This window comes from Polypterus senegalus, chromosome 3 (genome assembly GCF_016835505.1).
Source record: "Polypterus senegalus isolate Bchr_013 chromosome 3, ASM1683550v1, whole genome shotgun sequence".
Classification (NCBI taxonomy): Eukaryota; Metazoa; Chordata; class Cladistia; order Polypteriformes; family Polypteridae; genus Polypterus; species Polypterus senegalus.
The window spans coordinates 224858554-225002732 of record NC_053156.1 but is presented as its reverse complement, the minus strand read 5'-3'; the positions used below and the strand labels follow the sequence as shown (position 1 = coordinate 225002732).

Genomic DNA, 144179 nt, shown 5'->3' with positions numbered 1-144179 from the left:
CAGACCCCTCACTGGTGGGTTGCAGCATGTAGGTGAAATAACTAGCAGGGTGTATGGATAGAAATAAGTCTGTGAATAAAACTTGTGATTGAGAATGCTACAAAGCAATACAGATTAGTATTTAATAAACTTTAAATGTGACAAAAAAGGGATGCCACCAGCTATTCGCAATGAAAGTCATCTATCCTTTAGATAGGGAAAGTTGTATGCAGGGACATTTGAGTATAAACTGGATGTGAATACCAAATGGCTGTGTCTGTTCTCATTTATTGTATTTAATTATGGATCCTACATAAACATACTATTCTCAACTTTCATACAGACACAGTATGTCAGTGTTTGAAAGGATATGAGTTTGATCTTTTAATTTCTGCATGCAGAATGGGAAGAATGTCAAAATCTGTAAAGAATCCACGTTTACAAATACATACTTTGTAATAAAGAAAGGTGCTGCCAGAAGTCTGTCTCTAGGTTAGTCCGGACTTTTTCTCACTAAATCAGCTCGCTCTATGTGTTCATCAACAGGACAATTTTCCCGAACCTTCTACTGGACTTAAGAAAAGGAGACATTCTCTGCTGCTTCTTTGACTGGAATAGCGTCTTAAATCTTGAAACCTTGGAGATCATTCCATGGGGGGCAGTAATCCTTTGCAAGGTCTTCTGTATGTGACCATCCTGAAAAAAACAAAAGCAGCATTTATTATTCAAAAAATAAAAGCAGAGTACCAACAGTAACATTTGGATAATGGTGCTGCCAATGGCAAAAGTAGAGCTGTTTCCTGTCTTATGTTTCATTACAATGAAATTGTTTTCAGATTGGTCAGAAATTAGCAAACCCGATGTAAATTCTAGTTGTTTGTTTTTCAGACTTGTTGACCACAAGTCTCATTTATGGACCATGAGAATTTACACGACTAAAAATTGCTGAACATGTCACATTTAGCAACTGTGTGCCAACTTACAAGCTTGTCACTTTTGTGACAGACAATAACGTGCTGCATGACAGGTGTTGGCACTGTACAAAGGGTTAGCAAGCACAGGGAGTTCAGTCCTAATCCAAGACCTTTATTTCTTTTTTCCATTCTCTCGTGTCATGTAAAATATGACACGTGGCACAGACGAGACTCTCTTCTATTTATGTGGTCTAAAACCTCCTTATTCCTTATACCTCATCGCTGCATTACTGTATATGCATTTTACTTCCAGATAAAAATGTATGGGTTGTCAGCTCCCATGCATACAGAGCTTGTCCCCTATGACTAAAAACAAATTTGTCGGAGCGAGTCGTGGACTATTTGGTATATAACACTATGCAATGGACTTCTTGGGGGTGGACCACCAACTGCCTCCAACTCGCTAAGATTATGTAAATAACTGAAAATCACAAGAAAAGTTATGTAATGTGACATGGCCATAAGTGTGGATGTGATGACAATGTTTTGGCTGGATTTGCTTTATGCTTTGTGTCCAATGACCCCAGATTAGGCTTCAGTTTACTTTAATCTTAAACTCTATCGACAAACTCAGAAAACTGGTAGCGGGATAGATGACGGATTGGAATTTTATTAATTCAAATACCCTTTGCTATGAAAAACCCTTCATAAAATAAAATGGCAGATACAAGATACGGCTGCTGATACAAAAGAGGTAAATGACATGTTCTGCTGCAGGAGGAAAACCAGGTAAGGCTGCTGAGTGTACCTGTTCTGCTGATTTCTCTCATCCATATAAAGAGAAGCCGGCCTGTCTGCATAAGGGGGGATTTGCAGCAAGAGCTAAGTGGTCTGTGCAGAGCCATTCTGTCTAATTGGTGGGTGATGAACCCAAACATGTGGCAACCATGTGATAATATATTTTAAAATAGATAGATAGATAGATAGATAGATAGATAGATAGATAGATAGATAGATAGATAGATAATGATAGCTATGTGTAGGTGATGGTGAGGATCTACTCATAGATAGAGAGATAAAAAGGAGATACTCTTAGAAAGCCAGACTCCTGTGTTTCCACATTTAAACAGCTTTTAAAAGGCTCTTCTCTTTGAGTGCAAACCTCTCCTTTCATATTTCAATGTTGCCAGAATGTCTAACCTCATTCTTCTGATTCCTTGGGATTCTCGCCAGGTCCCTTGCGGCCCTCTTTGTCTTCTTTGGTTTGGCACAATAGGCCTCCAGCAGCTGCAGATCACATCCCCGGAGACAACAGAGCTCCACGATGCCTTTGACCCGTACTTGACTTGAATAACGGGAACCGTAGTGTTTACCTGAAGGAAAAAAAAAAAGCAGCTGGCATTACTTTGGTGTGGCAAGCTGTGCCCACCAGCTCCTGGAAGGACTTCGTAAACTTTATTGTCTACAAGTTGCAACATCTTGCTTTTAGTTAAATAATTATGACTTTATTTTTTACATTTTGTCAGTATAAGCTTTTGGTTGGGGAAAATTGCAAGGGAGAAACAGGCTGACAAAATGTTAGATGATGAGACTTGACAAATGTAAGAAACTAAAAGCTGGGCTGTGCTGCAGATGCCATAGCTTTAAATTTCCCCCCATCTAACCAAAGTGCTTACACGTGAAGGTATGAGAATTGTTAAGCGCCTCTTACCTTGGGGGATGCTATATTAAATTAGGATTAATTGGAATAAAAATAGCTTTGCTATTTAATTACCCTGAGTCTATTAAGAGCTTATATATTGGCAGTATACATGTTTGCAAAGGAGTTTTTCAAACTAGGAAGACATCCCACTTTTGGAAAATTATGGGGCGTCTTGATTGGGTAGGGTGTGAGTAAGAAATAAATAGTAATCTATCATTTGATATTTTTTATTCTTTATTTCACCTTATACAATTTCTTGTGTTAGGAATTTGTTAGTTTTCGCATACACCGTGGGGTCAGAGTGCAGGGTCAGCCTTTGTTCCCGAGCCCATTGGGGCAACTGCGGGTTAAGGGTGTTGTTCAAGGACCTAGCAGAGTAGGATCTTTTTTGACAGTAGTGGGGATTTGAACCGGCAACTTTGTGGATACTGGTGGGGATCCTTGGCCTCAGAGCCACTACTCTTCCCTATTATTATTTATTTAGTTGATTTTCTACAAAGTGTCTTGCAAATCACAGACACTTAATATAATATCATGAACAATGATAATATAAAATTGATATTGAGCAGGTAGTAGAGACCAAATGGAAGGTTTCATGGTGTACAGGCTGCTTTACATGCCTGGTTGCACCAACAGTGCCATCTATTGAAAACTTTATCTGGTTATAATGCCATTACAGACACATAATAAGGTCAATTATTCATTTCCTGTGTCTGCTTTTTCCAATTCCAGATTGCAATGGTAGGGGCCTGGATGGGGCACAAATCCATTACAGAGCCTTTCACACCTCACAGAGTACATTAGACATCAAATGTAAGGACAAATTGGATTAGAATGCTTACTTTTCTCATATTGTGTATATCTGATAAACAAGCACATAATCTAAACAGGATTTGAATGACTAGGCACCTCTCTAAAGCATTTGACAATGAGCTCTGACAAGGGTTTTCTGGCATAATGGCTAACTTGGACACTATGAAACAAAACTTTAATAATGCTGCCTTCCATTTAACTGTTTGGTTGGATGTTGGAGCTGGGAATGACACCACCCAAGTTGACCACATTCCTGGAAGACATCTGGAAAACCAATATGGGCGGATCCAGGAAAATCTTTGTTGTGCTTGCTCCGTTGGAATAAATAAAAATATGCATCCAAACACTGCAGCAACATGTCCACAGGTAAAAGTATGGACAGTACTGTGTGTGTGACTGATTTAAAGAAACACAAATAGACTAATCAACAGTATAATACTGCAGCCTTCATTAAAGTTCACAGCGCATGTCACCATTTTGAATGGACATCATGATCTGAAGTCGGAGCATTGTGATTGGCTAATGTTTATATCACATTTAAAGTCTTGAATGTCTTCTGATGCTATTGATCAATAACAACAGATCCAAACAAAGAAACAAAAGAAAAAAAAAACTATTTATGTATATTGTTCTATTTGTTCTTAATGTTACGTTCCTTTTACTGTGCCGTGATTGACAGTGCCATCTAATAGGCATTTTCCACCTTAATTATTATTGTCACATGTACAGAGCACAGTGAAATACTTACTTGTCTGTGCTAATAAACATGCAACCCATTGCCACTCTTTTAGTGGCTAGAGTTACGTCCTTGCTACAATGTTTTGGCTTAACTACCCTGACATTTTTAACCCTCCAAAAACAGATACTTTTGAAGACCCTTTCCAGAGGCATATATTGCTGGAGAAGCCAGCTCAGCATTGTAGGGTGGATGGGTAAAAACTAAGAGTTTTGAAAATGCAGACTCTAATCATCCTCTGATTGGTTCATGCGTATTATGTGGTCCTTCCCAAATTGGATTCTATACATTAAAACTTCTCATTCCTTGATTGGTCGTCCTTCACAGAAAAAAATTATATTTCAACAAAGTAGACAGAGAGGACTTGCTTTCCATGTCACTTGTCGTATTCCTTAACTTTAAGCATCTAAATTATGTTTTGTACAATTTGAATACTATATACATTTGCAAAATGCAAATAATTTATTGGTTGCTACTGTTTTGTGATAAATCTTGTGTCTAGCAGCATAACCATTCCTTCAAGGAGGACACTTTCTCTTCCTGTTTCTGCCGATGTGTGCATGTCCAGTATAGGCGAACAGCTACTTCATATGCGTTTTTCATCTTTTTAATGGGGGTGGAGATAGTTTAGTAAATGAAGTGAAAACGTAAGTGTGGACAGAGGTTGTTCTCAATTAAAAAAGCAGTTTTTATATGAAAACATGGTAGGTTGGATGAAGTATATAACTAACTACTTTACCCTGAAACTTTTGGTTATTACCCAACAAACAGAATTAGTGAAGACCACAGATTCTCTCCATAAGGCCTTAAAAATGTTTGGAAAAATGACAGCTTATTAGTTAATAAAACTTTTTAAAACACACCGGACTCCATTGGGATCACTATTGGTGTAATTCATCTGCTGGCTCTTGGTTTATTTCTTGATTTATGTATATACAGGGAGTGCAGAATTATTAGGCAAGTTGTATTTTTGAGGATTAATTTTAATATGGAACAAACACAGTGCTATCAGTCAATCCAAAATGTTAATAAACCTGAAACCTGAATGTTTCACAACGGAAATGTGAGTGTGAACATCATCAGGGGAATACATATGTGCGCGCAATTATTAGGCAACTATTAGTGTGCAGATTTATTATGCAACTAAAGGAAAAATGAAAATTTTCCCATCTCACTTGTTTATTTTCATCTGTTATAGTGAGAATAATAAACAAACACCTCAAAATTTACAAATAAACATCACTGACATTTAAAAAAAAATAAATCAATCAATCAATGACCAATATAGCCACCCTACTTTCCAATAACAGTCATAAGCCTTTCCATTCATGGAGTCTGTCAGTTTCTTGATCCGTTGACGATCGATCAGCTTTTTGTGGAGCAGTGACTACAGCCTCCCAGACACTCTTCAGAGAGGTGTATTGTTTTTCTCCACCGTAAATCTAGCGTTTAAGAAGTGCCCACAAGTTCTCGATAGGGTTTAGGTCAGATGAAGAAGGGGGCCATGTCATTATTCCTTCATCTTTAAGGCCTTTACTGGCTGGCCACGCAGTGGAGAACTTTGATGCAAGTGATGGAGCATTGGCCTGCATAAAAATCATGGTCTTTTTCCTGTATCACTGTTTGAAGAAAGTGTCTTCGAAAAACTGGCAGTAGGTTTGGGAGTTGATTTTGAGTTCATCTTCAATGCAAAAGGTCCAACTAGCTCATCTTTAAAAATACCAGCTCATACCAGTACCCCACCTCCACGTTGGAGTGGAGCTCTGTGCCCATTACTGATCCACAGGTCCATCCATCTGGTCCATCAAGAGTCACTCTCATCTCATCGGTCCATAAAACCTTTGAAAAAAATCTGTCTTCAGATATTTCTTGGCCCAGTTTTGACGTTTCAACTTATGTTTCTTGTTCAGTGGTGGTTGGGTTTCAGCCCTCCTTACCTTGGCCATGTCTTTGAGCACTGAACACCTTGTACTTCTGGGCACTCCAGGTAGGTTGCAGCTCTGGAATATGAAAGTACTGGAGGATAATGGGTTCCTGGTAGCTTCACGTTTGATTCTTCTCAAATCTTTGGCAGCTAATTTGCGTCTTTTGTTCTCAACACGTTTCTTGCGACCCTGTTGACTATTTGCAACAAAATGTTTGATGGTTCTGTGATCACACACCAATATCTTAGCAATTCCAAAAGTGCTGCATCCCTCTGAAAGACTTTTTACAATTTTTGACTTTTCAGAGTCAGTTAAATCTCTTTTTTGGCCTATTTTGCCTGAGGAAAACTAGCTGCCTAATAATTCTGCACACCTTGATATAGGGTGTTGATCTCCTTAGGCCACACCCTCCCTCATTACACAAATACACATCACCTGACGTGCTTAAATCCAATAAGCATTCAAGTTAATACAGCTTGGAGTTGGAATATACGCATTAAAAATAATGATATGGTCAAAATACTCACTTGCCTAATAATTGTGCACACAGTGTATGTGTGTGTTTTTTTTAACTATTTATGTAATTCATCTGCTGGCTCTTGGTTTATTTCTTGATTTCTGTGTGTGTGTATGTTTCTCTTAGGATCTAGTTAATATAGGTAAGCGCTCTCTTCTAGCTACAAAGTGTAATCAGCTTCTGTCCACTGCTCAAGGCTGAAGTATAATTCTTAATAATAACAGAGCTTATAACCTGTTATCAGATGAGTTTCATTTAGGGAGCTCATCTCAGCAGGACCATCCACAATGTAGGAATCAGCTCTAAATGAGGTGCTGGCCCACTGCAGGTCGCCATCACGCATATCAGGCTGAATTAGAATTTGGGATGCAGGAGGATTCCAGAGACAAACATACATAGATACATGGAAATTCATGCAACATATACAATTTCAGTCAGTGAATGGATTTGACTTGAACCCAATAAGGATTCTATTTTTCATCATTGGTTGGTATGCTGGAAACCGTTTCATAAATGTAAAAATCTACTTGTCAAAAGAAAAGCATTTCTCTACTATAAACCAAAAAATGGCAAATGGAAGAAGAATAGAAAAAACAAACAGGGCAACTGGGTCAATAGAATCAAGAAAAGCTACATACTGAAATAGAATCCACGGTCTCCACACACGAAATGCAGGTCCTCCACCAATTCCCGGCCACACCGTACCTTGGAGGCTTCAGTCTGAGGTGCCAGAACGAGGAAGCAGAATACAGGGTACAGGAGACAGAATCCCACCAATGAAGTTCGAGACTACAAAAAATAACAAAGAAACCTTTCATAGCACCTTTCTGTAGGTGAAAATTATCTGTATGTACAGTACAATTGTTTTATGTATTTGCAATTACAGCAGAATAAGGTGACTAATTAGCTCAGAATTACACAGTAAGTCTGTCATTTACAGTCCAGTGACTTTGCGTTTATGCCTCACACTGTGTGGTAAACATGGTTTCATGTAATACAATGACAAAAATTAATTTATGCCGTACTTTTTATGGAAACAACATCCCTCAATTACATTGAAGGGGGTCACCTACTTCAGCCTTACAGCTAAACTCTAAACTTACTGCTGGATTATAAGAATAGCTCTTTAGTCATCTAGCCAGATTGGCAAACCTCCTGGAAATAAGCATCAAGTAAAATTGCTTGTGTCTGTTGGCACCAACAGACACCAGCAATACATACTTCTCAAAAGCTATAAATGGGGCAAGGCATCACACACTTAAAAAGCTTATGTGGAATATTGACCTATTCATTCATTCGTAGACTTAATTATTAATATTATGGGTTTTGAGTAGCTGGAGTCTACTCAAGCAGAATAAGACACAAAGCAGGATTTATACCCAGTGTTGGCATGCCAGTCCATCATAAGGCACATTCATACACCCATCCTCATTCAACTTGAAAGTTTTGCTTCAACAATTAACCTAATATACAAGTTTTTGGGATTAATCCAGACAAAAGCTTTCACCAAAACAGGGAGAACATGAAAACTCTATATAGTAGGTGAACCCTAACCCTAATCAGAATCCAGTCACTCTACTGGAACTATCAAACAGCAGTTCTAACAACTGTTCCATCAAGTGGAAATTATGTATAACTACATTTTATGGAGCACCTGCAAACATCCTCATAAGATCCATCCATCCATTACCCAACCTGCTATATCTCAACAACAGGGTCACGGGGGTCTGCTGGAGCCAATCCCAGCCAACACAGGGCGCAAGGCAGGAAACAAACCCCAGGCAGGGCGCCAGCCCACCGCAGCCCTCATAAAATGTTTTACAGAAATAAAAAAGCTAGAACATATCACAATATTTGAACATCTGTCCATTTTTGCACATGCAGTGTACTGTTCAAGGTTGTGTGTGAGTAAAGGATCTGCTTTAAGGCTGCAGCTGGAATTCACAGCTCCGTGCCATAATCACAAAACAGTTTACAAAGAATTCCACAATAACAACAAAACACGTATAAAATTAAAACTTGGCTAGTAAAGATTTTTTTTTCATTATATCCTTATCAGGAGCCACAGAAAATAATAAATAAATATAACTGTGGTAGGTAGCAGGTAGCATCTTTATCTCATGCCACTTCAGTCTGATTAATCAAAAAACCAATCCAACTGCTACACGCCAGATGTAATTATATACAAATTCAAAGAGAAGAAAATGAAATTCATAAGGCTTTGTTGTGAATACCCATTTAGAGAATTTATTTATGTGGAATGTAAAAGCCTTCATGATGTGTAAGCTATTTATTTATACCATTAGGTTCCAGTTTGTTTGGCCCTAATGAAGGGGGAAGAGTCCTAAACTTCACTGGATCGACAATGGGTGAATATTCAGGGATACAAGCTTCAGGATGGCTTCACTGATTTTGTTCATTTTGTTATTTAACAGCACAAATTTAAGGGCAAATTAGCTGATCAGACCATGTCTTGATAGAAAATTATAGAATATTGGAAGCATTTGTGCTCAAGTAAAATACTATTGGAAGACTTTGTGCTCCAGTCCATTTTTTTTTTGTTTTAATGGCAGTCAGGTAACTGTGCAACTGTAATGTTTAAAAATGTGAACATAGATTTTTGAAACTTTATTGTTCTTCATTTTGAGCTTCTATTTGATTTCCAACTCTGGTATCCTGTGTATGTAGTTTGGGAGTTCTCTCCTCAGGAATCTGCTTTCCTCCCTGTATGAGAACCTGAGATTTCATGACATGCCACAATCGGCCAACACCAAAACTGATCACCACCTCGTGGTCCACTGTTGTGGTTAACTCCTGTTTGAGGGGGAAACATTTTGTGAGTGTAAAGGATTCAGTCATGCTTAACAGGATAAGAGAGGTTGATGATACTAAATGATGGATGATGATTCATCATTATTATTCAAATTGACAATAGGAGGATGAGTTGCTTAGTAAACATGGAAATACTGTTGGTCCAATTGAGTTTAATAAAAAAAAAATGTAGTCAAAGAACAAAGCAAGACTCAAAATAAATGAAAAGCTGAGACTAGAAAAAGGTACTGAAACAAAAACACTGGGCACCTGAGTGAGCAAACAGTGGTGGACAGCAGCCATGATTATATTCCAGCCTAGAAGCAAACATCAATCAGATGACGGAAAATTACAGTCACCAAGCAACTGAAAGTGGGCGGCATGGTCAAAGTTGAATTACATGTGGTGGATGTGGACAGAAACAATCTGAACATGAAAGGTACAGCCAGAGTCATGAGTGGGTGGTGAACAGGTGTCCTACTAGAGCTTCTTCCTGGAAAAAAGTCTTACAAATAATGAAAACATACATGAAAATTGGTGTGTGCCAATGTTTGTGCAAAGGTTGCCAGTGGCTGTACTTTAGGACTTGGGTAGGATGATTCTCCGCTAATAATTGGGACTGGAGACACAGAAGTGCCCTCTAACTGATCAGTCATCTAAAAAGATGGACTGGTGAATCCTACCAGTAGGTCAGTCCATTTCCATTTTGTATTCAAAGGTGCCGCATAGGGATTTAATTCAAGGGATGAAATTTAACTGATGTGGAAGGATGATCCACAGTGTAAATAGTTTCTTTGCTCTTTTTAAACATGCTCCTCAGAATTATGCCCATACATCTAACCGCATGAAATCCCACATCCTCACCTTTAAAACATCCAATTGACTATCCGCATCCCAGTAAGTGTTTGCATAGTAACAATTTCCTGTGATTGGTACCCCTTGCAATCATTAATGCAAATATTAATGTGACATAAGGGTGGGGGTGTATTGTGCACACTCGGCAAGCAAAAACAGAAGATGTTTAGGTTTTAACTTTCCCTGGGGGAAATCGGACTGCCTCGCATCAAATCAAGTTTGTCTGGGCGTAATGTGTAGTCTTCTTTATAATTTATTTCAAACTAATTGCAAACTGACCTCAAGCTCCTACACACATCTTGTTACTAGTTTCCTGCCACTGTGGAACAGTCAAAATACTAATAATAAATACAATTTAATCCAAAAACAAGGTCGCTGCCTTCATTTAGAAACTCTATTCAACCTCTAATCTTAACAACATTTCCATTTTTGTCCTAATTTCCATAATGATCAAACTAGATGCAGTATTGACCTGTATCTGCAAAGTAGACAGAGCATGGGAAAAGCCCACTGTAAATAACATATCATCCTCATCATCATCATCATCATCAGTTTAATTGACATTTTCTGGGATTTTCCATGTTAGTTGACCCACAAGCATAACATAACATAACATAGCAGCATAATGTTCTCCAACTTCCATCCATCCAATTCATGGTAAAGCATGAGGTGCAAGTCATGAAACAGACCTGGACGGGGCAGCAGTCTACTGCAAGGCACTCTTAGGCACACACTCACATTCAAACTGGCAAGCATGTCTTAAAAAAGCCACTCAGACATGGGCAGGATATGCAAACTCCACACAGACAATGTCCAGCTTGGCACACAGAATGCTGGATCCTTGAGGTGGCCACACTAATTATACAGAGATCACTAGAGAAGAATGAGCTATGCTGGGCTGAATGGCCTGTTCTCATTGTAATTGTCCAAATGTTCTAATTTGCTAAACACTGTGCAATCGTCCCTTCCCATTCAAAAAACAGAATATATAAATCTACAAAATGCATTTATTTTAATATTATATATTATTGTCACTTGAGACAAAATACCAGCAATGTATACTTTGTTTAGACTTAATTTATTATTTTAATATAGTGCCATTTATATTTTGTTTCTGCATAAAAGTCACTAAAGTGGAGACAATTAAAGGATATTCAGATCTTTCACCCCCTTGTTTGTCTCTACTTTGGCCTTTCTCAGATTTGCCCCTTCTTGGATGTGATTACTTTCATAGAATCAGCTAAGCTCAGCACAGCTAGTTTTCCATTTGTCTCAGACTTTAACCACACAATGGTGCCTTTAAATGTTTTACTCTATATGAAGACTCATCTACTTCCTAAGCCCATTAACTAGAGCAGAGTCATGGGGGAGCTGGATCCTATCAGTCCCTGGACAGGGCAGCGACAATTCGAGGGCCCAAACCATCTAAACTGCATACTTTTGAACTGTGGCAGGAAACCAACATCAATGACATCATGCAAACTCCATGCAGTGAGCAACCAGGACTTGAACCCTGGTCGCCTTGTTACGGGTCAACAGCGCTTCCTCTGTGCCATCATGCCACTTCCTTTCTTTGGAATTGACAATTACCAAACCATATTGATATTTCTCATATTAAAAATGAACAAAGTTCCAGATGAGAAGTTAAATAAAGGCTCTGCCAGCATTAACCTTTACTAACATGGTTTGACACAGCAAACAGCATAGTCTGGAATATTTATGTATATACCTTAAGGCTCCCATAACACCCTAACTGACTCGGTTCCTGCTTGCTTGCCCATCTTATGTGATGCATAATGTGTGTGTGTAACCAGGCTGCCACATTAGCTGAGCCAAACTGCTCTGGAGGATAAGATGAGAAGAACCACAGTGAGAAAAAACACTTGAGATCCTTTGAATGTATGGAGGACACTATATATAAATGTAAAATAGCTTTAAAGATTATTATAATTACACTTGAGGTCTGTGTGTCCAGTTTGTGTCTAGTATGTCATGTGTATGGCATACAAGACCAGTAGCTGCATCAGCTCTCAGTTGTTTGGTTATTAATACTTGTAAATGGCTTTGTAGTTGTTTTAATTTTCACTTGCATAACAAATAACATTCTTAACCCCTGTACAATAGGCAGCCAGGTCAAGACAGGTACAGCGCATTGCCTCACCCACCACACAACGAAACAGCTTGGGATCCCAGTTGGCAACCCCCCAGGCAGACACACAGTCCAGTTCCATCCTAAGAAATGACCCTTTATCTGCCGCAGCCAGGTGTTACGTGGGCGTCCCCTTGGCCTCATCCAGCCACACAGGTCCTCAACAGTAAGGATCCTGTGAGCCGGATCACTCATGGAGAATCGCTCCACATGGCCGTAGTGCCATATCTAATGCTCCCTAACAATGCACAATTTGCCTCATTCAGGAGTCCTTGAGCAACTGCTCATTCGACACAAAGTCAAATCAGTGGTATCACACAATACCGAAGGAGTCCAGTCTTTGTCTCAGGATAGCATCTGTGTCTCGCACTGGGGATCTAAAGACTTGGACCTTCATCCTTTTGCAGAGATATCGGGAGGGCCACAAACTCCTTTCAGGGGACCTCATGACCCCCCATGCTCTCCCAATCCGTCTACTGACTTCATAGTAAAAGTCACCAGAGACATGAATGTCACTGACAAGGTAAGTAAGCCTCTCGACAAGGTCAACACTCTCTCCGCAGACAGACACACTGCTGATGGCTGTGCCCAAGAGGTCATTAAAGACCTGCCAGCACATAAACATAAAAATGGATCAATAACTCTGTGTGTTAATATACTGTGCCAAGGTGGAATAGAAATTAAATTAATTATCCATCCATCCATCCATCCATCCAGTTCATTTTCTGAAACCACATGGCATAATGCTAATTACTGGTAGTTAGACTTTATTATTTTGCACACTATCTCAAATTTAAATAGTTGAAAGAAACTAATGAAAGAAGAGAGACAAGAGTAATTACCATGCTCACACACTCAGTTGAACAAAGCTGAATAATTAGTAATCATATACAGTATATGATTTAAAGAACAGTACAGGGTAGCATTTCTATCTCACTGCACTTGAACCCTGGTCAGAATCTATGTGGCGCTAACATTACCTGAGTGCATTTTCTTTATCCGATTCTCTGATTTTCTCCCCAGACTGACTTCATCTGTCTGCCCAGTAATGCATGTGTGTTCTGTTCAGGGTTTAGAAAGGTTCTGGCATCACTACAACCACAAATTGGAAAGGTGGGTAGAAAAATTGACCAAAACCACATTTTTACTTTCTACTTTTACTATAACTACAGAAATTTGAATATCTTGGAATGTTAATGGACTGAAATGTCTATTGACATCCTGTAAGTACCCAATATATCTTTGTTTTGTTCACAGTAGAAGTACTTATAGTACTCCTATTATCATGTACACTGTCTACATTGAATTTCTTACTTGCATGTCCAACCAACAAGCAATACCATGATAAACAAGAATGTGTGGGATATCATACGTCTAGACGCCCTTGTGACACATGGCCCAATAAAATTACAACACAACATAGTTCATAATTTATTGTGTTATTTCCTTCTGGGAACAGTATATTTAACATTATATCTACTCTCTATATATATAAAATTGTAACAAGAAAAGTGCAACTGTGACGTTTTTATGTCACGTTTCTTCTCATGCTTTAAATCGGGCTTATTTTAAAACCTACATATATATGTTTGGTTTCATTATTTTCAGAATTTATCGAACTTTAATGTGATGTTCTGCAGTTGGCTGGCACCCTGCTTGGGGTTTGTTTCCTACCTTGCACCCTGTGTTGACTGGGATTGGCTCCAGCAGACCCCCATGACTCTGTAGTTAGGATATAGCGGGTTGGATAATGGATGGATGGATACTGTGATGTTGTTAGATTTTCAGAATTTTATCCCGTTTTTAAATTATAAACAAAAAAATATGAAGAAGTCACGTCCTGCGAGACGAGAGTTTGTGTTAAGAGATTTAACCACGCCCGGGGCCGGAAATAAAAGACAAAGAGAAGGACAGCCAGCTGTACAGGCTTTTAAATGTTTGAAGCGCTGCGCAAGATGCAGACCACATGGCACGGCAGCAGCAGCAAGCCAGCAGCTGATTGAGCAAAGAGGAGGTTAAAAAAATATATATTTGTTTCCCATTGTATCAGAGGAGCGACCGCGTCTCCTTGGGATGCATTCTGCCCCCCTCTTCACAATGTGAGCGGTAGAGACACGAAGTGGCTGGTGTGTAGCACAGGCCAGGGGGGTTGGCGAGCGAAGTGAGCAGGGGGTGAACCCCCTTAGTTATAATATAATACTGGACGTGCAAGACCTTAAATTCAGGCACTGTTGCATTACATCACAAAACGTAATACTTTGTACATGACTTGCTTAGGCATTTATAGACAGTGGCGCCCTTTCAGCATTTCAGCAATTAAACGGGGGTTTCTTTTATACAGATGGGGTGGAGCAGCTCTTACTAAAGACAAGGGGTGGGTGTTCTTGTTCAATATTTTTAAATGAAAAAGGCATTGCAATTACTCCATGACAGTTTGAATAGCATGACACTTTAAAAAAAAGGGTCAATCAAGCTGCATCAGGCTGTACAAGTCCAGTTGCTATTCATTAAACATTCACTCTCTACATTATACAGTGCCTTTCACATCAGACTTTTAAACAGTACCTTAAAATCACATTTTTACCTAAAAAGGCAACTGTCCATATTCAGAAACACTGGATATGTGGTATTCCAGTGAAGATTTGAAGGTAATTGGAGACTCAGAACTGGCCGGGCTGAGTGAATAAATGAGTTGAGTGTGTTCTTGAAAGAACTTTCATCCCATCCAGGACTGATTCCTGCATTGCACCTTCTGCTGTCAGGACAGGCCCTGGCATCGAGTGTCCCAAAAAGTGGATTATCTGAGCTCATAAAAAGAATGCATTAATTTTTTGGAACTCCCATCTGAAGGAAATCCAAATTTCATACGCTCTAAACCACTGACGCACGAGAAGGCAGCGTCAGAGAAGGCTTCAGTGACTTTCTGTAATTAAGAAGATGACGTTCCTACCCTCTAAGACACATGGCTCGTTTTTTTAAAGCAACAAAAGCGACTTAGCTGGAAAAGAAACTAAACCTGAGCTTCATAGCACGTGATTCTTTCATGCAAGGAAAGGAAAATGCTTTTTAAAGTAAAACATAAATGGGAGGCCAAAAAATGCGTTTGGTTGTTGGCTCTTCTGGCATTGTGTTTATTTATTTATTTATTTTTGCACATTTCCTGACATTGTTTTTTTCCTTCTTTTCAATAATATTATGCATTTCTAAAGCTTGTTAGCCTAAGCAAGAATCATCTCAATCAGCATCTGTTTTCTATGAGCATTGCAGGGGTGTTGCAGGCTGGGGGGTCATGGATCAGGCCTGACTGAGCCAAACAGGATAAAGAGAAGCAGCATTTAGACAAATGTGCTTCTAAAGCCGACTTCCACAGGCTGGGGTGCAGTGTAACTTTTATACCAGCACTCATGGAGGCGCTAGAGAGGCTCTTATTGTTAGACAGGATGGGGTATGCCTGCGTTAGGAAAAATAAAACGATTAGTTGCAGTGCTGGCGTGTTAAATAATGCAGTCTGAGGGCAAGGGATACTTTTCCATTAACTCCCACACTGCTCCACATCCTTACTAATTGTGAAATGACACATTTAATCCACATACAATATGTATTATGATACAATCGTCATGATCTGATAACTCTACAATGTCCGGTAAGGTAAAAGGCACCTGTCCTTTTTAACTAAGCACGTGCATTGTAAATGTAAGAAACGTTTAACAGACATGTGACTGTCAAAAAAACACAATCATTACATACACAATATGAAATGCGAAAAATCAGGAAAATGAACAGCAATATTATACACTGACAAGTAGCTTTGACATGAGCGGGTGACATTTTGATTTGTGGTCACTTGTGGTGCAGCAAGGCATTGTGAACTGCAATCTACGACATTTGAAAAATTGAAAACAAAAATATTAATTTTAAATTTGTAAAAGTTTACTCTTAATTCTAATTTTTGTATTATTAATTTTAGTACTAGGGTGTTGTGCTGCGTTAACCATTATGAATGTAGTGAGAAGTCAAGTAAGATGACACCTTTTATTGGCAAACTAAAAAGATTACAATATGCAAGCTTTCGAGGCAACTCAGGCCCCTTCTTCAGGCAAGATGTAAGATTTAGTAAGATTAAGTAAGATTTAGTTAGCCAATAAAAGGTGTCATTTTACTTGACTTCTCACTACATGTGTTATTAACTTGTATAAAGATGCCACTCTAAGCAAAGTGCCACCCCATACGTCAGCCCTGATTAGTGGTAAGATAAAGACAAGCCATGTAGGAAATGTTATCTGCACTTAACCATAAAGGATTCTGTGGTAATATTAGTTGCATATATATATATAATTCTTCTATTGATAGTGACTTATATATTATAAACACATCATGCATTTTCCACATTCATACAGTTGGAGCACTGGTAATGTAATCAATTTGCTCAGGGATACAGTTGAACCAGCATCCTCATGAATTACAGTCCAGCAGCTTAGCCAGTAGGCTACCCTTTATATACAAATTTCAAGTTAGGAAGACAGATGTTTCAAGGTAAGGTACTTACGACACTGCAGAATGGTGACATGTTAAGCACATGAATGCATGAATTTCGCTATACTCTGTACAGGTGACAATAATTACTCTATAAGCCCTATAATAATAATAATTATTATTATTATTTTATTTATATAGCACCTTTTCTATGCTCAAGGTGCTTATATCTTATGTACAGAGGGGCACAGCGTTAAAATTGGGTCCAACAAATTTTACAATTTCTGTGTGGATGGTACTTTGTGTTTCCTCCCTTCTTCCTATAAATTCTTTCCATAGAATTATTAGGGTGTTCTACCATGTTAGCCATTATGAATGTAGTGGGAAGTGAAGCAAAATGACACCTTTTATTGGCTAACTAAAAAGATTACAATGTGCAAACTTTCGAGGCAACTTGAATCTTCAGGCAAGATTGAAAACTGTATTGTGACTCTGTTTCCGTGAGACAGACACCACTGTGATGAATGGCATCCCATTCATGGTTGGATCCTGCTGTGTTAAAAAAAAAGATGGTATACAAAGTGGTTGAATGTGATTTGGGTCTCAAACATAATCAAAATGAAATACGGGGGGTCCTCGGGTTACAACGTTTTGACATACAACGTTTCGAGTTTACAACGCTCACTCCCATAAAAACTTAAAAAAATTGAGATGTGGGAAGGAATAAAGGTAAGGATTTTTTTTTACACTCACTTTTTCTGTTACTACAGTATAGTGTACAGTACAGTATATTTATGCCCTTTTCCTTTTTCTGTGGGTGCTTTGTGTTATAATGTTCTAGATTATGATTTTGCAAATGTGTTAGGATAGGTAAGTGACTTAGGTTAGGGTGTGTTTGACTTACACCAAAATTCAGGTTACATCAATGTTGTAGGAACGGAACTGTGTCGTAACCCAAGGACCCCCTGTATATCCATCCGAAATCCTGAAACTGCAAAATTCACTGCCTATTGCAGCAAAACCTGAAACAACCCTGAGAAGAATGTCAGGCAGTCACATCACACTGGAGCAGCTTGGAGACCCCAGTTACCCTAAAAGGTCTTTGAGCTATTGGACAAATGGACAGAAATTGGAAGAATGTGCAAATTCCAAATAGACAGCGACAAGGCAGGAATGGAACTCTTTGGCCCTGTGAGGCAGTATGGCTATCCATCAAAAATACCTACTGCTATATAATGAAGCTTTCTTCTTTGATATACAGTGCACTACACAGGCATTGCAAATTCACCTTATGAATATTAAAACTGATGACAACTCAAAAATGTGTGAAACTGTATAACTGAGTAAGTGCAACCAGTTATCCAGTAAAAAGAGAGGAAATGTAAGGGAGGACAAAAGTGAGGATAACAGATGTGGAATGTTAGCATCTCCAGTTAATGAGGAGAGCGTTGATTTTCAGATTAGATTCAGTATTAAGGCAAGAACAGCATCACATGTAGAAAGATATCTGTACACATTCATAAGTCCCAACTTTGTCCCAATCAGAAATGCATCAGCAGACACAAAGCAGGACTACATCCTGCTGTGGGTGTAACTAAGTATCCATCCTTACACTAATCCTCTCTATTTTCAGATACTTGTTTAGTTGTGGTGTCGTTCTCATTTAGAGCTTTACAAAAGTGAAATATACGACACCGTATAAAGTATGTGTTCTACAAGCTGACGCTGTGCGCAGATAACGCTGTAATGTTTCGTTGCAAAACCTCCCACTTCGTGCGCATTTAACGGAAAATCAAAGTCAATTTACCAGTCCGAGACACGCGATTTTAATGCAACTCTAGTATAAGTTAACTTTTTTCTGGCGGGGTTTAACTATTAGCTCTTTGATCATTCAGTCTAAGCGATAATTCAACTCTCTGCTCTGTTTAAATAATCGTGAAGTGTTTTAATCTTGAATGTTGCCCTTGATAAAGTCTTCTAGTCTAGTGCCAAATATGCAATAATTCGTTAGAAATAAGGCAGAAATTTTACTGCTCACTGACATAATAATAATAATAATAATAATAATAATAATAATAATAATAATAATAATAATAATAATAATACGACTACTACTACTACTACTACTAATAATAATAATAATAGCAGTTAAAGCTCCCCCACTGAGCCTTTTTAGCCCAATAAATATGTTATGAATTCGTCAAAACACTTCTGTTTACCTTTCTCATGTCGTCCGTCTAGTAAATAAATAATAATAATAATAATAACAATAATAATAATCTACGTGATCGATCTTTCCACAGAACGCGCAGTGGATTTATCGCGAAGCCAGCGATCTAAGTACCGTCCGTTAAGAATAAACAAGAAGACATCCATTCCTCTACGTACACGATTAAACCATTGTTAATGATGGAACAAGAGGCGACACTGACAAACATTGGTCACACTTGCGAACAGGGTTCAAACGGATTGCTATATTGGATCGGTTAGTTTGTGTTTTATTGCTATAAAAACACAAACACCGCCTTAGATAAGAAGATGTCCCTTTTCTTAAGAGTTGCCACTGGTGCTAGCAAGTCCTATTGTGACCAAGCAAAGCGTTTGACCAGGACGTTAATAAAGGCACTTAGGTGTCCCTGTTCTAATGTGTTCGAGGTTTCTTTTCAAGCTGCTGCAGAGACAAACTGTTTGTATAGCGTCTTACAGATCGTTTTTCCGCAGAGCTGCGCGTAAGCGCCGTTCACTTTAGAGAGCCTATGTAACGAAACGGACCGTGAAAGCGTTGCGACAAACAGAGAAAGGCGCATTCCATCTTGGGACATGAGGTACCTTGATCTGTCGCGGCTTCTTGGAAGGTGGGCATCCCTCCGGTAGTCCGAAAACTTCAGAAGACACCATCGCCACCCGATCTGCCAAGCGTTGCACACCCCCTTCTGCTGCATTTTAAACTGGAGGGGATGGAACTGCTTTACACCCCCACCCATACGGGGATGGGGCTACCTTATCTCTATTTTCTAAACGAGACTGTTGTTTCTGTGCGCGCGTCCCCGGCTCAGCGCGCCTGGCTTTTATAATGCAGGGTATGCAATTGGGCAGCCTGTTATAAAATAAAAAAATACGGGGGAAACTCGTCCAAGCACTAAAATTTGCAAGTCGGTGCTCGCAAACCGTAAGCACGTCAATCCAGGGCGCTCTTCTGTTCGATTTAGAACATATTTAACAAACCAGATATGATCTGTGTATTTATTTTGTTAACAGAAAACGATCAGTGAGAAAAGAACAGCAATAGTTTTCAAAAACAATTCATAAATGTATGTTTCTCTCCATTTTTTTGAAATCTATCTGGAAGACATACCCAATATGCTGTACACGACTCCTTGTCTAAAAGTGTTTTGTAAACTACTCAACAGCCATACTTGAGTAAAAGTGCAGGCGATTAACTTTTTGAAAAGTTGCTCAAGCAATGCTCCTCAAGTAAAAACTTTTAATCTTATCATACTAAAGTAAAAGTAAGATCTCTCCTCGATTTATATCCATCTAGTTACTGTATCCTTTTTCTACCCACACTTTTTAAGTCATTTATTATTTACAATGGCACTTTACTGGGTTGTGTGGTTTCTCATAGGTCTATTACTTGGCAAAGAACCGTTTCATTCGGAGAATCCTTTCATGTGAATTGAATCTTTGGGATATGAAATGGTTCCTAACACAAGGACAACACAGAAATCTTTTAATGCACAGTAAGTTACCTATCAGTACACAACAGATCAAGAAAACCAAAACTCAGGTTGTGTTATTGTCTGAAATGAGAATCTTTTTAAAATCTGTAGACCACTGGGATTTTATAAATCTGTTACCATTATCTGTTCATGGTTACTTATAGAACCCATGGTTCTAAATAAATACAGGTTATTAAATGGAAATGAAAATTATCAACCTACAGAGGGCTGAATTCAAAGTGAAAAAATGATGCGGCAGTCTATTCCATTTTGCCGAAATTTCATTGTAGCAACTCCAAATCGTACTCAGTAGTTTGTATGGCCCTCACGCGCTTGTATGCATATCTGACAATGTCGGGATGGGGGCATGCTCCTAATGAGACGATGGATAGTATCCTGGGGGATCTCCACTCAGATCTGGACCAGGACATCACTGAACTCCTGGACAGTCTGAGGTGCAACCTGGCAGCGTCGGATGGACCGAAACATAATGTCCCAGAGGTGCTCTATTGGAGTTAGGTCAGGTGAGCGTGGGGGTGAATCAATGGTATCAATTCCCTCATCCTGCAGAAAGTACCTGCATACTCTCGTCACATGAGGCCGGGCATTGTCATGCACCAGGAGGAACCCAGGACCCATTGCACCAGCATAGGGTCTGACAATGGGTCCAAGGATTTCATCCCGATACCTAATGGCAGTCAAGGTACTGTTGTCTGTCCCTCCATGGATATGCCTGCCCAGACCATCACTGACCTACCACCAAACTGGTCATGCTGAATGATGTTACAGGCAGCATAACGTTCTCCACGGCTTCTCCAGACCCATTCACATTTGTCACATATGCTCAGGGTGAAACTGCTCTCATCTTTGAAAAGCACAGGGTGCCAGTGGTGGACCTGCCAATTCTGGTATTCTATGACAAATGCCATTCAAGGTCCACGGTACCGAGAAATGAGCACAGGGTCCACTGCAGGACATCGGGGCCTCAGGCCACCCTCATGAAGTCTGTTTCTGATTGTTTGGTCAAAGACATTCACACAAGTGGTGTACTGCAGGTTATTTTGTAGGGCTCTGGCAGTGCTCATCCTGTTCCTCCTTGCCCAAAGGAGCAGATACCTGTCCTGCTGATGGGTTAAGGACCTTCTACGGCCATGTCCAGATCTCCTAGAGTAAACTGCCTGTCTCCTGGAATCTTCACCATACCATTGAGACTATGCTGGGAGACACAGCAAACCTTCTGGCAATGACACGTATTGATGTGCCATCCTGGAGAAGTTGGACTACCTGTGCAACCTCTGTAGGGTCCAGGTATCGCCTCATGCTACCAGTAGTGACACTGACTGTAGCCAAATGCAAAACTAGTGAAGAAACAGTCAGAAAAGATGAGGAGGGAAAAATGTCAGTGGCCTCCACCTGTTAAACCATTCCTGTTTTGGGGGTTGTCTCAGTGTTGCCCCTCTAGTGCACCTGTTGTTAATTTCATTAACACCAAAGCAGCTGAAACTGATTATCAACCACCTCTGCTACTTAACTGACCAGATCAAAAGTTTCATTGACTTGATGCTGTACTCTGGTTACAAAGTGTTCCTTTAATTATATATATACATACATCTGGCGGCTTGGAAGTATTGGCCGGGATGAGCTGCCGGCCATATATCACAATATATCTATCTATCCATCCATCCATTTTCAAACCCGCTGAATCCAAACTACAGAGTCATGGGGGCCTGCTGGAGCCAATCCCAGCCAACACAGGGCACAAGGCAGGAACCAATCCTGGGCAGGGTGCCAACCCACCGCAGGCCATACGCAAACACACCCACACACCAAGCACACACTAGGGTCAATTTAGAATATCTATCTATCTATCTCTATATATATATATATATATATATATATATATATATATATATATATATATATATATATATATAGTAATCCCTCGCTATATCTCGCTTTGACTTTCGCGGCTTCACTCTATCGCAGATTTTAAATGTAAGCATATCTAAATATATATCACAGATTTTTTGCTGGTTCGTGGATTTCTACGGACAATGGGTCTTTTAATTTATGGTACATGCTTCCTTAGTTTGTTTGCCCAGTTGATTTCATACAAGGGACGCTATTGGCGGATGGCTTAGAAGCTACCCAATCAGAGCATGTATTACATATTAAATAAAACTCCTCAATGAAATAAGATATGCTTCCCGCACGGTGCTTGATTGTTTGCTTTTCTCTCTCTTTCACCCTCTCTGACATTCTCTGCGCCTGACGGAGGGAGTGTGAGCAGAGGGGCTGTTTGCACAGAGGCTGTTTGCCTAGAGGATATGGATGCTCCTCTACAAAATGCCGCTTTATCGCGGTGCTTCGGCATACTTAAATGCACAAAAGCACGTATCGATTTTTTGATTGTTTGCTTTTCTCTCTCTCTCTCTCTCTCTCTCTCTGACATTCTCTGCTCTTGACACGCATTCTTTGAAGAGGAAGATATATTTGCATTCTTATAATTGTGAGAAAGAACTGTCATCTCTGTCTTGTCATGGAGCACAGTTTAAACTTTTGACTAAAGGGTGTTCTTTCATGTCGAGAGGGCTCTAATAATGTTAACAGTGTGGGAGAGTTTATAAGGGCTTAAAATATATAAAAATAACCATATAAACATATGGTTTCTACTTTTCATCTATCGCGATTCTGGAGGGAGAGAGATTCTGGTAAACGGACCGACCCCGGCCCATATATTGATTTTCGTACAGAAAGAAAAAGGTCAAAAGAGATAGCGCGCCGTCTCTGGCGTCGGCCATTACTGTATATATACTATATATATATATATAGTACCCGCCATATTTATATATATATATATATATATATATATATATATATATATATATATATATATATATATATATATATATATATATATGTGGCTGGGATTGGCTCCAGCAGACCCCTGTGACCCTGTGTTAGGATTCAGCGTGTTGGAGGATGACTCACTGACTATAGTGATTTATATATAATTTTTTTTTTGTTGATTGCACCTGTAAAATAAAATATTTTTCTCTTCTTGAAGACAATGATGTATCAAGACTTTTTGTCACCCAAGGCAGTCTTTGAGTTTGCCTTCCCCCAACTTACAAAATTAAACACAGTACATATGATACAAAAATTGAAACCAACAAAAATTTTAATTACATTTTTAATTATTAATTACAATTACAATTCAATTACAAGTACAATTTAGTTACAATCTAAAATTTATAACTATTCAAAAAAGATATGTTGGCAAAATCGTCAATGACATTGTTGGAGTCGAATTTGTTTGTCGGTTGCTGCTCTATGGAAAGTATGGTAAGGTTTCTTAATGTACCTTCATTTTTTAATACATTTTCTCTGACCTTTTTCTTTATTCTAAAAGGAGCACCTCACTCTTTTGTTTGCTTCATCTTGAGATTCAGAGAATAATAAAATATTAATAATGTGATTGAAGGGTTCGTCCCCTTTGGTTGGAATAAGTTGACGGAGAGAGACTTTTGTTGAAGAAGCTCGGTAAAATGGTCAAGATTCACATTTGTAAAATGAAACTTTGCAACATATGCATTTGCAACAGTTTTTAAACATTAAAAATGGTGTAATTTTGATATAGATAACACACATTAGCTTGCCAAAGCCCTATCATAGAAAACTGTCAAAAAAGTCTACTGCTAGAGTTTATTGCCGCCACTAAACAAGTACTACCGGGACAGACCACCCCCTACACAACCCAACCAGCTACGATAATGCTTGGAAATTCCCAGGAATTATTTCCTTTTTCAAGCAAGGTTTAAAAAAGTTAGAGATTAATATGTGGTAAATGTTTGAGTCATTTCAACAACTTTATAAAAATACAGAGGTGAGATTCAAAATGTAAATATTACTATAACATTAGATTTGCTTTTGCCCTTCACCAACACAATCGCAGATTCAAAAAAGGACAGTGCATCAAGGTTTTTGAGAAAGTCAAGCATGTTCATGGAAAACAATTTAGATTAGCTGACCTCGAATTATAATGTCTGGACAATGCTTTGGATACAGGTGAATAGTACTATAGAAAAATAAACTGGACTAAAGTAAAACAGTTTAAATTCATACACTGCATACATTGTGTCAAAAGTCTAACCAGGCCTCTGTCTCACCTGTGATAGGCGACACAAAGCATCAGCCACTTGCTCAGAGTGTGTCACATTTGTATTCACCATGTTTCTGGTAGCCAATCAAACTCTAAAGAACCTCATCTGCCTGCTAACTGTGTCCCTTCTCAGGTTCTTAATGCTTTTAAAATAAGTTATCTTGCCTAAAATTGAAAAAAAAAACAGGTACTCCAGCTCTCCTACAGGATATGACAACCCTTCTTTGAAACCACTTTGAAGAATTAATATAAAATTGTACACGTCATTAATAACATAATGTATTATTGCAATGCCTTGTTACTTAGAAAAAAGCAAAGAGATTTATAAGATGGGTGCACTTGGTAAGTCTTCTTTCTAAAGCTACGTTTGCTTGGATTTCATCAGCTGCACATCCTGTCTTTTTATTTTGTGTGTGTGTAGCTTTTTTTTGTCTTTCCCTGTCTCTTACTTTATTCAGTTAATTTATTTAGGGAACTGGGCCTTACAATAACTGAGTAGTCTCAGTTGCTGCAGGGATTATAGCTGAATGTACCTGAAAGAAGTATGTATGACTATTGCTTGCCACAGGTTTTCACTGCAGCACATGAAAAACAACAGGGAAATATCTGTTAGGTGGAATCTAAAGTTCTGTGGAGTTGCATTTGACATTTTGGTTGAAATGGAGCCGTTGTAATTTACTGAAATTCAAAAGGTACTTTAAATCAAATGAACAAAAAAAACCAAAAAAAACACAAAGCATAATATGGCGATCTTTGATTTCTTCCAACATACATATTCCTAAACAGATTCATTTTTCTTCAAGACAGCATACAGTAGTTATAAATATTGATGTAATATAGACATGCTATACATGAAAGAATCACATATATAATTACAGAGTTCATTTCAACTACTAAACAAATAATACAGATTCAAAACAAAATCACCAGAATGCACTTTAAACCATAACTGATCCATAAATATTGAGAAACCGTTGCACAAGGTTGCTTGCAAACTGTGAAGGCAGCCGTTTTCATTTCTGCTTGTAGTGTTTCAGTACAGAATGGACTTGGTGAGAATTAGATGGCGGAGCGCTGATGCTGCAACTATATGTCACTATTGGTGTGAGTTAAGGATAAGTTTGGTATCTTTCAAGTTGAAGTTATTTCTTCACAATCATGGTATACAAAGGAGGACCTAAAATTCCTGGTACTGTTAAAAACAATTAAACTTTATTCTACATTTTACAGCATTCCACTTTAGTCACCCTCATAATACATCCCTTGAGATGTAATACCCTTGGTCCCAGTGTTTTTTCAATTCCTGGAAACATTTCTTGTACATATTTTTTGTCACCGTGAATAGCGCCTCCTCCAGTTTTTTCCTGGATCTCTAACATGGTAGAAAATCATGGAGCTTAAATCACTTTGCCCCACATACTCATCTCACAGATGGCTTCTTAACCCACTTTTATTAGCAGACGAGAACTGTACAGAATTTATATTCAAACAAATCGATTTTTTTTAGAGACAAATACAGCCTCAGGGGTCTCTGCAGGAATACTCTGGGAAACTCTGCAGGCTTTCTTAAGAGGACAGATTATTTCATATATTTCCCACAAAAATAAATTGGAAACCAAGAAGGTATCAGTGCTTATCAGTGAAATTACCAGAATAGATCAAAAACATGCCATGGGCCTCATGTATAACGCCGTGTACAGAATTTGCAATATAACATGGCGTAAGCACAAAAGCCGAAATGTGCTTACGCACAGAAAAATCCAGATGCAGGAATCTGTGCGTACTCCAACTTCCCCGTTCTTCCGCTACATAAATCCCGATCAGCATGAAAAGTAACGCTCGTGCACGCGCTTTATGTAATGCCCCAGCTCCTTCCAGAATTACGCCTCTTTGAATATGCGAATCAATATAAATTGCCCTTAAGCTCAGTCTTCTGTGAAAAGACAATGGGAAAAGCACGGGGGAAAATATAAGAATCTCAGCGAATACCAAGTGGAGGCAAAGGAAAAACATACTACAGTAATCCCTCGCTATATCGCGCTTTGACTTTCGCAGCTTCACTCTATCGCGGATTTTATATGTAAGCATAACTAAATATATAACGTGGATTTTTCGCTGCTTTGCGGGTTCTGCGGACAATGTGTCTTTTCACTTCCTTGTACATGCTTCCTCAGTTGGTTTGCCCAGTTGATTTCATACAAGTGACGCTATTGGCGGATGACTGAGAAGCTAACCAATCAGAGCACGCAATTAAGTTCTCCTGACTGAGAAGCTAACCAATCACAGCATGCAGTTAAGTTCCTGTGTGCTGAATGCAGTGTTAACCAGGAAGTCTTGTCTCACTCATTCAGCATCAACGTGTTTCGCTGTGTAAAGAGTTAATTTTTGTGCTCTTTTGTGTTTAACTTTGTGCATAGTCAAGCTCTTCATTATGGCTCCAAAACGATCTGCTCCTGCTGCTGCTTCAGGGGCCGTTCCCAAGTGCCAAAGGAAGATGTTAACGATTGCCAAAAAGGTAAATGTTTTGCATTTGTTGAAGGAAGGGAAAATCTACACCGCTGTAGGACGCCATTACAGCATCAATGAGGCTACGATTCTTTTTATTTAAAAAGTAGGAAAGGAAGGCCGCAGTGTCCTTTTAACCAGGGTGCAAAACAAGTTGTAAGTGGATGTAATAAGGCAGTAGTCTGGATGTCCTACACAATCGCCTGAAGTGGCTCCTTTGGAAGAGCTGTAACGCTCTCCTTTGTTGTGCAGTAAAATTAAACTCATTGTTATCGGACAAGTCATCGTGTCATTGTTGGTGAGTAACCATAATTAATTTTCTACTTACAGTGCTTAGTACATAATGCGTACGTTTACTGTCACTGTACACATATTTACTGTATGCTATTTTTCTTGCATTGTATGTATTTATTGCTGGTGGCCTTTCTATTGTAATGACTGTAACATATGTGATATCGGAGACACTCGATATCTTTAAAATAATATTTAGGTTTTACTGTATATAAACAGTGTGTTTACATACATAAATTCAATGAGCCTTACCTAATTACCTAATATCTAAGAGAATATAAAAGGTTTATGCTGTATAACTGTGCGGAGAATATTTATAAACAGTGTGGGAGAGTTTATAAGGGCTTAAAATATATAAAAATAACTATACAAACATATGGTTTCTACTTCGCGGATTTTCACCTATCGCGGGGGGGTCTGGAACGCAACCCGCAATCGAGGAGGGATTACTGTATTTGTTTAATTAAACCGTGGTATAATCAACAAAAGGAAGTTGATCGAGTGACATAGCCTGTTGGAGAAACTTAAAAGCTCACGTTCACAAAGTCGCACAGTGCCGGAAATAAAAAAGTTGTCAGATATCAAAGTCGCCGTGAAAAGGCGAGTCGTAGCCCACCGTCTGAGTGTCATATGAAAGCTTATTAGGATACAGAGAAAAAAAAGGTACACAGTGGGGAAAAAGCATGAAACGTCAACTTCAATCTCAAAATTTCCACTTTAATCATGTACTTTATTTTGTCATTAAAGTAGAACATCATAAACTTCATCTTAAAATCGGTTAATTAACCAGTTTCTCAAATCACATCTTAATTAGAGTAGCACATAATGCTTTGTTTTGTATTTGATCTTCTATGTGCTCTATGTGTGTGAATCACTACTTGCTTCTTAAACCGGTTCTCTTCCTCCAACTGGACACAGAATCCATTACATTCGTGATATTACAGCTCTCTGAATAACTAAAATACTGAGATGTATACGCGATATCATTTTCATGATGATAGGAGTTAAATCATGTTATTAAACATGGGTTTCATGGCGCAGTGATTGTGTGCAACTTTCAATGAAGTTATTTATTGCAGCAGTACTCGTGGGCAGCTCTAGGCTCGTGGTGGCCCTGGGCAGAGGAAGAATCGGTGGCCCCTTCACCTGCCAATGTCAATATGGTATCTTATACACGGTGAATGGCCACGTCCATTGCGGACACTGCATAGCCGCCTCGTGCTCATGACACAAGCATTTAACTTTTGCCGAAATTTGTCGCTGTGTTTTTAGCTGTGTCATTATTTTCTCTTTCTGTTTTATATTCAATATATATTGGCGTGGCCGCCCCTGCAGTCCTTGCTTTTCTTTCTCCAAGTAACCGATCGCCACACAATCAGCTCTGTAATAGACGTTAAGCCATCTGTAAGCTTAGAGTGCCGATTCTTCAAAACGTTTAAGGAACACTGAAATATCTTCGTAGTACATGTTTAATTATTCTATCCTTCACGACAGTCCCAGTGAAGAATATAGATTATTTAAATGAAGTTAAAGTTTTATCTGTATAATATAATAAACATATTTTGTTGCATTTCATCTTAAAAATGATATCGTCATTATATGTAAATACGCTCTTTATAAAGTGGCGCAGGTTGTGCAATATTATAACTGTAGTGCAAGTTTACAGTGGGGTGATTGTACTTATAAGTACAAACAGTTCTACAAGGAGCAATTGATTAAGTGCGTTTAAAGTTCTTGGGATGAAACTGTTTCTGAACCGCGAGGTCCGTACAGGAAAGGCTTTGAAACATTTTGCCGTGGCTGAGGTAGTGTGTGCTTGAAGCAGTAATACCAATAATTCTCTTTCCGATCAGCTGCTGCTCACTCAGATACAGTGATATAAATACTCCGAGTGGTGCAGTGAGAGTAATATGGAAAAAGATGATCTGCTGTGGCAACTCCTAACGGGTGCAGCTGAAAGAAGAAGAAGAAGAAGGTGCAGTGAGTGTAACAACGCTAAAGTAGTTATGGTATTTGGAATACTATGGCTATTCCCTGGACCATAATATTGTTACAAGTTAATTACAATCAGATGCATTACACTAATAAACAATATGCGGTTAGTTTCAGTGAATTTATAAAGCCGCGTCAGGAAAATAAGGTGTAACCACACAGGAACAGTAGCATTCTTTTGACGCTGGGTGCCGCCAGTCTGCAAAACCGAGCGGAGAAAAGTGCATGGCTTTACTCCAAGTGTAGGTTTTATATATCACGATTTGAACGTGGAAAAGTTCTTACGCAACATTTCTGTGCGTATGCACCGTTTATACATGAGGCCCCTGGTGTACAAATGAGGCACTTCATAGGAAAAGACAGGCTCTGAATGCAGAACTCAACCTCATGACAACTAAAGAAACAGAACAATAAATTTTTAAATCAAGACATCATTACAATGAACATGGAGAAAAAACTAATAAGATCTTAGCTCAACAAATCCACAAGCAGAAAGTTTGCAATGCAAGCCCAGCAATTACCAACACAGATGTAGACAAAATCATTGATCATAAAAATATAATGCACACATTTAGAGACTACTATAAGGCCTTATATTTTACTCAGTTTAAAGAAGACAAGATATAACCTAATGTGGTTTTGGATGCATTACAAATACCACAACTAGATACTCTCTGTGCAGAGGAATTGGATAAACCTCTGGTACTATCAGAATTACTAGATGCTATAAATGCACTTCAGAGTGGGAAAGCAGCAGGCCCTGATGGCTACACTGCCGAATTTTATAAAAAAAACTAGCAGAATACCCGCGCTTCGCTGCGGCGAAGTACTGCCTTAAAATTTTTATTAGGAAGAAAATTAAACCTTTTTAAACTGAGGGAAAATATACCAATAATTATTTGTTATGGATCTCTTTGGATCTCATTGTGAGTTCGGCCCTCCGGTTGTAATATGACCAAGCTGTGCACTGAGCTTACTCTGGAACATGCAATGTACAGTTGACCATGTGAAAAGTAATCTTGTTTCAGATCTCACAGCTTGGATTGCTGCTGTCATAAATAGTTTGATCTTTCATGGTTTGTTTCAATTACGATAGTATTTGTAGGACTTGTGTTGAAGTGACATTCGGCATCTGTCAAGCATTGTAAGCATACAACCGGTTTCATTGATAACTTCACATCCAGCTTTTGAGAGTTTAAACATTCATAAACATCAAAGTGTCCACTACTGAAATCGTCACCTGTCAATCTAAGATGTTTAAGAGGCATTGGCGGTTGTCGAAAGGTGTAAAATATTTGGCCATTTCGGTACACTTGAAAGCGACAACCGAACAATTCAGCGGCAGCCATCAACTCACATGCAGATCCATAGGTGAAGGGCTTAAGCATTTCACTCTTATAGTGCTCCTGTGTAGTATAATTATCTCCTGTACGATCATCAGTCCACACCTTGAACTTGTCGGAGTCATTCAATACATAAGACACAATGTTCCTCCGGATATCAAGAATAAGCCTGATATGGCCGTGCAATATGTAACAAAGAGAATGTAAAAGGCAGGTGCCATCTCCGGGCATGGAAACCACTCAGTAAGTGACAGTTCTTTGATCGATGGTGATCACCTCGATAGACATGTTAATGGGGGTACGGTTGGAATGATAAAGGGAATGGGTACCTGAACAATGTAAAGTAAGTCTAAAATATCTACACAATAACTATAATCGTAATAAATGAACAATAAAACAGCGGAGAAGCTGTGGATTAAATTAAAAGGCTGTAGTTATCAGCAGGGAGACATGAATCCCGTGGCGTAGCAAGGAAGGGAATGTAGAGACTGGAGCGACGGATGGCCTTATATAGGCAGGCAGCCAACAATGTGGGAGGTGTTGGGATGGGGGACCCAACGCCGCCTCACACGGTGACTGAGCTGCAGGCTATGGACATATATATGTACGTAAGTAGGAATCAGTTAGCGTTGGGAACCCGCATACCAAATTTCTTGAAGATGGGCCCATAAGTAACAAAGACTGTTGAAAAGTTCAATATGACGGCCGACAGTGGCATCATACCACCGAAATAAGTACGTACATTGGTTTCGGTTAGCGCAGGGAAGCCGCCTACCAAATTTCGTGAAGATGGTGCCATAAATAAGAAAGTTCAACATGGTGGATGTTGTTGACTGTTATGACCGTTACATGTAGAATTTCGAAATTAAACCTGCCTAACTTTTGTAAGTAAGCTGTAAGGAATGAGCCTGCCAAATTTTAGCCTTCTACCTACACGGAAGTTGGAGAATTAGTGATGATGGAAAGTTCAATATGGCGGCCGACAGTGGCATCATACCACCGAAATAAGTACGTACATTGGTTTCGGTTAGCGCAGGGAAGCCGCCTACCAAATTTCGTGAAGATGGTGCCATAAATAAGAAAGTTCAACATGACGGACATTGTCGACCGTTATCGACTGTTACGTGTAGAATTTCGAAATGAAACCTGCTTAACATTTGTAAGTAAGCTGTAAGGAATAATCCTGCCAAATTTCAGCCTTCTACCTACACGGGAAGTTGGAGAATTAGTGATGAGTCAGTGAGTGAGTGAGTCAGTGAGGGCTTTGCCTTTTATTAGTATAGATTCTAAATTAAGTTAGTTCCCCTTTTATTAGGAACATTGACAGAAGCTAGAGACAATAAAATTCTACCTCAAACTTTTCACCAAGCATTAATTAGTGACTTTCCTAAGCAAAATAAGGACTTACTGCAATGTGCATCATACAGACCAATTTCACTTCTGAATAATGATGTTAAGATACTCTCCAAAGTCCTTGCTAGAAGGATAAAGAAAGTGATTCCTTCGGTAATATCACAAGACCAAACTGGATTTATTAAAGGCAGACACTTAGCTTCCATTCTTTAACACCTGTTTAATGTAATATATTTACCCACAAAGTCTGACACCCCAGAGATATTATAATTATTGGATGCAGACAAAGCATTTGATATGGTTGAATGAAACTACCTTTTCACTACATTGGAGAAATTTAGGTTTGGCCCAAACATTCGTGCATGGATCAAACTACTATATACCAGTCCAGAAGCTTCAGTTTGTATTAACAACATTATTTCAGACTACTTAAAGCTAGAATGGGGTACTAGACAAGGATGCCCCTTGTCACTACTGCTTTTTGCGATGATCATTGAGCCATTGGCAGTTCATTGTCGAAATGCTTATGAGATGAAGGGGATTATCAGAGAAGGACTTGAACAGAAATTTCACTATATGCAGATGATATAGTACTATAAATATCCATCCATCCATTCATCCATTATCCAACCCATTATATCCTAACTACAACGTCACGGGGGTGTGCTGGAGCCAATCCACAAAATACTGTGCCTGCAATCCAAACAGCACTAACAGAATTTCAAAAGATTTCTGGTCTCAGAATTAATTTGAATAAAAGTGTGCTTTTTCCAGTGAACTCTCTAGTACACAATATTAGATTGGACACCTTCCCTTTCTTCTCGCAGATCAGTTTAAAAACCTAGCGGTAAACATCACAAGTAAACATAAAGCTCTTTATCAACAAAATTTTGCTGACTGCATGGAAAAACTTAAGCAAGATATACATAGATGGCCCACACTCCATCTCACTTTAGCTGGAAGAATTAACACTGTTAAGAAGAATATCCTTCCTAAGCTTCTTTTTCTATTTCAAAGCATTCCAATATACATCCATCCATCCATTTTCCAACCCGCTGAATCCGAATACAGGGTCACGGGGGTCTGCTGGAGCCAATCCCAGCCAACACAGGGCACAAGGCAGGAACCAATCCTGGGCAGGGTGCCAACCCACCGCAGGACACACACAAACACACCAAGCACACACTAGGGCCAATTTAGAATCGCCAATCCACCTAACCTGCACGTCTTTGGATTGTGGGAGGAAACCGGAGCGCCCGGAGGAAACCCACGCAGACACTGGGAGAACATGCAAACTCCACGCAGGGAGGACCCAGGAAGCGAACCCGGGTCTCCTAACTGCAAGGCAGCAGCGCTACCACTGCGCCACCGTGCCACCCCCAATATACATCAATAAATAATTTTTTAAGAAGTTAGATTCAATCATAACCTAATTTATTTGGAATTCAAATCATCTACATATCCAAAGGGCAACCCTACAAAGACCTAGGGTAGAAGGTGGCATGGCTCTACTTAACTTTCAGTTTCATTACTGGGCATCAAATATACAAGCTATAAAAACCTGGGTATTGACACAAATACCTGTAGATGAGCACACACAGGCTTGGCCCACAATAGAAATAAAATCCTGCAGTACAGGGGGTCCTCTGGTTACAACGTTGCAACATACGACATTTCAAGTTTACGACGCTCATTCCCAAAAAAATAAAAAAAAAATATTGAGATGTGAGTGTTTCGGATTACGCTGTTAGCATCATACTTACAGACTTACGGTGTGAACTAGTTTGGTTGCGGGTGGCAAAAGTACATGGCATATGAGTGAGGGGGTTTGCGAACTACAGTAGTTTTGTTGCATGCTGTGAAAGTGAAAGTGCGCGGTGTATGAGTGAGGGAGTCGAACTTACAACGCTCACTCCCATAAAAACTTTAAAAAAATTGAGACAAGTGTTTTGGCTTATGCCATTAGCGCCGTACTTACAGACTACGTGGGCAAACTAGTTTGGTTATGCGCAGTGGAAGGATACACAGTAAGGAAGCGAGTTGACGAACTCGTTTGGTTGCACGTGGAGGAAGTGTTCTATTTGTGTTGCTTTGTTTGGCAACGTTTTGGCCCTTATCATGGCTCCTAAACAAAAGTCAGAGTCTTCAGATGGTAGTGTTTCGAAGAAGAGAAAAGCCATCAAGATGGAAGTGAAATTAGACATTGTAAAGAGATCAGAAAGAATAAAGGTAAGGAATTTATTTTTACAATCATTTTTTGTCATTTTTTCTGTTACTACAGTACAATGTACAGTACAGTATATTTATGTACTTTTCCTTTTTCTGTGGCTTAGTTGTGTTTTTATGTTCTAAATTATAATTTTGCAAATGTGTTAGGATAGGTAAGTGACTTAGGCTAGGGTGTGTTTCAACTTACACCAAAATTCGGGTTACATCACTGTTGTAGGAACGGAACTGTGTCGTAACCAGAGGACACCCGTACTTCTTTATATTCCTTGCTTTGTACCCAAAAAAATATAAATTATCACCAATATACTAACAACCCAATTGTGCTTCACTCACTCAGAATATGGAACAAATGTAGGAAGTACTTCCAGACTGAGAAGCTTTTATCTGTGGCACCTCTGCACGAGAACCACCTTTTTCCACCCCCTCAAACGAACACAGTTTTTAATGTCTGGAAAACATTTGGGATTAAATCATTAAGAGATCTGTACATAGACAATTTCTTCACATCCTATAAACAATTACACTCCAAATTTAACTTTTCATCAACACATTTCTTTCACTACTTCCAAATCAGATAAACAAAACTTGCCCAATTTTACTCATCTCCCTTCTACCTCTATTCCGGAAAAAATATTGATACGTCTTGAGGACTTAGACAGCATTTCTGTAATATATAAAAACATTTAAAAGTCTCTCCCTTTCAAAGATCTCAGAGTACAGAGGGAAAAGTATCTCTCACTCAACATTTCGGAAAAGGAGTGGAAGGTAGCAATGATAATACAATTTATACATATTTATACAATGAATAAGACAATTATTCAACTTAAAATTATATATCGAGCACATCTGTCTCACTTAAAATTGTCTAAAATGTTTCCAGGGCAAGATCCAACCTGCAAACATTGCAATCGAGCTCCAGCCTCATTGGCCCATATATTTTGGACCAAAATCTTTAAATGTCTTTCAGACAGCCTTGGTGTCACAGTCCCCCCTAATTGATTAACAGCTGTGTTTGGGGTACTTCCAGATGGGCTTAAAGTGGAGAAGGACAAACAAACTGTGATTGCCTTTACTTCACTATTGGCACGTAGACTTATCTTGCTCAACTGGAAGAATCCTAACTCACCTCTTTGAAGTCAATGGATAACCAATATTATATACCATTTGAAATCAGAAAAAATGAAATTCTCACTGGATCCGTGCAAAATGCCTTTAAAACTTGGCAAGATTTAATCAATAACATTTAGAATAAGCGTTTAAATTGAGGAAATGGATTCTCTTCCCTTTTTTTATTGTTTATTTATGTATTTATTTATTTTTCCTACTATTAAAGATTTACTCTGTCGGCCTAGCTCTCTTTCTCATGGGGGTTTGATTTGAACCTAGTTTTGTAAAATTTGACATGCTTGTATGGAATGTTATTTGAATTGAGTAAATTCAACAAAGTATTAAAAAAAAAAAGAATGTCGTCTGCCCTTCAGGCTCATGCTTAATTTCAGGAAACAAAAAAAGACACAGGGAACAAGATCAGGCAAATTCAGGCCATTCACAGCAACAACCATATTGTTTTAGTCATAAACTTTTTGATTGAGAACGCAGTGTGTGTGCAGGTGTGCCGTCATGTTGCAAACTTTAGTTTTCCATGCAAGGCTACTCCAGGTATTTTTACTTTTTCTGATGCTGCCCCACATACACCTCAGCATTTTAATGTAATGTTGCCAATTCAATGTTTGATCACTCGAAAACTCTTTCTTAACAAGTCTATTAATATTAAAAAAAAAAAAGTGATCATCATTGTCTTGATGTTTCAATATGACATGATGTATCACCAAATTCACCTACGTGATTATAAAATAAATGTCAGAAACACACATCATAACTTTATGCTACTTTCTGGCTATTGACCGATTCAAGAAATTTACCACATGAAATTGCATTCTAAAGTGAGGTATATTTTAGGCAATTTAAACGTAACTAGGCTGCTCTTGAGCTTTTAATATAAGTGTACCGGAGTCCCTGTGTAATGAAAAGCCTTAGAACTTACCAAATATGTCCATTTTTCAAGGCAAACATTTTATTGAGCACTGATCTGTCCGTTGAGATTACACACTGAGACCTACAGGGAGTGCCACAGCCCACACGTAAATAGCTGGTACACAATATTAGAAAGGCAGAATCACTTAATTAGAAACAAAATCTTATGTATTTAGGAACTCCTCAGAGTCTAAATCAACCACTTGTTATCTACTGCAAAAAGACTTGAAAAGAGTGAAGCCTGCAAGGATAAGGAACATTTAGAGGAGAGAAACAAAGCTATCACACTTTCCTGCTTGTGACTTAGATAATGGCTGACGCTTTAGGAATACCCAACAATCTTCCATATACAGGCTGGCCCAGATCTAATTATGCAGATCCAGATCATCTGGATGACTTTGATTTATGCGGGGACGATTCCAGTTCGGCACAAAGACAATTCTTCATGTCGTCAGTTTGCACACTTCTCGATGGTCTGGGATTTTTCAGGTGACTTTCTATGTAATAAACTTAATAAGTTATTGCATAATGAAAATTGCATAATTAGATCTGGACTACTCTATATTATTACAGAGATTGCTTTTGGTTGTAAGCTTGCCATTCATTAGGAAGAAATTAATACATATAAGCAAACATCTTCCAAGAGCTCAGAAGTAGGTTTTATTAAATTGGTAGTAAAGCCAGCTGCTGTTACTTATCAACCAGCCATGATGAGAGGATTACCAGTAGTGTCGGAGGATGTTCACAAAGTACTACAGTCTGCGTAAGGCTTTGCTCAGCCCAGCTCTCAATTTTCTCCAGACACCATGCTGATGTTTCCATGTTGCAAATGTGGTGACCCCCAAGAGAAGGCGTTCCAGATTTGCAATCAAATTTGGCTGCCTGTTGTGGACAAAGGTTTGAGACAACAGCAGGCAGACACCAATTCAAACAAGCAGAATTCATTTATTTCTTTATACTTGGTGAGTAGAGGGTCTTTGCCTTATAGGAGACTAAGTGCAAAAAGCCCCCTCATAGGGGTGGGGGGTGAGTTGCATTTTATAACAGAGATCTTCAATAAGCTCAGTTTCATCCAAAGGTCACAGAACATTCTTATACAATTTGTTGATTACAACGGAAAGCAGAAATTCTAGTCTTTTCTTATATTTTTAATTAAGCTTATCAGAAAACTTGTCATACATTTGGCATCTTAATTGGACGATAAAGTAGCCAAGAACTGCATTCCACTCCGGCAGCCCTACTCTATGTAAGCACGCTTATTTATCTGTTATAATAATACCTAGCCATACAGAGAACATGCAGAATGTCATACAGAAGCTAGCAATAGATTTTAACTTCCATTTCACATTCCCCCCTTTTTAAACTTAAAAGTTTAATAATAAGAGGGTTTTAGCTAAACAGTCCTGATCAATGGAAGACAGGGAAGAGAATTGGACCTGGGGAAGAAGATGCATGCATTCTGTGTGGAGGAAATAAGCTTTAGTTATTGAGGCAGTGAAAAACTTCTGGATAAAATAACGGATTAACGGAATAAGACAACAGAAAATCAAAAGAATAACAGTTAAAGCAACTAAAGGGAAACAAAAATGGATTTGAACCATTGGCCCCAAGAGCCAAAAGTGGATATAAACCATTCATAAAAGTCAATCTGGAACGAGGCAGTTTTCCCTATTTGGAAAGTTAATGTGGGAAAGTCCCCATGTATTTGCTTCAATTGGTGAGTCCGATGGTCACCACCTGTTTGTCCTTGTCCTAAAGTCAGATGGATAGAAAAGATTAGGACTAGCAAAGCTATGAATGCCATTTTTTGCAATGCGACACGTGAATCCAGGCAGGAAGTCCTTCGGCTTTAACGGCGTGAGGTGTGGATAGCAGCACTTGGAATGGTCCCCTCCAGCGAGGTTGATGCCAGTGCTTCCTTCGGGTGTCTCTGACCAATATCCAGGTTCCCAAGGGAATCTGTACCTCCGTTGGTGGAGGACTAGTTCGCCAAGCCTGGTTAACCTGCTCGTGGACCTCCTTCAGGGATGCTCGGAGACCTGTAAGACTGGAAATAAGATCATTGTCCACAGTATGCAGATTAACATTGCCAATGACCATGCCGACAGGCATGGGTCATCCAGTCAGAATTTCGAACGGCGACAGTCCCAACTGCCGGTGTGTCCTTCCTCTCAATCCCATTAAGGCCAGGGGTGAAGCGTCAGGCCAGGTTAAATTCGTCTGCTCACAGATCTTAGCCAATTTAGATTTCAGGGTGCCATTGCACCTTTCTACTATACCTCCGCTTTGAGGGTGGTACTTGCAATAGCGATGCACGTTAAATCTGGAGCCAGGTGGTTAGTTCATTGATTACTAAATTCACAAAATGGGTACCATTATCAGTCTGGGTATTCCCTTGAATCATGGCATCCTTTCCAGCGTGGTCCAGGCCATGTGCGATTTTTGCCATACCTGGAAAAGAAACTTTTGAGAGGAAAGGTTTGTTATTTTGCTTGTGAGTCCAGACCCCATCAAAGAGGGATCCTTCTTTGGACCATTTTCTCTTTTTTCTGTCCGTAGCTACACTCTGTAAAGAGATGATGTGATTATCAGGGTCTTTGTCATCTTTCTGTTGAAATAAAAAGATTGGCGTGTTATTGTAGGCAGCCTGTTTAGCAAAGTGATCAGCCAGGTCGTTTCCTTTGCTGACAGGATCTTGTTTCCCAATGTGGGCCTGGCATTTAACTATTGCCAGTCTTGATGGTTTTATTATAGCTTCGAGGAGGGATTCGACTAATTTCTGATGTTGGATGGGCTTACCAGTATTGGTTTTGAATCCCCTTAATTTCCACAATGCTCCATGATCATGGCAGACTCCAAAAGCATACCTGGAATCTGTATAAATAGTTACTGCTTTCCCTTCTGACAGCTGACAGGCTGACAGGTGACAGCAATTAATTCAGCTGCCTGTGCGCTTAAACTTGACGAAATTCGGTTTGCCTCCAGCAGGTGGTCACCTTTGACCACTGCATAGCTGGTTGAGGGTGTTCCATTATCCAATCACAAGGAACATACATCTACGTAGAGTACTTCTCCTATTTCTAGTGGAGTTTCCTGCAGGTCTGGTCTGGGTTTTATGACCTTAATTATTTTGTCATGACAGCTGTGTGGCTCCCCTTCTTCTTCAATTGGAGGAAGAGTGGCTGGATTTAGAGTGGAACATCTTTCAATTGTGACATTTGACAGAGTACAGAGTACGTTTTGATAGTGTATTGCCCTAGCAGTAGTGAGATGTGAAGTTTTGGCCTGTACTAAAATTGAGTGTACTGCGTTAGGCACCTTTACTGTTAGGGGGCTCGTGAGCACTATATCTGTACTGGCTAGCACGGCTTCTGTTGTGGCTGCTACTACTCTGAGACAGGTTGGAAGTCCCTTAGCCACTGGATCCAATTTTTTCGAAAAATAGGCTATTGGCCTTTGTTTTTCTCAATGGAGCTGTGTTAGTACTGCATTCACATATCCCCCTTTTCGTCTATGAACAAAGTGAATAGACGAGAATAGTCAGGGAGCCCTAACGCTGGCGCAGAGAGTAGTGCACTTTTTAAATCACATAGAGCCTTCTCAGCCTGCTCATTCCACTGTATGCGGCCAGAAAGAGGAAGTTCAGCAGTGTTAGCTAGTTTTTGCAAAGGCTGTGCTCTTTCAGAAAAATTTTAAATCCATTGTCGACAGTAACCTAAAATGCTCAATTCAGACATAACCTGTTGTTTTGCGACCGGTCTGGGCAGGTTTTGAATAGTGGTTATGCTGTCTTTTGACTGAGCTCTGGTACCACAAGTGATGTCATGCCCCAAATATTTGACAGTGATTTGAACTAGCTGCAGCTTGGCCTTAGAAACCTTGTGCCCATTTTCTGCAGGATACTTGAGCAATAATTCTGTATCTTGTGTGCATGCTTTCTCTGTTTCTCTACAGAGTAATAAATTGTCGACGTACTGTATCAATGAACTTCCCCTGTCAGGCCAGAAACCTTCCAGGTTTTGAGCAAGCGCTTGGCCGTATACACAAGGAGCCTCTGTATAACCTTGTGGCATAATGGTCCATGTCCAATGGCGGTTTTGAAAAGTAAAAGCAAACCAAAACTGAGAATCAGGATGTACAGGAATAGAAAAGAAAGCATTTGCTAAGTCAATAACTGAGAAATAACGTGCAGATGGAGGGATTGTAGACAGAATAGTGGAAGGATTAGGCACGATCGGTGCTCTAGGAAAGATAGCAGAATTGACTTGTCTGAGGTCTTGGACAAAGCACCAAGAGCCATCAGCTTTCTTTACTGGCAAGATAGGAGAGTTTACAGGAGAATATTTAATAGGAATTATAGCCCCCTTTTCAACGAGATCTTTATGTACAGCAGCAATTCCGAGTTCAGCCTTGGGAGGGAGAGAATATTGCGCACGGCGAGGATGGAAGGAGGATTTTGGAAAGATTACTAGAGGTTCACAATTTGCTATTCTGTCAAAATCATTTTTCCCTTGAGACCACAGTGTATCAGGAATCGAAGAGAGCCATGGAATGCTATCAGTTTGCAATGAACATAAAGAGAGAGACGGGTGACACAGGGAACAAACAACTGGCAGATCAATCTGAATTAATACTTTAGTAACTAGATGGTCTGAGGTGTCAAAAATACCTGCCGCAACGTACAGCCAATCTGTTCTATTTAGACATTTTTCACCCCAGTCCCCAATTTCAACCCAGCAAACGGTGTTAGATTTAGCTAGAGAAACATGGGGCACTGAACCACCTAGATAGAAAATACTTTGTGAACATGTGAGGTGAACTGAAGCAGCAGCTTTAGTAGATGAAACAAAAATACATGGAATGTACAAAGTTTCAGGGCATGTGCCGGAGGAAAGAAAAGATTCTAACCAAGGAGTGTCTACTTCAGCTGGGAAATATTGGGCAGTACAATGCAGGGTGTCCGGGACTTGTAAGTGGGGAAATAGGCATGAGGGGAAAGAATGAAGGGCTTTCAAGAGGAGGGTGTGAGATGTCAAGGGTCCATGCAGCAAAAAAGGGCTTGGGGTGTGTAGTTTGGCATAGGAGCTTAGGAATGGAGCAGTAAAATCCTTGTTCAGTTAAAGAAATTGAGACTGACGACTTAGTTATAAGATCCCTTCCCAACAAGTTCACAGAGCACAAATGATTTAACAGGAAGCGATTAGTCAATGATGAGCTGTCAGTGCTGAGCTGCACTTGCAGAGGTTTAGAGACCAGCAAAGCATGAGGCTGTCCTGAGGCAGTAAGCACCTTTACTGTATCTTTCGAGGCAGGGACCTCCAACAGCGACAAAGTGGAACGCATGGCTCCTGTTTCCACAAGAAAGACAGTTTCTTTGCAGTTTACTATTAAAGTCAATAAAGGATCAGTATCAGCATGACGAGTAAGCAAAGGAAACTGGAAAAAGTGGCTGGGGGTCCCTGCTAATTCCTAGGACCAAAGAATGTCATTGGGCTCAGGGAGAGGGGGTGGCGGAGGGCACTTGTGTGGGCAGTTGCATCTGAAATGTCCAAGTTCACCACAGCCGTAACAGGCATATGACGCTGGCGTCTGCTCCGAAGGGTTAGGCATCTGAGCGAAAGGATTATAAGGGTTTGATAATTGGAACCCTCGTCCTCTCCCTCGACTTCCAAAGAAATTTCTACGTCCTCTCCCCCTAGCCGGGTCAGTTCCACCAGTATAGTAATTTATTTGTGCAGCCAAAAGTTTGGTCTGTGTGTCTGACTCTTTTAATTTAGTCTGTCTCTCAGCATGCTCTGCATGACGCTTGACTTCCTCGAACGTAGCGCTTTCCCAGCCTATGCAGGACGTGTGAACTTTGCTTTGAATGTCACTTCTCAGTCCTGAGACAAAAGGAGGCACTACAGCACGAGTTCTTTCGTTTGCATTGTCTAGCCCAGAGTGATTAGCCATCAGATCTTGCAACCGGTGAGACCATTCATCCACTGTCTCGTCTTTTTTCTGCTTAGCGGCTGAAATTAGTGACCAGTCTGTACCCTTTTTATATTTTTCTGCCAGGGCTCCTTTCAAAGGCTCCTACTGGCCGAAGAAAGGACCTTCATTCCTGGGGCCTTGGGGAAAAGCTTCATTCTTATGCCAAGGGGCACTGTTAAGATCACTGTGATTTACAGTTGCCCATGTGGTGCCCAGCTTTTGGCGGAGCACCTGTGTCCACTCTGCAGCATTTGGTTTATACATGTTATCCAGCTGCTGTAACTGCTCCACAAATTTCAGTCCACCGAACACTTTGGGGTCGGGCAGTTTAGACACCACATCCTTTAATTCTTCAATTTCAGTGAATCATTACGCTAGTGGGATTATTATTGCCTGGGGGTTATGCGGGATCATTTCGGGGCTTGGGGAATTCAATGAGGGGGTGAGAGAATGTCGGGCCAGAAGATTTAGGGGAGCTGAAGGGGGAAGTAAAACCGCCCATAGGTTTAGAGCAGAGGGTCTGACTTCTTGTGCGCTGGGAGACAGATGACTCTTCTGGTTTCTGCCATTACAACCCAGTAGCACCTTGTGAATGATCTGAATCATTTTCCTCGGGGTCAATATGTGAGGATGGGTCATAATGATATTGTTCATCGTAAAAACTTGCTCCAGACGGTTTGTCTGTTAACAGGGGTGCAGTTGGAGGAGGGGGTGCAGGAGGTGGAATCGGGGGAGTTTGATAAGGAGGGGGTGGACAGATTACGGGGTATAGGGGGACTTTCTTTTCGGTCTGCTTTCTTTTACTTTCAGGCTTGGGCTCTGTCTCTACCTTCGTTTTCTGCAACGCTAGCAATAACTTTTCCTTTTCTTTCCATGTTTTGACCTCAGCAGCCAGCAGCTCGTTGCACTTCTGCGCCACTTCCAAGGTCCTATCCTTTATCACCAATTCCCATCTATCAAACATGTCCATTCAATATGGACCTTTGTTACAACATCCTTGTGCATTTCTACATAATATTTTCCTTATTTCTTGTATTTCTGATATGTCCACAGTCCCGTCTATTGGCCATCTGCCACCACTCTGTTTATTCCATTATTTACATGCTTTCTTAAAGTCTAATCTGGTTTTCTTTTCTATTAATTTTCTAGGTGAACCCCCTTACGGACCCGAGTGAAAGCCCGTGTCTGAGACACTTTCCAAAAATAATCCTTCTAACAGAGACTTTTGATTTCCCAAGGGAGTCTCTTGGACCGGTTTACTATTTTGCTTTCCCATAATGAATGGCACTGGACCACAGTAGAACAATTCAGCCCCCGCGGCGTTCTGCTCCCAGTCCTGTCCCACTCCCAGAATAGTACTCAAGTGGTTTTGTGTTCATTGTTTAGGAGAATCGTACAACAATATTCAGTCTGGTGTCCGGAATACAAGGTGTGCTCAACACCAATTCCTTCGTCAGACGCCTCCTATGTGCCAAACTGCTTGTGCCACAGAGCAACCCGTAGAAGCAGGATTATGACCAGACGTTAGGAACAGAAAACCCGTCCACCCACTCAGTGTTTTTCCCAGACACTCAATTCATATACTATTCTTTTCTTACTCCCATTCCCCTATTTAATAGGAGTGTGCCACTCACCCCTTTTCTACTCCACTTCACAGGGAGTAACTTACTAACATACTTGTAATATCTTACACTGTCCCCCGAGGGACCCAAGTATTATTCTCTATTTTCCAGTTTTACCATCCACTACGTTAGTGATACAGTATTTATTTTCCTTAACTTCCCGTAAACCGGTCAAATCCCTGAGCTACGTCATTCACTCAATCGGACTCCCTCGGTCTACTCACCAAGAAGTTCGTGACCTGCTAGGGAAATCCTAGTTGGTTTGACCCTCGTATTCGGTCAGAGGAGGCCAGGGACTTCTCACGCAGGATACGTCCGAGGCAGGCTAGTCCTAACTTTTGCCGGAGCTGGTCCTTACCGATCTGGCTGGAATCGGTCCTCTTACCGGTACTCTGGATGATCCCGCTCAAGGAGTCACCTGTCCGTCTCCGCCCCACGTTGGGCACCAGAAAACTGTGGACGAAGGTTCGAGACAACAGCAGGCAGACACCAATTCAAATAAGCAGAATTCTTTTATTTCTTTATACTTGGTGAGTAGAGGATCTTTGCCTTACAGAGACTAAGTGCAAAACGCCCCCTCATGGGGGGTGAGTTGCATTTTATAACAGAGTTCTTCAAAGCAGCGGTTAGAAAAAATAAGCTCAGTTTCATCCAAAGGTCACAGAACATTCTTACACAATTTGTTGATTACAACGGAAAGCAGAAATTCTAGTCTTTTCTTATATTTTTAATTAAGCTTATCAGAAAACTTGTCATACATTTGGCATCCTAATTGGACGATAAAGTAGCCAAGAACTGCATTCCACTCTGGCAGCCCTACTCTATGTAAGCACACTTATTTAATTATTATAATAATACCTAGCCATACAGAGAACGTGCAGATTTTCTTACAGAAGCTAGCAATAGATTTTAACTTCCATTCCACACTGTATTTCCAGGAGATGCTGTTTTTAAATTTCAGGTCCTTTTCAGAAAAACACTCAAATCTACAATCCTACTTATTGGAGAAAGCATATTTGGGTTGGACTGTTCTCTTTTCATGTGAGGTTGGGTTTTCATCTGTGCCTCTTCCCTGTCTTTGTTTTGTGTTTTTAAATAAACAGTTAATTTTACTACTTAATGTTTCTCAGTTTGGTTTTTCTTTGTGGTTTTCGTCTCCTAGTTTGGGAAGATCATAAGTTAGAGTCTGAGCATACAGTCACTTGCTTTGAATTGAGCAATTTTCAACATAACATCCTGGAAGCACAGTAGCCTCACCAGGATTTGAATTATTATAATAATAATAATTAATAATAATAATTCTTTGCATTTTTATAGCGCTTTTCTCACTACTCAAAGCGCTCAGCAATTGCACGTTAAAGGCCTTGCTCAAAGGCCCAACAGAGCAGATTTCCTTTTGGAATTCCACATTAGTGCTGAACATTTTATAATTACTCCTAGGAATTGCACTAAAGGTCAGACTAGGATAAGAGTTTGTCTTACTCCAGAATAGGACATGAGAAAAAGTTAGGGAGCTTTCTACATTCACTCCCGGCATAGAAACTTGAGGTGTGAAATGGTTCTCATGAATACATTTTCTTGTTTTCTTGTTAACCATGATGACACTTTATAGTTTTCTCATACTAATTCTGAAGACAGGAGGAGACAGAGGTTAGGAGCACGCACTGATACAGCACATTGCCGCACCCACCACATGACAAACCAACTCAAGATCCCAGATTAGGACCCGAGTGCAGCGAAGCAACAGGTGACACCTCAGCACCACACTAGTTCAGATAGAGTGGAACCAGTGTGAGGTTTTTTATGGCGAATGGAGAGCCAATTTTGCCACCAACCCTCAGGTTTTTCCCTGCAGGTTGGATGGCCTACATGCAGGGCTGGATGAAGATTAATGTCATACCCAGGATGGAGCAATTGTAGGGTTAAGGGCCCAATGAAGTCAAGTCACTTTTGACATTTACGGGATTTGAACCGGCAACCTTCCAATTACCAGTGCAAATCCCTAGCCTCAGAGCCGCCACTCCGCCTAATGCTAAAGCTTCAACATAATAATAATAATATTCAAAAGGATGTCATTATGTTTAAATACACAATTTATACCAGCCTCATGAAGTACTTTACAGTCATGCATTGAGCATGGATAATTTCACAACCGCATTATGAATAATACTGTAATGAGCACTGAGATGGAAAGACTAATAACAAAACTGAACGAAGGTTAAGCCCCACAATTGGAGTGTTTCTTTAACAATGAATGATTTACAGCAATTCTCCCAAAAGATTCACCTTCCTGTCGTTTAGGCCACAAGAAATGCCTTAGAAAACAATTACTGAAACTAGTCACGGCTATTCTCGTGATCACTCTTTCAGTGTTTCTGATCACCTTCCAAGTGCCTATATCCATTGTCCCCCATTATCTTCTCTGAAGCTCTCTTTACCCAATGCTCCGACAGTCTCCGCTTGCCTTCATAAACCTTCTTGGGCGTGTAAAGGGTTCATAGAATGCAAAGCTCAGCATATCTATGTGACATTTCACTGTAAATTGCCCATCCAGCCTTGCCTATCTTCAGGGTAATATGCTGGCTACTACAGTACAGTCGGCATTCATGGACTGTGTGATGATACTGTGATATTGCTTGCGATTCACATACGAGTGCTTGGGACAATGATCTTCATGTGTATGCTGTCAATCCCACCAGGAAAACTGGAGCTTGCTTTAAAATTACCTCACATCAACTGGTAGAGAAATGTATAATTCTGAGTATTACCTCATGTGTTCTAAGGGCATTCAAAGCTTGGCACAAAATTCGTGAAAATGGTTGGTTGTGACATATCCAAATTATATCACTATTGCTGTATTTTTCCTGTGTCCAAAAAACTTAAATTTACAAGCACTTACATTTCGGCTGACAGAGTATGGCTTCTACACGTATATGAAGCGATCACATGACATTCGAGATTTATTAGTATTTTTATTCTCTGTCAAATTATCTTTTTATGAGTCCATCATTGTTGAGTATTTACAAAACATTCTGCCTTTCCTGTGATGTGCGTGCTGCTCTCTGTTCATATGCCATCTTCTGGAAGCTTCTAGTGAGTTAAGACAGCTCACAAGCTCTCCTAAATCCTGGTTAAGTTAGGATTAGTTTTTTTTAATTAGGAAACAGATAAAATGCTATTACTCCTACTTCTAAGTATTGGACCAGATTTGTGTCATTTCTTAGAGTTTTGAGCCAGTTAAGACCATTTTCCTACTCCGAGAAACTTGATAAATATAGACACATATCATTTTATATGTGGTGTTTTCATGTTTCCCATTGTGTGTGCTTCCATTTTTCTCATGGTACTCCAGTACTTCTTCTACATTCCCAAAGATGTACATGTTAGGTTAACTTTTGATTCCAAACTAGCTCCTCATTGCTGTGTTCATAAGTGGGTCCTGCAAAGAACTTATTACCTCTCCAGAACTGGATCCTACTTTATGCCTAGGGTTGTTGGGATTGGACTCTGCCTCTTGTGACCTTTAATTGATTTAAGCAGGTTTGAAAATGACATCACTGCACTGGCTCCTCCCTCTGCATTTATGTGGTGGCTTGAGTGAGAGAATAAGCCAGTAGATCACGGTGAGTTGTTGAAACTATTGGATGCCTTCAGGTTCTGGATTTTTGCTTCTGTTATTGGATTTTCCTTGTAGATTTTACATTGGACCTGTTTACCTTGGATTGCCTTTGTAGGGAAACCCCTTTTGCTCTTTAGAGTATTTGTTGTATTTTTCTATTTAATTGTAAGAAATAGTTTCCCTAATAAAGATTCTTTGTGAGGCTTGTCTCTATTAGTCAGACCTTTTATGGTTTCTCTTTCTAGGGAGGTATTTTTGTGTTTTCTAGGACTTCTACAGTGTGTCTACAGCTGTCATTTTTGGGGCTTGATAGGTCAGACGCCACTAAGTAGGCTTTTGGGCCAACATGGTCTGAAATAAGCCTCTTTTGGGATGACCAGAGGAGATTCCAGCCTGCTTTAAGGTAATTTTGTGAACCTCCACTGCACAACAATGATTTGTTTCAGTGTACTGGTTTTTTAAGTCATTCCTTACAAATTAACACTCAAGTGAATATTCCCAAGTGCTCTTATGTGTTAATATTCTTTAGTTTGAGTTAATAAAATTTGGTAGCTCGCTAGTTCAGTTGTCTTTCTAGAAAAGGTTGTGAGGATATTGACATATTGGGAAAGGCTACGATGACGGCATTTATGGGATACTTTACAAGCCACAGCATTGTTGAGTCTGCCAATGTTTCTTCTCAGAGCGGCACCACAGTGCAATGCTCTATGTTGTCATAATGCTGATTTATCTAAGTTGTTCAGATCAGAAACACCAAAATAACCAGAGTGAATGAGAGGTACTTGACTGTAAAACTGAGTCATCTCCACAAAGCGGAGGTGAGAACACTGGACAAAAAAAAAAAAAAGATGAGAACCAACTAAAAAAATAAATAGTCAGGACAAAGACTGGTAAAAAAGAAAAATCAAAAGTTCTTGGCAGAAACTGCCAGATGCAGCAGTTAGCAGCACATATAGGAGTGGGGCCTGTAAGTGATCCCGCTGTTTACAAGCAGTCCTGTGTACTGGGAGATGGGAATTCTCCTATTGCTTCTTACATTGTAAAGCCTGCAAGCATGTCTTTGTAACCCAAAGGTTGCTGGTTTGTGCCCCAGGTGAGGTGCTAACGCAAACTGCAGACTATATTGAGCATGTATAGGTAAGTTTGAAAGCCAAGTAACTGTACGTGATTGTCACATTCTGTTTGCGTATTCTACATGAGCCCACCGCTATCTTTAATTAAATTGGTCATTTTAAGGGTAAATAAATGGCAAAGAAGAAAAAAAGAAAAAATAATACATTACAAAGTAAATTAAATAGCAAACTATATTCTAGGGCTGACATAATAAACATCACTATAGTAATATAATTTGAATCTAAAGTATATTAAAAAAAATGTTTTTGCATATCACTTCCACAAAAAGTATTTTTACCATTTATAATTGTTAGTTTGGGCACATTTTTCTACTACATTGCTCTGCTTTTTGGTAAAGGAAAAACAGATTCCAAAGCCTTCTTCAGAAGCCTAGAAGTACTGTCTTGCGCCTTTACCCTGTTTCATATCACTCCTAAAACTGTGATTTCATTCATCCATCCATTTTCTAACCCATCCATCCATCCATCCATTTTCTAACCCGCTGAATCCAAATACAGGGTCACGGGGGTCTGCTGGAGCCAATCCCAGCCAACACAGGGCACAAGGCAGGAACCAATCCTGGGCAGGGTGCCAACCCACCGCAGGACACACACACACACCAAGCACACACTAGGGCCAATTTAGAATCGCCAATCCACCTAACCTGCATGTCGTTGGAAGGAAACCGGAGCGCCCGGAGGAAACCCACGCAGACACGGGGAGAACATGCAAACTCCACGCAGGGAGGGAAGCGAACTCGGGTCTCCTAACTGCAAGGCAGCAGCGCTACCCACTGCGCCACCATGCCGCCCACTCTCTGATTTTCTGTTGTGAAACCATTAAGCATTCATTGTAGCAAACAAAATCTGGTTTCCTTTCTCATTAAACATAATGGAAAATAACTGCCATATTTATGATTTTCTCTTTATTAATATGTAGGCTTTAAAATCACTATTTTAAATAGAATTATCAGCTTCAGGAAAGCATACTTAACTACCTCAAATAATGTGCTTCTTTTAGAGGCTGCGAGCTTGATACGTTATTACTTAACAACAGGCAAAATGAAAAATAAAGTTTAATTGTGTTACATTTTTGCTGACTCTGTAAAAGGGCAAAGAGTCTCATTTAATTTAACCTTGTTTGGCTAATTTTTTCTGATTTTCTGAAGTTTTGTTTTTCATGATAATGAAATGAATATTGATACTGAATCTTTGTTTTTGCTCCAAAGCAGTGTACAGGAATTTGCACACTTGGTTACCTTTATAATGGGGCTGGGCTGCTGACATTCCCGTCTTATATTACTCTTATTTTTTCATACTTTCTCTTTTACTTTCAATTACTGTTACTGATAAAAATGTGGGGATCTCTCTTTCCTCCGCTTTGCCTACTTATCCTCTTAGTTCCTTCTCTCATTCTTTCTCTCCTGCTGTTTGTACATTCTATCTATACTATACTGTATGTGGTCTGTCTTCTGATAAACTTTCTAAAATGACTGGACGATGCACATAGGAAAACAAAAAGGGACTCAGAACAAAAGGAAACTAAAGCCAAAATGAGAGACAAGGTTCGCAGTCGACAGAACAAGCAAGCAGTCAAAACCAAAGTAATATATGGTTAGTTTTTTGCACAAGGCCTTTGAGGTTTTCGTATCCGCAGATCAGATAAGGAATCATCTTCCTAGCCATCCTTTTATCCCACCATGTCAATTAAGCACAGGTCATGACCTCAGAGGCCACGCTCCTGGAAACACAGGGAAGTGGGTCTAACAACAGGAATACAAAATGACAGCGACTGAGGACATAAAATGGCATCTAAGATTTTATAAAACAAAACATCTGAATCATTACAAAATTTAAGCAAATAATAAAAGGAACAGAATCCTTAACCTCCATAACCCACAATACAATTACACAATTATACTAAATAACTAATATAAACTCAACCATGACAGCTGAAGGCACCATACAAACCTCTTTCTAACCCTAACCCCAACCCCAACCCCAACTTCACCTGGCTGAAGGTCCTCTCTCATTTCCTCATGGTTGAGATACAACTTTCAGGAATTTTAGACTTTGGTCTTCCAATCCCAATGATCAACAAACCCAATTAAAATTCTGTCGTAGGCTACAACCTACTCCCATTTGATGGGGCTCTAACTGCATCTGTCTATTATAATAAAAAAAACCTGCGATGAGGCAAGACTTTTTGGAAGATTTTTTCAAGTCCTGTGAGTTGAGACCTTGGCATGTTCTCAACCATATACTGTACAACCACGCACATGGTACTTTCACCTCATTTGTGTGAATGCTTTTAACGGACACTTTTTCTGCTCTCTCAGCTCTTATAAATTTTAACGTTAGGATCACAGAGAAGCGATGCAAAATAGAATCGAAAGAGTTAAACGATCAGACGTATTAGAAATTCTACAGTCAATAATGGATACAAATCCATATGTCCAAAGGTATCACACTTTACACAAAATTTATCTGCAAAACGCTTACATGCATTTATTGGTTACTTTGTAAAATAAAATATTAACTGCTGATGATGTTGATCGTTTTGTCTGTGCTGAAATTCCAAACAGAGAAACCTATCCTGAATTATGGTACAAAGTCCTTAAACACATGTCTCAATGACCTCATTTAAAAGATTCAGTATGTTGGGACTCCAAATAAAAATGTTTAAAGAAATTTTCTAAAGCTTTCATTAATTCAACAGATATGACTAAGACTGGCTTTCCTGATTATCGACACAGAGATAATCGTCACGAACAACACACAAGAAAGTTGTTAAAATTGTGATGATCGATAACTAAATGATTGTACCGTATAACCCGTATTTGCTCAAACTATTCAATGGTCATATTAATGTTGAGTATTGTGCATCGGTTATGAGTTTTAAGTACATTCATAAAGGGCATGATAGAGTACGCGTGACAGTCCAAATTCGTGACAGTCCAAAGAACAGTCTCAGGACAAAGTTCAAGCATATTTAGATACCCGGTACGTCAGTGCAATGGAAAGCGGGTGGCATTTAATGGAATTGCCAATGCGTGGCCAAAGTCATTCTGTTGAATTATTACCAATTCATTTACCAGGTCAGAATATGATTCAGTTTAAAGAAGGCAAAGCAGCACAAGCTTTACATGTAGCGAAAAAAATGATAATAATAATAATTGGCTTATTTTGAACTTAATAAAAATCACATAAATGCAAAAGCATATTTGTTTTCTTTCAATTTATGACATTTGACTATTTTTTACTATGGTTAATTACTCACTGTAATGTAAAATAGTTAGTTCTATTACGCATATGTAACAGTTCCCATGAAAATAACAATCTGCTTATATTGTACATCCGCTGACCCATACGCGACCTGCAGAGCTTGAATTGGATGGGCCGGGGTTGGTGAGCGAAGCGAGAAGGGACAGAGCCCTCTAGTCTACTATATCATTTTTGTTCCGTTGGTGTCTCTGGCACTTTATTCCTTGACTTCTGGTTCTATTGCTCCATTTTCACTTTTTCTGTACCACTCTTTATCCTCTTTTCTTTCTGTTGATATTACACCACTACATTCTACTTCATACCCCAAAAAAACTTTTCTTTGTAGGTGGTCTGTGTTGCTAAGCTCCTTCTTGCTTCATGCTGGGAGGCCACTGAGCTAATCACAGCTCTTAACTGATTATTTTACAACACACTACATATGGAGCCATTTGCATCTCAAGTCAACTGAGCATCTGCAAGGCCATTGAGGAGTGCACAGTTTGTATTCATTTCTATAAATCCTGTTTGCTTATCTTTGAGTCTGTCCCTTTTGTTTCCTTTCAGTGAAATTGTGAGGATGCCATCCTGGAGTGGGCATTTAGATACTGTATGTAAGGAGGGTAACTAAATGCCAAAATAACTGGGCAGATGATCCTTATGGGTGGGTACTAATCACCCCCAAAAACTATAACTTATTTCTTCTACTATGCTCCACCTGGTAGTGGTACTATGGTTAGGCCAGTGCTCCCTCTGTTGGTTTATTCCTTAGCTACTCGCTACCTTGTTTCACCACTCACAGTGGTGTGGGGAGACAAGCATTGTGGGGGTAGTAGACTGTTACACTTGTACTGCACCATTCTGTTCATGGTTGAAGTTATTATTCTTGCTCAATATTCACTGAACAATCAATTACATAAAAAGTACCCTGGATGCAAACCGGTGCCAGGTTCCTCCATCATCTGTTGTATTTTACACACTAAACTGGATTTTGCCTGGATTTGAATAAAAAGACAGACATTATGAGAGTTTCTCTGTGTTAACTGAAGCACTGAAATGCTTTCTAGGGAGATGGAGGGAAGAACAAATTGAAAGGATCCAAAGACCTCACATCATCTTTCTGCAGCTACTGCAAGCAGAGGTGCAAGCAAAAAGCTCTGTGTATTTAATAGACATTTTTATTAGTGCAAGTGGAGGTAGGTTTGGTTGGGGAGCATGCACTGGTATGGTGCATTGCTGCACTCACCACACGATGTCCCGCACTCCTGAAATGACCCTTTATCTGCCACAGCCAGGTGTTAGGTGAGTGTCCCCTGGACCTGGTCCAGCCACTCAGGTCCTCAACAATGAGAATCCTGCGAGCCAGATCACCCTCGAGGAGTCACTCCACATAGCCGTAGTGCCGTAAATGACGCTCCCTCACAATGCAGGTAATGTGCCTCATTTGGCACAAAGTCAAACCAGTGTACCCCAAGGATTCTCCGAAGAGACACAGTACCAAAGCAGTCTAGTCTTTGTTTCAAGTAACTGGATAGCGTCCGTGTAGTATAGTATAGTATAGTATAGATATAAGTGGAGGTAGATTCTTCATAAATAAAGGGGGCAAGTTAACAAGGCATTTGGAACGCCTCTTTAATTTTTTAACTTCAGCTTGTACAGGATGTTTTAGATTAAAAGTCCTTCTTTGACATAATGATAAGCAGTGTTACAAAAGCTATGTAGCAACACCAAAATAAAGCCATCACTTTGTTGCCATATCTGACGTTTGAAGGACATCTAATCCAAAACAAATGCTTTTTTTGTCTCTGTGTATGTTTAAAGAGATCTTACCTTAAATTGACCCTCTCCAGTAATGTTCTATTGATATATTCAAAAAATGCCCAAACCATCAGCATTGTGTCCCTATTTCAACCCATTTCTATCCATCTCGAGTCATAGTGTTATTGCATATAATTGAAAAGGTAGTAAAGACACAGATTTGCATATATTAATATGTGCTTTTAGCACCTTTAATAATGAGCATCACCACAAGGCAATTAATAATACAGTATTACTACTAAAATGAACATAAACATGGTCATACAATAGACTCAACACTAGCACAAGGAGGACAACAACAACAACAACAACAACAACAGTTATTTATATAGCACATTTTCATACAAACAGTAGCTCAAAGTGCTTTACATATTAAAGAATAGAAAAATGAAAGACACAATTATAAAACAAAATAAATCAACATTAATTAACATCGAATAAGAGTAAGGTTCAATGGCCAGGGGGGACAGAAAAAACAAAAAAACTCCAGACGGCTGGAGAAAAATAAAATCTGTAGGGATTCCAGACCATGAGACCACCCAGTCCCCTCTGGGCATTCTACCTAACATAAATGAAACAGTCCTCTTTGGATTTAGGATACTCACGGAAGGGCTTGATGATGATGATGGTCACGTAGACTTCTGCCTTTTAATCCGTCCATCATTGTTGGAGCATCATGAAGCTTTGAGTAGGTGGAGGTGGTGCGCCGGAAAAAGAAACAGAAAAGAGAGTAGGAGTCAGTACGGATTTTAGAGCCACCATGAATATTTATAATGAGGAAATTGAACATATAGAGTATCAGGATTAAGTTAAATTAAGATTAAAGTGAAGTTATGAAAAGGCCATGTTAAAGTAATGTGTTTTCAGCAGTGTTTTAAAGTGCTCTACTGTATCAGCCTGGCGAATTCCTATTGGCAGGCTATTCCAGATTTTAGGTGCATAACAGCAGAAGGCCGCCTCACCACTTCTTTTATGTTTTGTTCTTGGAATTCTAAGGAGACACTCATTTGAGGATCTGAGGTTACGATTTGGAATATAACGTGTCAGACATTCCAATATATAAAATGGGGCGAGATTATTTAAGGCTTTGTAAACCATAAGCAGAATTTTAAAGTCAATCCTGAATGACACAGGTAACCAGTGTAGTGACATTAAAACTGGAGAGATGTGCTCAGATTTTCTTTTTCTAGTTAGGATTCTAGCAGCTGCATTCTGCACTCGTTGCAAATGATTTATGTCTTTTTTGGGTAGTCCTGAGAGGAGTGCGTTACAGTAATCTAGTCGACTGAAAACAAACGCGTGAACTAATTTCTCAGCATCTTTCAGTGATATAAGCGGTCTAACTTTACTTATGTTTCTTAAGTGAAAAAATGCTGTCCTAATGATCTGATTAATATGTGATTTAAAATTCAGATTACAGTCAACAATCACCCCTAAGCTTTTTACCTCCGTCTTGACTTTTAATCCTAATGTATCCAGTTTATTTCTAATAACCTCATTGTATCCATTATTGCCAATCACTAAGATTTCAGTTTTCTCTTTATTTAACTTGAGAAAGTTACTATTCATCCATTCTGAGATACAAGTCAGACATTGTGTTAGTGAATCAATAGAATCGGGTCATCAGGTGCTATTGATAAGTACAGCTGTGTGTCATCAGCATAGCTGTGGTAGCTCACGTTGTGCCCTGAGATAATCTGACCTAACGGAAGCATGTAGATTGAGAATAACAGCGGACCCAGGATAGAGCCTTGTGGAACACCATATCGGATATCATGTGACAAGCACACCCCATACAGAAAGCACCAAAGCTAGGGTCTCAACAGAACTTAGAGTACCGCTCCCTGTTTAAACTACACGTATGTAACCTTCTTTAGAATTGTTCGTGACAAAATGGTCCCACTTTATATGATCTGTGTGCCATGGAAGATCAATTGTCAGAGTCACAACATTGGAAGATGGAAGAATGATAGACAAGAGAAGAGAGACAGGGCCTGGTGTAGAAAATGCAATACTGATATGGACACCTCAAGCTTATGGGTTCAGTGAACCAGACCAAGTCATTTAACCTGCCTGTGCTCCATTTGTATCCTAATCTTGTAAGTCACCTTTGAAGAAAAGGGTTAGTCAAATATGTAATAATAATTCAGAACAGCCAATTTTGCATTTTCTAATACAAACAAAGAAAAAACAGAATAGCTAGAAGAAACCAACAGCGGCCAGGACAAGCTTTGAATCCTAAATACTGGAGGAGCAAGGTCTACCACTGCATTCTTCTTCTGTGCTTTCTTTTTGCTAGCCATTGTACGGGAAGCACTTTTTTCTCTAATTTTTTGTAATATCTCCCTTGATGTCATGACTTTGATCAGAGTTTGCACATTAAAGGAACTGGATTCTTAATGAAATTTAACAAATGTGCCAGCACTGTGGCTCTGCTATTTGCATATTCACTAAACACAAAAGCAAATGCTGTATTCATTCTTTACTGAAATTGTTGATTAAAATAAACTGCAACATACTTTTGGGGGGCCGAGGTGCAGATGTAATAACGTTGGCATCTCCAACCATCCAGAAAGGAGTCTCTGAGGGCACCGCGGTGTTTATGTATGAAATGACTGAGATTTTCTTTTGTAAATACAGTAATTCCCCATGCAAAGAAAGGAGTTCAGCTGCAGAGTTTCTGACATGCCTAGGGGGGCCTACATAGTGTCTTTGGATGAAAGCGCACAGACACCAGGAAACCAAAGGTGCCCCGATTTCTTCATGGACTTTCTGAGGAGCTGATGTCCAGTAAGGAGAATTTCTTCTGGCAGCCTCCATCTGTGTTTACCCTAGAATGGGACACCTAGCTCCAGTTCAGCAACACAAGCCATGAAATGTTTCTGAGAATTTATCACTAATTTGTGAAAGAACACCAGAGTCATGGCTTCAAATCTTGGTCTGTCTCTTCTCCTCATGTTTGTTGTGTGTATGTGTGCATGTACTGTATAAGCAACAGCAGCGTTTGGGAGTGGCAAGTGGGACGGTTGCCCCACTTTTGAGGTCTGTGTGTCCCTTTTGAGTGGATTTGACAAGTTATATTGTGGTGTAGTGGGTCCACAGCTCATGTAGAAAGGGCCACTTTTAAATAAATAAGCACCGCGCTCGTGGCTTGGTGATGGGGCGTTGTGGTTGTGTGGCTAAAGCGGTTCTCGGCGTGATTTGCGATGTGGACGCTTCTCACCTAATTGCACAATTGGGAAACTGTCCGCATCTGTGATTGTTCCTAGGCCTGCTAATTTGCCACAGCTGCCATGCCCTCTTGATAAATAGAAGCGTGAGTCGGCTAAAGGGAAGAAAGAAGAGAAAAAGAGACAAAAAAAGATGGAGGTTGCTACAGAACAGGAAGCAGTGCAGGCTCGCAGGTAGGCAGCTGGAAGGTGAGCCCCAAAAGGGTGTTTGGCCAACACTCGGTGGTGGCAGAAGGAAGCGGTCGCTCCAGATGAGCGAGCAAGGAGCTGGAGTGACCAATTGAAGGACGACAGGCCGTGTAAGGCTGTGAAGGCAGCGGGAGTCGGGAGGCTTGGTGGGTGAAGTCCTTGATGTAAGCGTCCCAGTTGTCAAGGAAACCAAGTCTCGGTCTGGGGTGAGTGCGCGACTGAAGCCAGGGATCGGGAGGCTTCCAGACCAGTCGAGGAGAGAAAAGGTCTGTCGCGGGGCCCAGACAGATGAAGCAGTAGAGCCGCCAGGGTAAAAGAAGCACCAGGCGTTATGTTAAGAATTGTTTCCTGCATTGTGTTTTAACCTCGTTTTTAAAGGATTGTTTTTCTAATGGATTTTAACCTCCACGATTTCAAAACTGTTTGATGGATTATTTATTTAATGACTCTTTTGAATCACTGCACTTTATTTAATTTGAACTTTGTTTTTGCTGTTTTAATAAAAGCGTTTGACACTTTTGCACCATGCCCTTGCTATGTTGTTGCCTCACTCCTAAGCTCATCGGTAACATTACCCACGGTGTAGGGTTCAAGGGCTCCCACTGGGACATTGGGAGCATGGTTTGAACCCGCACATATATTCTCCAGTATATAATTTGAGATGGTTCTAAGAGGAAACCTTTTAAAATCCCTCTTCAAGGACAAATTCCATACATGTATGTCTTCAAAAAAATTCCATAGTCCAAATATTAATGCACAAAAACCATGTATCGCTAATAATAACCAGCTGACATGACATCAGTGTGAGTGATGACTGTGATATCCTGCATATTGAGACTCGGAGTATACTTGCAATTTGGGTACTTTTCTAGAAGAGGCCTTGCTAATTTCCACATGACACTGCATTGCATTTCGCACTGTTGTGAAATTGTCATTAATTATGAATTGCACTTTTTAAAAGATTACATTGTTATATTTTGATAAAGTCCACGTGTTATCTTGCAAAAATTGTGCTGAATACTGTAATGAGAAAATCCAGTGTATGTTAACATTATTTTTATAAAATTTGCGCACATGTTTATACAGTCCACACATACCGGTAGCAGCGTTTGACGCAACCGGCCCCACGTGAGGTTGGTCAGCCCAAGGCCCCGCACACCCCTAAGTCCGTCTCTGTGTACAAGTGTTATATTGGTGACCGGAAAAGAACTGTTGACCAATTACTACCTGTCTACAGTTAAGTATTAGAATAAGTAGATTAAGATGAATTGATGAACAATTAAACAATCCATCCATCAATCCATTTGATTTTAGGATCATGGAACACTAACCCCAGACAAGGGACCAGTCCATTGCAGAACACATTTACTCACACTTTTCTTAGTTATAGGTACTCTCCATGGGCTCCTTCAGACATGAAGATAGAATTCTAAGGTCAACAGGAACGCTCACATCAGAGTGAGATTAGCTTCTGTTCACTTGAGCCAGCTGTAAGGTGGTATTTTCCCCAGGCTTCATCCTATTGCACAAATGTGACAAAATATGAAAATAAAACCAATTTAACAACATTCTAGTCCATCCTATATAAAGACTCTAATATTATAAATAAGTTAACCAAGACACCACACAAGTCACTTTTTGCTTCAAACCAACCATTATACTTGGTCAAAGCTGCAATAAGAAAGTATATTAACAGCAAACGAGTGCATAAATAACTCAAAGATATGAGAGGAAGGAGGAGGACAGCTCAAATGATGAAGATCTAATAAGTGACAATGAAAATACTGGAATGAATGCAGATAAAAAAACATCGAGAAAAAGTCGAGAGAGAGATGAACATGCAGCAAATGATGAAAACGACAGTGTCAGTGGCCCATCACAATTTACTGGTGCTGAAAACTTTAACTTAAAACTCTACCCTACTGGTACAGACTTGTTAAAAAAGGAAACACAATCTAATTAATCATCTTGCCCCACCACTGGTGATGCTCATTCTGGTAGTACCTCACACTTATGTTCTTGCTCCAATCATCTAAGAAAGCCAAGTCAAGCCATTTCTTATTTTATTGCAGGGCAGTGTTCTGTACTTAGTTAATGAGTTAAAGACAAGGTGTGAAATAGATGGGGATCCCAGGGGGCTTGAGCCCACCTCTCCCTCTAAATTAACACTCTTGATACGCTGAAAATGAGACCCTCATAATACATTTTTCAAATATTATGGTGTTATACAGTAAATTATTCAGTGCCCATTACTGGATTTGCAAGAAATTATTGTTGCGGCTGGCAGACAGTTCTTCATGGGCTGGACTCTAAGCTTGAGTGTTGTGGTACGGCAGGTCCAAAGCTTGATAATCGGGAGCCTGTTTTTAGTGAATAAATAATGGAAAGGCCGGCCCGGTTTCTGTGGGTGGGTGTGTGCTCACACAGCTGTAGGAGGTTAGTGAGGTAATTGGGGCAAGGCGCAACTGCACGTTGGGGTGAGGTCTGTGCCAGTTGCCTTGTCAGCTTTCTGCAGTGCACGAAGGAGGTGCTGCACCCCAGAGATAGATAAGAAGAGCCGGCTTGAGGAAATGGAGAGAAGACAAAAAAAATATTAGTAGCGCGACAAGAGGAGGTTAAGAAAAGAATGGAGAGAATGGCAAGCTCAACTTGTAGAAGAGGTAAGGAGCTGGGGAGGAGAGCCCTTGGGTGAGCTTAAGGTCGTCACTTAGGACTGAAGTGGATCACTTCAGCTCAGCATTACAGTGCTCGCTCCCACACAAGTCTGGGATGTTAGGGAGATGGGCAGAGAAAGGCTTGGCTTGGTTAGGGAGCCCCATTTGTGAGCACCATGGCCAATGGGGGACCAGAGCCTTGGGTCCGATTTGGTAGCCCTGTCATGGCCTGTGAACAGCAGGGACCCAAACCTGCAGCTGAGTGTTTGCTGAGGCTGTCAGTGGGCATCTCCTCTGCTGCAAGTTGTCAATTTTAAGGGACACACCAGGTACTGTGCTTTTATGGACAGGATTCCTGCCTGTGTTTTTATTAACTTTATTTTTGAAGGAATATTTATTTGATTGCTTTTAACCTCCACTCAACATCTTCTTTTTATGGATTATTTATTTATGGAAGGTATTGCCCTGCGCTATCCATTTGGACACTTTTTGACTTGTTTTAAATGAAAACACTTTTCGCACCTACCGCTTCCTTGCTTAGGGTTGTGTCCTCATCTGCCGGCTCATTTGGTTATGTTATACCTGTAGACGGTGTTGGGTTCAAGAAACCTCCACAAACAGGAGTGGGAGAGTGGAGCTGACCCGCATTGTCACAAGTGGCAGCAGCTCATCTAGCAGGGATGGGAAGCTGGTCCACTGAGAAAATTCCGTGGATTTGGAGAAAAAGTGCAGAGAAATAAAAGTATAAATAAGAGCCCCATGTAGCTATTAGTACTTTCCTTGGTTTCAGTGTTACTGAAGAGTGAGAAATACTAGAAAGCAGAAAGTGATAAAGATTGGCAATTCTATGACAACGACAGCTTTACCCTCTTAATGACACTTGTGGCTTTTGTACTTTTAAATAAGTAGAACTGCAGTACTGGTCTGTGGCAGGGTGGTGTATTTGTTCACAGAAAACTACCACCTCAAACCCCATAATGTATCAGACATGTAAGCATTGAACATACAGCATCTTAGTGGCCATGTCTCCTGAAAAACGATTGTTCTGTGTGATGCTGCTCAGAAGTACAAGGTGGCTATGATTTTGTTTGCAGATTGCATATCCATGCCGTGTTTCATCTACGTAAGGTATGCACAGCCAGGGTAACAATGTAGTATTCAGTCAACACTAGAACACTAAAGAGACCTCCTGGTTACCAAATGGTATTTTACACGATGGTTCTACAGGGTGGCCCACGAAAAAGTAGCCCGCCTTCCTGCCAGAGTGGCGCACCGATTGACTACCCTCATCACGAAAGCTGTGTAGACGTAGTGCAAACGCGTGAGTACGAGCTGAGCGACATGTATTGACGCACAAGGAGATCATTTTCAGCACTTTCTGTAAAGAGTGAGTAAAGATTTTTGCATTTTAAGTTCTTTCTTTCTTTATGGAACGGTGCCTTTTTTCACCAGGGAGGCAGGCTACTTATTTATCGTGGGCCACCCTGTATTACCAGTGCTTTATTGTCTCATGGCAGTAGAGTAGGCCAGGAGGTGAGCAAAAACAGATGGCACTAGAAGGTCTTTATTTTTTGGAAAACTTTATATATATATATATATATATATATATATATTTAAAATATATATACTGCTCAAAAGAATTAAAGGAACACTTTTTAATCAGAGTACAGCATAAAGTCAATGAAACTTATGGGATATTAATCTGGTCAGTTAAGTAGCAGAGGGGGTTGTTAATCAGTTTCAGCTGCTGTGGTGTTAATGAAATTAACAACAGATGCACTAGAGGGGCAACAATGAGATGACCCCCAAAACAGGAATGGTTTAACAGGTGGAGGCCACTGACATTTTTCCCTCCTCATCTTTTCTGACTGTTTCTTCACTAGTTTTGCATTTGGCTACAGTCAGTGTCACTACTGGTAGCATGAGGCGATACCTGGACCCTACAGAGGTTGCACAGGTAGTCCAACTTCTCCAGGATGGCACATCAATACGTGTCATTGCCAGCAGGTTTGCTGTGTCTCCCTGCACAGTCTCAAGGGCATGGAGGAGATTCTAGGAGACAAGCAGTTACTCTAGGAGAGCTGGAGAGGGCCATAGAAGGTCCATAACCCATCAGCAGGACCAGTATCTGCTCCTTTGGGCAAGGAGGAACAGGATGAGCACTGCCAGAGCCCTACAGAATGACCTCTCTGACCAAACAACCAGAAAGACTTCATGAGGGTGACCCAAGGGCCCCATGTCCTCTAATGGGCCCTGAGCTCACTGCCCAGCAGCATGCAGCTCGATTGGCATTCGCCATAGAATACCAGAATTGGCAGATGCACCACTGGTGCCCTGTGCTTTTACAGATGAGAGCAGGTTCACCCTGAGCACGTGACAGAAGTGAAAGGGTCTGGAGAAGCCATGGAGAACATTATGCTGCCTGTAACATCATTCAGCATGAGCAGTTTGGTGGTGGGTTAATGATTGTCTGGGGAGGCATATCCATGGAGGGTCACACAGACCGCTACAGGCTTGACAAAGGCACCTTGGCTGCCATTAGGTATCAGGATGAAATCCTTGGACCCATTGTCAGACCCTATGCTGGTACAGTGGCTCCTGGTGCACGACAATTCCTGGCCTCATGTGGTGAGAGTATGCAGGCAGTTCCTGGAGGATGAAGGAATTGATACCATTGACTGGCCACCACACTTTCCTGACCTAAATCCAATAGAACACCTCTGGGACATTATGTTTTGGTCCATCCAATGCCACCAGGTTGCACCTCAGACTGTCCAGGAGCTCAGTGATGCCCTGGTCCAGATCTGGGAGGAGATCCCCCACAACACCATCTGTCATCTCATTAGAAGCATGCACCGATGTTGTCAGGCATGTATACAAGAACACAGGGGCCGTACAAAGTGCTGCGTACAATTTTGAGTTGCTGCAATTAAATTTTGGCAAAATGGACTAGCCTGCCACATAATTTTTCACTCTGATTTTGGGGCGTCTTTGAATTCAGGGCTCTGTAGGTTGATCATTTTCATTTCCATCAAACGATGTGGCATCCTTTCGTTCCTAACACATTACCCAGTCTATATCAGTATAGATGTCCAGGAGGATTTCTTTTTCCCATTGAGATCTGATGTGTTTTCAAAGTGTTCCTTTAATTTTTGAGCAGTTTATATATATATATATATATATATATATATATATATATATATATATATATATATATATATATATATATATATATATATATATATATATATATATATATATATATATATATATCATGATCTTTCAGACAGGCAGATGAGGGAACATGCTTAAGGTTCATTCACTGGAGTCATTTGAGGATAAGCTCCCTAACTACTATACCTCACACATCACTCCACATCCTACTCTGACAGGAAAGAGTCTTCACCATCCTTTGCTGAGTAAATTGTGTTTATCACTGAGAAGTACTAACAAATGTAGAAACTTAACTAATTCGTCACGAGCAAGGAGATCAGGCAAACGTTTGTTAATGATTTAAGCAAACAAAGGGGCAAGACTGCGGTGGGTTGGCGCCCTGCCCAGGATTGGTTCCTGCCTTGTGCCCTGTGTTGGCTGGGATTGGCTCCTGCAGACCCCCGTGACCCTATGTTCGGATTCAGAGGGTTGGAAAATGGATGGATGGAAAGGGCAAGACGAAAATCTCACTTCATTTGATCTTCTCAGCAGGCCTAGTAGGTCAGCCTGTCCCCAGCTACAGACTCCAAGGTAAGAAGAAAAAATATTTACAACAACCAGGTTCAAGCAGCAATTGAAGTCATTGTATTTTCATCAGTTTTGCATGCAAGTGATACATAAACTGTTGCAAGTATATATTTTTGACTTGCAGAATTCATTTTATATATTTTTGGGCAGATTTTATTTTTCAGTGCTACTCTTCTTAATGTTATTGTATAGTAAAGTTATTATGATGCTAGTTGATGGTTTTGTATTTGTAGCTGTTATTTTGATTGGGCATAACCAAGTTGCTTGTAGTAACATCACCAGTTGTATCATAATGGTGATCATGTGCTTGGTGCTTGACATTACACAATATTTTGAAGTCAGTATGCTCAGTGTCCAAGCTTTGGGTTCTCATTACTTGAAAAACCTCTTCTTTAGTCTCAATGGTAGCTAAAAGGTGGTTTGGTGGAGATTTTAGTGCTAAGATTTCTTGCTGTGTTACCTTTAACTTTAATTTTGCATTACCGGTTGACTTTTTGGTATTCCAGAATCCCTCCTATTTTTCTTAACTAATAATGAGACTTTTTAAAATGATTTTTATCTACTTGTATCTTCTGCTTCATGCTACCTCTTATTGTGGCCATAATTTAAATAATATTCAGACAAGCAGCAAATGCCACTCATGTCCTTAAATAAGATGGTGGCAATAATGGAAGCAGCTGGTATTGACACAAATAGCCCCACAACTACAACAGTATCAAGAGTCACTATAGTCACTCTGAATACAGAGGCATGGGATGTAATCAGAGTAAATAAAGATTATAAAAGTAAAAAACAAAACCCACAAACATAATGTGATATCAATCATGAATGGAACATGACAAACTCAGTGTGATGTCATACCTGTTGTGTCAGGGAGGAGAACCTCGCAGAAGCCAGCTGGTCATATCAAAGTGTGACTCTTCACCTTAAAGGGGAAATGTTGTGCCAAGTTTAAATCTGATGGTTCCTAAAATTTCATATTTTATATCCTATATTGCTTTGGACTGTAAACATTGCCTTAAAAGCTGCAGGGCTTTCTTTGAAATCCTAGCATTGATCCTTAAGCTGAAAATCTGAGAGGAACACAACAACAGACATTAACACAATTTTGACAAGTACAGCTATTTAGCCCAACAAATGTGACAATTCTGTTTATATGTTTTATGTATCTATGCTTTTTTATGTGAAAAAAAAACCTTAACATTTGTGCAAAATTCACCCTCAAGTTTTCAACTGTGTCCCTGTGTTCTTGTTGTAGAATTTATTTTAAAATAATGGCACTAATCCACTGTAATTCCCTTGCTAATTTGAAATATTTGAATTATACCACCACTACTTGCTTAAACTTAAAAAGGTTCAAATCCTTTAATCATTCTTCATGAGTGATACCTCTCAGTCCTGGAATCAGAATAGTTACACTCCACTTGACTTTTTCTAGTACTGCTATGCCTTTCTGTAATATGGAGACCCCAGTGTGTGTGTGTGTATATATATTGCTTTTATTGTATATCATAAAGTGTGTGTGTATGTCCATACACACTCTATAGGAAATGCATTATTACAGATGAGGTCTTACTAGGGAGTTACATAGCTTTTATGTAGCTCATCTGGGTTTCTTGCTAAACACAAAACTTGGTTTCAAGAATCAGTAAGTAATTCACTGCTGCAAGAAGAGGATTCATAGAATATCAGGGCTTGGCTGGAATCCCTCTTGTATCCCTAATCCGAACTGAAATACATTTATGCTTTATCATTTTTTTTCCCAAAATACCAATTGCATTCCAAAACATGCAACATGCACTGAATGGGGAATGATGTAATGTGTTTTTAGCATCCCTAACAAAACTTGTTTTGTGCTGACAGAATGTCATCACTCAAATGTACGTTGATTTATTGGAGACAAAGCCAAGGTCCCTGTGCACTAGAGTACATAAACAGAAGATAGTGGGAACATGACATGTTATCGAGGTAGTGGCACTGACAATATCTTCACTTTCACTTATCTGTTCCAAAGCAATACAGTCCACACAGAAGGAGCACAACCAGCAGATAACAATGCAGATTTCATTTTGGGTCTCAGAGGACAAGCTGCTGTCACATTCCGGCAGAATAAGGCTTCCAACTTCCAAAAAGAAAAGCAAGGACTGCAGTGACGGCTACGCCAATATATATTGAATATAAAACAGAAAGAGAAAATAACAACACAGCAAAAAACGCAGTGACAAATTTCGCAAAATTAAATGCTTGTGTCATGAGCACGAGGCGGCTATGCAGTGTCTGCAACGGACGTGGCCATCCACTGTGCATGACATTGGCGGGCGAAGGAGCCACCGATTCTTCCTCTGCCCAATGCCACCACAACCCTAGAGCCGCCCCTGAGTACTGCTGCAATAAATAAATTATCAAAGTGAAACACATGTTTAATAACGTGCTTTAACTCCTATCATCATGAAAATGGCATCACGTATACATCTCAGTATTTTAGTTATTCAGAGAGCTGTAATATCACGAATGTAATGGATTCTGTGTCCAGTTGGAGGAAGAGAGCCAGTTTAAGAAGCAAGTAGTGATTCACACGCACAGAGCACATAGAAGATCAAATACAAAACAAAGCATTTAACGTGCTACTTTAATTACGATGTGATTTGAGAAACTGGTTAATTAAACGATTTTAAGATGAAGTTTATGATGTTCTACTTTAATGACAAAATAAACTACGTGATTGAAGTTGACATTTTGTGCTTTTTCCCCACTGTGTGCCTTTTTTTCTCTGTACCCTAATAAGCTTTCATATGACACTCAGACAGTGGGAAACAACTCGGCTTTTTACGGCGACTTTGATATGTGACTTCTTTTTTATTTCCAGCACTGTGCGATTTTGTGAACGTGGGCTTTCAAGTTTCTCCAACACGCTATGTCACTCGATCAACTTCCTTGTGTTGATTATACCACGGTTTATTTGAACAAATAGTATGTTTTTCCTTTGCCTCCACTTGGTATTCGCTGAAATTCTTATATTTTCCCCGTGCTTTTCCTATTGTCTTTTCACAGAAGGCTGCGCTTAAGGGCGATTTATATTGATTTGCATATTCAAAGAGGCGTAATTCTGGGAGGAGTTGGGGCGTAACATAAAGCACGTGCACGAGCGTTAGTTTTCACGCTGGTCGGGATTTATGTAACGGAAGAACGTGGAAGTTGATGCGCACAGATTCCTGCATCTGGATTTTTCTGTGCGTAAGCACATTTCGGCTTTTGTGCTTACGCCATGTTATAGTGCGAGTTCTACGCACGCCGTTATACATGAGGCCCCAGGTGAGGGGTGTGAGAAGCAGTCAGTGGCATAAATGTGTTTGATGTGAAATATTAAAGTTTGTAAAATTTATTTCTCGCTCCTCTTGGAGTTAATATCAATTTTGATTATGAGGAATTATGTTTTGCATTTTGTTAAGTCATTCGATTCCTGTCATCTTTCTGGTTACGATCTCCTTTCTGTCCATAGCTTTGAATTGTTAAGTGGTTCTGTTACAGTGTCTCTTTCTCAATGTCAGCCTCATTTCAGGCTAGAAGTCGAGTCAAAATTGGGAATGGAGGAGAAAGACGTCACTTCACAATATGCAAACTTACCTGCACCAACAATAATACAATGTCCAAAAAAACACACAAAATTAAAATCTATCGACAGATTGTCATACAGTTCAACCATTAAACACAGTATTAAACGATTGGTCAACATGAACATCAAATGCTCAATACTAAAAGCAAAATGCACAAGAAAACAGCTACAATTTCAATTTTTGTTCAATTGACAAAGAAAATCATGTTGTACATATGTAAACAATGTAATTTACAATAATGATAACATCTACTCCAAGACAGTGAGATGTACAAGTTTGTGCACTGTTTAAATGCATGACCAACTAACTCTAAATCAGGCTGGCAGTGCCAGACACAAAAAAAGTTTCACATAATCCAAAAAAATATTTTCTAGACAGGAAACTGAACTGACATCATGGAAAACTGGTATGTGTACAATGACTAAATTGAGTTTGCAATAAACATTTTATAAATACAGTATGTTAAACTTTGGCAGTTTACTATTTAATTTCTGTACAACACCACCATCTGCTGGTGGATGGGGCATTGCACCAACTGCCCTTACTACAGAGGCACACCTGCTTATGATTATGGAATCTTGGCACTGTTTTAGCGAGGTCATCAGCCTGCTATTTTGTTGTTGATTTTTCTACTTCACCAGCGCCATTAAATTGCTGGCCTGCTATTAGTCACATAGTGTATTCAGATACTGATGTGATATGTAGTGTCATCATGTGTGCACTTTTTAAAATTGTAGTGCATTATAGGTAGTATCCAGACTTTCATGTTCATCTTGAGCATCATCTATAAGCATTATATCTGTAATTATGACAAAAGATGTAATCCAATACATAAAAGAATAAGGAAAATTGTATCAGGAAAAATATGAGGCACACTGGGGAAAAAAGGCCAAATTAAAGGTGTCAAGACAGCGTTGTGATGAAATTAAAAGTCAACATCTCTGTCAAGGTAAAAAGCAAAGAGGTCAAGAACCTGAAAAGTCAAAGTTGAAATTAGTCATGTGAAGAGAATCTTCTTTTTAATCTCTCTCAATATGAGGATAAAGAGAATGCATCGTCAGTAAACTTTATATCTGGTTGGCACTGATGCTGCCGCAATGGAAAACCAACATAGTGACACCTATTAAATGCAGAATGGAATCAGAGATAAGAAAAATATTCCCAAAATCCATGCTAGGCAAAAGAGTGGCAGATCATGACTGCGAGGAAACATCATCTTAGTTTTGGCAGCAACTTGATACTGTGTTCTTTTTGACATTAGCAGCTAGCTATAGTTTGATCTTCTGGTATTGATTTAGGCAATTTAATTGTTAGAATATAGGAAAAATACACAAAGTCACTTATAGTATCTTTTACGATAATGTGTTTAAAATGTTTTGGGGAGTTTGACTACAGAGATTCTGAATTTTTTTTTTGCAGTGATTTTTTAAAAATATCAATATTTGTCATAATGGTACACTCCACTGCCGAGGAGTAGCTTCAGGAGGTCATGCTTTATTAGTGATGTCCAGGTTTGTGGTCTATCTATATTGTCTTCTCAACTTTTAAATAGCACTTCTGACTATGATTACTGATTCATGATTTATCTTTTAACATTATGTCTATTGATTATCTAGTTTTGACCCTTGCTAGTCATCTGATACATTTTGACATTCCTGTCCTCTCTTATTTGCTTGTGTGGCCGGTCATTGTTTACATCTGGTGGCAGAACATTAATAAGGTTTTGTTTTCTTTTTCTCTTGAAAATCTTACCTCCATTTCTTAATAAAAATGTGCATCTAATATTTTTTGGAAATGCCATTTTTTTATTCTAGGCTACAATATTATATTCTCCTTTTGCATATTATTGTTATTCTGCCATACTTTGTACAGTAATGCTATTAAGAAAGTTGGACATTTGTATTTGTCAGGGAATTAACATTTGTTATTTTTCCAAATTCTTAATCATTAACTGGTAATTTGTCTTTGGAAACCTATTATAAACTTGCCATAGTCTGCTAGCACTTCCACTAAAGATTTAATTAGAAGATTATTCATATTTATGAAGCTATTTTACATTTTACAAAGCTATTTTTTTTACATTTTTGATGGAATAATTGAAACAAGCTGTAATAATAACTATAAATAATCTGTGTGTTATACTGCCTCATAAATGCTCTATTTTCGTTGTTTTATCCAATACTATACATATACAGCAAGCTCATATATGTCATCTTTGGTCACATCATGCCCTCCAACAGGTTTGAAAAAGCATAGATCAATGACAGACACAAATGCACCTATTTATTCTACATTCATATGTATATAAATATAACATATGCACCATGCTACTGAAATAAGAACTACTCGATGCAGCAACAGCAGAAGAAATGAAAGAAAATACTGAAATGACAAGAACAGCTGTCCTCCGCTAGAAAAGAGCAAGGAAGTAACTTTATCTAACAAAAATCAATCAACTCCACAAATGGACCAAGTACGATGTTGGAAAAATATGCTGTGGAAAAGTTGTTCTAGATAAAAGTTCAACTTAAAAGTAACATCTCAAAGTCACAACAGTAACAAAATAATGAGCAACCAGTTTTGAGGAAATTAAAACAAAACTGAGTGTCATTATGAACAATGCTACACATCCTCTCCCCGATGCACAAACATTGAGTATTTTCAGCCAATGAATCATTCAGCAGAAGTCTGTCAAGAAACGCTGCTGGGGCTCTTTATACCAACAGCAACTACGAAGAAGTTTTGTTTTACTTTTCTTTCATTTTAGTAATTCTGGTGTGTGTGTTTATATTTATCTATTTAATGAGTTTCTGTAACAAGCCAAATTCCCATCTAGAGACAAAGTTTTACTAAGAATTACAGTACTGAACATAACTATTACCTAAGACAGACATCATTCAGTTGCAGTTAGTTCAAAATGCAGCAGCAAGAATCTTAAGCAGAAAAAGAAAATTTGAGTACGTCACCATGGCATTTAGAACTGACTTTAAAACAACACTAACAGTATACGCTGTAGTAGCTTATATATTTTTTATTTGTACATTTTCATTCTACTCCTAATAAACTACATATGCAAAGATTTATCCTATTCTTCAATGTATTTGGAATCATTATTAATCTCTACTTTTCCATTTTGCACCACCACCACCTAATAAAAGCACTGTACGGTGGCTGCCTGTGACGTTTGAATGAATGCAAATATCCCAGATTTCCACGTCCCACTACATTGAATCCTCTAGGACGAGGCCTAAAAAAAAATCAATAAGAAACAACTACCTAAACATAAATGTTCTTAAAAATATCCACTGGGGACTGGATGGTCTTTTGTTCAGGGAACATCTAACCTTATCATAATACTCATCTTTAGAAATTTGAAAAATATAAATTCTATACATAAGGACTACTGTTCTATTAATTATACTGTATATCTATTTTATGTAATTGTGTATTGAATTAGCTTTAGCATTTTATTAATTTTTATTATCTAATTTGAATGTGGGTGGCACGGCAGCGCAGTGGTAGTCGCTGCTGCCTTGCAGTAAGGAGCCCTGGGTTCGCTTCCCGGGTCCTCCCTGTGTGGAGTTTGCATGTTCTCCCCATGTCTGTGTGGGTTTTCTCCCACAGTCCAAAGACGTGCAGGTTAGGTGCATTGGCGATCCTAAAATTATCCCTAGTGTGTGCCCTGCAGTGGGCGGGCCCCCTGCCCGGGGATTTGTTCCTGCCTTGCTCCCTGTGTTGGCTGGGATTGGCTCCAGCAGACCCCCGTGACCCTATGTTAGGATATAGCGGGTTGGATAATGACCGACTAATTTGAATGTATTTGTCTATTCTTGTAACTATTTCTTTGACATCTTGTAGAACACTTTGAGCTACATCCTGCGTATAAAAATGTGCTATAGCAATAAATGTTTTGATACACAATTATTTCATACATGGCTTGTATTAAATATAGCAGAATACCCGCGCTTCGCAGCGGAGAAGCAGTGTGTTAAAGAAGTTATGAAAAAGAAAAGCAAACATTTTAAAAATAACGTAAGATGATTGTTAATGTAATTGTTTTGTCATTGATATGAGTGTTGTTGTCATATATATATATATATATATATATATATATATATATATATATATATATATATATATATATATATATATATAAAAATATGGCATTGGCAGAAGAAAAAAAAAAAAGGAAACATTTTAATAATAACGTAACATGATTGACAATGTAATTGTTTTGTCATTGTCATGAGTGTTGCTGGCATATATATATATATATACACACACACACACACACACATCTATACACAGTTTATATATATATACATACACATATACACACATACACATATATATATATATACATATACATATATATACACATACTGTATATATACACACACACACACACGTATATATATATACAACATATACATATCTACATATATACTGTATATACACATATATATACAAATCTACATATATATCTACATATATATATATATAGGGTGGGACTCGATTAAAAAATTAATCCAATTAATTAGAGGCTGTGTAAGAATTAATCTTGATTAATCGTATGTAATCGCACGTAAATTTGCCCCAAATCGCAAATGTTTTTTTTTTAATTTAAAACGGTTTTAGTGGGCGACAGAATCAAATAATAGACATGGACATGAATATTGTAAACTGAAGCTGTTTTAATTTCTGAAAAAAAGCTTTTAAACTGCATTTGAATTCAAAACAGAAACAAAAATATCATCCCTGGTTAAAATTGGGCAGACTTAAAAATAAAGTGGTAGTTTAAGTACTTTAAGTACTTTTTCAGAATAGTATTGTCTTTAAATAATAATAACCAAAATTTCAACATAAAGTGCAGTTTTCTTCTTAAAAAATAAGTCAGAAACATAAAAGGTAATTTGACCAGCTTACTCTTTAAACTCTGAGTAACATTAGCCAAAATTATTTTGTACATTAGGCTAAAACAGTGTGATCATTGAACATTTTGTAATTAGATGTATTTAGAATTACTAACGGTCACGGAAGTCCAATGATCCCCAGTAAGAGCCACAAAGTCCGCTTTCTGTAATGCATCTAATTTTGCTTGCTTTTCAGTGTGCACAAAACCATGCTTTTATCAAGGCTTACTCGGGTAGTCGAAATGATCAGTCGTAGGAGCGCGCTTTATTCCGACTCTAACATTTTTGTAGCTGTGATGTGTGCATCAGTGTAATGGATGTACCAGGAAATCATGCATTGACAAAAGTTCCGTTTGCTTGGAATTGAAAGTGTGATTAAATGCGTTATTTTTAACGCGTTATGGAGTACATGCATGAAGCTTCTCAGCTGTGCTTGTGCTAAGAAAGGGAAACATTTTAAAAATAACGTAACATGATTCTCGTTAACCTAATATTTTTCATACGTCCCAAACCAAGGAGATGCAAGGTAAAATGAATCGGTAGCGCGTACATACTCAGTGCATCCCTCTCGAATCGAACCTCGAATGTCGGCGTTAGAGGCTTAAGACTCTACAATTGCGCCACAGCATGTGGCTTGTCTATGCTAGTATGTATGTAGATCGGGTATATATATACATTTATATATATATACCCGTGTATCGCAGTGGAGAAGTAGAAGTTATGAAAAAGAAAAGGGAACATTTTAAAAATAACGTAACATGATTGTCAATATACAGTAATTGTTTTGTGAGTGTTATTGAATGTTGCTGTCATCAAGGATTTGATTATCATTATTTCTTTCAATCAGGCTCGTATTTGTAGATGTGTTGTGTTCAAGTTACATTCCGTGTTTGTCAATCGTTGTAAAGATAAGAGGTTTCATTCATCGATTAGTTTCTTACTGCATCAATAAACAGCTCGTCTTCCTCTTTATCTGAGATGTGACAAACTGCATGCACGGTTTTTTTACACTGTCTTCCTTTAGCAGGACATTCACTTTTTCCACCGTGTGCTTTGTTTCCGCAGTAGCTGCACTTATGAATATGATTGTATGTATCAGACGCTTCATATTTTTTTGCTGCCTTCTCAATTGTGTAATTCGGTTTTTGTTCAGCACTCTTTGGAACTGTTGCTTTTGTCTGTGCACTGCGTCAGTTCACGTGAGCCGCTTGGTGTTCTTGCATCGAAGGTTCCCAGCTGTGCTGGTGCCATCTCGTGTAATGTCAGCTAAGACCCGGCACTTAAAAGTTTCTCTCGCAGTTTCAATGAGTTTGTGCCAAACACCACCCTGACCATCTCATCTTCCTCTGCATAAGCACAGTCCTTCACCCGTGAATATTTACCGGCAGTGTTTGTATTGGATTGCCGCTGATGGGCGGCCTTATATGGGCAGGCACTAAATTACAAACGCTAGTGGCAGCCTGTCTATGAACTTAATTTAATATAAACTTACGGTTCACGCCGTGCTTTGTTTCCGCAGTAGCTGTACTTATGAATATGCTTGTATGCATCATTTGCTTCATAATGTTTTTCTGCCTTGTGCAATTGTGAAATGGCGTTTTGTGCTCATCGCTGTTTGGAGTTCTTCCTTGTTCTCTACGTACTTACGTAGGAGGCGTGATGATGTCACACAAAACTCCGCCCCCCACGGCCATCTCCAACTCAACTCCATTACATTATATGGAGAAAAATAGCTTCCAGTTATGACCCTTACGCGTAGAATTTCGAAATGAAACCTGCCCAACTTTCGTAAGTAAGCTGTAAGGAATAAGCCTGCCAAATTTCAGCCTTTTACCTACACGGGAAGGTGGAGAATTAGTGATGAGTCAGTGAGTGAGTATGTGAGTGAGTGAGGGCTTTGCCTTTTATTAGTATAGATTCATTCTGGGTGTAGTAATGCCTTTTATAACTTTAAAGATAACTTTTTGGCGATGGAAATCAATCAGTGTTTTATGTAGGAGCTTCATCCCCTTATGTTAGGGATCTTGAAATAAAAGTACTTACTCTGCATTTCCATTGGCAGAGCCCAACAAATTCTTCCCAAAGACTAATTCTTTACTAGGCAATCAATTTTTTTTTTTAAACAAAAAGCAAGAAAGATAAAACAAAAGTTTCAACATAATAAGAAGTACAAAGGAATTAAATATATTTTGTACTATAATTATTTCATAAGATTGTGTAGAAGTGCAAAGATTACTGAACACACAGACTACAGTGATGTCTGAAATACTGTCTGAACTTCATTGCTACCAATAATCATGAAAAGATGTAAGATAATGTAAACTACATTAAAAAACAAAAAACATTCTTTATTCAACTAATTTCCCATCAATGGCAGTTTGGTGTAAGAAATTTGTACACTTCTAATTGGGTGTTCTGAACACATAAAATAACCACCATACCTTGTTCAGTTTTATTTGATCAGTCTGAACTTCATCACTTCAGTTTTGTTCTGCTTCTTTGCTTCACATGACTAGTAGGTCAAAATGTTTGCAAATGATATCTTAGTCATTTAGGTCTTCTCTCAACTGAAAACATTTAAAAATTCTGCTACTCCTCACAGTACATAAAACAGATATGCATAAACACACGTCACTCTTAAATCTGCCTAACTCAGCTTGGATTTCCAGGGGGAGCAAAGCCTATCAGATGCATGGCAGAAATCAGCCCTGGAGCGGACAACTGTCCACAAAACACACACCCACACTAGACTGATGTAGAATTATGTGTTGTATGTATGTGTTGGTAAAAACAAATCTAGGGACATGAAATATGAAAATGCCATGGACAAATAAGTACAGGATTCAAATCTAGAATTGTATCATTAAGGCAGCAATATTAACTGCTGTGCCTTGGAACTGACATTCATTCATTTTCTAAATCCCAGTATCACTTCACATAAGCAAGAACAAACCTTGGACCAGATGCTAGTGCAGTGATGTGCCCTGCCTAATTCAAGCATTCTTCTCTTCAATCTCCTAATGCTTAGTTAATTTAGAGTTGCCAGCCAGCTTAACCAAAACACCTGTAAATGCATTATTAAACTGAGTAGTAACATAAACGAGGTGTGTTCTCCACACAGACTGTGCCTGTAAAACAACTTGACACCAGACACTTCCAGTTACAATCTAACACCATGATACAACACAATAATCAATACAGAAACAAATCTGTCAGATGTTTAAAATCTATTTAAAAAAAATCCAAGGTACCTGTATTTATCAAGCAACACTATTTTCATCAGTAGCCAATAAAACAAGTAATAACATTTTTAAAAGGCTTCACAGTGTTTGATCAGTCATTTAAATTTTCTGTAATTTTTGGGGAGACGTAATATATGTAGAGTGAAAAACCAGCCAAACATGGTTTTGAACATAAAAATATCACAAGTCATCCTGAAGCAAGGCACTACTAAAAATGTTTTGTTAAAAATATGCAAACCCATTTTAAAGTGTACATCTTATGGACATATTTCTCTTACCAACACCATTCCCAATTTCCTTGAAAAGTGATTCATTTGAAAAGTACAGTACTGCCTTCTATTATTTCAATGGAACAGACAATATTTATTCAAGGCAAAACTCAATCTTTGCCATCTATTTACTGCTATATAAAGTATATCTTATCAATCTCTGAACACATATAGGACCGTGAAAGCTTTTGACTGCATAGGTTTAATCATTTGCTGTACTCCATAGGCATTTTGTTGGCTGAAAAAGGAAAAATCAGTCATCCATCATGAAATGCACATAATGCAACTCGGCCAAAAAAAAAAAAAACACTGCATGAGTAAAACTACATTTTCACGTCACAAAATCTCAACTCATTAAAACTTTAAACTTTGGTATTATAGCCCTATGTTGTAGTAAAACACAAGAATGTTCCCTTTCATATCTACTTTCTACTATTGCTCTTCTACCACAAGTTCAAAAAGGTACAGTAGAAAAATGAGAACAAAGAGATTCCCCTTAAATTATATATTTTTCTGTACCTCTGTTCAAAATATATTAAATGATGGATGAATACTGAAGGATTTCTGAGCTTTTCATTTTTAAATTTAAAAATGTTTTAATGCACATTTAAAACATTACCAAACTTATCTATACCATTCAAATAAAACAGCTGTAGCTGACTTGATGTATTTTATCTTTGGAATAATAGGTTATATTGAGGTAGCCATTTAGATTGGGAAGCAAGTGTTAGTCATACAGAACCACGAGTGGAGAAGTGAAATCTTTTCAAGTGTTACAAGCCTTTGGAACCCATGCAGTGCAACAGGAGGTTTTGTTGTGTATAAAAAGGTGTGACTAATAGTGTTTCTCAATGTCTCCCCCAAGTAGCCAAAAAGCCCAAATAAATCACTGTTCATTACCAGTTATATGGGCCTTGTGAAGCATGTAATCAATATGGATGGCACCATCATAAATTGTGTACATGATCTTACTGGCACCAAGTTGGAAGTTGAATTTGTTAGATGTTGAATAATCACCATACTTCCATTGTTTATGACCTAGCTTTCAAAAAAAAAAAATCTAATAATGTACCCAAGTTTGCCTGCCAGTTATGAAAGGGTTCAACATTTCTACCAGATCAAATTCATTAGCTTGAGATTTTCTTTTGAATATTGCATACAGTGATGCAACATTTCAGGAGTCAACATTCTAAACACAGAAAGTACACACATTGATTTTTATGAACAAAGGGGTCAACTGACCTACAACTAATTTCTCCAGTGTCTGCCGTTTCACCCACTGTTAATACTCACTTCTTCATTATGATTTGATCTACTATGGAAACATTTTCTTTCATTGCCGATGGGGAACATAGACAAGACCTTGGGGAAGCTTCAAGTGATACTTTGCAAATAAGGAATTTGGCAGCCAATATCTTGGCATATACTGAACAGGTGAAATTTAATCCTTACAGGCATATAATCCCATAATGTTACAGTAAAAACCCCAAGTTTGCATTCCTCCCCCCAATTTCCATGCGGACTCAATTCTGAAACATGAATTACACCTTCTTAATCACAAATGCTAAAAACTTGTAATTAACATTTAATACCAAGGATGTAATGTGAGGCCACATACCAAATATAGTAATATAGAATTACCTCTTGAAGTTCAGGCTCAAAACATTTTGATCACCTTTCATATTTCAACTGCACCATTAACTACAAGCAGCATTTACTTATAACACAAATGCAGGAATTGTAAAGATCAAACAGAAACTATTAAAGCAACCACACATTTCCAGTCAACCCAATAGAAACAAAAAAAATGTCATTATGCAAAATTAGAAATTGTTCACTATAATATATCTCATTACATCTAGTGGGCTGTTCTGGACACTAGACATAACATGGCAGTTTAAAGAAAAAACCTAAAAGCTTAACAAAGATAGTGGCACCACAAGACTGGTACAGGGAATGAAGTTCCAAACAAAACAAAAAAGCTGCTGCCCTTTTGTGTGGGCTGAAATAACTTTAGCATCTTGGGAAAGGGCAGGCAACCCAGGAGTGGACAGTTACATAGCCCACTGGCAAGAGAAAGCACAAGGTCAAATTGGTAACACCAGATGTGACAGACTCTCAAAGCTGGCAGAGGTCCTACTACTACCCCAGAAGAGTAAATACCACAGTGTATGTACTCCTTCTAATAAAGCAAATTACAAATTTAGGGCCTGGGGTGAACATACACAAGGAACTGCTACAGACGGTTCTTATTAGAAGATCCTGGAGAACAGAATTTAAAGCCAACTTGCTGCTATAGCACAGCAGCCATGGAGTCAGGGAAAAAGACTTAACACAGTGGGGCTTGGGATTTGCCGAGTGGTAAGGGAGCAAGACGGATGTTTTCTGTGGCACAATAGCGAGAAAGTCACCTCAATGTATAAACAGGAGGTTAAACTCTGTAAAAAAGTGAGGTCCACAAAAGTATCAGATGGTTGTTTAACCTTTTTTGTAACCTTGCATTCTACGGTTGCTCATTCTCCTATTAGTTTTTATTTTCTGTCATGCTCCTCTTTCTTTTCAAACTTCACACTGATTTTAAGACCTCTTTTCTTCTGTATTTAGCTTTTTACCTTTGACATTATGAGAAAAATGGATGCAGCAGGGATTAACAGACATTATACAATAATTTATTTTTCTAATTTTTTAATGTGAAACTCGATATCATATGGCTTTTCAAGGCCATATTATAAATGAACCACCATCCATCTGTCTTCCTGACCTACTTATCCAAAGCAGGGCAGCAACATGGCTGAAGCCAAACATGCTTTACAAAAACCTATTGCCTTAACCAGTAAAGCTGAAATTAATGCCTTTAAACATTTTGACAGGGTTAAGCAAATTAGGAACCAGTGGAAAGCTGCAAAGGCAAACAAGGGTACAGGCAAAAAAACACCATGTTAAATCAAAGTTAATATATATATATATATGTGTTACTATGTAATATGGCCTGCTAAAAAAACCTTCTTGTGTTCCATTCAATTTCCACAAAACTAATATTTTAACATTAAGTAATACACTTATTTACATTTTGAGTACAATATTAGGAATTTGCTTTTGTCTAAGTAAAATAAACACTGCTTTCTTTATTCTGCATCAGAGAAACCAAAATAGTTACTTGTGGTACAGACAAAAAATGATCATATAAAGTTTAGATAAAAGAATATTTTACTTCAGAAAGGCTTTGAACTTTAAAAAAAAAAACAGTGTTTGTGAGACAAAAATGCCAAAAGAATACAATGTTAAAAGATACTTGATAATTCATATTTACCAGAGAACCCTTTTTACTTAAATCACGCTTAAAAAAATCTTATCAGTCTGCAACATTCACTTTTCATTTGGAGGTGTATATACAAATGTATTTTAAAAAATTAGACTCCACATTCCACAAAATAATCTTTTCTACAACTATAAATTTGCCAAAAATTCCAGAAAATATTTAAATTATCTTTCAATAGCTGTAGTATAAGAAAAAAAAAACATTTACAATTCAGACACTTTAGTGTTCATGCTAATTATAAAAAATAAAGGAGAAACCACCACAAGACACTGCTTTTCAAACAGAAAATTGCCTTTTCTTCTTAAACTATATCAGCGTTTCATGGCAAGAGAGCAGTACTCTCACTTTCCAAATGCACATTTTGGTTACGTAAGCATTCCACTTCAGCCTCTTTTTCTTTTAAAATTGCTTTAATCCGATTGATTTTCTCATGTCTCAGGGAATCATCAAAATCAAAATGTTTAGGGTGTGTCTGATTTAAAGACAAGGGGTCCAAAAGAGAAAGCCTTTCATCCAAACTGAAGGCAAAGGTACAATCTTTCACAGGAACGTTCACCTCTGCATCTTTTCTTTCACTACTTTCCAAGTTCAGGCATATTTTTGATTTCTTGGGGCTTGGTTCATATTCATTTTCTTCTTGGTTATCCAACTCCAGTTCTGGAAGATCATTTATGGAGGAGCCTGGTGACACATTACCAATCTGAATCAAAGAAAAAGGCATTACAATAAACACATGGCAGATGACAATTAATTAATTATATATATATATATATATATATATATATATATATATATATTCCTGTTTACAATACAATACACTCTTATGTTTACAATACAGCTCTAAGTTAACATTGGATAAAGGACATGTGTAATATGACATATGTATGAGTAGAAAACATTTTTATGCTGTTATGGACTAATTTTGGTACTTATTTTACTCCCTTTTTATTTTAGTTTTAACTTGAGTAATTGCGTTTTGTTTTTATTTTTATATTTTGCACTGGAAAATTGCACCTAAAATTTTGTTGTACAATGTCTCATTGCTATAATGACAATAAAGACTGATTGATTGATCTGAATAAGCCTTGAACTTCATAGGCTGGTGTGTCCAATAATGAGAAAAGAAATTTAAGGTGGTCAATTGCAAGTTGTGCTTCCCTTTGACTCTCCTCTGAAGAGTGACAGCATGGGATCCTCAAAGCAACTCTCAAAAGATCTGAAAACAAAGATTGTTCAGTTTCATGATTTAGGGGAAAGGCTACAAAAAAACTCTCTCAGAGGTTTAAACTGACAGTTTCAACTGTAAGGAATGTAATCAGGAAATGGAAGGCCACAGGCACAGTTTCTGTTAAACCCAGGTCTGGCAGGCCAAGAAAAATACAGGAGCAGCATATGTGCAGGATTGTGAGAATGGCTACAGACAACCCACAGATCACCTCCAAAGACCTGCAAGAACATCTTGCTGCAGATGGTGTATCTGTACATCGTTCTACAATTCAGCGCAATTTGCACAAAAAACATCTGTATGGCAGGGTGGTGAGGAAGAAGCCCTTTCTGCACTCACACCACAAACAGAGTCGCTTGTTGTATGCAAATGCTCATTTAGACAAGCCAGATTCATTTTGGAACAAAGTGCTTTGGACTGATGAGACAAAAATTGAATTATTTGGTCATAGCAAAAAACGCTTTGCATGGAGGAAGAACACCACCGCATTCCAAGAAAAACACCTGTTACCTACTGTCAAATTTGGTGGTGGTTCCATCATGCTGTGGGGCTGTATGGCTAGTTCAGGGACTGGGGCCCTTGTTAATGTCGAGGGTCAGATGAATTCAACCCAATATCAACAAATTCTTCAGGATAATGTTCAAGCATCAGTCACAAAGTTGAAGTTACACAGGGGTTGAACATTTCAACAAGACAATCACCCAAAACACAGTTCGAAATCTATAAAGGCGTTTGTGTAGAGGGAGAAGTACAATGTTCTGGAATGGCTGTCACAGTCCCCTGACTTGAATATCATCGAAAAATCTATGGGATGATTTGAAGCAGGCTGTCCATGCTCGGCTGGACTGAACTGGACTGGAGAGATTTTGTATGGAAAAATAGTCAAAAATATCTCCATCCAGAATCCAGACACTTAAAGGCTATAGGAGGCGTCTAGAGGTTGTTATATTTGCAAAAGGAGGCTCAACTAAGTATTGATGGAATATCTCTGTTGGGGTGCCCAAATTTATGCACCTGTCTAATTTTGTTATGATGTATATTGCATATTTTCTGTTAATCCAATAAACTTAACGTCACTGCTGAAATACTACTGTTTCCATAAGCCATGTTATATATTAAAAGGAAGTTGCTACTTTGAAAGCTCAGCCAATGATAAACAAAAATCCAAAGAATTAAGAGGGGTTCCCAAACATTTTTATATGACTGTACATACACATACATATACAGATATATACACACATATACATAGAAGTATATATACACACATATACATACACATATATATATATATATTGTGGAGGACTGCCGGCTTCGGCTCCGGCCCTCACCCCCAGGAGGAGCTCTCCCGAGAGCAGGATTATGCCCCAAGTTCCAGTAGGGCCTCATGGACTATGTAGTGTTTATACACAGCCCTGCTGGATACCTTGGGGGCCACCGGGAGTCGCTGTAGCGGGGCTCGTGGGCTCTTGTGTGCCCTATAACCCGGGAGTATGTCATGGTCACGTGACAGGAAGGAACGACGTGCTCCCGGGTTGAAGAAAAGGACTGTTTACCCTGACACGGAAGGAATAAGGGACTGTGGTCTGATTGGACAGGAACACCTCCGGGTCAGGGGCTATAAAAGGACGATGGGCCAGTCCAGACACTGAGCTGAGCTGGGAGGTAGAGGGGCGAAGTGTCTGGGCGAGGATGAGAGAGAATATTATTGTATTGTTGTGTAATCTATGAGTAGTGTGGAGGGTGCTTTGTGCACAGTGTTATTAATTAATAAAAAAGTCTGGGACTTTTATCCAGTGTCTAGCGTGGTACCTGAGGGTTCAAGGGCGCACTAGCGCCGCCTACTGCCACTATATATATATATATATATATATATATATATATATATATATACATACATACACACACACATACATATATACACACACACACATACACAGATACAGTAATCCCTCGCTATATCACGCTTCGACTTTCGCGGCTTCACTCTATCGCAGATTTTAAATGTAAGCATATCTAAATATATATCACGGATGTTTCGCTGGTTCATGGATTTCTGGACAATGGGTCTTTAATTTATGGTACACGCTTCCTCAGTTTGTTTGCCCAGTTGATTTCATACAAGGGACGCTATTGGCGGATGGCTTAGAAGCTACCCAATCAGAGCATGTACTACATATTAACTAAAACTCCTCAATGAAATAAGATATTCTTCCCACGCTGTGCTTGATTGTTTGCTTGTCTCTGCCTCTATCTCACCCTCTCTGACATTCTCTGCGCCTGACGGAGGGGGTGTGAGCAGAGGTGCTGTTTGCCTAGTGGATACGGACGCACCTCTAAGAAATGCCGCTTTATCACGGGGCTTCCAAAAGCACACTTATTGATTTTTTGATTGTTTGCTTTAATCTCGCTCTCTCTCTGACGTTCTCTGCGCCTGACGGAGGAGATGTGAGCAGAGGGGCTGTTTGCACAGAGGCTGTTTGTTTAGAAGATACTGACACTCCTCTAAAAAATGCCGCTTTATTGCGGTGTTTTGGAATACTTAAAAGCACATGTACTGATTTGATTGAGCGCTCTCTCTCTCTCTCTCTCTCTGAAATTCTCTGCTCCTGAAGAGAAGATATATTTGCATTCTTTTAATTGTGAGAAAGAACTGTCATCTCTGTCTTGTCATGGAGCACAGTTTAAACTTTTGACTAAAGGGTGTTATTTCATGTCTAGAGGGCTCTAATAATGTTAACAGTGTGACAGAGTTTATAAGGGCTTAAAATATATAAAAATAACTATACAAACATATGGTTTCTACTTCATGGATTTTCATCTATCGTGGGGGGTTCTGGAACGCAACCACCGCGATCGAGGAGGGATTACTGTATACACAAAGTATCTTGTTCTCTTTTTAATGCAACTACTAGATGGATTTGCTGGAAAGGGAAAACTATGATGTTAGTACTCCACATACTCCATAGTCTTAACAAGTAGCTGTAAAGAGACAAATGTAAAAGCAATTCAACAAAGATGGTCTCACCTCTTGTCTTGGTAAATTAATTGGAAAAGAATTACTAGCTTTGTGCTTTACACCTTCTGGGATTCGAGCCAGACAAACTTGCACATCTTTTGTAATCCCAACTTGTTCCCTCAGCTTTTTAATACACACAGAGTCCAATTTATTCTTTGAGTTTGAAGGTAAACTGCTCTCTTCCTAAAATTACAAAACACAGGCAAAAATGACATTTTGTACAACTTGAAAATGTCTTATTTATTAATTTTAGTAAAGACTGGTTATTAGTTATTTTATATTTTTAATAAAACAATAAAAGAAAAGCTAATAAATGTACACTTTTACAGTAAATCTTGTTGGTGATATCCACAAAGCAATTTCCTATCATACAGCCAACAAATCAAGTGTGAAACTCCTTGCATCCCCTGCACGTACGTAAAAGGTATAATCTACGAATATACATGGGACCCCCTCCTTGAACCGTCACCTTATCGTGGTGGAGGGGTTTGCTTGTCCCAATGATCCTAGGAGCTATGTTGTCCGGGGCTTTATGCCCCTGGTAGGGCCACCCAAGGCAAACTGGTCCTAGGTGAGGGATGAGACAAAGAGCGGTTTAACAAACCTTGGACGACGTTTTCCCTTGCCCGGACGCGGGTCACCCCTCTGGAGCCAGGCCTGGAGGTGGGGCTCGATGGCGAGCGCCTGGTGGCCGGGCCTGCACCCATGGGGCTCGGCTGGGCACAGCCTGAAGAGGTAACGTGGGTCCTCCTCCCCATGGGCTCACCACCTATGGGAGGGGCCAAGGAGGTTGGGTGCAGTGCGAGTTGGGTGGTGGCCGAAGGCGGAGACCTTGGCGGTCTGATCCTTGGCTACAGAAACTGGCTCTTGGGACGTGGAATGTCACCTCTCTGAAAGGGAAGGAGCCTGAGCTAGTGCGCGATGTCGAGAGGTTCCGGGCTAGATATAGTCGGACTCACCTCGACGCACAGCTTGGACTCTGGAACCAATCTCCTTGAGAGGGGCTGGACTCTCTACCACTCTGGAGTTGCCCCCGGTGAGAGGCGCCGAGCAGATGTGGGCATACTTATTGCCCCCACTGAGCCTGTGCATTGGGGTTTACCCCGGTGGACGAGAGGGTGGCTTCCCTCCGCCTTCGGGTGGGGGAAGGGTCCTGACTGTTTGTGCGTATGCACCGAACAGCAGTTTGGAGTATCCACCCTTTTTGGAGTCTCTGGAGGGGGTGCTAGAGGGCATACCTTCTGGGGATTCCCTCGCTTTGCTGGGAGACTTCAATGCTCATGTGGGCAATGACAGTGAGACCTGGAAGGGCGTGATTGGGAGGAATGGCCCCCCCGATCTGAACCCGAGCGGTGTTTTGTTATTGGACTTCTGTGCTCGCCACGGATTGTCCATAACGAACACCATGTTCAAGCATAAGGGTGTTCATATGTGCACTTGGCACCAGGACACCCTAGGCCTCAGGTCGATGATCGACTTTGTGGTCGTGTCGCCGGACTTGCGCCATATGTCTTGGACACTTCGGGTGAAGAGAGGCGGAGCTGTCAACTGATCACCACCTGGTGGTGAGTTGGCTTCGATGGTGGGGAAGATGCCGGTCAGACCTGGTAGGCCCAAACGTGTTGTGAGGGTCTGCTGTGTCTGGCAGAGTCCCCTGTCAGAAGTAGCTTCAACTCCCACCTCCGGCAGAACTTCAACCACATCCCGAGGGAGTCCAAATGGGCCATGTTCCGTGCCTCTATTGTTGAGACGGCTGACCGGAGCTGTGGCCGCAAGGTGGTCGGTGCCTGTCGTGGCGGCAATCCCCGAACCCGTTGGTGGACACCGGTGGTGAGGGATGCCGTCAAGCTGAAGAAGAGTCCTATAGGACTTTTTGTCCTGTGGGTGTCTGGAGGCAGCTGATAGGTACCGCAGGCCAAGCTGAACGCTGCTTCGGTTGTTGCCAAGGCAAAAACTCGGGCGTGGGAGGAGTTTGGAGAGGCCATGGAGAACAACTTTGGGACGGCTTCGAGGAGATTCTGGTCCACCGTCCGGCGTCTCAGGAGGGGAAGCAGTGCAGTGTCAACACCGTATATGGTGGGGATGGTGCGCTGCTGACCTCACTTCGGGCGTTAGGGTCGGTGGGAGGAGTACTTCGAAGACCTCCTCAATCCCACTAACATGCCTTCCAATGAGGAAGCAGAGCCTGGGGACTCTGAGGTGGGCTCTCCCATCTCTGGGACTGAAGTCACCGAGGTGGTCAAAAAACTCCTTGGTGGCAGGGCCCCGGGGGTGGATGAGATACGCCCGGAGTTCCTTAAGGCTCTGGATGTTGTAGGACTGTCTTGGTTGACACGTCTCTGCAACATCGCATGGACATCGGCCTCTGGATTGGCAGACCGGAGGGTGTGTTCCAACTATAGAGGGATCACACTCCTCAGCCTCCCAGGAAAAGTCTATTCGGGGGTTCTGGAGAGGAGGGTCCGTCGGATAGTCAACCTCGGATTCAGGAGGAACAGTGTGGTTTTCGGTCCTGGTCGCGAACAGTGGACCAGCTCTTCACCCTTAGCAGAGTCCTGGAGGGTGCATGGGAGTTTGCCCAACCAGTCTACATGTGTTTTGTGGACTTGGAAAAGGCGTTCGACCGTGTCCCTCGGGAATCCTGTGGGGTGCTCGGGAGTATGGGGTACGGACCCCTGATAAGAGCTGTTCGGTCTCTGTACAACCGGTTTCAGAGCTTGGTCCGCATTGCCGGCAGTAAGTCGAGCCCGTTTCCAGTGAGAGTTGGACTCGCCAGGGCTGCCCTTTGTCACCGATTCTGTTCATAACTTTTATGGACAGAATTTCTAGGCGCAGCCAGGGTGTTGAAGGGGTCGGTTTGGTGGACTCAGGATTGGGTCACTGCTTTTTGCAGATGATGTTGTCCTGTTTGCTTCATCAGGCCGTGATCTTCAGCTCTCTCTGGATCGGTTCGCAGCTGAAGCGGCTGGGATGAGAATCAGCACCTCCAAATCCAAGAGCATGGTCCTCAGCCGGAAAAGGGTGGAGTGCCCTCTCAGGGTTGGGGGAGAGATCCTGCCCCAAGTGGAGGAGTTCAAGTATCTCAGGGTCTTTTTCACGAGTGAGGGAAGAATGGAGCGTGAGATCGACAGGCGGATCGGTGCGGCATCCGCAGTGATGCGGGCTCTGCATCGGTCTGTCGTGGTGAAAAGGAGCTGAGCCGTAAGGCAAAGCTCTCAATTTACCAGTCGATCTATGCTCCTACCCTCACCTATGGTCATGAGCTATGGGTAGTGACCAAAGAACGAGATCGAATACAAGCGGCTGAAATGAGTTTCCTCCGCAGGGTGTCTGGGCTTTCCCTTAAAGATAGGGTGAGAAGCTCAGTCATCTGGGAGGGGCTCAGAGTAGAGCCGCTGCTCCTTCACATCGAGAGGAGTCAGATGAGGTGGCTCGGGCATCTGATCAGGATGCCTCCGGGACGCCTCCCTGGTGAGGTGTTCGGCACGCCCAACCGGGAGGAGGCCCGGGAAGACCCAGGACACGCTGGAGGGACTATGTCTCCCGGCTGGCCTGGGAACGCCTTGGGATTCTCCCGGAAGAGCTGGAAGAAGTGGCCGGGGAGAGGGAAGTCTGGGCCTCTCTGCTTAAGCTGCTGCCTCCGCGACCCCACCTCGGATAAGCGGAAGAAGATGGATGGATATACATGGGACTTAAATCAGCTGTAACAAACCAAACTGGACTTTAATATTGTCTTTCAAAAAAGATATGAAAAGCACCCAAAAAAAAAAAAAATCTCAATTAACTGAATATTTCCTCAGCAAATGCTAAAAAACCAAGCCCTACAATGCAGTCTTACCAAAGAAAACATTCACACTTGTCACATGACTTATTTTCAAAATTCTCTTTCAACAGAAATTGATGGGGGTGGACTTTTTAAGAATATTCTAATGAAGAAATTTTTTTATTTCACTCCATTGCTTTTATTTCAACATACTGTACATGGATGAAAACATTTAAAAATAATGCTTATTGCTGTGTACTTAATTTTATTTACACTTAAAAAAGTCTCTGCTGCTCCATTTCCCATACTTTCCTAAGCATAAGCATATTTTGCTTAATGATTAATGCAGGGTCACCTTGGTATCTTCTTCATTATCATCAGTGTGTGATGTACTGTAGAACGAAATAAAATCTAAGGACGAGATCAAATCTAAAATTTTGGAAAGGAAAAGGGAGCAATGGGGTTCTCTTCAATGTCTGAAAATGCAATTAGAAGCAGTTTCAGAGACGGGGTGAGAGTTATGGTTCTGTGAGAATTGCTGGTTGTATCAGAAGGTAGTGCAATGCCAACTTCCCACCACAAGCTGTCTTTTTGACGAAAAGTAACAAAAAAGTGTCAGATGTTCTCAACCATGATATAAATGATAAACGAAAATTTCTACTGGTTAATACATTAACAGTGTCTTGTCATCCCCTATTATCTCATAGTTTTAGTTTTGGCAAGATGATGTAAAAATGCTACTGTGGACAGAGATCATTTTCATTTAAAAAACAGTTTTTATATAACATAATAGTGTGGACACAAAATTAGAAAACTTTTAAATATCCATTTCAAATTATCCTTAAAAGACTCTAGAACATACAATTACAACAATGTAAGTTATTATAAACACACAGCAGTAAAGGAACATTTAAAAAAATGTAATAGTAAACAAGTGCACGGGGTGCAGTCATTCGTCTTCTTCTTTCAGGTGCTCCTGTTAGGGATTGCCACAGCGGACCATCCAAAATTGTTGTCCGCATATTGATTTGGCAAAATTTTACACCAGATGCCCTTTCTGACGTAACCGTCCCCATTGCAGTCATTAACTCATACAATTTCTCCATTGTATATTTGATTTTTTTAACTCAAGTACAAACACTCAAATTCTTTTTCTGCTTCCTCGTAGAATTCCAGCATATTAGTGAAATACTTTCTCATCCAAACCCACACCTGGTATTTGCTAATACACCTGTTATAGACATGTTGCTGGAACTTCCTTAATAGTTGCTTCCAATCATTAATCTCTCTAGCACATTAAGCTGACTGGCCTATAAGTTACTTGGAAGAACCCAATCACCCTATCACCCTTTACATGCAACAGGATGAGAAGTCAAGCAAAACCACACCTTGTATTAGCCAACTAAAAAGTTTACAATATGCAAGCTTTCACGGCAACTCAGGCCCCTTCTTCATGCAAGACGTAATGTAACAGGATAAAATTTGTTAGCGTCTAGTCTTTGGGAATTTTCCCAGTGTACAAAGTTTTTCAAAAAATATCTGGTCCTGGTGATCTATTACATTTCAGCCAATTAAATCTAGGCTGTACTTCACCCTCTACAAAATGGGTGTGAAACTTAATTTTACTGAGTGTCAAAAATAACTTTATATACCGAGTGCGGGCCAGAAAATATCAAACTACCACCACATTATTTTCTTTATAAACAAGACTATCAGGTACATTTCTGCTCATCATAATCATGCATTCTGCCTCACATCTCTCTTGGAACTGTGTTCTATAAGTTTTTCTTGAAAAGCTACCAAATTCAGCACTAAGTGCCCATGACATCAGCACCAGAGATGGCTCTAACATTTTTGCTCCCGTAGATGAAGCTGCCCACAGCCAATCTTATGAAACTATGTAATGGTATGTAGGATTATTGCTATTTTATCCTTTCATATAGTATTATCTAGATACAAAATTTTGCTTGTATTCTGGTATTGTAAAAGGATAATGAACAGATTTATATATTTAAGTACTGAATGCATTTGACATGGTCTTACATGTGTTTCTAATTTATTTCACAATTTTGGTAAATGTCAAAGAAAGCTAGCAGTTTACTACAGATATTAGGCAAATTAATGTAAATTTGACTTAGCACATATTTACATAATGTGTAAACACTAATAACAAATACAACATAAAATATATAGATTAATTGCTTGATGGCAGTTCCATTTTGCAACCTGAATCAGGTCAGGTCTATACAATCAAAATTAAAAGAAATAAATATTTGAAATACATCAGTCTGTGTGTAATGAATGAATCTAATATTCAAGTTTCAGTTTTTGAATGGAAGTACTGAAATAAATCAACTTTGTCATGATATTCTAATTTTATGACCAGCACCTGTACATAATACAAAATATGAACAAAAACAAATCAAGAAATACCAGGGTTTTAAAGTGTGTGCTGACAAGTTCAGTGATTAGGTACAAACCCAGCCTTGGAGTATTTCTGTTCTTTATCAGATGTCTTTAAATATTGTAGTATTCACAACAGACACAAATGATCCTTCTAAGATTCACATTAAGCTTTCTAATCTCCTCAGTCTTACCTGGACTGGTGCATGGCATCCAACTCTAAATTTGGACTGCAGAACTAGCAGTCTGCATTTAAGGAAGTCATTTATTACAACATGGACAATGACAACTGGATCCACACATACTCTAGCCAACAGCCAATCTGCTGTTCTAGGACGGTCTACTACCTGTGCACCCAGAAGGCAACATACCATACGAGACTGTGTCTCTGGAACACACCTAATGATGGAGCCCCCCACTATCATTACTTATGTATTTCTGGTGACTGCTTTTACAGTTCCCCATCCCTACCTACCACCTCCGAGTTATCAGAACCACTGACCTGGTCTGTAAGGTCCTGAAAACTGTTGGAAACCTCAAACTCTCATATTAATGTCACCAGACAGTGAGCACCTCTTGTCTTGTCCTTATGTCCGACCGTGAACCACTTACTTTTACTGTTTTGATCATGTGTATTCTCCTGCACCATTCTGGGGATGCACACCATCTCCCTAAAGGTCATCTGTGCAAAATTCACCAATTCTTTACTAAAAAACAGGCTATCCACACATCCACAACTTCTTCAAGTTCAGCAACCATCAACCAGCATCTCCCATCCTTTGTCAAAGCCGGCTTCCAAAAAATCTGACATCACATAAGATTTGCACTGTACTGGCCTAAGGATTAAAATTCGATCAAGTGATAGTTAAATTATATTCAGTTTTCTAAAGACTCAGTTATGGGTTTAACAAACTACAGTACTCATTTAATACGTAATGGACCTCTCTAAGCCCCTGTTTAAGGTGCTCTCACTGCTAAGTGCTTTCTGATGTAAATGTGTTTTTATTACTTACTAGAATTTCCCTTTAGCCTGTTTGCTTCCCTTTTTGCCACTTTCTCTAACCAATAAATGCTACAAATGTTTAAACATACCCATTTTCCAATCCATTCTCTAATCCTAGTACCCATACTCTCCCACTTGGACTTAATGTATTGGAGTTAACTAGTAACCTATTACTTCCTTCTTTACTGGGAAACCCACTTGCTCATATACTTTTGAAAGAAACAGAGCTAATTATTTACTTACCGCCCTCCTTTGAATTTTATCATGGGCTGCCAAGATGTGAACACCCCAAGCACAATCATACTCATATTAATCTTTGCTCCTGGGGTGTATGGTGAAAGCAAAAATACTTCTAAAAGGAAAAAAGGCAGAAAACTATCTATCGGATCTTCTCGTAAAGCATCTGTCTGGGACATACAACAGAACATACCAGGACTACAAACAAACAAAAAAAACAAATAATGCATAAATAAGAACTATATGTAGAGATTTCCTAAACAAGCTTAATTAAATCCTTAATGATTCCACTCATACTCTGCACTATCAATGCTGTAATAGCATTTGAATCTAAACAAAGTTTAATGCCAAAGTTCAGAAGAAAGGGTGAATGACTAGTTAGTAATCTATATACATAAAAGTCAACGTGTGTAGGTATGTTACAGCATCACGTCCAAACGGCTGGAGCGATTTTAATGAAATTTGGTACACATGTTCCTCATTAGTCGACTCAAAATATTGTAGGGTGAAATCAGCCGTAACCCACCCCCTCCTAGGTAGGGTGGGAGGTAATCTTGCAGTCTTGTATGCATGTTATCATCCAGTTGACACTCGGAACGACCACCAGATGGCGAACTGGATTAGACTGCCCAGCATTCTTTATGTTTGAGCACCACCTCACCCCTGTTGATTTTGAAATTAAATAAGAGTTCTACGTGTGGATGTGTGTGTGTGTGTGTGTGTGTGTGTGTGTGTGTCTGTCCGGCCCAGAAGTGAGACGTAGAGTCGGGGTGAGGACCCAGCTCCGAGGATACGCAAGCGAGGCCAGTACACCGGCAAAAGGAAACCTCCTAAGAAAGACAGTCGCTTAGCTGCTAATGCACAAACGATGCAAGCACTTCAGCAACATGAATCCTTCTACCAGAGAAATGCCCAGAGTAGTTCTGACAATTTAAATACTTTCTAGGATTGGCTTACACAGTTAGTATATACCAGGCGACTGCCAGCATTCTTTATTTTTGAGCAGCACCGCGCCTTTGTTGATTTTAAAAAATAAATAAGAGTTGGCCGGTTACAAGCATCAACTAGATGATAACATACATACAAGACTACAAGACAAGGACATTAGTGAGTCTTTATTTCTTAATTTATTTTTATTTTTTATTATTGTGTTTTTTTAATTATGTTTTTCTCAAACAATTAAAAAAAACACGAGGGCGAACTAGATGTGACTGCCAGCATTCTTTATGTTTGAGCGCCACCGCACCCCTGTTGCTTTTCAAATTAAATACAGTTGGCTGATTCCGAGTGTCAACTGGATGATAACATACATACAACACCGCAAGACAAGCACATTAGTGAGTCTTTATCCATCCATCCATCATCCAACCCGCTATATCCTATCTACTGGGTCACGGGGGTCTTCTGGAGCCAATCCCAGCCAACACAGGGCGCAAGGCAGGAAACAAACCCCAGGCAGGATGCCATCCCACCACACGCAGACATGGGAGGAACATGCACACTCCACGCAGGGCGGACCCGGAAGTGAACCCAGGTTTATTGTTTGTTAATTTTTATAGTTGTGTTTTTTTTTAATTATGTTTTTCTCAAACAATAAAAAACAAAACTTGATTTTCCTCCTGGGCAATGCTGGGTATTTCAGCTAGTGGACAAATGAAATCTGTGTAGACCAGAATCCCGAAACCCTACATGTCTATAAAGTCTCAAAACATTTATAAACCCATCGATAAACCTAAAAAATATGTTCACTTGTCTGTATTGCATTCAGTTTTTTCATTGTTTTAATGTTAACAACACTATATTTCAAAATGTGGTCTAGGCCTAGAAATGGAAGTAAACTATAATACAAAAAAACAAAAAAAAAGGGGGGGTGGAGGAGGCATGATTTTTAAATACTCTTCAACTATGATCATACCTCTTCCCCTTTTAGTCTTACAAACGAAATAATAAATATCACATTTTATATCATCTTAGACATAAATCTAAGGTTTGACCTGTTGTCTCAGGGACAAAGAAATCGGTGATTTAATATGCTTACCTGACCTGTTGTCAGTAAATTCTGCCCTGCATTCTCAGCAGCAGCTCTCAGAGGATCCAGTGGAGAAACCAACAAGGTAGACTTGGCTACTTCTTTTCCAGAATCAGAACGCTTACCCTTTTCACATCTGAAATCCTCCTTGCTTTTCTTTAAAACTGTGTCTTTGTTTACCAACAAATACACTTTATTATGGTAAATTATAAGCAGGTTGCAGCCAGTCTTGAAAAACTGCTCTCTAGCAGAGTCTGAAGTGGCAGCGTAAATCTGCATTATCTCTTGTGACAAAGAGTGATCGCACTTCATGAAACATTTTAGGAGACTAAAAGCTTTTGTGTTTGAGGTAGTTATAGGAAGCAGGCACTTGTTCAATGAAGCATTGTTTTGGTCAACGCTGTTTGCTCTGCCATCACCAGCAGATTTTTCACCCCCTAGCAGATCAGGTTTTGAGGCTTTTGTAGCTTTTACAGGAGTAATGCACAATACCAATGTGAGGTCCGTTGATTCCTTTTGATGACCACTATGTGAAGAACTAGAGGCAGCCTGCAATCTTGTAATTAATGAATGAGGTAACAATGAAAAAGGAACAACAATTACTTCAGCTTCTGCAGGAATGAAAAGTTCAATGTCGGTGATCACATCCATATCTTGTTTTGGCAAGTCTGTATTTTCAAGCATTACCTCTTTCATTGCAGGAAAAAAAGCTGCAAAGTACCAACTTAACAAAACTCAAATTTCCCATAAAGGTTAAAAATGTTGTAAGATGAAATTCCTGGTAAATATCTTTCACTCCTTATATTTTACTTCATTTCAAGGGATCTTGTATAGAATTTAGGTTTTTTGACTTTTCCCAACACAGAAACACAAAAACAGCAATAATCCTGTGAATTATAAAAAAAAAAAGTGTTAGCTCAACATTTTTTAAAACAAACAAAAAAATGATAGCGAAGTAGGCTAAAACATGAAAACTACCCTGCTGCTACAATGAATCAGCAAATAAACCAAGATAAACGAAAAGAAAAATAAATGCATATTTATGGAAAATATGGATGTATGTGATAAAAATATGATCTGCAACTCAAATCATACATTTTTTCTTACTTCTACACCACATTTTCAGGAGTCTGGGCATAAAAAAATGCATTATTCTCTACCAATGCACAACTGCTCTGCTTTCAGTTATTCTCTTTTTAATTATCAACCATTCTTTTTACTGCTACTTCTAAGACTACTACAGTTAAACACAATGGTTTTCCTTTTCAACAGTATTAACGCTCCTTTAGAAAAATTTCTATGGCACAACAGCTCCTTCTCTAGGCAAGGAAAAGTACTGCTTTTAATCAGCGTAATGTAAATGTTTTCACAGGCATGGTATATTTAAGAATCTTTTCACATTATGTTGCCCAAATACAATTTAGACTGCACTAACCTATTTAATTTCCACTGAAAACACATTTTATGCTTTCAGTAAGAAATAAAATTCCTGAAAATATTTTTTTGCCTAAGGTTTTGCAAGCCCTTCGGTAAATGCTTTTGCAATATTAATGTCTCTAAAAATGTTTAGAAATATTTCTAGACATGTGGACAACACAGGAATGGTGAATGACATAATGTTAGGCCTACAGTGGCTTGACTAAGGCAGTGTATTGATGGTGCCATACATTGCTTTATCCAATACAGAAAAAATACTAGTTTCTTTCTAACTATATTTAATTTAGGAGTACTGCACCCAAAAATTGTGTTACTCCATGTAGTTTTTTTTTTCATCTTTTTATGCAAATGTGTAGCATTAATTATTGAGGAAAATTATCTAAAATAGTTCCTTTGTCTAGCTTTAGGACAAGCATAAAGATCTGATTATGTTTTATGTAAAATTACGCAGAGATAGAAAATTTAAAAGGGTTCACAAACTTTCACTAGAAAAACTGCACAAAAGACAAAGATGGAAAGGTTAACATATTGAACCTATGGGAATAAGGGGTTATGTTCCTGCAACAATTTTAGATAATATGCACTTTAACCATTAAATAACCCATAAAATGCAGTACACAAAATAAAATTGGTAACATGCAAAACATTTTTCTCACTAATTATTCCCTATATTTCTGTGGCTTTATGTGCCAACAACAAATAAATAACAAAAAACACTTCAGTCCCTGCTGTTGAAAGACAGAGACTAATGAGGTTTTGATATCACCTTTGACAGTCTGTCCTTCACGGCCGGCAGATGGCACTGAAAATTGTGATGGACAAGGCAGACTGAAATAATCTATCAGCGACATTTTTGTATGCTTGACATCCTTAAGGGTCTCAGATTATGGGAGCATAACAGGTGAGCAGATGTTTAACTTTAAAATCTCGACCAATAAGATCAGCAGCTTTGAGGTCTCTAGTCAGCTGGTCGCAGCTTTCCTGTTAACCGATCTGATGACTGGCAGCACTACTAATGTCACTTCTGGGTCATGAATCCCTGAGCCTGCCTCTTCCACTTCCTTTTAAGTGGTTCCACAGCAATTTAGTGTCAATCTGATTAACCCTCGTCTGAAAAGACGCATTGCGACTTTTTTTTTTTATCATTACATATTCAGGGTTCCCCTTACAGTGCCTCAACTCTTCACAATCTCTTTGTTGTGTTTCTTACCGTGGCATAGTCGGCAGGATTACCATCAATGCATGAACCTGTAGACCTGACTCTATTGGTGGTGTTCCTGTTGGAGGAAGTCAAGTCAATGCAAGTTGAGGTGGGAAACCAACAGACATGGCTCACCAAGTTGGAGACTCATCGAGCGGCCCAGATGGTCCCTTCAAGTATTAATGCCTCTTCATCCTAAAAATGACGTGGAACCATACCTCCTCACCTTTGAACAGACAGCCACTTTGAACACAAGGATTGGGCACAAATACTGGCCCCTTTCCTGACGCAGAGGCTCAGACGGCTTATTACAACCTCAGTGAGCCTGCTGGCAGAGATTATGACATATTAAAAGCTGAGATCCTGGCATGCTCTGGAGTGAATGCGGACACGCAGGTGAAACAGTGTCAAAAGTGCTGCTTCACGGAGCTGCCAGCATGCTCACAGGCATATGAGCTGCGAGGAAAGCCTAAGTGTTGGCTGAAGCCTGGAACACTGCAGAGCAGGTAATTGAGGCTGTCGCTTGTGAATACCCGATTAATTTGCTCCCTAAGTCTTACACCCAACAGATCCACAGTCAAGGGTGGAAGAATATGGACCGGCTGGCCATTCAAGTCAAAGGTGTAGAACAGTCGAACGATCACCATAAACCAGGGCTGTGGAGTCGGAGACAATTTTGGGTACCTGGAGTCAAAGTCGGAGTCGGCAAAAAGTTAACCGACTCCGACTCCTACTAATTTTAAATGGGAATTAAAAAAGTAAGTTGAAATGTCCCAATTCACAAACAGTCATAATGAACTACTTCTCTGCTGTAAGAATAAAGCCCAATGCATGCAGTGCATAATGTAACCACAAAACGAACATAACCATGAAGCATGCTTTTCATTGACTGTATGCGTCACTATATGGGATGTAATGCATAGGTAAGGTGCAGCACCGCTTTCCATTGTGTCGTGTTCCACTGTTACAGGGAACTGTGAACCTAGCCTAAAGCCCCCCATACATTTACAGATGCACTGCCGATTTTTCGGCCGTTCAACGAGTCATCACGCCAAACGCCTGAAAAATCATCTGGTGTATTCTCAGCTCCGCCGGCTCCCCTTCGCTGCGCCAGTGAAGGGGCCAAGGAGCCGAGAACCAGATCTTCTACCTGTCTCCAGCAGAGGCTCGTTCTGCTGATCAGCTGGCCGGTGAGTGACACAATGCACTAAACTTCCGGCTGGCTGACAGAGGAGACAGCCACTGCAGCAGACAGAGGCATCACATTACTTTGGATGGGGGCGTGGTCGATTTTCGCAAAGCTGGATCTGCCCGTCCATGTGGACACCCGCAATCTGCGGCCGCCAATCAATTGTGTTTGTCTTTAATCTGGCATTATAGTAGAGTGTTGGCTTCCTAACCAGTAGTTCTGTGGTGAAATGACATGTATGTTGCCTTCCTTTCCTTCAATGGATGTAGAAAATACATTAGCATAGTATATACTTCCAGAGGAGTCGGAAGATTTAGAAACTGAGGAGTCGGAGCATTTATCTACCGACTCCACAGCCCTGCCATAAACACTGAAGGGATTGTGGCCAAAGAGTCAAGCCCAGCTGGTAAGACATGCAGCCAAATACCTAGCCTAAGGACAAATCTTTACCCCTCCTGTGCGGTTTCAAGTGCAGAGTGGGGGCACATTATTCTGAACTAACCCCGTCTGGATGAATCGATGGACTGCAGTAGGGCCCAGGGTGGAAGGCATTAGCTACACCTCTTTCAGTGTGGTGGTGGTAAATAGTGATAAAGTAACTGCTCACACCGATTCTAGGAGTAACATCTCAATAGTTACTTGAAGATACGTATAGAGCTGAACGATATTGGAAAAATACTGACACTGCAATTTTTTTCTGCAATATATATTAATTTTTTACATTTAAAAATTTCTCATTTTAAGATTTACCAATGTTGTTTCTTGTCCTAGAGTGTATATAAACACAGGGAACTCCAGTTCCTGTATTACATCTTGCCTGAAGAAGGGGCCCAAATTGCCTCGAAAGCTTGCATATTGTAATCCTTTAAGTTAGGTAATTAAAGGTGTCATTTTGCTTGGCTTTTCTTTACAATATTACAAAATCCAGGAATTTAAATATTTCATATTGTGCAATTATGCAAAGGATTTGACAAAAATTGACTAATTTTAAAAGAAAACATGGAGCGTGCACAAGTAGCACAGGCCCGCCCCATGTGAGTTCAATCTCTGTCATCTAGTCATGGTATTTACACACACTTCTTGCTCCGAGTTGCTAGCGCATTGGCAAGGACCCTGTGAGATTAAAGAAAGAATCGGCCTGATGGATTATCTGGTGAAACAACCAAATTGTCAACCGGCTGAACGTGTGTACCATGTTAACCATGTCAAACTGTGGAAGAAAAGGGATGGGGTTCCACCACCATCTAGAGTCAGTCTGACTGTTGACTCTTGCCTGAAGAAAACTTATTGTGAATTTGGTCATCAAATATATGGAGTTTGCCTTATGGTGCCTTCACTCTTTATAATCTCTTTTTTCTTTTTCTTACACAGAATTTAGACAAGCAATCTGGAATTTTATATTAGTGATAAAACACACTATAAACACATAAATACACTTAGCCTCATCAGTGCCATGTCAATGTTTCCCACTATGGCACTCTTTGTGGATTTAGGTATTGTACACCAATGTAATAACGAGACTGTGGAGTTATTTTTTTTTTCATCTTTGTTCCCAGTTCTGCAGCACAGTGGGAATTTTGTTTATAGTGACCAAAGTCTGTTACCAATTCTGTGATTGGATCATGAGTGACTTCATCAAACACTCAATATTTCTAAGTGTGTTGTGGCAAGGACTTTGTGTATTGACTTTGCTTAGAAAATAAATATCTTTTGTAGTTTATATGCAAGAAGATAAATCTAGATATCTATCTAGAAAGGCGCGATCTGTCCTTTACCTGATCTCTGTATGGTTCTGCAAACACCTCAGCATTACAAGAAGCTTAAAGGCACTCTTTAGACTTTAATGCTAGAACCTTTACCCTTTCATTCACGAGTTTGGTACAAGTCCTGAATACTCCAATTGCGTTCTCCTGCATGTTGAATGGTAGAACATGCCAGTTGTGTTTATTTAAAAGCAACAACCTATTTCAAGGTCAGTTTACATGACCAAGGTCACTTTACATCAGGAATCACAATTCAATTAACAATTTCCCCTACACAACTATAATGTAATATTGTATTATAGAATTAAGAATGCAAATTGAACAAAGTTAGTCGAGCGTCATGGATGCTCCAGTCAATCTGCTGCCGATCTAACCTGCAATTTTCAATACAAAAGACTTGATCTATGATCAGTAAATTGGCCAATCACAAAAGCTGGTCTTTTTAGCATGTGCTTTCCCAAGCTTCATAGTAATTTAGTTGCAGTGCTCCTTTACGGGAGGTATTACAGTAGTTGAGCTAGCGCTTTTTTGCAGCAAACTTCCTGCAGTGGACCAGTGAAGCCTTGCTTTATCAGATAGCTTAGCCTTTATGCTAAACAAAGTGGAGTAATAAACTGAGAAAAGGGAATCGGAGAAGTTGTGCAATTTCACAAATGGCAAGAAAAGCTACCTGAAATAAGACCTTTTTATTTTGCTCTTTAATTAAAACAAACACTGTTTCAGTAGGAACAGAGAGCTTGATTTTAAGTGCAGCAGCTTACATTTTTAATTGGACAGACTAATTTGAAATTGCTGCTTAATAAACAATAGGCTTGTTAGCTTAAGAGCTGTGTATTTTACTTATAAACCTGTCATGCATGTTAGTCATTTCTTCTTCATAAACCACGAATGACCATTTGATACATTTGCACTTTTTAAAGTTTGGTACTGCGTTTATTTGTTGCTGTGTGTCAAATAGCATATGTTTTGCTAAGAAGTAAGTACTACATAATTAAACTGTAATCCATATTTACAATTAATATGCTTTTTTTTTTTAAATTAAGCCTTGTTTCACATATGCACATTACAGAAAAAACAATATGACAGCTTGTAATCATAATAAGCCTTATGCCTTATGTATTATTTATACACATTTTAGTACATTTTATTAAAGTATGTATTTTAAGGAAATTATTTTTATGCCTTATGTATTATTTATAAACATTTTTGTACATTTTATTAGTTAAAGCATGCATTTTAAAGAAATTATTTTAGCACTTTTATGGTCACTGAACAATAAGTCTTAAGAAAATCATTTTATTAATAAAAAATAAACAGTTTAACACTTATGGTTTATAGTTTAATAATAAGAATTTCCAAGGTAACGCATTATTAGAATACTAGCAAAATACCCGTGCTTCCCAGCGGAGAAGCAGTGTGTTAAAGAAGTTATGAAAAAGGGAACATTTTAAAAATAACGTAACATGATTGTCAATGTAATTGTTTTGTCACTGTTATGAGTGTTGCTGTCATCAAGGATTTGATTATCATTATTTCTTTCAATCAGGTTCGTATTTGGAGGATGTGTTGTGTTCAAGTTACAACGATGTAAAGATAACAGGTTTCATTCATTGAAGTGTTCACTACCCAAATCAGTACTCATGAATCTAAGATGTTTAACAGGCATTCTTGATATTAAGTTGTGGATTTGCCTGCGAATATTTAGCGGTAGCGTGTCTTTGAACTTTATTTAAACTTAAGCTTTACACCTTGCTTTCCTATTGATATGTCTACAAAGGCTTGTTCAGAATTAGAGGGTTGTTCCTTTCTTACTGCATCAATAAACAGCTCGTCTTCCTCTTTATCTGAGACATCCCACACTGCATGCATGGGTTTACTCAAATCCTCACCTGTGAATCTAAGATGTTTAAGAGGCACTGATGGTTCTCCAAAGGTGTAAAATATTTGGCCATTTCGGTACACTTGAAAGCGACAACTGAACAATTCAGCAGCAGCCATCAACTCACATGCAGAACCATAGGTGAAGGGCTTAAGCATTTCAGTCTTAAAGTGCACCTGTGTAATATAATAATCTCCTGTACCGTCATCAGTCCACACCTTGAACCTGTCCCAGTCATTCAATACATCAGACAATGTCCCTCCGAATATCAAAAGTGAGCCTGATATGTCCGTGCAATATGTAACACAGAGCATGGAAAAGGCAGGCGCCATCTCAGGGCATGGAAACCACTCGGCAAGTATAGTTCTTTGATCGATGGTGATCACCTCGATAGACATGTTAATGGGGGTACGGTTGGAACAATAAAGGAAATGGGTACCTGAACAGAAAACTAAGTCTAAAATACCTACACAATAACTATAACTGTCATAATAAACGAACAATAAAACAGCAGAAAACCCGTCGATTAAATAAAAAGACTTCTTCCTTGGCGAACCAAGGAAAGGAATGAAGACACTGCAGCGCCTTATATGAGCAGGCAGTCAGCCAAAGAAGTGAATCAAGAAATAACTACTGTATAATCGCAGGGGTGCGGAAATCCAAAGCCCGACTCGTCCGACACGGGTAAATTGACCGTCGGACAAGCGTGTTTTTCTGGTTTCAGTTGTCCGTGGACAAGTGCAATTTTCTGGAGAAAAAAATGAATTGTGTGCGCTGTGCAGGGTACATTTTTACCACTACTTTCAAATTTTAAACATTTGGGTACGTACTTCGTGCAGAAACAGTCTACTTAGGCATGTCCTTCATGTCTCAGATTGGTCTTCAATATTGTTTACAAAATGACGGCTGATTTTTCAAAGGAGAAGCACTCTTACGGTCTTACATAAGTATTTTACCCTACTATTTACACGCTTGGTGATGCGGTCATTTTTTTTTCATGCCGACATTACGATGTAATCTGATGATTTTTCATTATTATCGATAACTTTTATATATTACTAGCAGAATACACACGCTTCGCAGCGGCGAAGTACTGCCTTAAAATTTTTATTAAGAAGAAAATTAAACCTTTTTAAACTGAGGGAAAATATACCAATTACCTGTTAAGGATCTCTTTGCATACCACATTCTGAGTTCGGCCCTCTGGTTGTAATATGACCAAGCTGTGCGCTGAGCTTACTCTTGAGCATGCAAGGTACAGTTGGCTATGTGAACAGTAATCTTGTTTCAAATCTCACAGCTTGGATTGCTGCTGTCATAATCGGTTTGAGTTTCATAGTTTGTTTCAATTACGACAGTATTTGCAGGATTTGTGTTGAAATGACATTCGGCATCTGTCAAGCATTGTAAGCATACAACTGGTTTCATCGATAACTTCACATCCAGCTTTTGAGAGTTTAAACATTCATAAACAAAGTGTCCACTACTGAAATCGTCACCTGTGAGTCTAAGATGTTTAAGAGGAACTGGCAGTTGTCGCGGCAGCCATCAACTCACATGCAGAATCATAGGTGAAGGGCTTAAGCATTTCACTCTTATAGTGCTCCTGTGTAGTATAATTATCTCCTGTACCATCATCAGTCCACACCTTGAACCTCTCCCAGTCATTCCATACATAAGACACAATGTTCCTCCGGATATCAAGAGTGAGCCTGATATGGCCGTGCAATATGTACCAAAGAGAATGGAAACCACTCGGTAAGTGACAGTTCTTTGATCGATGGTGATCACCTCGATAGACATGTTAATGGGGGTACGGTTGGAATGATAAATAAAATGAGTACCTGAACAATGTAAAGTAAGTCTAAAATACCTAAACAATAACTATAATCGGAATAAATGAACAATAAAACATCGGAGAAGCCGTGGATTAAAGAAAAAGGCTGTAGTTATCAGCAGGGAGACGTGAATCCCGCGGCGAAGCAAGGAAGGGAATGTAGAGACCGGAGCGACGGATGGCCTTATATAGGCAGGCAGCCAACAACGTGGGAGGCGTTGGGAAGGGGGACCTAACGCCGCCTCACACGGTGACCGAGCTGCAGGCTATGGATGTATACATGTACGTAAGTAGGATTCAGTTAGCGTTGGGAACCCGCGTACCAAATTTCTTGAAGATGGGCCCTTAAGTAACAAAGACACTTAAAAGTTCAATATGGCGCATGGTGGCATAACAAAACCTGGAAATATAAATAAAATGTGTTCCTTTCAGCAATAACAAATCAAATCATTAAGTTGTCTTTGCTCATATGTCATTTTAGAGCTGGACGCCTGGCATCTATTTTTGGCAACAGGTTCGTTTATGTTTGGTGTGAGGTTCTGTGTTGTGGAGATTCTCAGGATGGATTGCAGGTGCTCATCAGTGAGGCGACTCCTGTGTGCTGTTTTGTTAGTCTTTATCACTGAGAAGAGCTTCTCACACAGATATGTACTACCAAACATGCACAAGGTTCGAGCCGCATGTAGACGGACTTTTTTTGTTCTTCAAAGTCACCAAAGCGCCGTGCAAACTCAGTGCGCTCGGTTTATCAGCAAAGTGCGTATTTGGGAACACCGTAGTGACAACTTGGTTTAACATTACTTGGCAACAGGGAAAGTTGCACTGGTGCATTTGTGTCTCCCATAAAAGCAACTTCACTTGAAATCACTTTGTGATTTTGCACGGTAAAACGCCCGCTGGTGTCAGATTCTTATTTAATTCTTCTGCTTTCTGTATCTTCTGCATTGCATTCAGGTCTTTCAGCCTCACTGATGAGCACCTGCAATCCATCCTGAGAATCTCCACAACACAGAACTCCCTGATGTTTTGTCTCATAGTGCCGTCTTAGATTAAATTCTGTTATTACAGCCACATTCGCTCCACAAATGAGACACACGGGTTCAGTAAACATATACTCAGCCTCCCATCGGTTTTTAAAGGCTCTATTTTCAGAATCAACTTTTCTCTTCAGCATCGTGTGAGCTAGCTTCGCAATAACTTGCAGCATCATAAGCTAGACTTGATTAACGCGGTAAGTGTTCAGCAAGGCAGCTGAAGCGCTGCATTATGGGATCTGTAGTTTATTGTGTTACCAGCGCTTCATATACCCGGGCCATTAATAACAATAATACAGTATATAAAATGATCTCGCGGGCTGGATATAATTACACGCCGGGCCGGATGTGGCCCGCGGCCCTTGAGTTTGACACATATGGACTAAATAGAACTTTTCAAATGTGATCGCGCAATTCAGATAGAGTTGACGCGCACTACAGCCTGCATGCCTCAATAAGTCATCCTCCCCTCGCTCTTACTTTTTACCGCTCATCTAATGAATACACTGAGTATGGCTTTACCAAAACAAAACAATCATTGATGGCGAATAAAGTATCCATTATTCGAGTATGTAGATCGGGATATATATATATATATATATATATATACCGCGTGTCATCGCGAGAAGTAGTGTGTTAAAAAAGCTAGAAAAGAAAAGGGAACATTTTAAAAATAACGTAACATGACTGTCAATATACAGTATTTGTTTTGTGAGTGCTACTGAGTGTTGCTGTCATCAATGATTTGATCATTATTTCTTTCAATCAGGTTCGTATTTGTAGGATGTGTTGTGTTCAAGTTACATTCCGTGTTTGTCAATCGTTGTAAAGATGACAGGTTTCATTCATCGATTCGCTTACTGCATCAATAAACAGCTCGTCTTCTTCTTTATCCGAGACCTGACACACTGCATGCAGGGTTTTTTTTTACACTGTCTTCCTTTAGCGAGACATTGACTTTTTCCACCGTGTGCTTTGTTTCCACAGTAGCAGCATTTATGAATATGCTTGTATGTATCAGACGCTTCATATTTTTTGCTGCCTTTTCAATTGTGTAATTCGGTTTTGTTCAGCTCTTTGGAACTGTTGCTTTTTATCTGTGCACTGCGTCAGTTCACGTGAGCCGCTCGGCGTACATGCATCGAAGTTCCCCAGTTGTGCTGGTGCCATCTCGTGCTATGTCCATGGCTGTATGTAATGTTACCTTAGTCCTGGAACTTAAAACTTTCTCTCGCAGTTTCGCTGAGTTTGTGCCAAACACCACGCTGACCATCTCATCTTCCTCTGCATAAGCACAGTCCTTAACCCGTGAATATTTAGTGGGAGTTTGCTATTGGATTGCCGCTGACGGACGGCCTTATATGGGCAGGCACTAAATTACAAACGCCAGCGGCAGCCTGTCTATGAACTTAATATCGTGCTTTGTTTCCGAAGTAGCAGAACTCATCAATATGGTTGTATATGTCACTTGCTCGCTTCTTATTGTTTCGCTGCCTTCTCAATTATATAATGCATGTTTTCTTCAGTGGGCGGCACGGTGGCGCAGTGGTAGCGCTGCTGCCTCGCAGTTAGGAGACCCAGGTTCGCTTCCTGGGTCCTCCCTGCGTGGAGTTTGCATGTTCTCCCGTGTTCGCGGGTTTCCTCCGGCACTCGGTTTCCTCCCACGATCCAAAGACATGCAGGTTAGGTGAATTGGCAATTCTAAATTGGCCCTAGTGTGTGCTTGGTGTGTGGGTGTGTTTGTGTGTGTCCTGCGGTGGGTTGGCACCCTGCCCAGGATTGGTTCCTGCCTTGTGCCCTGTGTTGGCTGGGATTGGCTCCAGCAGACCCCCGTGACCCTGTATTCGGATTCAGCGGGTTTGAAAATGGATGGATGGATGTTTTTTTCAGCGCTTTTTGGAGGTCTTCCTGATTTTCTATGTACTGCGTGATTACGTGGGAGGCGTTCAAGCTCATCTCCATTACAGTAAATGGAGAAAAACAGCTTCCAGTTATGACCATTACGCGTAGAATTTCTAAATGAAACCTGCCCAACTTTTGTAAGGAAGCTGTAAGGAATGAACCTGCCAAATTTCAGCCTTCCACCCACACGGGAAGTTGGAGAATTAGTGATGAGTGAGTGAGTGAGTGAGGGCTTTGCCTTTTATTAGTATAGATAAAGAAGAAAACATTATAACGGTTTCCAAATGTTATGAAATATCTATAAAAATCTTCACTTAGACGCGATTATTTTTTCCTGACAACATCGCTAATATTTACTTCTTTGGTAAATCAGTCCAGGAACCATGCAGTTCAGCTCAAGCAGAAATGAACAGCATTCAGCCCATGCTGTCTGAGATGGCAAAGATTCTTAGGGGAGAAGATGTTGCAAGACAAAAGCTAAACAACATGGCAGAAAATTAATCAGGACAGTGTTCTGTTATGTAACTGTAATGTGAAACAGAACTAGTTTAGCTATAATGAAGGCATTGCTTATTAGTGAGTTAAAATGATAAGGGAATCTTTTATATAATATTCTAAAGCAAGGTGGAAAAATACTACTCCCTGAAAGAACTTTTTTCAATTTTAAAATGGAAGGCAGTTTTGGTATCAAAAGAGATCAGAAAAAATAAACTATTTTTCACTTTTGTTAATTGTTTATTAGGGGTGTAACGGTACACTAAAATGTAATTTCGGTTCGGTTCACTTTCTTGAGGTACTCGGTTCGGTTAATTTTCGGTACAAAAAAAGGCAGGAAAAAAATGACTTTAAATGCTTTTATTTAAAAAAAATACAAACAATAGAATTTGTATAAATAAATTAAAGCAACCCATTTGGGTGATATTTCAAATAAATTAGACTCTGAGTTTTTAAAACTATTGTAACAATTTAAATAAACAAGTAACAAATGTAAACTTTGAACATGTAGCCGCAACAGCCTGAATATGACAAATAAAACTATTCAAGCTTAAAGGTTTTGGCTAGAAAGATTAATTTATCCACATTTTCTGCAGAAAGCACAGATCTGGTTGCAGTGACAATATCTCCAGCAGTGGAGAAGACCCGTTCACTAGCAAAAGAGGTAGCTGGAATACAGAGGTAACGCTTTGCGAGTTTTGCTATGTGTGGGTATGTAGCCTCATTGCCTTTCCACCAAAGAAGAGGATCAGCTTCAAGGGAAAGGCACCCTGAAGCTCTGTACTTACTGACCTCTTCTTGGACCTGCTCCAAAAGGGTTGGTTTACTACTTCCCCCCTGTCTCTGGAAAAGTTCATCAAAAAGTTCAGTCATTACAGACTTCTTAGCTGGAGGTGATCTGGTGGATGATGCCTCTGGAGATGATGAGGATCCAGCTCCTATCTCTGTGGCATCCTCAGTCTGCAAAAGAAAAGTAATGTTTTGGGGCTAATTAATAATGTAATTAAAAATAAAAAGGGTATTAGATCATAATTTAATACCTCTTCTTCTGTGGTTGTCATCATTTCTGTTATGATGTCGCTGAATATCTTCTGTCTCTCATCATCTTCTATGTGAGGCAAGGCTTTGAATCGGGGGTCCAGGGTTGTGCATTTGTGCAAAAAGTCATAGCACACAGAGTAACTTTCTTGCAGGTTTCTTGTGACTGCTAGCTTGACCTCTCTCACAGCAGAACTGTCTTCTTGTTTTGGTGCCATAGAGTGGAGAACAGTAGTTTTTCAAGGGGATTATCATGGACACAGACGCTCTGGATTCAGTGCTCATCAGGGTTGTGATTGTTTTTAGAGGTTTAAGTGCTTCAATCACTTCCTCTGCCATTGCCACTTCTTCGTCATTGAGTGTGTGTATATATCTTTGTTCTTGAGAGGTTTCTCAGTTAGTGCTGAATATATAGCTGCCTGCTGTTCAAGGTATCTCTGAAGCATGTCATAACTTGAATTCCATCGTGTGGGGACATCTTGAATGAGAGAATGCTTTGGAATATTCAGCATTTCTTGTTTGCTTTCCAGGATGTGCGCTGCTGTGGTGCTTTTGTGAAAAAATGTCAATCTTTCTTACTTTTCCCAATAATCTAGATATCTGGTTGATGCTTGTTACTTTTTGAGAGGCTAGATTAATGGTGTGTGCAAAACAACCAATCTGAGGGCCCAGTCCTGCTTCTTTTACAGCACTGACAATGTTTTTAGCATTGTCTGTGGTTACAGGAATTGTGGTCCCAGGTCTCTCCAGCTTCCATTCATTCACAGCCTCCTTCAGGTGCTCTGCAAGATTTGTGCTAGTGTGCTGTTCATAAACAGGTCTTGTTTGCAGAACGTGATTCCTCATCTCCCATTGTGGCGAAATGTAGTGGACAGTTACTGTTAAATAGCTCTCTGTTGCGCGTGAAGTCCAACTATCTGTCGTAAGTGAAAGAGAGGGCACCCGCGATAGCTCGCGGACGACATCACTTCTAGTTTTTTCATAAAGTGCTGGTACAACTTTCTGACTAAAGTGAGGACGTGATGGTATTTCGTAGCGAGGCTCAAGAACTTTAATCATATACTTAAAGCCAGCGTTCTCAACAACTGAATATGGACGTAATCCTGTAGCTATGAAGACTCCAATACCATGTGTTATTGCTTTGGCCCGGTCAGAGTTGTTCGCTAGATGTTGTTTAAAAGCTGAAGTTATCGTTGTTACTGTTTGCACCAAGCTGGTTTTCTTTCTTGTAGAGGAAACATTCACAGATGGATGGTGCCGTTTTAAGTGTGTTAACATATTAGACGCGTTTCCTGCAGCATACCCGATCTCCGTGATGGAACAATGTCGACAAACAACTTTGGATTTATCCACTTGCCGTTGTCCATTGGTAACTAACGGGGAAGCCAAAGTGTTCCCAGACAGGAGAACGTTATGAGCTGGGAGGGTGTTCCAGCTCAGGCTTCTCGCTTGCATTTGCCATAACCTCATTTGTCACGTCTGCGAGCTACTGGCGCGCCTCTCCCTCATCCAGTGTCCGACACTCAGAGGCGTCCGTGCGGAAACTCACCCAAGACTTTAGTTCCGCTTGGGGTGCTTAGATCGCACTAGTAATAGATTTAATGAGAAAAAATGCATAAAATATAACCGAAACGGTACACAAGTGGACCGAACCGAACATGCAAAACCGAAACGGTTCAATACATCCATGTGAACCGTTACACCCCTATTGTTTATGGGCAAGTGAATTTAACTGGCGGACAAGTGGATTTTCTAAGTTTACTTGTCCGTGGACAAGTAGAAAAAAAAATTGATTTGCACATCCCTGAATCGTAATAAACGAACAATAAAACAGGAGAGAAGCCACGGATTAAATAAAGGAAATGGGTACCTGAACAATAAACTAAGTCTAAAATACCTACACAATAACTATAACAATCGTAATAAACGAACAATAAAACAGCGGAGAACCCATGAATTAAATGAAAAGGCTGCTTCTTTGGCGAACCAAGGAAAGGAATGAAGACACCGCAGCGCCTTATATGGGCGGGCGGGCAGGCAGTCAGCCAAAGAAGGGAGTCAAGAGACCGGAGCGATGGACGGCCTTATATGGGCAGGCAGTCAATTACGTGGGAGGCGTGCCGATTTCCGCTGTAGCTGCACTTATGAATATGCTAAGCACAGTTCTTCACCTACGAATATTTATTGGCAGCAGATCTCGCTGACCATCTCATCTTCGTTTGCATAAGCACAGTCCTTCACCCGCGAATATTTACCATATATGGGCAGGCACTCAATTACGTGGGAGGTGTAATGATGCGGGACGCAACTCCGCCTTACACGGCGACCAAGCTGCAGGCTATGGCCGTATATATGGATGTAAGTAGGTTCCAGTTATGACCGTTGCATGTAGAATTTCGAAATGAAACCTGCCTAACTTTTGTAAGTAAGCTGTAAGGAATGAGACTGCCAAATTTCAGCCTTCCACCTACATGGGAAGTTGGAGAATTAGTGATGGATGAGTGAGTGAGTGAGTGCTTTGCCTTTTATTGGTATAGATTAATAAAATTCATTGTTTTTACATAAAAATGCGGTCATTTTACTTAAACTTACTCAATAAGTTTTTTCCAGTTTTTGTAGGTAAAATTACATACCTCGGCTTATATTCAGGTCTGCTTATACTCGAGTATATACGCTATATTATATAAAAAGTCTCAGCTTCTACTGTGAAGAGAAGAGTTTGTGCTACAGGTTTGACAGGGCGAGTGGCAGTAACAAAGCCATTCCTCAAAGGACAAAACAGGGCTTTGAAATACCGGCTGTGGATTACTGCAGACTGGAAGACTTATGGACCAATGAATCAAAATTCTTGTGTTCGATTCATTACACAGGGTATTTATAAACCAATGAGATGGTGAAAGGATGGTTCCTCAGTGTACACCACCAACTGTCAAACATGGAGGAGGAACTGTGATGGTCTGGGGTTCTTTTGCTGGAGGCAGAGTTGGTGACTTGCACTGAGTGACTTAATCAAAAGGGTTATCACAGTTTGGCTGTTAATCAGCAAAAGGTAGATACTCTGATGAAGCAAAATTTTGAATAAAACTTATGTCACACAAGTGCACATGGGAGGCAGCTAAAGGGCCTGAATAAGGGAAATTCCATGACAGACCAGGGGGTGGTGGAGTATACTGATCCTTTCACTCTTTCACTGCAGACTGATTACTGGAAATTCCGCCTGCTCTCAGTGATTTCACTCCCGGTTCTAGGCCCTGATGACTTCACTTCCTCTATTCTCCCTTAAAACCACCATTTGTACACATGTGTACTCTTATTTCAAGACTTTTGCACCTAGGAAAAATATTGGTGGCCACCCCCAACCTTTTTGCGACTCTTTTGTCTTATCTTTGACAACTGGCGTAGTCGGCAGGAGCAGGACCATATCCAGGTGGGAAAGTACCATGGTCAAGTTTCTGAGTGTAGAGTGCATCCTGTAATTCAGAAAAAAACAGGTGCAGGCTCCATCCCAAACAGGATTAGGCTGGTCTAGATGGGTGAGGCAGAAAGGGGCTTATTATGCTCTCATTTGGAGGACAGTGCCCTACTTCCCACCAAGGCAGAGCCCCTGGCTAAATGTGGTGGTGCCCCACATTAGCAGGCGAGGAGACTAAAGAAACTCAAGGTTTGACCCAGAGTGGCTAACCGACCAACAAGGATTCTCACTATGAGCTAAAGTAGGACACTGGCTAAGGCCAGAATAGAACACCACCCTACAAATAGTGGAGCAGGGTGCCTGCTCCCTCTTGTTAAATAGCCTACCTAAGCATTTCAACCAACCAGCCTGGAGAAGACACTTTCATAGCATGAAAGAACTCGTAGTGTGTAGAAACAACTAGAATTGGCCTCGCAATCTAAGAGGGCAGCATCTTCCTTTAGTCAGATCCAGAAGGATCACGTCCCAAAATTTCGGCCTCACCCTCACGAACCGGAGCCTGTGCCGAAAGCCCCAGATTCACATACACGCAACCTATTTGGAGACAAGAAGGAATGCAGGTGGAGGGGGAAGGAAGGGTGTTTTGCACTTACAATCCCCCTGACATTTCCACATACAGGAGTGGTAAATGGATATAAAACCACAGCATTATTTAACTCTGGCAGCAACATTTCCATTGTAGTTCGCCGATATGTGCTACCGTAACAGTGGCTAAATATTAAGACCAATCTAACCTGCATCCACAGAGAAATCCGCTGGTTCAGGTCCAACACCTGCATCATTAATTGTGAAGGATCACTAAAAAAGATGACCATTGTGATCCTTCCAAATCAACCATTCCCGGTTGTAAATTAATTACACTTTTTAATAAGAGTATAGCATCAAGTCAATGAAACTTCTGGGATATTGATCTGGTCAGTTAAGTAGCAGAGGGGAATTGATAAATCAGTTTCAGCTGCTTTGGTGTTTGGGGCAACAATGAGACGACCCCCAAAACAGGAATGGTTTAACAGGTGGAGGCCACTGACATTTTTCCCTCCTAATCTTTTCTGACCGTTTTTTTTTAACAAGTTTTGAATTTGGCTATGGTCACTGTCACTACCGGTAGCATGACGCGATACCTGGACCCTACAAAAGTTGCACAGGTAGTTCACCTTCTCCAGGATGGCACATCAATATGTGCCATTGCTAGAAGATTTGCTGTGTCTCCCAGCACAGTCTCATGGGTATGGAGGAGATTCCAGGAGACTGGCAGGTACTCTAGGAAAGCTGGACAGGGCCATAGAAGGTCCTTAACCCATCAGCAGGACCACTATCTGCTCCTTTGGGCAAGGAGGAACACGATGACACTGCCAGAGCCCTACAAAATAACCTGCAGCAGGCCACTGGTATGAATGTCTCTGACCAAACAATCAGAAATAGACTTCATGAGGGTGGCCCGAGGGTCCGATGTCCTCTAGTGGGCCCTGTGCTCACTTCCCAGCACCGTGGAGCTCGATTGGCATTTGCCATAGAATACCAGAATTGGCAGGTCCACCACTGGCGCCCTGTGCTTTTCACATATGAGAGCAGGTTTACCCTTAGCACATTTGACAGATGTGAAAGGGTCTGGAAAAGCCGTGGAGAACGTTATGCTGCCTGTAACATCGTACAGCATGACTGGTTCGATGGTGGGTCAGTGATGGTCTGGGGAGGCATATCCATTGAGGGATGCACAGACCTCTAAAGGCTAGACAATTGCTCCTTGACTGCCATTAGGTATCGGGATGAAATCTTTGGACCCATTGCTGGTGCAGTGGATCCTGGGTTCCTCCTGGTGCACGACAATGCCTGGCCTCAGAGCATGCAGGCAGTTCCTGGAGGATGAAGAAATTGATACCATTGACTGGCCCCCACGCTCACCTGACCACCTCTGGGACATTACGTTTCAGTCCATCCTATGCCACTAGGTTGCACCTCAGACTGTCCAGGAGCTCAGTGATGCCCTGGTCCAGATCTGGGAGGAGATCCCCCCCCACCCAAGACACCATCCATCGTCTAATTAGGAGCATGCCCCGGCGTTGTCAGGCATGCATACATGCACGTGATGGCCATACAAGCTACCGAGTATGATTTTGAGATGCTGCAATGAAATTTCGGGAAAATGGACTAGCCTGCCGCATCATTTGTTCACTTTGATTTTCAGCACTCTGTAGATTGATAATTTTCATTTTCATCTAACAATGTGGCATCATTTTGTTCCTAACACATTACCCAGTCCATATCAGTATATATATCCAGCATGATTTTTTTTCCCCCCCAATGAGATCCAATGTATTTTCAAAGTGTTCCTTTAATTTTTTTGAGCAGTTTATATTTTAGTCCTATTTGCTTATACTACCCAATATCCCGAAGCGGTTCCCTTACACTCAGCTACTTCTAAAGCCAGCGCACAGGAATTGGTAGGGGTCTTTGCGTGAGTTGGTATCCCTAAGGAAGTCCTAATGGACCAAGGGACGCCTTTTACCTCAGAGTCATTTTGGGAAACGGCCAAATTATTTAAAGTAAACCATCTAAAGACCATGGTGTATCATCCTCAAACCGAAGGTCTAGTGGAGAGATTTAATCAAACTTAGACTGATGCTTTGAAACAAGTTCAGCGAAGATGGGAGGAATTATTATGGGAATTATTATATGGATGCCAACCCCAGGCATGTTGGACATTCTAAAGGAAGGATGAGAGGAAGAGACTCTACCCTCTACAAACATATTAGAATATATCGCACAGTTATGCGATAGATTTGGAAAGATTTGTCCATTACTCAAAACTCACATGGAAGAAGCACAAGCAGCACAGGCCCGATATGATCAAGGCATGTCTCGTCTGAGGGACGGTGGATGCATAGGGGGGACATCTGTCCCCGGGCACAGCATCCCGGGGACGCCAAATTGATGTTACAAAATTTTAGAATGAAATGTTTTCCATTCTTAAATGCACTAAAAAGTAAATAAAAAGCATTTGCATACTCAGTCCATTGCTCCATCAGTATGAGGATATCTTTTTCCTATGTTTTTTGTCTCTTTCTGATTTCGAAGCATGTATTAGTTCTATATACCCAACAGACAATTTATCCCCTCCATTACTCTAACATGCTTGACTCCCACTCAGAAACATTTTTGACATTATTAAACAGGTCGCGCGACTGACATGAGGCATTAGTGTATCATTGTCTAAGTTGTTGCAAATGCCATTTCTGTGTGCCAAGTGATTTGTGTTTATGTGTTTGATAGAAAATTGATTGGGCTGTAGTGAAGTATTCTAGTAGATGGCTGCAAAAGTCTAGACATTTCCCCATCATATTTTCATATGAATAAATTGTAAGTAATGCAGTTTTTATAAATATATAATTATTTTGCTTTATAATTTGGTATATACTTTCTTTAAAATAATGTTTAAATGCGGAAAATAAATTTTTTCTTACAAAAACTAATGACGGATTTAGATTTTAAAGAACACGAGGCGGCATTATCATTTTTCGGAGACTTATATGAAATGTTTTTCTTAAAATACTATTTTAAATACATTTTTAAAAATTTTCTTTCCCTTCCCCACTGCATTTTGGCAAATAGGAGGGGGCGTGAAATCTTTAGTTGTCCCTGGGCACTGAAAACCCTAGCTACGCCTCTGGGTGGAGCTTGAGATCAAGCGTATACTGGAACTAGGAGTGATAGAGGATAGTTATAGTACCTGGTCAAGTCTCATCATTTTGGTCAGTGCGCCTGACAGGAGTTGGAGGTTCTGCAATGACTTCCATCGATGTAATAAAGTCTCCCAGTTTGGTACCTATCCAATACCACAAGTGGATGTGATTACCTCCTCAAGAGGGTAAATATTTGACCACTCTTGACATGACAAAAGGGTATTGACAGCTTCCTTTAACGGACTCCGCAAAGCCTAAGACGGTGTTTAGCACACCTAGAGGTCACTGGCAGTATCATGTCCTTCCATTTGGGTTACATGGGGCCCCTGCGACTTTCCAGCGTCTGGTGGATAAAACACTTCAGCCTCATAACTCATATAGTGCGGCCTACTTGGATGACATGGTCATCCAGCATGTGGGAGGAACACCTACAGAAGGTCCAAGCGGTTTGTGGACACTTGGTGAGGCCAGATTTCAGCTTAACCCCAAGAAATGCTTCTTTGGATTAAATAAAACCAAATATTTAGGCTACCTGTTGGGTCAGGGTACTGAGAAACCACAGCATTCCAAAGTAGATGCAATACTAAAACCAAGTGGCAAGTCCAAGACTTTCTCAGCTTAGCGGAGTACTATCACTGGTTTGTACCTCCATTTCCTGAGAGAGTGGCACCCTTGACTGATTTTGCAAAGAAGAGGGCCACGAACAATGTGGTATGGACTGATAAGGCAAATGCTGCATTCAGTGACTTAAAACAGGCCCTTACATCAGCACCAGTCTTGAAAACCCCTAATTGTTCTCTACTTTTCACTCTCCAGACAGATACTTCGTGCTATGCTGAGCGAAAGTGTCAATGGTGCGGAACACCCCATCATGTTCCTGAGTAGGAAACTGCTGGAACGAGAAACCATTCGACGGTGGAAAGGGAGGCCTTGGCAATCAAGTGGGCAATTACGCAGCTGCAGTACTACCTCTTGGGCCGCAAATTCACCCTTGTTACGGATCATAAACCTTTACAGTTGATGGCCTTTCACAAATCCGTGGCTCACCAGGTAGTTTCTTGACCTACAGCTGTGCAAGTTTTTGCTGGTTCTTGGTCACGGATCCCTCCACGCCAATGCTTTCTATGGATTCACGACCACTCAGTCAGGAATGCCCGACCTGATGGTCTGAGCTGAGGGCCTTGTCACACACATGTGCATGTGAGGCAGCTAAAGGGGCTGAATGAGGGTAATTTGGTTGCAGGGTGTACTGATCCGTTCTCTCTTTCCACTGCAGATCGAATATGGGAAATTCTGCCTGCTATCAATGAAGTCACTTTTAGTTTAAGCCCCGATGACATAACTTCCCTTACTCTCTCTTAAAAACTACCATCTTTGCCTCATCAAATCAGTTTTGTTTTGGACTAAAATCTGTACAAATCTGTTGTTCGTTTTCAAATAATATTGCATTAGTGTGACAATGTTTTCTGATTGGTACTATTCAGGTCGTAAAATGATTTCTTCAAAATGTCACATATATTTGTCTCTTTCTTTTTTGCCCAGTGCTGGTTTGATATCGTGCACCAGAAGGCGTGAGCTTATTCAGTGCGAGCAGGAGCATGCAGGTGGCCGGTTGCTTGTGCTTGACTTGGCGGTGATCAACGCACATGTACTGTACAAGGCATGTACAGGTGGCACTGAGAAAAGAGGAGTGTTTATGGCTCACCCTGTAGAGGAGCTTCGTCGTCGCTTCTTACAAGAAAAGGGGATGGATAAAGCAAAAAAGAGGATGCAACATCAATAAGCTTCTGTTCCAAGGCTGCAACTTCCCCAGCCCCTTCAGTGTAATAGTAACCACAGCACAGAGAGAAGTGTGTACATTGCAACAGGTACATGTTGTAAATGTAGAAAGGATGGTCCTTGGGTGTGTGGGAACTGTTAACATTTGAATCTGAGGATTGCATATAGCGCGGAACTGGCCTCTCTATACTATTCTTTCCTCTGCATTTCCTGGAGTACAAAAGAAACAACACCGTGCACCAAAATGTGGCGACTGCATGGGCAAGATCGAAATATACACAGTCACTGATTATTCCTATTCATTCGCATGTGCTTGTAATGTTGCTTCAGTGCCACAATGTTTTCCAAAATGTACTATACAGTTCATAAAATGAGTTATTCCAAATATCATATACCGATGTCTCTTTTTTTTTTGTCAGTGCAGTTTTGATATCATGGACCATCAGGTGCATATTAATTCAGTGTGAGCAGAAACACTCAAGAAAACTGAATAAAAAAAAATTTCATGTGCCGGTGAGATATGAAGCAGGCAGATTCACCAGTGTTTATGTGTCAGCTTTTATCCCTCCAGATCAGAGATTTTCCAGTTCCATTGTCTCAAAACACCACTGACATCTACAGTTATTCCCAGTTTCAGATAAAAAATAACCACGTTAGATCTGGGGCGGGGGGGTGGGTGCTGCATCAAGATTGTGACTGAGAGAATAAAAGAAAAAGCTAACTTTTACAAGTGCTATAAAATTTACACTGGCTGCTACAGACACAAATCAAATGTATGTTTTTACTGTATAATACTAGCAAAATACCCGCGCTTCGCAGCGGCAAAGTACTGCCTTAAAATTTTTATTAAGAAGAAAATTAAACCTTATTTAACTTTCCAGCGTCACTAATTCTCCAACTTCCCGTGTAGGTAAAAGGCTGAAATTTGGCAGGCTCATTCCTCACAGCTTACTTACAAATGTTAAGCAGGTTTCATTTTGAAATTCTATGCGTAACGGTCATAACGGTTGACAACGTTCGCCATGTTGCACTTTCTTATTTATGGCCCCATCTTCACGAAATTTGGTAGGTGTGTTCCCTACGCTAACCAAAACTGATGTACGTACTTATTTCGGTGGTATGATGCCACTGTCGGCCGCCATATTGAACTTTTTAACAGTCTTTGTTACTTATGGGCCCATCTTCAAGAAATTTGGTACGCGGGTTCCCAACGCTAACTGAATCCTACTTACGTACATATATATGTCCATAGCCTGCAGCTCGGTCACCGTGTGAGGCGGCGTTGGGTCCCCTATCCCAACGCCTCCCACTTTGTTGGCTGCCTGCCTATATAAGGCCGTCCGTCGCTCCAGTCTCTACATTCCCTTCCTTGCTTCGCCACGGGATTCATGTCTCCCTGCTGATAACTACAGCCTTTTTATTTAATCCACGGCTTCTTTGCTGTTTTATTGTTCATTTATTACGATTATAGTTATTGTGTAGGTATTTCAGACTTACTTTACATTGTTCAGGTACCCATTTCCTTTATCATTCCAACAGTACTGATTACTGTTCACAGGGCCAACTGTACGTTGCATGCTCAAGATTAACAGGTCTATCGAGGTGATCACCATCGATCAAAGAACTGTCACTTACCGAGTGTTTTCCATGCCCGGAGATGGCACCTGCCTTTTCCATTCTCTTTGTTACATATTGCACGGCCATATCAGGCTCACTCTTGATATCCGGAGGAACATTTTGTCTTATGTATTGAATGACTGGGACAGGTTCAAGGTGTGGACTGATGACGGTACAGGAGATGATTATACTACACAGGAGCACTATAAGAGTAAAATGCTTAAGCCCTTCACCTATGCATCTGCATGCGAGTTGATGGCTGCCGCTGAATTGTTCGGTTGTCGCTTTCAAGTGTACCAAAATGGCCAAATATTTTACACCTTTCGACAACCGCCAATGCCTCTTAAACATCTTAGATTGACAGGTGACGATTTCAGTAGTGGACACTTTGATGTTTATGAATGTTTAAACTCTCAAAAGCTGGATGTGAAGTTATCGATGAAACCAGTTGTATACTTACAACGCTTGACAGATGCCGAATGTCTCTTCAACACAAGTCCTACAAATACTGTCATAATTGAAACAAACCATGAAACTCAAACCGATTATGACAGCAGCAATCCAAGCTGCGAGATTTGAAACAAGATTACTGTTCACAGGGCCAACTGTACGTTGCATGCTCAAGAGTAAGCTCAGCGCACAGCTTGGTCATATTACAACTGGAGGGCCGAACTCACAATGTGGTATACAAAGAGATCCTTATATAATTATTGGTATATTTTCCCTTAGTTTAAAAAGGTTTAATCTTCTTCTTAATAAAAATTTTAAGGCAGTACTTCGCCGCTGCGAAGCGCAGGTATTTTGCTAGTTGTTTAATATATTACTAATTTGATTTGCTGTTGATGGTTCATTAATGTACATAATATAAAAATATAATCATTGTTTTGCGGTTTACTCCTCAAATATCTTTCCCCATATCTGAGTACATAAGAAAGTCGAGGGGAGACCACTTCCGATTTTTGAAAATAAAACAGCAGTGATCGAGAGGCTGACTAGTTTGTAATATAAGATCTGCATATTGTTGCTGACCAGTGAGTTTTGCTTCAAAAACGTTGTTTAACAATGAAGAGACACAAACCTTGTAAAATTCCTGAGTTGGCAATGTCTCTACTGAACTACAGGTAGGTAGGCAAAGAGAGTCTGCCAAATGATGAAAAGCTAAACATACTAATGTGTTTTTGTATTTATGTTATATTTATTAATTTACCTTTTTAGTTAATATTCATCATTATTAATACCAGATACAGTATTGTAAAAAGAATCAAATAGCAGAATTATGTTTTAAAATATCTGTCCCCATTTTTTAAATGTTTCTCTCTCTCAAAATAGATACTTGACATATATTCTTTTTGTTCTTAACATCAGCCATATCATACATATTGCATACCAGGGATATTTTCTGCCTTGCATCCAAACCTGCTGGGGTAGGCTCCAGGTTTCCTGTGATCCTGCTCTGGATAAACAGGATTAGATAATGTATATATTGTTCCTAATCTCAGATGCTATCTCTGTCATTTTGTGCCTGTCCATATTCTTTATTACCTGCTCTTGCTCTGCTCATTATGGGTTTACTGTTCTTACGGTGGGCTATTCTAGCCTCACTGCCCCTATCCTCAACACTACATGCTTGTTTTTCTTTGTTTCCCTCAATACAGCTAGGTATGGTCTGCACATTGATTCAAGCCAAAGACCCCAGTTCTTCCTAAGCCCCCATGATTTCCATGATCACCCCTGTCAGAACACAGTAGAAACTCTTTATTTTTTATATCTTTTTGGGCCTGCAGGTGCCAAAATTCTGTCTATAAATTGTTTGTGCCTGAGATGGAATCAGAGATCAATATGGCTGGTAGAAAATAACAAAACCCAGTATTTGAGGTTTTTGAATGCAATATTAAAGGCATTCATTATGAGCACTTTATTGCTGGAGCAGGATGTGTTGTGTACTGTAGACATTTAGAGTAAAAAACCCTCACACCTTAAAGTTCACCTAAATTTCATTACAAATTGGCCCATTCTGGGCAATAAAAGGAAAAGAAAAAAGTGCCAACAGTCTGCGCAGATTTGTTCAGCACAAATGACATACAAAATATTGTAAAAAATTATATAATTGTGTAAAATTGATCATATTCAGTATCTGGTTTTAATTAGGCTTGTTTTTATCAGACAAAAACAAAACCAAATAGTAAACTGTGTAGTATAATGTAGTAAGCTTCCACTAACAAACTCATATTATATCCAAACTCAAGTGCACAGTTCTGTCTCATTGTGAAACAAAAACTAAACTCAATAGTAGCTCTTGAACCATACTATAAATTACTAAAACTGAAACCAATATATATAAAAATAAAAATGTCATTGTAAAATAAAAATTAAACTAAAACTAAAAATACATGATGAAGGAAAACTAAAACTAAATTGAATTTCCAAGTAAGGTCAGAAAAAATATAGAAATAAAAACTAATATAAAAAGGCAAAACTATAATAACCTTGGTACATACATCGGTTTTGGTTAGCGCAGGGAAGCCACCTACCAAATTTCGTGAAGATGGGGTCAGCCTTCTACCCACACAGGAAGTTGGAGAATTAGTGACGTTGTAAAGTTCAATATGGAGGCCGACAGTGGCGTCATACCATCAAAATAAGTATGTACATCGGTTTCGGTTAGCGCAGGGAAGCCGCCTACCAAATTTGGTGAAGATGGGGCCATAAATAAGTTCAATATGGCGGATGTTGTCGACCGTTATCGACCATTACATGTAGAATTTCGAAATGAAACCTGCTTAACTTTTGTAAGTAAGCTGTAAGGAATAAGCCTGCCAAATTTCAGCCTTCTACCTACACGGGAAGTTGGAGAATTAGTGATGAGTGAGTGAGGGCTTTGCCTTTTATTAGTATACTGTAGTTTAACACTAGAATTACCAGAGCCTACGAAAAAACTCGTAAATCCGTCCCACCTTAAATCACTTCTTAAAATCGTTCACAGCTCTCCACCAGCGTCTTTTGTCATCTAAATATGCTGATAAAAATCAGGCTGCAAAGCAGCCGGCTATTCCATCCCCCACCGACTTAGAACGTGCACAAACTTCTACCAGATCATGCCTTGATTGATTTTCTGGGAGTGAAGTGGAGTTTTAGAGTAGAAATAATAGATCGTTGTTTGGAACACACGCATTTCATGTCTGTTCCGTTTCTACAGTAATCTGTGTAAACACGTTGTTAAAACAAACGTTTTTTATATTCTAGTAGTAGATGACAAAATGTAGGCATAAACTATATAATGTATGAAGCCTGAAGTCCAAATATCCAAAGAAATATTTTCACAGAAGGTACAAATCTAACACAACAATTGCACTTTTATTCAAAAATATAACTGCAGAAACAAAAAGCCGCCTTAACATGCGACTTTGACAACTGCTTATTATGACTTCCTCTGAGGCGCAATTGACTCAGATGCCGACTGGAAATCAAAAGGTCGCGAGTTCGATCCTGCACCTCTCCATTTTGAAAAGTAAACTGCACTTAAGTCTTACTATTTTAGAATAAAAACATACATTTGATTTCAGTCTGTAACAGCCAGTGTACATTTTATATCACTAAAACATGAAAAACGTTTGTTTTAACAATGTGTTTACGTAGATTGTTGTAGACACAAAACACACATCAAATTACTTTCCCTTACAATTCTGGGTAGCTCACTCCCAGATAATCAATCAAGGCAGGAACTGGAAAAACGTATTGCCCGTTCTGAGGTGGTATGGGGATGGTATAGCAGACAGCTTGCTGCTTGGACTTAAGACACATTTACAAGACAAAAGAGGCTGACGGAGAGGTGCGAAGGGATTTAAGGTGGGCCGGATTTACTGGTTTTTTCATAGGCTCTAGTAATTCTAGTGTCAAGGTAGGCGAGCTATTTAAAACATGAACAGACAGTGCCAGGTGACAAAATAAAGAAACCATTAATCTTGCAACTTACGCTGTTAGATTTAAATGCTAGATTTCAATCATTCGCTCTTGTACGGAGGTGGTTTCACTTTGAAAAGACTGAAGTTGCTCAAAAGATGGCAAGTTGCAGACTTTGTTGAAAATTGGCTGCCGTCAAAAACAGCCTCACAACTAACTTGTTTCACCATCTGGAAACTAACCACCTCACAGAAAATGGAGATTATAAAAAAACTTCTGGAGTCATCTATTTATGACACTCCACCCAAAAATGCTACTTATCACATTAACAATGTTTCTTGGCCACCACTACAGACTTAATTTTATGCTTTTGAAAATGGAACAGATCATGTGCTTCAGGTAAACACTTTAAATTACGTACAGTAAAACATTATATATGAAATACAGTATGTGTAGATGAATGTTTAAAAACTGCTTAAAGTGTGCATGTTAAATTCGGAACAATTAAGTGCATATTATTTGGCCTCCACAAGAGACTATATTCTTAATAGTAATTGGACCCTGCATCTTTCACGTACTTAGTCATATGAAATAGTTTGGGAATCCCTCTCAGCCTGCATATTAATTTACTTTCAACAAAAAAAGATAACAGTGATATGTTTTTCATTTCCTATGAACATCTATGGTGTTTTCTGAACAAAGACTTTTAGTGAAGCAGTATTTCGTTGTATGAAATTAAGTCAAATGTGAAAAAATTTGGGTACCCTTGTAATTTTGCTGATTTGAATGCATGTAACTGCTCAATACTGATTACCTGCAACACCAATTTGGTTGGATTAGCTCGTTAAGCCTTGAACTTCATAGACAGGTTTGTCCAATCATGAGTAAATGTATTTAAGATGGTCAATTATAAGTTGTCTACAGTGGGCTGGCACCCTGCTTGGGGTTTGTTTCCTGCCTTGCACCTTGTGTTGGCTGGGATTAGCTCCAGCAGACCCCCCATGACCCTGTAGTTAGGATATAGCAGGTTGGATAATGGATGGATGGAATTGCATGTTATGCTTCCCTTTGACTCTGAAGAGTGGCAGCATGGGATCCTCAAAGCAACTCTCACAAGATCTGAAAACAAAAATTGCTCAGTATCATGATTTAGGGGAAGGCTACAAAAAACTCTCTCAAAGGTTGAAACTGTCAGTTTCAACTGTAAGGAATGTTATCAGGAAATGGAAGGCCACAGGTATAGTTGCTGTTAAACCCAAGTCTGGCAGGCCAAGAAAAAATACAGGAGCGGCATATGTGCAGGATTGTGAGAATGGTTACAGACAACCCACAGATCACCTCCAAAGACCTGCAAGAACATCTTGCTGCAGATGATCTATCTGTACATCTTTCTACAATTCAGCGCAATTTGCACAAAGAACATCTGTATGGCCGGGTGATGATAAAAGAAGCCCTTTCTGCACTCATGCCACAAACGGACTTGCTTGTTGTATACAAATGCTCATTTAGACAAGCTAGATTCATTTTGGAACGAAGTGCTTTGGACTGAAGAGACAAAAACTGAGTTATTTGGTCATAACAAAAAGCGCCTTGCATGGCGGAAGAAGAACATTGCATTCCAAGAAAAACACCTGCTACCTACTGTCAAATTTGGTGGAGGTTCCATCATGCTGTGGGGCTGTTTGGCTAGTTCAGGGACTGGGGCCCATGTTAAAGTCGAGGGTTGGATGAATTCAACCCAACATCAACAAATTATTCAGGATAATGTTGAAGCATCAGTCACAAAGTTGGAGTTACGCAGCGGTTGGATATTCCAACAAGACAATGACCCCAAAACAGTTCGAAATCTACAAAGGCATTCATGTAGAGGGAGAGGTACAATGTTCTGGAATGGCCATCACAGTCCCGACTTGAATATCATTGAAAAATCTATGGGATGATTTGAAGCAGGCTGTCCATGCTCAGCAGTCATCAAATTTAACTGGAGAGATTTTGTATGGAAGAATGGTCAAAAATACCTCCATCCAAAATCCAGACACTCATTAAAGGCTATAGGAGGCGTCTAGAGGCTTTTATATTTGCAAAAGGAGGCTCAACTAAGTATTGATGTAATATCTCTGTTGGGGTGCCCAAACATATGCGCCTGTCTGATTTTGTTATGATGCATATTGCATATTTTTCTATTAATCCAATAACCTTAATGTCACTGCTGAAATACTACTGTTTCTATAAGGCATGTCATACTGTATATTAAAAGGAAGTTGCTACTTTGAAAGCTCAGCCAATGATGAACAAAAATCCAAAGAATTAAGAGGGGTTCCCAAACTCTTTCATATGAATGTACTTAAATACAACTTCCTGTAAACATACAGGTTGATTTGAGGAGTCATGCTTGTAACAAAGCAGGTAATTTTGAAGAAGTGTATACATTTGTCTTTTTTTTTACTTCATCCCATTAACAAAAGGAGAGGCAAAAAAAGCCAATAGTGATAAGCATTCGTATCACATGCTTTGGCCAGCTTGCTATACTTATTCTCCAAACCAATCTGACTGTTTTGCAAGTATCAATGGTTTATAAGGTTGATATTCGCAATTAAATAAATTACAATGTTTTCTCTTTGCTTTTTTTTTTTTAATTCAAAAAGTGTGCATTGATAAATAATATCCTTAGTGTTTTTGATTGGTTGGATACCAATAAAGGCCAGGTCTTTGGGAGAGCACTCAGGCCAAAAATTTATTGCATAGACAAGGATGAAGCAATTAACACAAATACAAGATTTGACTCCTGGGGTGCTGGTAAAAATGTTGAAGTCATGGCACCCTTATTCACCTTTGGCTTTGTAACAGATATGCACTTATTTCTAGATAATATAAAGGGATTAAAATATTCCCAACAATTGCTGCTAGTTTGACAATTCCGTTGTTGCTCGTATTTTGTGTTTTTCATTTTTCAGCCTCCAAATTGTCCAAGGTGCAATACAGGGCAGAAGGACCATAGTGATGGAACTTTGAATATTTATTCAGTAACTCACCTACATGCTAGCACTAGAGGAATGCCTTTCGTGTTTTGATTCATAACTCTTACACCACAAGGGTTAGACCACTGGTTTCCAAGTTCAAAGTCAAAAACTAAATTTAGTTGGAGAAAAAGCCTGAAGCCACACAGAGCACTCAGTACTATACTGGAGAATCGTTCTTTGCCACCAAGTTACATAAGATTGACTCAATAGGATGTTTCACTTTACTCAAAATCAGGATTATATATTATACTGTATATATGTATGCCTTATGAGATACCTCTGTTGTAATGCTTACATTTTGTCTATTTATACTTATTTAATGTCCATAACTGTCTCTTTGATATATGCGAGTACTCATTTTATAGCATTAACAACTGTATTGAGTTGACAGATGTTTTAATTTAGTGGCACACTTTATTCCCCTGCATCAGTGCCAGAATGCATACTATAACAACAGATACCTTTATTTTCTTCACTCCACAACATCCTGTTACATCTGGAGAATTTAAAAAAATGCTCTTCCAGAGTCCTGAGACCTTAATGTCAGCAAAATCAGACACCTGTTCATAAACTTCAGAAATCTGATCAGACTTCCAAATGTATTACAGGGAATGCTGAGGAGAGGATAAACAGCTTTAAATTTCTTGTAGTAACCATCACTGAGGAACTGTAGCGGGCACCATATTTAGACTACTGTCAATTTCACCAATGCCTCTACTTCCTTAGAGGTCTAACAGGTACACAGGTTACATCTTACCTGGATGCATCACATCCTGGTAGGGCACACTTGCTTAGCAGTACTTCCTATGGTGATGAATGACATACGAAATGTTACTGGCACCCAGCTGCCCTCTGTTCAGGACAGCAATAACACACACTGACATGATTATTAAGATACTCTCGTTTTCCTCACTCCTCTGCTCTAGCAAATGGCAAAGGACTGTTAACCCTCATACCAGTAGAATTCAGATAAAATGCTTTATTTGTGGAGTTACTGAACAGCCAATGATCATTAAAAAAATGTCACATATAAAGCACCTCATATAAACACTTTGAAATATAGCATTATACTGTACAGTGCATTCTTTGCATACTTTGTGTCCTACTGTTTTAATTGTCACTGTTTAAAAGAGAAATGCAAGTAAAAATACTGTACTGTATGCATATAACAAACTTGAAGTGCACACTGAAACAGTGACACTACATCCAACAGATTCTCCACCATAAATCTGTATTAACATGTGACCACCCCTGGATTATTATATGTTGAATGCATACTGCAACATACACATGATCATTTATTTGATATTTAATTTTTTTAAAAACAAGCACTGTTTATTTTAGGCTGTTTCTAATTTTTTTCAAAAAACTTCTTTTGCAAACTATTTTAATGTTACCTGATCTGTATCGGAATGGTTCAAGATGAATCACTATTGTCTCAAACTGAAATACCCAAAAATACTGAATTATGTAAAAAATATCACAGCAGCCACATATCAGTCAATTCTTTTGGAGATGGCATATTTTACAAATACAGCTTTTATTAATGAAAACATTGATGGATCGCATCAATCAATGAATAGCTTTATTTTTTAAACTGTACCCTTACCAGCTTTATTTGTAGCGCCGTCTTAGAAATTTTTTTAAAATCTGTGCAGCTTAACGTTGCTTTGCATGTGTATGATATGATGCTGAGAAGCCGAAATACATTTGTAAACAAATCTTGATATATATGTACATGTTTTGTCAACATCAGGACATTAATTTCTAACAGTAACAAAAAAAATATTAATACTACATTATTAATAAATCACACATTAATTTGGTCACTGGAAACTTCTAGCTATAACTTTAATGTATTTGAGTGTTTTATAGTGATGATGGGAGTAATGAGAGATTTCAAAGGCTGCAGGCTGCAGTTACCCTCTGTTGAAACAATCCATTTACAAAATGTGTATTGTAGTTAGCTGATGTAAGCACATTTATCCTTTTTTTAATAAAAAAAAAATTAATTTAACCAACTGCAGACTGAGGTCTGCTTGCATCTCTTGATAAATAAGAGCTGAAAGGAATATTTCAGATGAGAAAGACATAAATAGTAAATACAGAGGAGTACAAGGACCTAGTCTGCAAAATATGAATGCAAACAGTTCTAAATAAATAAATAAAAGGTAGACATATAATTCTATAATAAAATGCTCCTGCCTAGTTCCAACTAGCTAAAAATCGAAGAATTAGATCAGTGGTTTCCAAAGCAAGCCCTACCTCCATCCCAGTCAATTTTCATCCAGGCATTTTGTTTTTTTATTAATTTTAATTGACTAAACTGGTAGTGCTAAATAATTACTGGATTAAGCCAGAATGTATGTTAGATATGAATTCATTCTTTTGAACTTGGTTAATTTTTTTGTTAATTTTTAATATTCTGGTTATATGCCAATAAGTATGCAAGTAGATAATACCCAAGAAGATCCCCTTAGCATTAAATGTATTTGCAGCTGTGTCCACGCCATTCATCGTTAACTGCCAGTGTTGGGATAAAATTAACATAGAAAACTCACAAAAAAAAAATAGTGAAATAAGAATGACAAAAAAAGACAAAGTTAAGCTATTAAACTATGGCAAAACTAATCAATTTCCTATAAATAAAGAAATCTTACATTTCTGAATGCAAAAGAGGGGTGGTCAGCTGATTAGACAAAAAGAAATTAATAACAATAAATAAAATAAATAGAGACAGTCATTGTGAAGCTGGCTAGAAAGATAACATTTATCAACAGGCGGGCCCCTGGACTGAACCTGAAATGCGCTGAGTAAGTCGTTTGCACAACTGCGTCTTCAAAGAAACTAAACCTATTTACAATTAAGTGTTCTCCGACGCGCTAAAAATAGTTATAAGCATAATTTAAGAACTCATGGGATATGAAGTAAACACAATCAAAACGAAATTGGGATTAAAGGCAAGAACTCATCTTTTATTCTTATGGGCGACACTGCACTCTCTCTGGCATGAATTAATATTACAAAAGGTGTCCAAATATGAACATCATTAGCTTTATAATAATATACTGTATATACACGGGGCATTAACAACCTTTTTCGACGGTAGTAGCCTGTTCAGCTGGCCAAGTTCATCCCTGACATTTAGAAGAAAAAAAAAAAACAAAACAATATCAAACAAACATTGAGAAAAGCCGCGCACACACACGTGCGTATATTCCAATAAATTTCCTACAGCTTGTCTACATAAAGCGTCGCCTTAGCTACTGTTAGTCTACAGTACGTTTTAAAATTGCGCCCTATTTCTTACATTCAACACTGTATATTGATTTTAAATTTTGTAAAGGAAGGAAGGGTCATAAAATGTGTAGCGCCATGCCAATAAAGAAACAGGTTTGTCTGGTATGACAAAACGAAAGCTTGCGTGCTCTTTACTAAGTATAGGCACTCAGTGCAGTATTACTTCCACGGTCACTTTCATTAAATGCAAAATGGTTGGGGGTGAGTAATGAATCATACTGATCATAAGGTGTATATAAAAAGTTTAAAATATACACATTACTGCAATGTTTGGAAATGTGAAGCAACCACAAAATTCGCAAAGGTAGCGCACGCTTTTGAGATGCCATAAAGCGAGTTTTTGCATAAAACAAGGCTAAGCACATTAATAAACTGGCACACAACCGAGACAAACTCGTTGCCTTAGTAATTAGGTGAAACAACTGAAAAAAGAAGAAAAAACATGGTTGACAATGTTAGAAAAATCACGATTTTGCCACTTTACTAATTTGCATAGAAACAAAAACCACTGTACCTACCTTTAACTGTTATTAGTCTGTTATAAACAAACAGAAAGCAAGTTCACTCCAAAACACGACTGTCGGTTCTTTACAACGCCTAATACTACTTGCTCCACCTTAGAAACACGCAATCGACACACCTCCAATTTTGGCTTAGATTTTGCAAGTTAGAGCCCAAGCATGCAGTAAATGAGCAATTCTGATTTTTATTTTCACCAAACTGCTTCATCTGGCGACTTGAAAGGGAAATGGCGATGCAGCGTCCTTACTGGGCGATGTATCAACTTTGACCCATAACATCATGACGTCAGACAATAATTCTCCTACCGCCATGACGACTTCCGTCACATTTGGCGGTTCTCACTTATTGAAGATCGGTGTTTGTCGGCTGTATCTCGAAATACATTTGTAAAGATGTCGACGGCCGGGTGTAAAGATAAGGGTCTAGATATTTGACGACGTTATAATCAATATCAGGTAGAAATGCACAACACTGGATTTATAGAACATGTGAATAACTGAGTGATTGATCAAGATTTTTTGCGTTAGTATAACAAATACCCGTCTTGTCTAGTCTAGTTGTGGTGTAATGTTGATCGCTCATGTTTTTTTCACAAAATAGTACAATAAAACCAATGTAACTGTGGGCAAATGTTTTTAATGTGATACACGCCATTTGGGTCATTTAAAACGAACATCCTGAGGCAGTTAGCAGCTGTAGACCATAAGATACATCCTGGTGTAAGTCATTTCCAAAGCACACCTTAGTTGTCGTTGCACTACTTAGCATGATTTGTACTGGTGCTGTGTATCGTAAATTACCAATTAATCCGATTAGTAAAATAATATGGTTATTTTATACTATAGAAATAAATTGGAAAGGGTAGCTTGAAACTTAATGACATCATTGACCGTGATGGCTTGAAAAATATAAAGAAATTATACCCGAAATTGAAGGAAGAAACTCAGTTTTCCGCAATTTTTAAACTCAATTTATTAAGAATTTCAGAAGTTTTCGGTAACGTTTTGAACGTCCATTGTAACTTCCACTTCGGCAGCACGACATGGAACATCAAATGCACAAAAAGTAAAAGGGACAAACGGGCAATGAGCTCGGCAACAGAGACCTCGCATTATCTCGACCAGCACATGTGGGAGCCTGCAAACCATCTTAGATTGCAGTCTGGCTCGGATTGCGTCGCCCGTTCATTGTCATGTATGTCGCCTGGTGCATATTCTTTAAGGGTTTTCCTTCACCTGAACGTGCCCAGCCGCCCTCGCGCAGGTCTTTCTCTTGAGTGCCCCTTCATGAAACAGCCTTGAAACCCCTGTCGTATCTTCATGCATCTGCGGGCCTCAGAAATACTCTTTATGTCCCAGCCAGGGCGCAATGACATTAGCTTGGTCTATCCAGAGGCATTGTCCTCCCCGTGTTACTTACTCATAGTTCACTATTTTGTTTCCGATACGAAAACGTTATTTATCAGGGACTTGATTTTCAAAAAGACTAAAAATACACTCCCACACAAGACATATACTGTCTGCTGATTCCGAGCAAACGTCTGTTGTCAGAATTACCTTGCATTTTGGTTTAAATGATATGGTGAAGCAACAGTCCAGCGTTATGAAGCAGAATTCTTCCTTCTTGTTTTGAGTCTGAAGTTCAGTTTATCTGCAGTTCTTTTTGAACAGTAAAACATGGACAATCTGTAGAATGTTTCAGTAAATTGTTGTGATTAAGTACATTGCTTGCCGATACTATCGCAACTCGTTAGCTGCATCTGTTCACCTTCCCAACCAGCTTAATATGGGCAGGGTCATATTTTTTGACAAGTTGAATCCGATCAAGTAATGACAGAATTAATTTAAAGCCGACAAGTTTCAACTAAGGTTAGCCAAGATGCAAGCGCTTACGTCACAGTTTAGTTAAGTTCGTTGCCTTTTATTTATTATCAGTCTAGGTGTCAGCTGAGATCTGCTGTAAATTGGTTAAGAAAGGCTCCGTGTGTAATCCTTACGGGCACAACACGATACATTCCTTCTTCACTGGCGTCTTCAGGTTTTATTAATGAACTTAACTAAAGACGAGGAAATCATGCTGTCACGCGATTCATAACTGTCATTTATAGAATAGTGGCATGGCTACTTTGAAAACGCTCTTGTAAAACAATCCTCAAAGTCAAACATAAGCAGGGTGAAATCTGTAAATGATATCGAGCCATATCACAAATAATAAAATGTTCTACTTGTTACATTCGCTCTCTTCTAAATAGGTATTCCCTGGTTAGCTTTTGAATAGAATACTACAAGCATGTCCACTGTTAGCAGATCCCTTTTGATGGTCACTCTACATTTGAACACCGCATACACTTAAAGGGTCACAAATCTGTATCAATGACAGTTGTTTAACACCCTTCCATACTTTGTTCTGATCTTATTTAAGATTTGAAAAACATCCAAATATGTGGGAAAAAAACAGCATTAATGTATTGTAAGCTATACCTAGAAATACACTGACAGATTAAGAAAACCTTGATTTACCTTGTGTTATTATATAGCAAGAGTCCTTTTAAAATCATCACCCATTGGTATTTCACACATCCGTTATCTTCTAATTATGGTTATTTATTGTATGGAACCTGTTGCAGATCTAAATAAATAAAGGTTCTTTCTGAAACTTTAATGTGAATGGATCTTTTCGGAACCAAAATGGTTCCCCTGTGGCATTACTCTGAAGAACCACTCTGGCACCTTTATTTTTAGGAGTATACATGTGTCTTCTAACCGGCTAACAGTTGCTTTAATGAGGTTATTCATTTTTTAGATTTCAAACCAGAAGTATTTAATTCTGTTCATAGACAGGATCATAATTTTGACTTTGTCATCTAACTTGTGCATGGCATAACTGCATTATGCACAGACTTGGCTACCTCCAATCATTATGGGGTGTTTTTCCAGTTGTCATCCTTTACCAAAACTATTTCTGATAACAGGATTGAGGCAAAGTGATGCCTGCAAAGCAGTCCTGTAACATATAGCCTGTCTATCTTGACCGTCTCAGTCTCACCATACTTTTCAGTTTTAATGCATGAGTTATAAACTGTATTAATTAAATTGCCTCACTGAAAACTAGCACACTGTTTGACAAGTTATGGTCTTGTCTAATGATTTTAAAGCTTAAAAAGAATGTGGGAAAGCTAAAAAAAATGTCTAAACTAGTAATTTATTGTGGAATATAGTAATAGTAATCTGCACATACTTAATAGAGAGACGAAATAAGCTATGAAGTTATATATCTCAAATCTAATGAATAACTACAAAGGCAACCTTAAATAGCCTTTTCAACTATTGGGAAGCTAGTAAACTCCTCACCACTAGAGCTCTAACAGAGAATTTTTGAAACAAGAAATGCAATCAGTTTGCTTCTTTTTCCTGTAATAAGTGTCATTAGAGATAATATAATGCAAACTCAAGCCTCAAATAAAGCTATATGCAGCCATTGATTCCATGATCACACTTTTAAATGTCTCCGGGTGCTCTCTCCATTTGTTACAGTTGCAACTTCTCTATTTTTCTTTAAGAATGTATTACAAGCAAAAGCAGTTGTAATAGTGCTGTCTCATTCGACATTCTGTACATTGTTAACCATTCACTGCAGCTAGGAATCTTCAATAACTATCTAAAACTGCCATTGTTAAGCCTCTACTAAAAAAAAGAACATTGGCCCCTCAGTATGGTAATTAAATCCTCATTTTCAGTATCCCTGTTTTAGGCAAGATAACTGAGAGGGCTATGGCCATTCAATAAATTGACTTGTAACTATACATAATCTCTATGGAAAGTTTTCAGTGTGGGTTTTTTGGTCCTACCACATCAGTGAGACAAGTTTTCTGAAGGTCCTAAATGATATTAAAGCTTATAACATTGACATTGTTTCAGATTCAGGATCATCAAGTAGCAACCACAGGCCAAATCTGACACATATGCAAGTTTCCTGTGGTCCCAAGCCATCTTCCAAAACATTTTTTGCAGTTACATCAAAATTATGTAGAATTAACAGATATCAAGTGTCTATTAAATAAAGAAGATCCAGAGGGTTGATCTAATATGGTTGGGTTTCAGTTGTTCCTGCAATACATTTATTCATTTATACATTTATCCTGTGACATCAAAAAGGTTGGATGAGTAATTGAAGGCACACAATTTCACATTTTTAACAACAGATTAAACAAAATGGTTTTCTTAAGGATGTAAAAGAGGTTATTTTTATCCATGTTTAGAGAATTTTCCATGAGTTTTTATGAACCAACACAAAAGGGTCTTTTTTATTTTTACAAGCAAGAGATTTTGCATTCATTTTCATGCACTTTCTGGTTTCCTGTGTCAGAGCTTAAATGTGACTGGTTGAAGGTTAACAATATTCTTGGAACATCAGGACCTGAAGATATCAGCCGTCAGGTGCTGAATTCATGTTAGCAAGACTGGTATAAAAGAGAATTCATAACAAAATAAAATAATTTAGTCCATGTTTGCCACTTAAATTGTCTGTTGATTCATTAGTGAGTAGGGATATGTGATCAGCCTAACTGACACCATCCAAACATTGGATATTCTCTGCTACGACATGAACACGATGTGCAGCACTTACAGCTGACAGTTTTTTACAAATTAGTAACCTTACCCATTATTATATTACTAGCTGTGAAAATTTTCTGCAAAGTTCTCTTAATATCAGTGAAGGCTTCATTGCGCTTGGCCAGTTCTCTTTTATGGTTGTGACTTTCATGGCAGACCATTTCAGAATGAAGACATTATTAAGACATGCTTTGCTGTCCATTCATCATTGAAATGATGATTCTTGGTGTTTATTTTCCTCTTCATGTATTTTGACAGTGGTATTTTTGCAAGCTACCTTGTTTTGATCGATAACTTACAACATGAATTTTGAATGTTATATCCTGGGTAATTATTAAAAGTTCCATGATTAGAGGTAAACCATTGTTGATTTTCTTTCTTGTTTAAAATACACTTTCCAGAAATATGCATTACAATAAAATGATTATTATATCACAACAAAACATCTATTGTACCATAAAAGAAAAATTAGAAATCATTGAACTCAAAGTACAATCAATTCAATTAATCTTAGTAAACATTAAGATCGATTAATCTTAACATCACTGAAACCCCCACCTCACTGTAAATTATTATTTGGAAAAATATTAAATTATTGCTTATTTTTAATTGGAATGATTGAATTCAATGCACCAAATGCTTGTTGGTTCCTTATTTTGCATAGATACAAATTTGACAGGTTTGAACTGACTTTATGTGTGTGATGAGAACGAGTGGGGAACTGGATGAAAGTTAAGTTGAATGCACTGTAGCCACAAAAGGCTGGATGTCTCTAATTCTTTTACAATCAAATATCAATCAGACACAGGATCTCATAGTTGGACATGGAGCTCAAAAACTAAAAATACATTGACACTTTAAAACACTTTAAAAGCAAAACATTCAGCTGTACTCAGCAGTCATTTTTAACAATAAATTCAGATCTAAAAATATGAGGAGCTTCTGCAAACTTGAATACTTTCATTTAAAGAATATCGTTAAAGTGCAAAACTGTTTCACAAAGGATAATAGTGAAAAATATATTCATGCATGTGTATGTAGTAGATGATACAAAAAGTCTAGAATGTGGCTGCCAGAGTCTTCACACTTACGATGTGTCAAGGACCATGTGTCTCCTGCTCTTAAGTCCCTTTAATGATTACCCGTCACTTCCAGAATTGATTCTAAAATTCTCTTGTTGATTTTTAAATGTTTACATGGCCTTGGTCCTCTCTATTTAATGGATATGATTGTCAGGTACACCCTAGACAGGTGTCATAGGTTATCTGCTAACAGCCTATTGGCCATTCCTACAGCTAGAATTAAATGTGGAGAGTCAACTTTTAGTTATTATGGCCCTAAGCAGAGGAAGCGCTTGTCTGAAAATCCACAATGTACCAGTAACATCAAAACCTATTTGATTAATGATGCCTTTAGTTAATTAGTTCAAGTTAAGTTCAAGTTGGGGAGCATGCAATGGTACAGTGTGTTGCCACACACATTACACGGTGAAACAACTCAGGGTCACAGTTGGCAACCCCCCAGGCAGACATGCGGTCCAGTCCTACCCTCCGGAAATGACCCTCCATCTGCCGCAGCCAGGTGTTACGTGGGCAACCCCGTGGCCTGGTCCTGCCCCTTGGATCCCCAACAATGAGGATCTTATGAGCCGGATCACCCACGGGGAAACACGCCACGTGGTCATAGTGCCGTAACTGACGCTCCCTCACAATGCAGGTAATGTGCCTCATTCGGGACTCCATTAGCAACCGCTCATTCGACACGACACCGTCAAACCAACGGTACCCAAGGATTTTCCGGAGAGGCACAGTACTAAAGGAGTCAGTGTTCGTCTCAGCTTACTGGATAGCGTCCAGTCTCACAACCATATAGCAAGACAAGAAGCACCAGAACTCTAAAGACATGATATCCAGCAACCTCAAGGGGATCCCGCGAACCCTCAGGATGTCTCACAGGGCAGCTCGATCAACTGAGTCGAAAGCTTTGCGAAAATCGACAAAGACTGCACAAAAATTCTGCCGATATTCGCGTTTGCGCTCTATGAGAACCCTCAGTGCCAGGATGCGGTCGATGGTAGACTTCTAGGCATACAACCAGTTTTACGCCTAAGAAGTCTGGTTTTACGCCTAAGTTGATTAGTTAAGCTATATTTATTCAATACGTGTGATTTCAAATCATTTTATTTAAAATTTCTTTAAATGTCATTTTATTCTATTCATTTTTAAATCTGTAACATTTTGTTAACAATTCTGTAAAAGTGTGCTATATAAGTAAACTTGATTATTATCTTTAATACATATAACTAATGAGATACAACAGTCACAAAACACACAAGAAGTGAAGCAGTTGCTTTGCTTTGGAACATGTTTATGGCTTTTATATCCTTTGTTCAATGAGAAATTCCAGAGAAACAAGCAGACATATTGTTATTACTAAATCACTACAAAATACATTAGCTAATTGCTAGTAAAGTCAATAGTTTTGTTTTTAAAAGAGTTAAAATAAACTTATACAATAATTTAAGGGAAAAAAATCACCGTTCATCTTCTGTGTACTTCTGTTTTCTAGGTTAATACAGTATATATTTTTTTAGGACAAGCTGCCCTTTCCTTTTCCCCATTTTTTTTCTCTTGAAATAAAGTTTTTTCACTCTGTTCTTCTGTGCCATTAGGAGCTTTCTTTCAAAATTAAACTACACCACTCAAATAAATGAAGGGGCACTTAATTATCACAGTCTAACACCAAGTCAGTTAAGGTTCAGGAATATCAATCTGCCCAGTTAGGAAGCATAAGCAATTTTGAATCAACTTCACCTGCTTTGGTGTCAAATAAAAGTGACAACAGGTGCAGTGGAGAGGCAACAGCAAGATAACCCCCAAAAAGGGAATTGTTTTGCAGGTGGTGGCCACAGGCAATTGCTCTTTCCTTATTCTTCCTGACTGATTCTTCTCTAGTTTGTGTTTTACTAGTGTCCTTGTCACTAGTGGTAGCATGAGGCGGTACCTGCCGCCAATTCAGGTTACATAGGTTGTCCAGCTCCTCCAGGATGGCACATCCATACTGTACATGTCATGGCAAGAAGGCTTGCTGTGTCTCCCAGCACAGTCTCAAGAGCATGAAGGAAATACCAAGAGACAAGTCATACACAATGAGAGCTGGACAGGGCCATAGAAGGGCATCAACCCAGCAGTAGAATCGGTATAAGTTCCTTTGTGCAAGGAGGAACAGGAGGTGCACTGCCAGAGCCCTACAAAATTACCTCTAGCTGGCAACTTGTATGCATGTTTCTGAACAAACTGTCAGAAACAGACTTCATGAGGGTCGCATGACGGCCCAAAGTCCTCCAGTGGGACCTGTGCTCACAGCCCATCAGCATGCAGCTTGATTGTCATTCACCACAGAATACCACAACTGGCAGCTCCACCATTGGCTCCTCATTCTCTTCACAGTCAAGAGCAGTTTCACATGAGCAAATGTGACAAAATGTGAAAGAGTCTGGATAAGCCATGGTGAATGTTATGCAGCCTGAAACATCATCCAGCATGACTGGTATGGCGGTGGGACAATGATGGTCTGTTGAGTCATGTCATTGGAGGGTCACATAGTCTTCCACGTGCTAGACAATGGTACCCTGATGGCTTAGGTACCGGGATGAAATCCTCAGACCCACTGTCAGACCTTACACTGGTGCAGTGAGTCCTGTTCCTCCTGGTGCTGGACATTGCCTGGTCTCAAGTGACCAAAATGTGTAGGCAGTTCCTTAATGATGAAGGGATTGATGCCATTGACTAGTCTTGTTTTTCGGCTTGTGAAGTCAGAACCTCTAACCTCTCTCTCTCTCTCATTTCTCCTAGGGCACGAAGCAGAAAATGGCCGACAGTGGGGTAACTCGCGTTGAAATCGTAGTTGAAGAACTCCAGGCACTTGATGAACAGATTCAGAAACTCCTGTACCGATGGAGATACCTTAGAAATCTGAAGGCCCGGCTGTTGGATAAACCGTCCTTGCCATCTGGAACTGGCGAAACATCAACCCTGCGTTGTGCCAACCTCACCCCCGTGTCTCGTAGGAGCGACGCCGCTGATGACCTCGGTGGATTGCAGCTATGCAGGCGGGGGTTCAAGGCCAGAGCACCTCCATCGGCACAGGCGAGCATTTTATCTCAGAACCGGTTTGACCCTCTCCGCGTCCCCATTTCGCCTTCAGCACCTGGTGATGTATTAGTGGTAGGTGATTCTATCGTTAGAAACCTTAATGTCGCATGCCCTAATGCAAAATCGTTTGTTTCTTGTTTTCCGGTGCTCGTGTCCGAGATGTAATGAAACGTCGCCAGCAGTCTACGAAACACAAGGAGAGGGCAGTTGGATCAATCGTCTTGCATGCCGGCGTAAACGATACAAGGCACCGACAATCAGAAATCCTGAAGGCTGACTTCGCAGCTTTGATTAAAGACACGAAGGAGAGGACCCCATCGGCAAAGATCTTCGTTTCGGGTCCAGTACCTCTCGTCAGACGATCCAACGAGTACTACAGTCGTCTGCTAGGGTTGAACAACTGGCTACAGGGTTTCTGCAAGAAGAAGGATGTCGGTTTCATCAACAATTGGAATCTCTTTTTGGAAAGGCCGCGTCTCTTCAAGCGTGATGGCCTGCATCTGAACAGTTTCGCGCCGGTCCTCTCCGAAAACATATCGAAGGTAATTCGTTTTCTTGACTATCTATCTCTGCTCTTAACCCCTTCCGAAATAATACTGTTGTGCCAGGACATGATGAATGTTTAATAGAGTCTTCCGTTAAAGTGCACACATTAATACTGTAATAAGCAATCTCAATGCACGTAGAAAACCTAGGAAATACGGCATAAACTCCAATAATCTAATTAAAATCACTATTTTAGAGGAACAATGTATTAAAACTATAAAACAGATCACAGATTAAACAAAAATACACACAGCGCTAATAAAATAATTTAGTTCCTATTCCAAATATCAATAACGCACATAGTACTCATCTCTGCACCTCAGAAACATTAAATATGGCACTATTAAATGTTAGAGCTTTAACTAACAAAACGTTTTTATCAACGATCTTATTAGTGATAAAAATAGATCTTATTGCACTAAATGAAACATGGCTTAATTCAGATGCGCGCAGTTTTAATCGAATCTGCGCTCCGGATTACAGTTTTACTCATGCAGACCGCCAGGGAAAAAGGGGGCGGATTGGCTAACATTTACTCGAGCGAGTTAAAATGTAAAGATGTCAGTTTTGGTAAGTTCAAGTCCTTTGAGTATCTCGCCGTTGTTATTCATGGAGATTCTCAAGTTCTAGTACTATCCGTGTATAGACCTCCTAAATATAACGCGTCTTTTTTGAGGAATTCTCTGACTTAATGTCAATTTTAATTACTAACTATGACACACTCCTAATAGTTGGCGACTTTAATTTTCATATAGATAATCAGTGTGATCTAAAAGTAAAAGAATTTATGAACCTCCTGGATTCTTTTGATTTGAGACAACTCATAAATCAGCCTACACATAAAGCAGGTCATACATTAGACTTAGTGATTACTAAAGGACTGAAAGTTGATATAAAACAGATCATTGATATTGGTCTATCAGACCATTTTCTTCTACTTTTAATATAGAAATAATGATAAAAACACTCATGAGAAGCATATTGTTAAAAACGCTTCTTTGACTCGCAGCAGCTTTAAAACTTACAAACATTTTAAGCAATCAGTCCGTTTATAGTGCCAGCTATAATAGCGAGGATAATGTAAATAGTAAGGTGGAAAGATTTAATTCTAAAGTGAGAGCTGCTGTTGACATAGTTGCACCTGAAAAGACAGTGAAAAAATCTTCTAGCATTGTTATACCATGGAAGACCCAAAGAGTGTCTGATTTAAAGAGAACATGCCGTAGAGCTGAGCGTCAATGGAGGAAGACTAAACTTACTATCCACCATGAAATATTAAAAGTCAAAATAACAGAATACAATAACACTGTCCGTCTCTCCAAGATTATAAATAACAATGCTAGTAATCCCAGAGTCTTATTTTCTACAATTGATCGCCTACTAAACCCAGGTAGCTCAAAGGAATGCCTCCTAAGTGCTTCCAGTGAAACCTGTGAGGCTATCGCTGTATTTTCAATCAAAAAATTAATGATATTAGAAATAACATAGTATATCTCCCCAACACTAAGGATCCTCCTAAACCCCAGCATCCTGTTATAAACAAATTAAACTCTTTCACTAGGATAGATTTACCTGATTTACAAAAAATAATCTCTCAATTAAAACCCTCCACCTGCTCCTTGATCCAATACCAACAAGGTTTTTCAAAGAAGTATCAGGCGTGCTAATTGATAATGTTCTGACATAGTAAATTCGTCATTAGATACTGGGGTCTTCCCAGACTGTCTTAAGACTGCTGTAGTTAAACCCCTACTTAAGAAACATAATCTTGACCCTCGCTCTTGAAAATTTTAGACCCATCTCTAACCTGCCTTCTTAAGTAAAGTTCTAGAGAAGGCAGTCATTATGCAGTTAAATGACCACCTAAATAAACATGCTATTCTTGATAAATTTCAGTCGGGTTTTAGAACAAATCACAGCACAGAAACTGCACTCGTTAAAGTAGTAAATGACTTGCGGTTAAATGCAGACAGAGGCCATTTATCTGTTCTCATCCTCTTAGATCTGAGTGCTGCATTTGACACCATTGATCACAACATTCTTAGAAATCGCCTTAGTCAATGGGTGGGCCTCTCTGGCAGTGTCTTAAATTGGTTTGAATCCTACCTGACAGGGAGAAAATTTTTGTTAGTTGTGGGAATTACAACTCAAGACACATGATATCCAATATGGTGTTCCACAAGGCTCTATCCTGGGTCCGCTGTTATTCTCAATCTACATGCTTCCGTTAGGTCAGATTATCTCAGGGCACAACGTGAGCTACCACAGCTATGCTGATGACACACAGCTGTACTTATCAATAGCACCTGATGACCCTGATTCTATTGATTCACTAACACAATGTCTGACTTGTATCTCAGAATGGATGAATAGTAATTTTCTCAAGTTAAATAAAGAGAAAACTGAAATTTAGTGATCAGCAATAATGGATACAATGAGGCTATTAGAAATAAACTGGATACATTAGGATTAAAAGTCAAGACGGAGGTAAAAAGCTTAGGGGTGATTGTTGACTGTAATCTGAATTTTAAATCACATATTAATCAGATCATTAGGACAGCATTTTTTCACTTAAGAAACATAAGTAAAGTTAGACCTCTTATATCACTGAAAGATGCTGAGAAATTAGTTCACGCGTTTGTTTTCAGTCGACTAGATTACTGTAATGCACTCCTCTCAGGACTACCCAAAAAGATATAAATCGTTTGCAACTAGTGCAGAATGCAGCTGCTAGAATCCTAACTAGGAAAAGAAAATCGAACACATTCTCCAGTTTTATGTCACTACACTGGTTACCTGTGTCATTCAGGATTGACTTTAAAATTCTGCTTATGGTTTATAAAGCCTTAAATAATCTCCCCCATCTTATATATCGGAATGTCTGACACCTTATATTCCAAATCGTAACCTCAGATCCTCAAATGAGTGTCTCCTTAGAATTCCAAGAACAAAACTTAAAAGAAGTGGTGAGGCGGCCTTCTGCTGCTATGCACCTAAAATCTGGAATAGCCTGCCAATAGGAATTCGCCAGGCTGATACAGTAGAGCACTTTAAAACACTGCTGAAAACACATTACTTTAACATGGCCTTTTATAACTTCATTTTAATTAATTTAACTTAATCCTGATACTCTGTATGTTCAATTCATCATAATAACTATTCATGGTGGCTCTAAAATCCGTACTGACCCCTACTCTCTTTCTGTTTCTTTTTCCGGTTTCTTTGTGGTGGTGGCCTGCGCCACCACCACCTACTCAAAGCTTCATGATGCTCCAACAATGATGGATGGATTAAAAGGCAGAAGTCTACGTGACCATCATCATCAAGCCCTTTCGTGAGAACCCTAAATCCAAAGAGGACTGTTTCATTTATGTTAGGTAGAATGCCCAGAGGGACTGGGGGTCTCATGGTCTGGAATCCCTACAGATTTTATTTTTCTCCAGCCGTCTGGAGTTTTTTGTTTTTCTGTCCCCTGGCCATTGAACCTTACTCTTATTCGATGTTAATTAATGTTGATTTATTTTGTTTTCTTATTGTGTCTTTTATTTTTCTATTCTTTATTATGTAAAGCACTTTGAGCTACTGTTTGTATGAAAATGTGCTATATAAATAAATGTTTTTGTTGTTGTTGCATGTTCCCCAGACTTGAATCCAACTGAGAACCCCTGGGATGTTATGTATCGGCGCTTCCAATGCCATCAAGTAGCCATGGACTGTCTAGAAGCTCACTGATGCCCTGATCCAGGTCTGGGAGGAGAGCCCCCAGGACACTAACTGCCATCTCATCAGGAGCATGCCCAGACGTTGCCGGGAGTGCATACAGGCACATGGGGTCCATACACACTACTGAGTCACATTATAAGATGCAATGATGAAGTTAGATCAGTCTGTAATTTCAATTTTTGACTTTGATTTTCAATGTGATGCTGAATCTGTCCATCCATAGTTTGGTGATTTTGGTATTCCTTGACTGTTGTTCCATGATTTTGTTCTCAACAAATTACACAGTATTATTCAGTATAGACTTTCCATTTGAATATTTTGTTCATCGATATCCAATGTGTGATTCAAGTGTTTCCTTAATTTTTTTGAGCAGTGTATTTTTTGGTAAGTTCCGACATCTTCCTTTTCAACTACGGAAGAGCTTGCTGGGGTGTGGCTTTATAAAGTTATGCTGGCTATGCTTCTGCTTCTACATCTGCTTGTTATAGCTCAGACAAAAATATAGATTTTTTTGCTCCTTATATATTTTGTTTCAAGATCACTCTGACTTTTTGGGAATTTTTGAACAGAGAATCTCCTTGTATGTTTTTTTTATAAGTTATTGTCTTAAGGTATATGTTAATAATTATTATTGTTACACATTTGTATTATCACAGTGCCATTTTGTTTTTGCAGTGGCCCTGTCATCTTCAGTAACTGTTGCCCAGGTCATAGAAGATTGTGCTTTTAAAGTGAAGACCCACCTCTCCCTCTCATTCATTGGTCAAGAACCCTGTCTTCAGTACAAATGCGCAGTCCTATTTGAACAGGCTTCCTGCCTGTGGATAACTTTCAGTTTTTGAATGTATTTATTTGACAGATGTTTAGCAACAAATGCATAAGTTTTGCACATTGTATGCATATGTCTGGATGACTTAACATGTGGATTATGTGACGCATGCAGCCTGACATTTTTTCTTGGATGTTTTTATATTGTTTGCTGTAGTCCAGTATTGGTCTCCATAGATGCCCATTATACCAGAAGCATTGTTATTTCTATTTAACAGAAAACTGTATTTTTTTCTTTTGTATTGAAAAAGGGAATTTTGGGTATAAATATAATTTCTTCATGTAACACATCCTGGAAAAATGGTAGTTCCAATGAGATTGGAATGTAAAATTTTGATCTGTAAACTTGTGCCACTGTCCCCGGCACACGTCATCCTGTCTCATTTTCCTGTGCAGGCCACCTGCCCTTCTTCACTTGCCCATCCACCCCTATTGGTTAGTGCCCCCCATTGCTTCTGCTGACAGCCTTCAGAAAGCCCCAAACAGCCTGATGACCACGATTCTTTCTCAGTGCTGAGCAGAATGACACAACATGGTGCGTTGCCATAGCCTACTGTACTTGCAAAATCAAAGCACTTTTTTAGATTTTTCTATTGAAGAGGTTGTTTCTACCCCTAAATGTTGATATGCTTAAAAAGTCTTTTCTTAAGACACATATCTAGAAGTGCAATCCTGCCAACTTTTATTCTTTTAACTAAATGGGAAAAAACTTTTTTGATGATGAGTAAGTGGGTCAGTTAGACAGTCAACTTTGCATTTAATAAATATTTCATGTCATGTAATTTACCAATAATAAAGTTTAAAAGATTTTTTTATCTTTGAAGTTATTTTTTTTACAATAATTATATATATATACTGTATATATATTATTGGGCATTCATTTGGAAGCTGTGTTTATAATTGAACCATTATATATATACTGTAAATATTAAAAAGTATCATATCTGTTGTGTTGGTTTAGATAGATAGATAGATAGATAGATAGATAGATAGATAGATAGATAGATAGATAGATAGATAGATACTTTATTAATCCCAAGGGGAAATTTAAATGTGGGTCTATGGGGCAACTGGTCCAGACCTCAAAACAAAAGCTTTAAAACTAAATACTCAGACGTTGGTAAATGGTAAGATTCCAGAAAACATGCCTCCTACATCACTGAGTTATGTTTATGATGACAAAGGAAATTAGAAGTAATACATTTTATCATACCAGTTTTATAAAGTTTTATTGTAGCTTCAGAGAACATATTTCCTATTTTGTCTCTCCAGCTTTGTCTCGCTTTATATTTTCTTCAATCTGTTGTAGCTCCTCATCAGTATACTCTGGCTTGCGCAGACACATGCTCTCCAGAAGGTTGAAGCGGACGGTGTCATTGGGGGTCAGCACCAAACACGACAGACTTGAGGGGTAGGCATTGGCCTTAAACCGGGAGACAGGAGAACATAAATTGAATATCCTGAAACACAAAGTCTTATTGAAAGTGACTTGGAGTTTCTTGTAAATCTAAGGGAGGTGCCAAAAGGTAAAACAGATCACAGTGACAAGGTCAGGGGAAGACAAAACTGTCAGAATGCCAGTGAAATGTCAAAACTATCAACTTTCAAAAGCCCAAGATGCGAAAATTACATTTTTTTAAAAAGATTACAGGTAAAGAAGGAAACTACTCTCCTGAGAGTGAAAATTTGCCATTGAAAATGAGTACAATGAGGTGAAGAGCCCAGCCAGACTCCTCCTTTTAAAATAGCAGAATCTCACAATTTAAGTGGCATAACACAAATCAATACTTACTAACATCTTGGAATAAAAACAGATATGTTTTTAAGACTTTGTTTTAACATTTGAAACAGTAATGCATAGAGACCACATTTTAAACCTCAAAAACTGCATTCTTTTATACAAAATGAATGTTTAAATGGCACTTAAGGATACAATCTCCCATGCCAAAGTAATATACACTGTGATTGTGAAAAACGCAACTTTTCCTTTGTGTATTATCATGGAAATTCATTTGTTTGTTATTTTGGGTCAAACTGCAGTACAGAGTTGTAGCAAAATATCGTGTGTGTATGAATAATAGGTGCAGGTGCACAATGTGGATGACTTTGTCTGCATGTGGACAGGTGCCTTGATCAAAAATTTACTAGCTTGACATGATCAGACCGAATGGTTGTTTCTGACCTGAGCATCAGACAACACCTGTGCCACTTACTAAAGAAGGTGCCCACTCACCACGTTGCTCTTTTTCAAAGGTGTCCTTTCTTAGCTGCTAACCCTTGTGGAAATATAGCAATGATCAACAGTAGGTGCTCTTAGCACTATACCTTGGCACAGCTCTACTGCAAGAGTCTTTACATGAACCAGCAAGAAACCATCCTGCTCTGCATTCACTGGTTCTCTGTGTCTTACAGGATTGAATATAAAACTCCATTAATAACCTACAAAGCTTAAAATGGCCTTGTGCCGGACTACATCAATGACCTTCTCCATCACTA

General features: G+C 39.4%; 3 protein-coding genes across 4 annotated transcripts in view; all 3 read right to left on the bottom strand.

Annotated features, from left to right (window-relative positions):
• Nucleotides 1-19786, bottom strand: part of LOC120525921 (insulin-like growth factor I) — a 23060-nt gene extending 3274 nt beyond the window's left edge. Inside the window, exons 1-4 of the mRNA XM_039748609.1 lie at nucleotides 19704-19786; nucleotides 7225-7375; nucleotides 2094-2266; nucleotides 1-675 (exon numbers count right to left, since the gene is read on the bottom strand). The exon at nucleotides 1-675 is cut by the window's left edge and continues 3274 nt beyond it. Coding sequence (XP_039604543.1) covers nucleotides 508-675; nucleotides 2094-2266; nucleotides 7225-7375; nucleotides 19704-19772 — 561 coding nt within the window. The 5' untranslated portion in view covers nucleotides 19773-19786 and the 3' untranslated portion in view covers nucleotides 1-507. The remainder of the gene's footprint in view (nucleotides 676-2093; nucleotides 2267-7224; nucleotides 7376-19703) is intronic.
• A 59078-nt stretch (nucleotides 19787-78864) lies between these two features.
• Nucleotides 78865-128098, bottom strand: LOC120525919. The gene is made up of 4 exons (XM_039748607.1): nucleotides 127816-128098; nucleotides 92764-93641; nucleotides 83329-83502; nucleotides 78865-79778 (listed from the first exon to the last, which is right to left on the bottom strand). Exons 2-4 carry the CDS (start codon nucleotides 93448-93450, stop codon nucleotides 79398-79400), a joined length of 1242 nt encoding a protein of 413 aa, XP_039604541.1. The 5' UTR covers nucleotides 93451-93641; nucleotides 127816-128098; the 3' UTR covers nucleotides 78865-79397.
• On the bottom strand, nucleotides 105910-108199 carry LOC120525920 (E3 SUMO-protein ligase ZBED1-like). Of its 2 annotated transcripts, none has more exons than XM_039748608.1 (2): nucleotides 106532-108199; nucleotides 105910-106451 (listed from the first exon to the last, which is right to left on the bottom strand). In XM_039748608.1, exons 1-2 carry the CDS (start codon nucleotides 106745-106747, stop codon nucleotides 106032-106034), a joined length of 636 nt encoding a protein of 211 aa, XP_039604542.1. In that variant the 5' UTR covers nucleotides 106748-108199; the 3' UTR covers nucleotides 105910-106031. Both variants share the same exon structure in this region; 1 of them encodes a protein (XP_039604542.1).
• Nucleotides 128099-144179: the final 16081 nt, after the last annotated feature.

Bases quoted from the DNA above. Each gene is read 5' to 3' on its own strand.
- LOC120525920 (XM_039748608.1), bottom strand. From the start codon at position 106,747: ATGGCACCAAAACAAGAAGACAGTTCTGCTGTGAGAGAGGTCAAGCTA. The intron at 106,452-106,531 runs GTATTAAATTAT...TTTCTTTTGCAG, and splicing joins TGACAACCACAGAAGAAGAG to ACTGAGGATGCCACAGAGAT.
- LOC120525919 (XM_039748607.1), bottom strand. From the start codon at position 93,450: ATGAAAGAGGTAATGCTTGAAAATACAGACTTGCCAAAACAAGATATG. The intron at 83,503-92,763 runs GTAAGCATATTA...TTGTAATTTTAG, and splicing joins ATTTACTGACAACAGGTCAG to GAAGAGAGCAGTTTACCTTC. The intron at 79,779-83,328 runs GTGAGACCATCT...TCTTTGATTCAG, and splicing joins TTAATTTACCAAGACAAGAG to ATTGGTAATGTGTCACCAGG.